This window comes from Thermobia domestica, chromosome 11 (assembly GCF_964235325.1).
Source record: "Thermobia domestica chromosome 11, izTheDome1.hap1.1, whole genome shotgun sequence".
Lineage (NCBI taxonomy): Eukaryota > Metazoa > Arthropoda > Insecta > Zygentoma > Lepismatidae > Thermobia > Thermobia domestica.
In genome coordinates, this window is record NC_137464.1 from 215980288 (window position 1) to 216124466 (window position 144179).

Consider the following 144179-nt stretch of genomic DNA (forward strand, 5'->3'; position numbering starts at 1 on the left):
AACAGAACTGAATTTCAGCAAACGCGTGTGTGACTTAGGTAAAAAATAAATAAATAAATAAAAATAAAAAAAATAGGTAGTGCTACCAGTGTTTATTACATGCTATTTACAAATACAAGGATTTCCTTGTAGTAAAGCAGACATAAGGTAATTAGTTATTTCTCCGTTGAAAATATATCAGCTGGCGATGCCGATGGTTGGTGTAAATGACATCTAACAGGCGATGAACTCCAACAGCGGAAGACTGTTAAGCTCTCAATGGAATAAGAGAATGCGTTTTAATATTACTAATACAATCTCTTCAAGCTCAGATTCACACTTGGAATTTGAAATAGCCATTTTTTGTCTTTTTCAGTAATTTCAACTAAAGATATAGATTGATTTCGCATACTGGAACTGTGCATGAATTGTGAATTATATGCTAATCGCAGAAATACGAAATTTTATCTTTACACTTCACATATATCTTTGTGAGTGCTCCTAATACCTGTGCAGTGTGTCGAGTCATTTTTCCCGGAATATTCTTCGCGCAATTATTTGATAGACTAACGTATTATAACAATAAATGTATTTTGCTTATAATTTTCTTATTTTGTTTTATTTTTCTCCAAAATTATAAATAAGTATTCATTACTACACTGCTTTGTTAAGGAAAGCACAAAGAAGCAATAATATTTGAAGAAAACTGAGTTATTAATGAAAATGGGGAAGTTACAGTATATGCGTTCTTTCTTTTGCGGATGACGGTACTACAAGAATTCTAACTCGACCATTTTGCACAGCTGAATAATGGGGCTCCGAAATTAACTATTTTCCATGTTGGCTTAGATTTATAATTTATATTTGTCATCTTTGATAAACAGTTATTTATTGGGATTTTTTTTCAACAAACCGAAAAAATATGGGCCCTTGCATACAATAAGTTTGAACAATATCATAGGTGGTGATGACACCTGCTCTGCCGGAATTGAAATGGACTTTCTTCTAAAGAGTATCATCAATGTTTCGATTTGATTAGATTGAGATTTGGTGTCCCTTTCAACAGTGTGGCTATATAAGACGTGGACCGATAGCTTAATGTGGGATCCAAACCACATGAGCTCCCGTCTGGAATATCCCACGTCGAAGAGGATCACTAAGAAAATATTATTAAATGCTTTTACACTATAAAACAGTTTCAGAGCCTTTATATTTTAATGAAATTATTAATACAATGGTTTTACATTGTTCATTTAAAAAAATGTCTTTTCTTTTCTGTTGTCATATATCTTTTGTGCCAATCATAGATTTTACAAAACGGCTAATCATAGATTTTACAAAACGGCTGTGAAAATTTTAGAACTGTTTATACCACTACCTGCTTTTCATCATCAATATTGAACATCTTTAAATATAACACCACTTAAACCATTCAGTGTGCTCTTATGCCAAAACATTGCAAATCATTTCACATTTGTTAAGATTTCCACAATATTTAGCTAAGTTCTGTCTCGATTCTATCCCCATGTTTGTCATGCTATAAAAGAAATTCATGACAGTGTACTGCAAGATTTCAAATAAGCTTACGTACCATTTGCTATTTTATTAATGTTTAAAATTAGATGGCTTCAGAAATTTGTTTCTTATAAATGTCTTTCTATACAATGTAAAATTTTCTTTGTAAATTTTGAAAATATATGGTGTTCTTGAACTATCTTGAACCATATATGTGTTTTATAGTTTAATATACGCATACATACAGGGCATTACAAATATTTGTCACAATATTTTAGGAATCCTCACATCAGAATAGAAAAAAAGTTCATATGAACCTGTTGTCGTAAGTGTATAATTTCGTAGTTTGAGGTGCCAAAACGTGAAAATTTGAACCTTAAAGGTCTATAGTTCCACTATTATAGGACCGTTCGTAGTCGAGTCACAACATCACTGAGGAACTAGTATATGAACTATTCAAATATACATCTTTCAGAACCTCCGGTACTTGCACATTTTTAGAGAGGCTTTTTAGGAGAAATTGATCATTCTCCACTTACCTCCCTAAAAATTGGTGTGCAATATTGAAGCATTCTTAAAGGTGGATATTTGGATAGTTCACATACTAGTTCCTCAGTGATGTCTTGACCCGACTACGATTGGTTCCATAGTAGTGAAGCTGTGAACTTCTAAAGTTCACTTGTTCCACGTTTTCGGTACCCTGTAACTCCAAACTATCCACTTTTGAGCACAGATCCATATGAACTTTCTTTTGATGTAAGTAATCTGTTCCCGAATATCGTGAGACATTTTTGTAACACCCTATATATATATATATATATATATATATATATATATATATATATATGTAAGAATGATAGCAGTAAATACCTCAGAAATCGTAAAAGGCGGAGAAGCGAAATTTTGCAGCAAGAAACTACAGGGAAGGTGGACAATATCGTAGATATTTTGTAACATCACCTAATGAACAGCGTTGCCAACCCAATATAAAGTTTTTTTCCGAATAGCACTACGTCAGATTATTACATATTTCAAACGAACATGTCAAATGAAAACTTAAAAATACAACATTTCGGTGTTGCAAACTAAGGATGTTATAGTAGAATCACAGACATCCAAAGTTTGGAAACCTCTATCACACATACAGAACAATAGAGATGGAGAAGATAATGCACATCGAAGGTACCTAAGCGTTTGATGTCATGTCATGAGTTGCTTCGAATGGATAGGAACGAAGTTACAGGGCTTGAAATTATTGAATTTTGTGAAAGGCTTTATTTTCGAAAAATAATCGTAGATAAGTATCGTATCTATTTACTTGTAAGGTTTGTAATTGATGTATAAATTATACTGCCGTTTACCGCACTTCAATATCTCAAACCGTTCCACAGATATGATAAACATTGCTGGAGTTAGCAACACTGCTCAAATCGTGTAATTGCGAGAACTTGGAACTGTAGCTACTAAAAGCTATTGTTACAATGCTAAAAAAAAGACGGAAAAGAACAATTTTCAATAATTTCAACAAATACGGCATTTTTAGCAGCGTTGCGAACTTTATCAATGTTTATCATATCTCCGGAACGGTTTAACATATCGAAGTGCTCTAAACGACAAAATAATCTGTACCTGCATTGCAAACCATACATCATTACATCACTGTTCATGCGGTGATGCTACAAAATACCTAGGACGTTGTCCCATCCGTATAGTTTCTTGGTGCAAAATTTCGCTTCTCTGCCTTTTACGATTTCTACAATATTTACTACTATCGTTATAAATGGACCCCTATACATTAATATATATTAATGTATTTGTTTTTCATTTACAGATCAAATTTATATTATGTACGAAATGTGTAGATTCGACAAGGCGTGGCGTATTGATACTGTTTCTCCATGGTGTGCTGCATTTACTAAGAACGAGTTAGAGGTAAGTATAGCGGCTTCTCAGCATTTCTGTTAACTTTCTTCTTCTCTGTTCTTCTTTCAGTCAGTACATCCTGAAGCTACAGGTATTAACCTTTGAATAATACACAGCGGACCTATACAATAAAAAAATAACAAGAAAAATTGACGACCCTTAATATGGAAATAACTTTATTATCTCAAATCATCTTAATATTTTTTATCCAGTAACAGACATCTTCAGTAACATACTTTTTGAGAATAAGTAGTGAAGGAATTAGGTAATTTTAACTAAGCACGTAATAATAATTAAAAATAATAATAATAAAAATCTTGTGAAGACCAAGACAGTGAAATTTACTGTTTATATAAAGTTTTCGTTAACATTTTCTTTTAATCTTACATCATCTTTCATGTGTTGAAAAATACTTGCTTGAGCTTGATCTTGGCGAGTGTTGACTGTTGGAAGTTCGGAGGAGTGTCCCTGTCTTCTTTGTGATTGTGAGTCTCGGCGATGGAGGTGAAACGTATTTCATTGTTAATCTGCTACTGTCGCAGGTCTGTTTCTTTGCCTCTGGGTTGATTGGTAACTGCGCTGGTCATGGCATTCTGAGGTGCAACGCTGTGGTTGTGTTCTGATCACTGAGATGTTGGGGTGAGGTGATCTTCGAACCTGTAGCTCGAATTTGATTCTTTGCTGACGTCTGAGTTCTTGTAGGATGGGGATGTTCAGAATTTTGTGTATTTGTGCAATGAATGTGTCGATATTGTGTCCGGTGATGGCTCGAGCTGCTTTATTTATCATTCTGTAGATGGCGTAAATAGGCAAGGGGGCTATGCTACCGCTTTGGGTAGGCGTAGATCAGCAATGAGTGAACATATCTTGTAAACGTGGCGTCTGATCTTCTGCATGAATTACTTGCTCAGAAGAATGGGGAAGAGTGCCTTCACTCTTTAGATTTCCTTCTTGGCTAATGTGCTCAGATGCTCTACAGAAGTCAGGTGGCGATCAAAAATTACCTCCCCCCCAGGTATTTCGTTTTTAGTCGAAGCTGGAGGTGGTTGCCTTGGAATATGATGGTGAATGGCTTCTTCTTGTAGTTCCTCGTGAAGTCGAGCGAGCTCCTCCTTAGCGAGCGTACGCGCCTTTGGCGTGGGAGATCCGGGTTCGATTCCCGGCGGGAGCTCATGTAGTTCGGGTTCCACGTTAGTCTCATATAGCCTCGCTGCTAAGCAGGACGTTAAACTCAAAATCAACTCAACCCTCGTGAAGTCTACGAGTGTCGTCTTGGCAGCGTTGATTTTGATCTTTCAGGTTGGTCATTCCTAATTTTTTTGTTTTGTTTACGGTAATAATTCATTTGTCAGCTATTAGAAAAGTATCAGTTTATTAGTCGGTGTGTAGTCGTTTGTTCACAGTTTGTAGTTTTTTGTTGTAAGTTGGTAAATTTCAACATCACAGAACTGCATGTTGCTCCGAAACCACTAATTTCCAAACCCCCGGTTCGTAAGGACAAATTTGTTGTAAATTAGTTGTAGAATAATCCCTTTCAAGGAATAAGTGGAATACCAGTCACTCTGAATATTTAATTTAGTGACCGTTTATTTCCTTACAATTTGAAATACTGAATAAATAGTTTCTTTGGTTAATATTTTTCAAAATTGCTTTCTGTTCAGGAATACAGATTAGAGGAAATAAAAATAGAAATGAAATCTTTTAGAAATCGCTATGAGTTTTATTCCATTTGTAAGTTATTTTTCTCTAAGATAAAGCACACGTATCTCACTGCTATTTCAGTTCTATAAGGTTCAGTCAAATGAAAGAAATCGATTTGCAAATATTCGGACAACGTGTTGAGGGAGATGTTAGTCCTATTTTCTGTTTATATCCACATATTTGTAGTCCATAATAAATGTTACATTTATTGCGCACTTGCATAATGTCGCAAGTTAGCAGAGGTTGGTTATCACTTTTTCTTTCTCTCCCCCAGGTAAAGACATGCTGCCGTAAGACACGTGACACACTAATGGAGATGCCAGTTGTAGGGTTGGAGTGAAAGGCCAAGTTGTTGGTGCCAGGTGTGGAGTTGGCAAAAACGGCAATGTGATTAACGCCATTTAGTTTAACTGTTTAAGAAAAAACATTTGAAGATTTGTTGTTGGTAACTAGATATGTTGTGTTTGGGAGAGAAATGTCGATTCTATAGTTGATGATTGGTTTGATTTATCAGATGTATCATTATATAAGTGATTTGAGAAAGTTAATAGAGTTGTGTAGAGGTAAATAAATGCTAATAGGATATTTATATATAGTGCACTGATTGGTTTTGTGCTCACCAAGTGAATTGATTTTATGGTAGAGGATTCGGAAGTTGTTATGTTGATAATAAAGAATAAGCTACTATAACCGTACAAGATTACATTCAATTTTTAATTCTTACAATTGGCGACGAGTATTTGTGACAGAACCCACAAAGTTAAACGATGGCAGAAAACAAATTGGTACCATATTTTGAGCCACTAGATACTGATGAACCCGATGTCGAAACTTACATTGAACGTATGAGCAGTATTGTCTAGCAAATGATGTACCATCTCTCAAAAAAGTATGCATATTATTATCTCTGATTGGAGGCTCGGTTTATAAAATCCTGAAGGAGCTTGCAACTCCATGCAAAGCACCAGAATTGGATTATGAAACCATTAAGGATCTTTTGATAAAGCATTTCCAGCACACATCGAACTTCATCGTCGAGAGATACAAATTTCATAATATGAAACAAGAACAGGGTCAACAATTTCAGGATTATATTCTGCAGCTAAAGAAACAAGCAAATCGTTGTAAATTTGGAGCCTTCCGAGAAGATGCATTGAGAGATCAAATAGTATGTGGTATCGCCAGTGAAGTTGCACGAAAGAAGATGCTTTCAGTGTCTGATTTGACTATGCATTCTGCTATAGATATAGCCAATCAGGTAGAATTGCTTGAAAAAGAAATCACCATATTTTATAACACAGACACACGATTAGAACAAATACGAACTCCAGCAAATCGTTGTACTTCCAATAAAAGCAATTTTTGCGGTAATTCCTCACGGCAGACATATGGTTGTGCGGCATGTGGAAGACAACATCCCATATACCAGTGTTCAGCGCGAGATGCACGATGTAGAAGTTGTAACGCATACCATCATTTTGCTAAGTGTTGTCCAAAAAGAAATATGTACTCCTCAAACAAAGAAGTTAATGAGATACCAATGGTGGAAGACAAACACATGAAGGATCGAAACTCATTTAGTGAAGAAGAAATTCGACAATCTTTGGATAATTTTGCTGTTGATCCTGCAGAAAATTGCTATACTATGGACGATTTTGTAATAAACACTCTACATAATAGCAAGTCAGAACGACTGATGCCCGAAAAGGGAAGCAGACAATGTCAGTTGGTCACGAGAATTCCTGAAGTAGATTATGAACAGAAGTTTAGTAATATTCGTTTTAATCAACATCGGATGAAGCCGGAATACAGACATTTTCAGTACACTCCTACAGAGGCACCAGGAACATGCAATCAAGAACAAATGAACGGTATTTTTCAGGACAGGACAGAATTCAGGGCAGCTGGACACGAATATACAGGTTATTCGCAAGACAAGAAAGGTTTCAAGTATGTAGATCAGCCGGGGCAAGATCAAATATGGAACAAGCAGCTAATAGAAGAAAAAGCAAAAGGTTGGGTTGTGAATCAGGAAGTAGCTTTGGAATCGGAAAAGACAGAAGAGTCGAATATGTGGTTGTTGGCAGGTGAAAGAGAAGATAGCAGCTATGATCTTAAAAAGAAGGAAATGGAAAGTAAATTTGGTAGAGACTACAGTCTATGGAAGGAACAGATATCGAAGACAGGAAGATTGCACAAAAAAGGGGTCACAGGAAGAAATGAAGAAGACAGTGCAAAGGCAGACAAATTGAAGAAGAATTGTGGAAACCGGAGAGTCAGTAGTGTTGATGTCTCGAAGAGAAGCAGAAAAAAAAAAGAGGGAGAATGTTGTAGGGTTGGAGTGAAAGGCCAAGTTGTTGGTGCCAGGTGTGGAGTTGGCAAAAACGGCAATGTGATTAACGCCATTTAGTTTAACTGTTTAAGAAAAAACATTTGAAGATTTGTTGTTGGTAACTAGATATGTTGTGTTTGGGAGAGAAATGTCGATTCTATAGTTGATGATTGGTTTGATTTATCAGATGTATCATTATATAAGTGATTTGAGAAAGTTAATAGAGTTGTGTAGAGGTAAATAAATGCTAATAGGATATTTATATATAGTGCACTGATTGGTTTTGTGCTCACCAAGTGAATTGATTTTATGGTAGAGGATTCGGAAGTTGTTATGTTGATAATAAAGAATAAGCTACTATAACCGTACAAGATTACATTCAATTTTTAATTCTTACACCAGTGACCAACGTTACCAAGGAAGAACATCGAAGTATGATACGCTTTCTTTGTGCAGAAGGTGTCTATCCAGCAGACATACAGAGGGGAGTGCAGAGAGTGTATAGTGCGAAGTGTATTTCAGACAGAACAGTGCGAAAGTGGTGACGGCGTTTTCGTGGCGGCAGGGAGAGACTGGCTGATGATGCACGACTCGGGCAGATTACGAATTGTATTCCTGATGAGACAGTTGCTGCTATTGACAATTGCATTCAAACTGATAGACGGGTCTCCTTGGATGCCATTACTGCTCAAGTACAGGTGTCCCATTGCAGTGTGCATGAAATTGTGCGCAATAGACTTGGTTACCGAAAAGTTTGTGCTCAATAGGTGACTTGGTTACCGGAAGGTTTGTACTCAATCGGTCCCCAAGTGTTTGTCCGAGGAACAGCGACACAACAGAATGGGAATATCACTGAACCATTTGATGCGATATCAAAACGAGGGCGATGATTTCCTTGGGAAGATCATTGCCGGAGATGAATCCATATACCTACTTTTCAAACTGAAATCCAAACGGGAGAGTATGGAGTGGAAGCATACAAGGTCGGCTAAACCAAAGAAAATCCACTTCACAACACCAGCTGCTAAGCTCATGGTGACTGTGTTCTTCGACGAGCAGGGACTTCTGCTAGTGATCCCAAAGGAGAAACAATAAACGCCAACTAATACTGCGACATTCTCCGTCGGCTACGGCTAGCAATCAAAAATAAACGCCAGGGTAACCTTACACTGTATTTCACGACAATCCCCGGGCTCAAGTTCCCAAACAAACACATGGTCTTTTGACGTTGTGGAAGTGGGAGTTGCTAGACCACCCCGCGTAAAGTTCTGACTTGAGTCCCTGTGATTTCCACGTTTTTGGGCCACTCAAGAAACATCCCCGGGGGCACCACTATATATCGGATGAAGAAGTGCAGCAAGCTATGACAGAATGGTTCCATACTCAATCCAAGGAGTTCTTCTTTCAGGGCATTCATACTCTCGTGTCAAGATATAATAAGTGCCTTAACAGCAATGGTCATTATATAGAGAGCTCTATCCAATAATAAAGTCTGTAAATGGAAATGGACCTTTTCATTTGACTGCACCTTATATATTTGATGATATTAAAAATACTTATTGCGAGACTGTTAATATAACTGTCTTAGTGGCAAAAAGAATAATGGAAACAACTCCCGATTATTGTTTAAAAATCAAAAGTGGGATAACTACTTGAAAAGAATCATAGTTTAAAAAATAATCAATATAAGTTTAATCAATTTTACACGTTTAACTCTTTCTTTTCTTTATTTTAGATACTCGAATATAGAGAAGACTTAAAGTACTACTACAAATCTGGTTATGGACATGAAATAAACACTAAATTAGGTTGTCCACCAGTCCGAGATTTCATTAATCGTTTCAGGTGAGTCAGGGTCAAGTACTGAGTATACAGTACAGTACAAAAGTTTAAGACCACCTCGGATTTGAGTGAACCTCTACTGTGGACCTTCTATTTGGCGCATTAACTTCACAGCCATGTATCACAAGTGCTCCTGTCCAAAGCATAAAATTTGACAATACTTGGATTACGATCTGAAAGATTTTACAAATTATATGTCTGTGATTTTAAGACATTTTATAATAGAGATTGCATGATGTAAACAAAAAGCTGGAAAATGAGACAGTATTTTGGTTTCGTTTGATAGATACACAGAGGGAGACAATGCTGTGACACAAATTTGAATAAATAACAAGTTGTAAATGTTTTGTAGTTCTTTCTAGGATGTTGATATGTTCACGTTTGGAAAGCCAAAAGAAGTAGCTATATTTTGAAAAATGTTTACGACGGTTTGTATACGCCCTTGTGCCTTCATATTGTCACTCAGTAGAAGCATAGTGCTCATTGTTGCCTATGCAACGAGTAACAAATGGTTATACGAAGCTTTCGAAAACGCTTTATAATTACTTTTGGCTTTTTATCCTTTGAAATTTGTCACTGCATTGTCCCACTTTGTGTATACCTTTCAAATAAAACCAAAATATGGTCTCATTTTTCAGCTTTGTAGCCTATTTACATTATTCAATATCTATTAGAAAATTCCTTTTCTTGGTGCCCATTTTAAGAATTATAGTTAGACATGGAATTTGCAGTCTCTCTCAGACCGCCATCCAAATTATCATCGAATTTTATGCTCTGGACAAGAGTATCTGGTGATACACTGCTAAGAAGTTAATGCGCCAAAATAGAAGGTCCACAGTAGTCTCGCCTAAATCCGAGGTGGTCTTAAACTTTAGAACAATACTGTACTAATCACAGATAAGAATGTATTAGGCTGTGTGTTTCACAAAAGTAACGCACATTTATACATGGGACTTCTTGTAATCAATTGTGTATATATATATATGAAGAGGGCGAAAGAGTTTAGGTCTAAGGAAATATTTTACTATTAACTGTGTATATATGAATTGTTTTTAATTTTTGATTTTTAATCTGAGTATGGCTTTATAGGCCAAAATAAGTGAAAATATCATTTGAAGCCAAAAGACACCGTTGTAGAAATGTTTTCAATAAAACCCTAAATATTTATTTTCTAAAAAAAAAAAATCCAATTAAGATAAGAGAGATTGCACTGCATTATTTTAAAAATTATTCTGTAGCTTGAACGCTATTATTTACATCTACTGATAGCACAAAATGACAGGAAAGTGCTAGTGATTATTACAAAATTTCTATTTCAGAAACATTTCTGATCAGCCGCTGGGGGTCTTCTACTTCAGCCACTCTAGTACTCTCCAAATGACTTTGTCTGCATTGGGAATTGCCAAAGATAGCGAACCACTTCGTCATGACAATTACAATTTGGTTCACCAGAGGCGATGGCGAATATCCAAGATTGGTTCGTTTGCTACTAATTTGGCCGTTGTTTTCTTCAATTGTACCGACGAGCCTAGAGTTATGTTTTACTTAGAAGAAGAAAGTTTACCATATGATGGATGTAGTGTGGGTCTTTGCAGTTGGGAGTTTATAGAAAACAGGTTTGGTAAAATAGCTGATACTTGTGATTTAGCTTTCTGTGATCCAAATTACAATGCAGGTTCTTACTTAACTATCTCGACAATAGTAATTGTGTTCTCAATTCTTTACAATACAATTTAAGAACTATCAACAATGACCTGGATTTTACGAATAAAGACTGAGAAGCAAAGATGAACTGCATGTATGGAGTACATTCGAGATTTCCATGAATCATGTATTGATTCGGAGATAGTATCCACGTTTATTAAATTTCTCATTAGTGAGATTTGATATTAATTTGAAAGAGTAGAGAGAGCTGCTGGTCACTATATTGCACCTGGCCCAATAGCTGACATCCTGTTGGTTACCTGACAAATGTGGGTAACAAATTGTGAGGAATGAGATAAGAGTTTCAAAGAATCCGCTGGAAAGGGTGGTATTCTTTTATAAAAGAAAGTGAGAACGTTTCGAGCAAGGATAGTTTATACTTCTATGTATATTTTACGAGTGTTTCCAAACTATTATTTTAACAAAGTGAAAATAGTCACAATAATGCTAGAGTCCAGAAAGTGAATAGGTGAAACATACACGCATGTTATACATTTAAATGAGAAATTAATCGTAATTATATCTAAACACAAGTAACAAACTGAAATATAAAAATTAGGATTGTGATGCTTTATCTCAGTGATATGTCCATTTTTAAAAATTATTGTCCTGTGGTTTAATAGTACTTGAAAGTCTCGATGTTATAAAATTAAAGAACAACAACCAAATAAACGTATAAAAGTGATTTCTTAAGACACATTTACGCTTTATTGCTTTAAAATAGCTGTTCTAAGTCAGAAGGATTATTTTCTATAAGCTATTACTTCCAACTGTGACCCTGTTATTTTAAATTACGTTATTTTGTCATTGAATTGGAGATCAAATTGGCTGTCTTTAAGTTTGAGTGTGTGATTTACAGGTTACTGTGAAATAGTGAGTGGAATAGTTTCGCTTTAATTTTGACTCATATTTCCGCTCTACCTCATTTGTGATCTGACCATGTTGAAGCAGATGTAATATGTGCAATCCATTCGATAGGACATACGACTTAAAAGAAGATTGTAAATTTTATTTGAGGAGCATGAGAACTTACTAAAAAAAGTAACAAAGAATTAACTATGAAAATGCATTTCTTGAACATTTCATTTTATCTAGCTATTGCTTGATTATAAACCAAAAGAATAATTTGTAATATTTTGTTTAAATCAAATATGCATTTTTCATCAATATAAATATTTCAACTATAATTACGTTTTAGTTAGATTATTATGAGCACGTTTTCGGATTATAAATATACATTTTAGAGACATATTTTGTGACATTTAGTTTCTGTATAAATTGTCAAATGAAGTAGTACTGCACCTCAATATTTTTTTTAAATAGCAGCATAGAATAGTCTTATTGTAAAAAAGTATAGTGACTCAAAGAAGTTCTTTATTGAGTTCTGTGTTGTGAATAGTTTCATGTTTTTTATGTGACTTTAACAATGAATTTCTCTGTGCTTTTTGTTGCCATAGTTTTGACAATTCATTGCTGTTTGCTTTGTTGAAACTTAAGCAGCTTCTGCATGGAAAATAGTGGAGGTGAATGATAGCAAGATGGAGGAAAAACAAGTAACATAGAGGATATGTGTGGTTATATTTATTCATTAGTGATTCTAAATACCCCAATAATCCATATTAAGTGATCTGAAATTCACCTATATACCCAGAAACTGCAGTAGAAGAGGGAAAGGTGTAAAAGTGAAGTTGTGAAACCCAAAACTAAGGATTCCTATCAGTGACTGAATAAGCCTAACTGGAATCCTGCTCTTTGCAGCCGGGTGAGACCTCAACAATCTTTTCACATTTCCATATGCATGTTGATTTGGTATTTATGGTGGCAATAGTTTCATTTCCTTTTAGTGTTAAGAGTTTAAGTGGTTTTAACTATAGTGTGTATTTTGTTGTGTGTATAAACTTTAATTCTCAAAAGTCTTTATACTTATAATTAAATATTAAGATGGCGGATAATCAGTGTAAGGATGTTATGAACATAGAATCAACAAGTTCCAAAGACAAATAAATATCTGATAATTCATCAGCTATGGAAATTACTGATAATGCAAATAACCAAACCATTTCAAAGCCAATAAAAATAAGTTCAGACAAGAAAGAATCTAATGAGATGGATCATTCAAAGTCTTATGGTGATTATGTAAATACAAATACATCTCTAGAAAATCGTTACACGGAAGAACATGTAGCATCTTATTATGTTTTCATAAAATCGAATCAAGAGGATCTGGGAACGAAACATGTAATGGCAATTAGCCGTAAACTCTATTTAGCTTCAAGGCATTACTAATTTCAAAAAAAAAATCGGAAAAAATTTATAATTCTGCCAAAGCAGCAAACTCTTTTCTAACTCATCCAATATTAAAATCACAAAATTGGATGGCATATATACCAAATTTTGCAATTTATACAACGGGGCTAGTAAAAGAGGTTGATCCGGAAGTACCGGTAGAGGAACTATTACAAGAAATAGTCTCTGATGTTCCAATAATATCAATTAAACGTATATACAGAACATATGAAGGCAAAAGAATCCCAACTTTTACAATAACTTTCAATTCGCAACAATTACCACTTCACATTAAAGTTTTCTTCTTAAGATTGCAAGTGGAAACGTATATCCCGGCTATAAGACAATGTCAATTATGCCTACGATACGGTCACACTTTCCGTACTTGTAAAGCAAATAATTCAATTTGCAAAACTTGTGCTCAATCCCATCCACCTACACAATGCTCAAATGTAATAAAATGTTTTCACTGTGGATTGCCGCACGAAGCGGATAATGTTGAATGTCCGGAAAGGGCACGCCAAAAACAAATTATGTCTATAATGGCTAGAGAACATATTTCATTTAATGAAGCAAATATGCAAGTTGGTAAATTAAATTCAGAATCAAGGAAATGGAATGCATATAATAGTACTATTAAATCATCGGAGAATGTGATTAATCACTTTAAGAACAGAGGTACAGCTCAATCATCACAAAATAAAAATACAAATGCGGTAAATATCTCAACTACAGGAAAAAACCCAAACCGACTGAACAAGAAACACCTCCCTGGAAAAGAAGGAAAAATACCGAAGAAAATAATGGTAATTTTAATGTTAATAATGGGGAAAATTAGAACGTAAAGGTTACGATTTTACTGCAGCTAGTACGAGCGGACAATTGGTACCTGTGGTAACTTCTTATAGAAATACAAATACAATGGTGGACCAACACCCACAATTGTATGATCTGAAATGTATTAATAATAACAATAATCCTCGTTTCCAAGAAAAAAAAACATCGTATGTAGCTCAAAACCAAAACAATGCTTCGGTCGTAGAGCAATCTTTGCTCACAACAGATATCCCAATACAAAAAACAAGTAAACATAATTTTCAAAAATTCACGGACAACTCGGACAAAAAGGCTGACATAAATTCGGCAAACCCAAAAGCAATATTTGCTATTAAACAGTTACTTGATAGCATACTATTATCCTTAAATTGCAACGTAACAACTGAGCATATGGAACAATTATCGCAGCAATTTTATCTGCTATTTAATTCAATACAGTCGAGTTAATTTAATTTCCGGAGAAAATACATTTGGTTTTTCCACGTAAACATGGAGGTTAATCAAAGTCTTAAAATTTTACAGTGGAACTGTCAGAGTCTTTACAATAAAAAATATGCAATTCTACATTTAATAAAATATTTTTCTCCGGACATCTTACTTTTACAGGAAACTTGGGCGAAACCTAAATTTTCTTTAAAATTATATAATTACAATATTATTGAACATTTAAGGGATGATGGATATGGTGGTTTAGCTACATGTATTAAGAAAAATATTCCTTTTCTTATGCTCAATTTAGCAGTAAGCAATACATATAACGAAATACAACTAACTAGTTTTGAAATAAATAATACTAAATTTGTTAACATATATATATACCGCCTGATATCATACCGCAACACCAATTTTGGAAAGAACTATTAGTAAATAATAATATTGATTATTTAATGGGAGATTGTAACTCTCAATCTCCAGTATGGGGAATTTCCAAAGGGAATACTACTGGTAAAATACTTAATCAAGTTCTAACTAAAATCTTATCTATGTCTAATTTTTAATAGTTATGTCTAAACGATGGTACTGCAACTCGAATTACCATAGAAGATAATAGTGTTCCTGACATAACTATTTGTAAAATTTAATACTACATTTTAGCACATTGGTCAGTATACTTCGATCCATTAGGAAGTGATCATCGTCCTATTTTGACGCTCACTCATCCTGTTTTAGATAAAATATCTCCTAATCAGTATTCAATCGACAACTTCTCATCCAAAATAAAATTAATAAGGAAATTAACTGGAATAAGTATCAACATTTATTTCAGAAAGCTTAAAGAAATCTAACACATCTAATTGCTCTCTATCTAAACTAAACCAAATATTAACGCAAGCTGTAGCAAGATCAAAATACAAAGAATTGGTACAGAACCATAAACTGAAAAATTCCTTTCAGTTTACAACACAAGTTAAACCTGTTTGGTGGAACCGGGAAGCACAACAAGCAATTAATAAAAGGAAAGCGGCTTTCTTGCAATTTATTCGAACGAAGACTCCTCAAGACTTTAGACGGTATCTTAATAGTAAAGCATCAACAAAAATTATCTTAAATAAAATTAAACGAAAGCACTGGAAAGAATTTTGTGACAACCTATCATTCCAAACTCCTAGAATGAAAATTTGGAAATTTTTACATGGTCAATTTATTAAAAATTCTATAAACTCTGTTTCAAGCAATTGGAATTCAATAAAAAGCGATTGGATACACCAATTCCACGCTATGTTAACACCTGATTTTGTAAATCTAAATAATCTCTTAATAGCTAACTTACAAAATAAGCAAGAACTTAATAAGGATGAGCTTTTTAAATTAGAAGAATTAGAAGTGATATTTAAAACTATCAAGAAGAACACCTCACCAGGCGTAGATGGATTTCAATACGTCCATTACATAAACTTACCTGTAGAAGGGAAAAAATATTCCTAAGTTATTTAAACTCAGTTTGGAAAACAGGTAATGTACCTGAAATATGGAAAAAATCTCTCATTGTACCTATACTTAAACCTAATAAACCAAGTCACATTGCTACAAACTATAGACCAATAGCTCTGCTCTCATGTAGCCTAAAATTTTTTGAACAATTAATGTTAAATCGTTTACAATGGTACATAGAGTATAATCAGTTATTTCCAGATAATATTACAGGTTTTCGTGAAAATAGCTCGACTTTTGATTCTATTGGTCCCTTAATTATTGATATATGGAGAGCTTTTCAACAAAAGAAATATCTCCTTTTGATTAGTGTCGACTTTCAAAAAGCCTATGACTCCATAAATCTAAATATATTAATTTCCAAATTATTTAAATTACATATCCCTCAACAATTCATATTACTCATCTATAATTTATTATTTGATAGACATGTACATATTAAGTTGAAGAATTCTTACTCAAAATCTAGATGAGCTTCTACTGGCCTGCTTCAAGGCAGTAAACTAAGTCCTACTCTCTTTAACCTTTTTATGTTAGATCTTATTAATTTGTTGAATAAAACTACAAATACCTTATTATATGCCGATGACCTTGTAACGTACGAAATAGTAGAGAATCTAAAAACAGGAGTGGAAAAATACAACAAAATATTAAAAAAATACATCAATGGAGTTTTCAAAATGGATTGGATATTAATTGGGAAAATCATCATTTACAATTTTCACAAAAAAACGTATAACATATCTTCCACAAATAACTATTAATGGCAAACAATTAAAATTTACGAAACACTTGAAATATTTAGGACTTAATCTTGATTCCACCTTATCATGGAAGTCGCACCTTCAGCATTTAACTAAAGAAGCAACCAAATATCACAATATTTTGAAGAGTATGAGTGCCAAAAAATGGGGAATACACCCTCATGTGCTGAACTTGATTAATCAACAACATTAACAGCAAGAATATTATACGGCTCCATGTTTTACAACACTAATTATTCAATGTTTTATACAAAAATCCAACAACTTCAATATGATATGATTAAAACAATATTATCTCAACCAGCTTTTTGCCCAAGGAATGCAATCTTAGAAGCTACAATGAATGCACCAATAGAAATAAGAATATTTCAACATACGGCAAACTTTTTACTTTCTAGGATGGCAAAAACTTCCTCAATTATAATTAAAAAATTGGGTAATTTGGAAATCATAAACCAAAGTAAAAAAACTCCCTTACCAAAAATCACTTCCATGGATCTTTACTGTCTTTAAGAATATAAAAGAATTGCAAGCTAACATAGCAAAAGCTCCAAGTATACCAGCATACTTATTCAATTATAATATTAATAAGAATTCCAGCTATTATTCCACAATATGTACAATTTCATATATTTGAAAACTTACATAATATATATAGAAACATTTGGCAATTTTATATAGATTCTCTTCCTATAGAATATACACTTATATTCACTGATGCATCAAAACAAAAAAATAAACAAGTCGGTGCTGCCTTAGTGATACCGCAGTTACGTATACAGAAACAATACAAACTACCTTGTAATATGTCAGTGTTTGAAGGTGAAGTTTTCGCCATAAGACAAGCATTTCTGCTTATTAAAAAACTTAATCTTAAACATGCCTGTATTTGTACGGATGCATCGAGTGTTATAACAGCTCTGAACAATACAAGATGGACAATTCAAACTTCTTGGAATCTTTTATTAATTAAAAAAAATATATCAGTCGTTACAATCCAATAACTTCAATACTATTTTAATTTACACAAAAGCACTTGTTAACATAAAATTTAATGAATTAGCGGACCAATTAAGTAAAGATGCAGCTAATACGGGTATCAAAACTAATATACAAATTCCTTACTATAATTTCAAATATATTATCAAAAATGAAATAGAAAAATTAATCACCCAATGGAAAAAGAAAAATAGAGAAGGTCCTGGCAAACATTACTGGAGTTTAGTGGATAATTTGGAAGTTAACAATTGGGAAGTATTAAGAATGTGGTCCAGATCGAAAATTGTGCTATTTTATCGTATAATATTCAACACTGCATTAACTCCAAAAAAACTATTTTGTATAAAGAAAAAAGATACAAATATTTGTTGGTGTGGAAAAGAAATTGGTAATCTAAATCATCTAATATTTTATTGTGAAATATTACAGCACAAAAGAACAAAGTTTATAAGACATTTATTGTATCACTTTTATATTTTCCCAATTACAGTTGAAATGATTATAACCTCAAGAAATTGGATGCTTATTAAAAGACTCTTACAGTACATACAGGATAACAACTTAAATCTTAAAAAAAAGACATGAAGAATAACTTCTTACATAGATATATTTAGTTCACATCAAATATTTGGAAAGTCTGGGAAATAACTATTGCCACTATAATTCAATTGTGACAGCATGAACATGGGAAGAGGAAAAACTTATATGAGCATTTCAAGAAAAAAAACTCACAGTTTTTTCCACTATCATTAAAGTGTTACGAATTGCCATTAATTCAATTTATTTTGGACAATCATAGGGAACAGGCCATCGGAACCTAAGTTTGGGCAAATCTACACGGCATCTTATAGACGCCGCATGGAATGGAATGGAACTTAAGCAAAATGAATTGTAAGGTAATAAGTGAGTTCATATTTGTAAAAGTATAGGCGTAAGTTTTATTTAATTTAAAAAATGTGTTTAATCAAGAGTCCAGATTACAATCAAATACAATAATTTAAGTATTTTGGATTTTGAGCATCAAAATAATGGAAACAATTTTGCAATCGCGTTTGGTTTGTAAATCAGTTGTATACTTTATATTTTTAGGATTATTTAAAAAATGAACAACAGTTTCCAGAATTAATTTAATAATCTTTAACATATGGTTTATATTTTGATTTAAATGTACGTATAAAATATTATATGTGTGCATTACAAAGGAAATAATTTGGGTTATGTGAGCACCACCATTTTTGTGAGTTAACGTGTTGGTATACGAATGGTAATTGTATATAGGAGAGTAGATAATTTTAGACAAGAGATATTTTACTATATTAAGAATAAATGTATTTAATTTCCTCTTTAATGTTTTCGGAAATATAAGAAATATGTAATGCGTGACGTATAGACTTTTAGTTTTTTAAAAGTATTTGTAAAAGTTATCGCTATAAAAATTTTGTAAATTTTCTCTTCAGAATAAGGGTTTATTATTTACAATAGTAGTAAGATACTATTACCTTCTTTCTGTATTTATACCAAAGTTTGTGATTGGCGCTTTTGTGTTTTTGTATTAATAAACTAATTCAACAAAAATTCTTTCAACTTTAATTCAACAATATTACACAAGTCTAAAACCTTTATCGGTAATGAGAACAAAGAAAGTGACTATTTCTTTTTAACTGTTCGTTTAGCAGCACTTTACCATATCTATTATTCATTCGAGATAAGCTGATAGATCAAAACACCACGCTTACGCAGTAATTTGATAAACTAATTTTGATGGTTCTCTTATCACCATCAATCCCTACATATGGAGGTATAGAATGTATCGAAATAAGTTGAATGAATTAATTATACCTTTCGTGATATCATTATTTATTTTTAAAACACTTTATTACATTAAACTGTATTATTGAGATAAGTGAATATCTTCTAGTATAATTGTAAATTTTATTGATATTCATTTATTTGTTACTCGTGGTTGTGAGATAATGTTGTCATGACAAACAATGAACGGGAATTGACAGCGTTCCTATATAGTTCCTATATTCGTAGGGTAAATTCATCTTAGTATGTAATTCAAAAGTAAGTACAGTTTTTATCGGTAGTATCAAAGCGTCACCATAATAACAACTGAGCTACAAATAATTAATAATAATAATAATAAAACCTTGTCTCGTACGACTCTCTAGTAAACCGACATTTTCACATTAAATTTTACTTTTTTTTAACTGTAAGAAAGAAGTGCAAGATATGAATTCTCGCTTCGCCTAGACTTAAGTGTATACGAAGATGGTGGGCGAAACGTACATGCTCATTATTATAGGCAAGCAAATTTCAACCTTATGAATTAAATTTAATTTACTTTCTGTCTACAGATGAAAACGAACTATATACTGCTAAATAGGGAATTTTTATTTAAGCCATTATCAACTTCTTCAAGCACATAGATCTTAGTGTGACCAACTACTGGAGCGAAAAATCAGAAAAATGCCAAAAATGATGTATCATGTTTTCATGTAGAAAAGAGATGACAGCAAATCTTATATCTTACTCAGTCATTAGTTATCATATTAATTTATTCATTAGATAAACGAATATGCTAACTAACGATGCGATGATAATAATATTACCTTTTGTAGTAGTAGTTTTGAATTTGCAATGGCTAGCATGGTTGACCTTAAGAAACAAATAATATTTTGAATATGACAAAATGTATAATATTTCATGTTGATTATTAACACTACATGACTTATTTTTTACTATATAAATTATATAGAGAATATTGATAAAAAACAACACTATTTTATGTTACATTACTTGCAACTCAGTATCATCATTTTTTCCTTTATTTGTTTTTACTTCTGTATACATTTCCTATAAACGTTTTGATTTTGTAAGTTTTCCAGTTTTCAGTGAAAATATCGGTGACAACATAGCATACTCTTTTGAATAAAAATAGAATATAAATAGCAATCCATCGGGTTACAGCAGAGACGTTTTAAAATAATTAAGAGCTAGTGTTACCAATTAATAATGAAGACAAGCTTTTACAGACCCCTCATATTCCCGCGATTGCATATTGAAATTGCACATACATTTAGTGTTTTCTGGGGCACAAAATCCCTATATACAAACTTCGGCGCTTTTATGTATATCGGTTGAAAAGAAACCTGTAATAATTATAAAATTTCCCCTGTGCACTTCAGACTGGAATTTCGAAAGATAATATTTTTCCTAAAATGGAACCTAGCTAAATTGCTTTATTTACTCTAAAATGATAGATTTCGCTTTATTTCATGTGATAAAATAATCACATTTCATAAAACTTGGTCTCGTTTTAGTGGAACAGCACTTTCCCATGGGAATTTATTATTTATTAGTCAGTAAGTTGGTCGCCCATGTGTTTAATGGTAAAATTAACTATTAAACGTTTGTTTGTTGGATATTACGTAATCTTCATTGCTTTAAAAAAAAATCAGAGCGAATTTTACTGTTGTTTAAAAACTTTGTTGGGTTTATTGAAACACGTTTCTATAGCGAGATGAAGGAGATTGCTAGAATTATTTGACGCAGAGAAGGTTTTCTATTTTGACCATTTAAACGAGCGAAGTTCATTCCGCAATATGCATAAATTAAGTCCATTCGAATTAGTGTTGTAAATAGAAAAAAAACCGTTCGTATTTTTTCAGAAATGTACGTTTTTTTTTAGAAAAAAACATTGCCTCTCGTTTTTTTTCTAAATTTCGTTTTTTTTCAAATAGTCATTTGTAATGTATCTTACGTCATTTAAGTCTGAAGTATTTTTATGTAGGTGTAATTACTATAAAATGCAACATAAATTAAACACTTGATACTGATACGGTACAAATATTTTACAATTTATATAAGTAGCGTACCTACTAATAATTCGGGTTTCTGTACTGTTTCACCAATATCAACGAAGAAATAAAAGTATAAATGAACATTTGTTTTTTTCGTGAAAGTAGGCCTTTAATAAGTACGAAAATAATATCACGAACAGTATAAAACATGTGCAACACGTGCATTTGCACGGGGCTGCAATATCTGTCATAAGTATTTTATTTAAAATAAATATTTCTTGTTGGAGATAGACTTCATGATCATGGTAGCTAAATTTACTAAGCTGACCTTCTATTTGAATACTATATTCATAAATTATGTTTAGGTCGCATTAGTTTAAGTCACATGATCAGTGCTAAAGTAAATGGTAAAATAAATCCCAGAATAAATTGCTTGATTGTTGTCAAATACAAGAACTCAATTCTCGAATGCCTGTCCCCTTTGGTTAGTTATCAGAGTTCCGATATGAAAGCTTGTCTTGTCTTTGTCGCAAATAAGATCGTTTTCATTGAAGGTGGAAACACTTTTTAGAAAAAATAACAGATGTAGAAGGAAAATCAATAAATAAAGGTAAAAGAGCTAGTTGCACTATAATTGCAAACTGATATGTTGAGATTGAAACTCGATATTTAATTCTATAAAAAGGATTACCATCTTTCAGATGTATTTGCTTTATCTTTCACTAACATAATAGATTAATAATTTAAAGAAAAAAACATGCACAACAATATTGTATTTGTAGTATTTAAGCCTTTCTGAGTGCGAGTGTAGTTTCCCTCCCTTTTGTTGTTCACGCTGGAGTAGCATACTTAAAATCGTGACTTTTAAGAATTGTTCTTTCTGGAGAAAGAGGGAGGCGGTATATTACGTCATGGCGACAAATTGCCTAGGGCCGGCCCGATGATATATACACTCATGTCCAAAATGATTGTCGCATATCTATAACTGTCTTCTTGTAAGAATATTATTTGATAATGATTTTGCAGGGTACTTTTAATACTGATGCTGTGTGTATAATCGAAATATGTATATTTGTGGTAAATTTCAAAGGAAAAGAATTATAAATACGAAAATGAGAAAGAGTAAAAGAAAATGTTGCTAAATGGACAAGAAAGGTTTATTTTCGTTTTATTGTTCTTATTTACTGCCGTTTTGACATGAAATTTGCCACATGCACGTCTTTGCCGATTATACACATACAGTGGCGTATTTACGATTTTGTTTCGAGAGGAACTTTGCTAACTTTCGGGGGGGGGGGGTGCTTTGCCTGGAAATGTAAAAATTCTGCAAGATAATTCATTTACTTTACTATACTAAGTAAGATTTCGGGGGGCTTAAGCCCGGAAGCCACCCCTTAATACCCCACTGTACACATACTAACATTATAAGAAATACCAGGCGGATTCGTTATCAAATTATATTCCTACAACAACATATTTATAGACATGCGACAATAATTTTGGACATAAGTGTTCATACAAGACATGCATATGGGATGACATAATTTGAAGTAATGCATGGTGTTTCAAAATGAATATTAGGGTTCTGAGACTTTGTAGTAGACCCTATCTATTAAAATTAACTTACAATTATAAGTATTATCAAATGAAAGAGCCTCAAACAGTTTTGTACACACGCGTGCCATGCATTGTTTCCTCTGTCTGCCGTTAGAAAGAGCAAGTAGCAAAGATGGAGACTAGAGACCAGAAAGCTTTGTGTGTTTTAATTTTGCAAAGACTGAATCTGTAGTTACAGTGCAACCGTCTGTGTGAATTGAATGTTTTGTGCCATATGGCGGAAAGTTTATGGGCCTTTCTCACCTATTGATTCAATGTGTGCCATGTGACGAATGAAGCTCACATCGAACACTTGAAGCAAAAACGGTTTGAGTTGTTCATTTATTTGATGTATTGTTTATAATTGTGCGTAAAATGTAATAAGTACTACGAAGACAATTCCCCGATATTCATTTTGAAACATCCTGCATTTCTCAGCATCAGTATTGGAACTAAGATGTAAAAAGGAGAGATTATGATTGTTTACAACAACGACATTATTATTAGTCAAGACTATAATTACTACAATAACACAAGTTAGTAGTCAAAAAAATGTAATTAAATGTACAGTCGTAATCCTTTCGGACCCAGGTGGCCAAAGTGACTCATATGGGTGTGTCACTTTTTTAATCCGCTCCTGTATGGTCACTAATTAAGATATCGGTATATATATATATTTTTTTTTTGCCAAATATGGTTGGTCCATAGTTTATCATTTTAGTTTCTTTTTCTTCTGTGTGTCGAATTTCCTTCTCAAATTTCACCCCAGTCAAAAATTCGAGAATTTTCGAATTTTCTTTATTACTTTTCCCCTGTAGCTTCATTCGTTTTAGTGAGACCTCCTTAAGACTTGTCAGGAAGATACGTCGGATGCATACCGAATTGTTCACATCAATTGGACGGGCTTGCGCGCAGTGTTGCCAACTACGGAAATTAAAATCTTCTTAAATTTGGGCAAAACATTCGAAATTTTTGTTATAAACCGTACCTGTACGTCCGAATGCAAGTCAACTTACGCCAGGCGAACATTTGTCCTTACTGAACAAACTCGGGTACATATCGTTATAGTGGGGTAATTAGGGGACGCACGAAAAATTCGGATTTAGGTTCTAACTGTTGATTTTCCCCTACTTTTCTGTTTATCGAAATATAAAATATTTTTGGTAATTAGAAGCATTGTTTCCTAAATATCGCCATGATACTTGTAGGATATATTAGTAATGTACCAGTGTTTATTTTAAGATAGTTTTCGTCTGTCTGGTAGCAGTGTTACCAGCTACGGGAAATTTTAATTCAAGATGTTAGGGGAAAATTATGTGTTTTGTCTATTATATCCCTCTTGTTGGCTACATAGGAAGAAAAGTGCCAGTATCTGAAAGTCTTGTCTTTGCCCTTCACAACGCACTATAGAAAGTTTTAATAGGATAGTTAGGGGAAGTACAGTTGAGTTTTACAGTAGACCTTGTTCTCTAAGTGGAAAGATAACTGTGATTTTTTTAGGTAGACTAAAATATTTTTAATAACCTGCTTACTTTATTAGATATCGTCAAAATACTTGTAGGGTATATTATAGGTATACCAAAGCTTCTTTTAAGATAGTTTGTGTGTGTCTGCTAGCACTGTTGCTAGCTACAGAAAATTTCAATTTCCGATTTTAGGGGGAAATTTTGGAAAAATTCCCTTTTTGTCTCTATTATTTCCCTCTTTTTGGCTACATTCGAACAAACGTACCACTGTCTGAAAGCATCCGTCCTTAGCCTACACAGCGCACTATAAAAAGTTTCGGTAGAATAATTAGGAGAAGTACAGTTGAGGCTTATAATAAACCATGTTCTGTAAATGGTAAGAAAATAGTGCATTTCTGAGTTAGAATGATTTTTTTTTTTTAAAAAGCATGCTTACTATGTTAGATATCGCCACGATACTTGTCGGATATATTCTTCGGGTACCAATATTTACTTTCAGATAGTTTACGTCTGTTTTATGGCAGTGTTTCCAGCCAAAACAATTAATTCTCGATTTTAAGTGAAAAATTCGGCAAATTTCCCTTTCCCCTCTATTATTTCAATCTTGCTCGCTACGTTGGAACAAATGTACCACTACATGAAAGACTTCTCTTTAGCCTACAGAACGTACCATAAAAAGTTTCGATAGGATAATTAGAGAAACTGTAGCCCCGGCATATCTGTTGATTTTTGCTTCTGAGACGTAAGAAGTGTCAAAATTTCATGTGTATGGAAACAAAGAATTTTTTCTTTCTCTCTTTGAATGGAAGCCAGCGACTTCAGGTTTTCACTGTATCTTGTCAACGCACCAAAGAATTTTTTTAGGTGACTTAGACCCATATGGCAACAGTGGTGCTAGATACAAAAAATCTTGAAATTCGGTTAGGGATTTTTTGTAAATTTTCACTCCTACGTTTTCCTCAGTAATTTCCCACCCGCTCGCAACACTGCAATGTAACGTACACCAAAAAATAGCCACATTCCTTTTCTAAAAAACAAGGTCTTAACCATATCAATAGGGTAAATGGTTTTTGCGCAATAAGCCACTAACTGACAAAGTAGGAAAACGTCAAAAATGATCTGGGTCCGAAACGAATAATCACACGATTTTGCTCGTATAGGTACAAGGAAACAAACGATTTGTAAGTTACGAGGGCTTCGACTTAAGTTCTATTGATTATTTCAATAATCTTCAACATAAATCAATAAATAATAGCTGCCAGAAAAAAAACAGACATTTGAAAAAAAACATGAAAAAGAACGATGTTTTTTATTGAAAAAAAACTTCACAGAAAAAAAAAACGTTTTTTTACAACACTAATTCGAATACCTCTGCTCCCAGGAAGGCTAAGGCCAAAACAGTTGCAAACAGATTATTATTTCAAATAAAAAAGAACCCTTCCCCTCTTCAAAACAGCTATCCCAATGTACTACACAGTGGGCTGATTAACAGTTTGAATTTTAATTTAAAATGTAGAAGAAATTTAGTTAACCCTTTTGTTACCACCCGGACTTATGTGTCCCACGACTCTCTAGTGAATAATGCATCCAAAATGGTGCTAATCTTTTTGAAAGTTTTACGTCGTATGGTTATGCCGGTTAGGTTAAAGGAGGCAATGATAATGAATGAAATGGAATGAAGAAAGTAGGAGGAAACGGGAGAACCCCGAGAAAACCACGTACACGGTATTTGTCCACCTCCAAGCTCATTTGGCGCAAGCTAGGATCGAACCAAGGACTCCATGCACCAGAGGTGAACGCTTTACTACTGAGCCACTGTGGTCCAAAATGGTGCTCATGACGTGACTTGTGTCCCCAACCTTGAACAATCAGATTCCATTTTTATTAAATAGAACAAATGGGTTGCTAGTTGTAAGAAGTAATAAATTTAAAATTCCTTCTACACTGAAATAAGGCTATAATTACTACACCTTTAGCAAACAAACTTTCTTTCCACACTTTTGCTCTGCGAGTGGTAGATTAGTTTCACAGCCAAGTTCTAAAATGCATGCACTATTTTCATAATTACTTATCAAAATTGAAGAAACATGGAACATTATACATATACCAAACACTTATGTACAGTAACCATTTCATAATCATTATAAGATTTTGTCTTGAACGCCAAAACACTTCTCTTCCAGATTTCTTCAACAAGTGAGACGTAAGTCCCATTCAACATTTTCCCAAACTTTTCCAATAATATGCAAAGAACTATCCAACCAATCAACCAGTTTGACTTACCTTTGCGATTGTAATGGCGAACCCGTCCAATCCCAAGGTAGATGAAATTATCGGAAAGTCAGCTGATATAATAAGTCCAGTAGAGATGGACCATTTTTTCCTGTCTTTAATAACTCGAATAATTGTGCATGTAGAGCATGTTTTTCTGCACGAAATTCAAGAAAGGACTCCAACTAAAGGTTTTTAGGATTAAAAAAAAATCTGCCCGAAATTTAAGCTTGAAAAAAAAAGTGAGAAGAAAAATGAGTGTGGGTAATTACCTTGTACCGTACATTGCCCCTTGTTTTGTATAACATTGCAAACTTTGCCACACAAATCACAAATATTCTCATACTTCGAACATCCATCATGCAACCAGTGTTCACACAGAATATACTTTATCCACTCGTCTTCTCTTGTTTCATTATAATTTTCGCCACATCCAACACACTCATTTTCATCCTGTTCCTCTGTAAGCGGATTTGTTCCTATGTAGTCATCTCTCATCATGGCAGTGGTTCATCTATCCCAGAAAGGAGAGGTTAAGCAGGATAGTTTATTTGTTGTAGTTTTTAAACACGGAAAACTTCATTATTTTCATTAACATTCTTTTAAGATGAAATGTGCTAGTAAAAAACCAAAACCGAAAAAATCTACATATCAAGAATGTTAAATATTGCTTTTAATGAAATGTGAACATAAAAGTTTTGACCTACCTGAATTAAACGATCTTCTACACAGAGAAAAATCCGTTCTCTGGACAGCGGTATATTGTACAAATATACGGTATCCTCTTGCTTACTATAGAAATCAGTACGGAGCATACGTTATGCATATGCTACATAGGCACTGCCCTTAGATGTTACATCATGCCGTTGCAGGATGTCTGACATCTAACAGTTTTCCGTATATCACATGCATATACTTATGTTACCTTCGTCAGCTATATGTTATATACGTCCATTTGTATGTGAGATCCTGACTGCCTACATTGTTTCATACGGAAAGTACGTATAGATGGAACACTTATACAGAAAGTATTATAAAACATGCGTTTTCAGTTATACGTCTGCTGTACGTTAAGTCCAAAAACTACAGTAATTACGCATGTAACCTATCTTTTTAAGTACGCCACCTACAATTTTTTTTTCTCAGTGTACTGAAGAAATGTGTAGACTTCTTCTTCGAAGGAACACACAGTGTTTAGTATACATCCACCATGGTATTACTACAATATTGAAGTTGCACTCTGTTGGATAGTTTACGAATTATGGCCCTGATTCGGCTCACCCAGGGGAGCATCTCTACCGGACTTACTCTATACAATTCTATGGACTATCAATCTACCCAACAGGATGAGTGAAAACTCCGAAAGATATTCAATATGCTAACAAGACAGGAGATTAATAAATTTAACTTTTTACAGCTGTCTTTTAAAAGTTAACTTTTTTCACTTTTGATATTAATTTGATATAGCGCCACCACTCATTACTTCAAAGACCTTATACTGTATTATGTTTATGATCTCTCGTATTTTGTAGCACAGTGTAGTCTTACAAATAGTGATTCACTGCACTGCAAGCTATCCTAACTATTTTCGGGTAAGAAGCTCTGTTAATGTCAACCTATATATATTCTATATGTTAGTACCCTTGGGTCTATTACTTTCGGCGAATTTAACTATGTAGATGACTTAGCCAATAATCTTAACTTTGCTGACTATAAACTGAATGACAAAGGCAACACATGCAGTAAAATATCCGAATCCTAAGATATAGAAGCATACTTTTATGTGCTGAAGTTTTATCACAATGCTTCCCTTGCAAGATTCTTCGTAGAGACAACTATTATTTCTTGCTGTTATTTTGTCTTGTATATCATTCATCCATTTTAAGGTGAGACCCGATTCTTTCATTTTTCTTATAAGAAAATTAAAAGATGAGACAAAGGGTGAATTTTGGGGTACTCCAAAACCCACAGCACTTGCGTCAAAGAGGTTCTCTTTCATAAGATGATAGGTCTTACGGCAAGTTGAACAAGAGTGAAATTTATTTACCATATATTTCAATGTTGTACCAACACCAATAACTGCTATATCACCATCAGTAACTAGTTCATCAACTAATTTTTCATAATTTGCATTGATTTGAAATCGATTATGCAAGGACCACAAAACTGGATCTGTTGGGTCATTTAAAACATATAAAATTATGTCAAATCCATGCAATTTAAGTGAAGTTTCAGCAAGTTCTTTGAGGTTGTTTATATCTGGGTAGTATTTAGGAATGGTCAAAATGCTGACAATACCACTTTGAAACAATGAGGATATAATAAGACTAAAATATAACCATACAAAGAAAACAATCCTAGTTGCATTGCTTGAAGGATCAGGCACTGATACTTGAAGAAGGGTAGAGTATAGTATAATAAATGAATTTATGACGCCATTTTGCTGCTGCTCTTCGATAATATTTGATCGGTAGAATTGCATTATGACAAACCAAACAACAATAAAAGTTCCGAAAATAGAACACCACACTTGAAACCCGTATAAAGTGAGTAAAGATAAAGAAGATGACATCTGTTTTCCTTTGGGTACTAGTATTGAAAGGGATTGTAGTGAAATGTACTCAGTGTACTGGATAACTTCATATCGGTCAGGAACGTAACCTAACGGTATGAATGAAATATCTGCTTCCTTCCGAACAAGATCTCCTAGAAGATACAGCCAAGTACCATTTTTGTGCCTGTATCCGTATTGATACCAGCCATGAGTTTTCAGAGTTTTGGTAGTAAAATTCATGTATGACATTAATGTTCTCGCAATTTCTCCACAGAAACCTTCATATATAACTGCGCTATTATGTTCTTCCTTGTAATAAATATCTGGCATGTCATTCACATACATATCAGAAGTATTCAGTACTAATCCATACAGATTTATTACTTTGTTTTCTGTATTTGCTGCAGATAATGTTTTGACATCAGACATTCTTTCTATAGCTACATTTTCCGAATAGATTCGGTTCAAAAATGGATTGTACGATAACATAAATATTACAGACTCGTTATAGATATCTTGATTAGAATCTGTTCTGTTTTGAACCGGAATTTTGATACAAATTATTGTCACTTTCAATATATGTGCTCTCCAAAACTTATAGTCTTCAGTAAAATTCTGATTACTACATAAAGGAGATAAAATTACATAAAGATAATTAGCGTTGCTGTTCAACAAAAAATATTTATTTTGTTTGGTGATAATCTGTTCAGGAAAATTATCTTCAACCAAAATAATCAGATCATAATCTAACACAATTCGTTTGTGCTGGAAAATCTTATTTATATGAAACTTGTTCACAACTATTATAGGTAAATAAGTATATTGACTTATCGCTTGCACTAATTCAGAAGAAATCCCATCGTCTGGAAACGAAAGTACCGCTGTCTTAGCAACTGGATATTTCACAGAACAGAATTTAGTAATTGAGTATGGGAGTTGAAAACGAATGTTTGTATCCCAAAATACCTTGTGATAAATTGAGTTTATGGTACATTCTTTCTGCTTTGGCCATACAGTACAACTAATCAATATATGAATAAAAACTGTTGACTTCAAATCCACAATTATTATCCTCCTTGCTTCTCCTTGGTCTTTCGAGTTTGTGAAGGCACATAACCTGTATTTCCACACCTAAAAACAAATAAATAATGCTACAATCAAATTCTTTAAACGAATTAGAATCTATGTTATTGCTTCTAGAATAAAGGAGAGATTAATTCTTGCCCTAGTAGCAAGGAAGCTTTCGGTCAGTGGCGCGTGCTTGGTTTTGGCTTTCCGCGCTTGCATTTGAAACGCTAGCTTTTATACAATCTGCCTCTAGTTGTACTTGCAAGCGATGCTTTAGACCCTTCGCAGAGCGTCATAACATCACTGGTCGTTCTTTGGCTTTTGACTTGACTTAAGTTGTAAAACGCTTGCGTCAAGCTTGAATGGAACACTGAATACAATGTTGCCTTCATGGAACTTCATTACTGGAATCCAGCTTGCGGCATGCTTGCACGTTTTTCAATCAAGCTGGATGCAAGCTTGGTCGATTTGCAAGTCAAGCTTACAGCAAGTAGTTTGCAAGTTGTCTTTGCTACTAGGGTCTAATCTAGGGTTGGAATATAAAAATAAATAAAAGATAAAAGATAACGGGCCAAACACTGAACTTTCTTGCTCCAATCCCTTAAACTAAATCATATTATACTGCAGTTATTAAGGAAACATTTTTTTGGGAAACAGAAACAAAATTATAAGTCGTTTCCGGAAAACTTCGCCCTAAGAAGAAACATTCCCAAACGTAAACTAACCCTTTTGAATTTTTCATAAGAAATAACTTATGCCATATATTAGTGTTATTAACGAAATATTGTTTATAAGATATCAACAAAATTGCATGAGTCGTATTTAAGAAAACTGAGAAAAAATACCCTCAAGAATAAACTACTCCTTGTGAATATTTTCTTAAGTAATTTTGGCGACATTATAAAATTACTAATGATGTGTTTATTAATGAAGTATGAACAAAACTACCTAAGTCGGTTTTGAGAAAATCCTTTAAAAAATCACCAACGAAGAATAAACTACCAAATGTAGATTTGTCTCACATGGTATTCGTGAAGTGTCCCCTCAGGATTTGTGTAAAATTGATTCAAATGTAAAGTTCTCTACGGACCAATATGTATTCTACTAATTTTCGCGGCACATACGGTAATTTGCATATTTGTGGGCCTTCATACGTATATCCGAAATTCAATCATACGCTCAGACACAAAATTGCTTTTAGTTTCTTTAGATGTAACTGACAAGAATGAAGGCACATGCAAAGCAAATTGAATCAAGTACTGCTTCTCTGACACATGCTATCCACACCAGTTGCCATCTTGGATCCGCCATATTGGATTCAACTTTCAAATGGGAATATGTGCAAGTGATGATTGAATGCAAGGAAATTTAGTCAGAGCCGGGAGTGAAGTCTGACAATCTATCCCAAAGACTAACCTATCCTGTAATTAGTTAATTTCCTTATGGTAGACTTATTTTGGAATCTTAGATTCAGGATTAGGCCAGACTGCGTACTATGAGTCAACAACTATTCTTTGAAATGTTAGGAGTACTGGAGAGAGTTGAATGTTTACTGTAACCCGTATTTCCACAGGTCCCCGTTGATTAGAGAAATTTTGAATAATTAATGAAAGTAGAAATAAAGAGAAATTAGCTTAATTCTTGATTTCTTCATTATTTATTGGGGAAAAGCAAGCAGGAAATTTGATTGCATATAAGGACGGAGTGGCGTCCTAAGATTCTAGCCAATAACCCATCTCCTAAATTAGAGTTTCTTTTTAGAAATATATATATTTAATCTCCAAATTAATTCCTGGATTTTCTTTAACTTTCTTTGATGCGAACCGTTCCTAGACACGTAACGAGGATGTATTTATTTTCTGATATATAGGCCTAGATATAGTTGTTAATGTGATTTTTTCGTGTTTTATTTATTTGTTTGGAAATAAAAAAAAATAAATTAATATTCTTGAGGGAAGGAAAGGTAAATTAGTAACTTTACCCAAAGTGGGGCCATATATATATATATATATATATATATATATATATATATATATATATATATATATATATATATATATATATATATATATATATATATATATATATATATATATATATTCTCCCTATAACATACATGTACAAAAGGTGCTTTTCTAAATTTTAGAAATTTCTCATAAAGGTTTACAAGTTTATGTAGCACATCAATTATAAAAATCCTTGTAATAAATATTCCTTGCCAATAGTAGAGGTGAGAAATCACATCTGAAAATAGTCTATCTACTCCAACAATATAAAACACTATCTTACCTGAATTTGACTAGGAGTAGTATTGCTTTTGTATAAATCAAGACATCTGCTTACTTTTTGTTATATTTGAGTCTGTAATGACAATTGCGTTGTGTTTGTATCTAATAGGATAATAAACATAAATAAATTACGGGACGATAAAAGAAAACAAGAACATTATTCTGTGCGTGTCGGTATACTTGTATAATTTTTCTGCTAATACTTCAACAGAAGAACGAAAAGTATATCGTCAGATTAATGAATTCGAAATAACGGAAACAAAAGCAGAGTATTAAGAAGAAATAGACAATTAACTCAACATCTATCTTGACAGTGTCATTCATTCTTTGTCAGTGTCATTCTAATTATATAAACAAAATTAATTGCTTCGTGTTGGACGTATTAATTAACAAATAATTGATGATATGATTGTGTTTTATACACTTTTTGTTCAATATTTCTCCTAGAAGGGAAAGACTAAAAGGCGAGAAGAAAAAAGGGTGTCATTATAATTGTTATAGCAGAATGATCTATCTCGTAATCCTTTAAGGTTAAGATATGACATTTGGTATTTAAATTTTTCATTCAAAATTATTAAAAATGCGATTCAGTGCCTTTTTGATATTTCCTCTGCAAGGGAAGAAAACAGACGGGTAGGACAAAGAGTGGGGGCTGCAACTATAAAAATAAAATGGACATATGTATCTCGAAATCTATTAGGTTAGAACAGGGTTTCTCAACCTGAGGGTCGCGAAGATAAGCGGAAGAGATAAATATAATTAGAATCTAACACCGGAACATATTTTTAAATATGATTTGACTGTTAAGAACAACAAAAAATAGGTCTACTAAACATTTTCAGCAGATACATGTTTAAAAATCAATTTAAATGCAAGACGTACGATATGAAACTAATGAGAACTGCATATTGAAATACCAGAAAAATACAAATGCAACAAAATCAACATATTGAAATACCATTAAAATTGAAAGCTAATGAGATACCTGAGCATGGAGTGATTTCACTAGTGCGGCAATATTCGGTTCAATCTCCGTGACGCACATTATCAAGTCATTTAAAATACTCAATAACTTTTTAACAACTGCCCAAGTTTTTTTTAAAACCAAAATTAGAAATCATTTTTTTATGATATGACCTGAAATTAAGGGAGTTATGAAGTTTTAAAATTTTCAAACGGCCTCGATTTTGAAACAGTATGATAGATCGGATTTGATATTTGTGATATGAATGAACTGACCAAATTTGGTTTTATTCCATTCGCTTTTAGGGAAGTTTCTGTATCCACTATGTACAAAAAATTGATTCTACTATTATAGAAATAGATGAATATCGTGAGATCTCCGCAACAGGTATATTAAAACTCTCACACAAGCTTATTGTAAACCAGAAATTATAAGTGGGTCGCTGGCAAGAGGATATGATAAAATGGGGTCGCGATAAAAATTAGGTTGAGAACTATTGAGTTTGAGTCATAAAACTTATATTAGATTTTTTATTTAAAATAATTAAACAAGTGTTAAAGAATTTCTCTACATTTCCTTAGAAGGAAGAAAACATGTGGAAAGAAAAAAAATGTATAGGTTGCAGTTGTTAAAATAAGTTGTCAATATTTCAAAATATTGACAGATTTTGAACAGTATGTAAGCTCACTATCTCAAATGTGCCCTTGGATGTTCGCTCTTGACCATACTCACTACGCGAGATGGATGTCAGTGTTTGTTAAATCTTTACAGGAACTTAGGTTAGACATGCTGCCATTTATGAGGAATTTGTCCATGGAGCTTTTGTCCATGGAGCTCAGAAGTCGACCACATTCTTGTATAAGACATGATGAAATGCACGAACAGTGCAACAAGACGGTGAAATCTGAAGGTGGTGCAATTGGAATTCTCGACAACTCAAGTGCGTTACTAAAATGGATGGTGTCCGGAAATGTAATTGCCAACCTTGTATCGGGTTTCGAGGAAGAGTGTGGATTGATCTCTGATAATGATCTCAGAATACGCCCCGAAGATCATCTGGTGCTAATATGCGATTTACAAATGATGTCACAGAACTGGTACGTGTGTTCTCAGAGAATGGCAACAATCCTTTTATTCAAGAAGATAATGAACTTTTTAGTGTTGCGACTAATTCTATAATGCCTGATGATTAAGTTAAGTCGGTATACATTGCTGAAACTCTTGTAAGAGATCAGTATAACAGTTTTAAACAGGAACGGTTGCAGCTGTGCAGTAAATCACTGTTTGAACCAATTAAACCAATTAATCTTCTCTTTGTCGCAAGACAATGAAAAAACTTAATCCTGAACACCGTAAGCTATCCATATTAAAAAATGACTGTGCTCTCTTCAGTCGTTTCTTCATAGCATGTCAGAGTCGACAGGGAGATCTATCTGACTTTTTTGCTAATGAAAATCTGGGATATCCTCCGTCAATTTCTGAAGATGGATTCATACGCAAAGGAACTAAATCGGATGTAATTACATGTTTAGAAAAATACGGCGATACCCAATTTACCCCTCCACCTGCTACATGTATGATATTGGACGGCTCTGCTATCATCCATATGTTAAAGCCGTCACCATCATAAATATTCCATGATTACTTGCAGATGAAAGTACATTCTTATATTTTATCCATTCTATCAGAGAAGAGCAGAGTAGATCTGATGTTTGATCATTACTTGCAAGATAGCTTAAAAAGTGAAGAGAGACGGAAATGAGGGTCAACATCACGAGTTCGTATTACAAACTCTACTCCCATCCCGAAAAATTGGAATATGTTTTTGCAGAATGAAGAGAACAAAACAAGTCTTTTTCACTTAATTGCAGAATCTATGAACGAGGCTAAAATACCCAATGAGAAAACTGTTATTTGCACTAAAGGTATTGATGCAAGGAGTACATATGGAGTACATTTGATGTAAATATACACGGTCCACTAGCACCGTGCACGCATGAAGAAGCCGATACGAGGTTGCTTCTGCATGCCAAACATGCCAGTAAAGCAGGCCATAAATCCATTATCATCGAACCGGTAGATTCAGATGTAGTTGTTCTGGCTTTGCATGCTTTTCCCAAACTACTACTGTCCCACCTGAGGGTTGAGTATGGTGTTGGTAAGCATAAACGCTTTCTTCCCATTCGCCAGTACGCGGAGAAACTACAGAAATCTGTGACGGCATCCTGTTTTGGCACGCATTCACCGGACGCGATAATGTATCTGCCTTTGCAGGTCGGGGAAAGAAAACAGCTTGGGAAGCGTAGCGGACAAATCTAGAAATTACTGCTGCATTTGTAGAACTTTCACATGCACCTTTAAAATTAGACGATACTACATTCATGAAATTGCAAGGTTTCACCGTGTACCTATATGGTCGAACCAGCAACCTGCAAAATGTAAACGACTGTCGTCGAATGCTTGTAACTAAAAAACGTCGTCAGTTGGAAAGTGTACCTCCCACTGAAGCAGCACTTCTTCAACATGTGAAAAGAGCCATTTTGCAAGGAGGATATATTTGGTTACAGTGGTCTGCGCTACAACCTAATTTGCCAGATCCTGAACAGTGGGGCTGGACAAGAAGTAATTCAGGGTATACACCTTTATGGTCTGTGCTACCAGAACTTTCCAAGCACTGCCAAGAACTTGTTCGTTGCGGATGAACTCTGTGCACTAATATGTGTAAATGTGCAGGCCTATTCCTTCCATGCACAGCCTTGTGTACCTGTGATGGTATGTGTAAATGACTATAAACTGATGCAATTACTACATCAAGAAACTGTGGTTTACTTAATTTAAATTTTGACTTTATTACTATTTTATGTATCATTTTCTTCATGAAGTGGCCAAATAAAAAGCACAAAGAAAAAGTACGCCATAGGTTTCTTGTTTTTTAATGAATTTTGAGCCCCTCGTGCGACCCTGGATGATGTGCAATTAAGACAATATAGAATTTAAATTAAAGGCTTGTTATTTCTCTTGCATTTGAGTCTTAGTTTGGCTCTGTAGGTCAAGCCGTTTTCACATAATGGCTATTCCAGCGACAACATACCGTTCTCCAGTGCTCCAGATGTTCCAGCGCCTGGAATTCCAGGAAATTGTCGTTAGAGTTTTGGGGTCTACGTCAAAATTTATTTGTTACTATGTTAGTAAGCTCTGTGCAAAATTTTATGTTTTTATCATAATATGCATGATTCTATCATTATGCTACCCCACTATATGAAAAAGGCTTTTAACAATGAGTTCTGGATTTTCAAAATATTCATATTTCTTATATGCCCACAATAGTGGCTAAAATCACTAGGTATTAGTTGTAAATGCGCCTTCATTATATCTAAAACATCAGCATGTAACTTACGTGGACGATTATCGTGAGTACCTCTCCGTTCCTGAAAATCGACTTCACTTAAGGACTTCGACTGAATAACATGAAGCCTTTTAACAAATAGCTTGAAAATAGTGAGTAAAAATTTTGACACACCTTAACTTGAGTGCCATTCTACTTGATGGACTAAGACCAAATTTTGAGACGAGGTTTCTTCTCGTTGTTACGACTGTTGTTACTAGCAGACAGGGTCTTACAAGCTGATAGGTAGGTATCTTGAAGTGCCTTGGTTTGCCCATTGTAAAATAAGTAATATAAGTTGCACTGGTCTTGAAGTAGAAACTGTTCGTAACATCTATCGTAACACAAAACTCAGTAACCAATGGTAAAAGCTTCTGATAGAATTACATTACCTTTGTGTCTAACATTATTAACTCGCCTTGCAACCCATTCGGCCACACAGCTAGCTTATATTGTTGACACTTTTTCATGCCATCTAAAGTATAGGTTAATCTTAAATTCGCATTGCCGATTCGGGTTTTCTAACGAGAATTGAATCGGTTTTTGTTAAAAGGGCGTATGTAACATTCTTTTTTTAATTTTTTATTTTACGATTTTCAGTTTTTTTTAATGGAGTATTTTAGACGTAGATGCAACGATTGGTGTTAGAATGAAATGTATTTCTTGAAACGTGTTGAAAATATAAGGCATTGAAATCTGCGTTTTCTATTAAAAGGGCGTAATTCCAAAAATACGCCCTTTTAACTAAAAATCAAACAAGTAGGAGCATAATAATGATGAGCGTTACGCAAGGAAATATAGCCAAAAACCCTTTCCTGGTCGCGATCCCAGCGACCTTCCATGTGACAGGGGTTTCGCCTCATCAAGCGAGGTCTTAGGAAACGCGATAGCCTTTTGACAGTCTTTACACTGTACGGAGTTGATTATTCACAGTAGCAGTTTGATAAATTCACTGTTGTTCAATTCAGTGGTGAAGATGTTTTCGATTTCAGGACATGTGGCCACTTTCAGAGTACTGCATTGTTTGTTCTTCCTAAAATATTGTATTCTGCTGGTTTGTATATACTAGTACTACACTATTCTGAAAAGCACAATATTAAGGGTAATGATTATATTATTATAGTATTATATTATAATATATTAATTTACCTTGTTGGTCTATGAGCTGTACTGGAATCTGGAAACACGTTCAGGAATTTCGAGAATAAAAGTAAAAAAAAAAAAAAAAAAAAAAAAGAAAGAAAGAAAGAAAAAACCGCTTGGATTAAAATTAAAAATTCTACCATCAAAATAATATTTTCTTATGCAATGCTACTTCCTTGCATTTCCAATTATGTCTCGTCCCACAGCAAAAATAAAAGATACTTAAACTTATAATTGCCTGCTTTGGCGTTAGACCATCTGAAGATCAGTCTCTACTTTGACGCCGGTTTTAGATCCCGAGAAAGATACCGTGAGAAAATTTAACCTTTTATCCTGGCACAATATTAAGATTTGCAGGATTTTTATTTAGCATCTGGGTGGTCAAAGTATATTCCAGCATTAACCTCAGCATTTCCCGATATCGGTAAACATGGAGTTCAAAGTACTTTACAAGTCGGAGTGAGGCAAAGAGTGACGACAAGTGTTAATTCAGAACTTATTCTAACAGAGATTAAATATTTTTTAAAAGTAATGTTTGCTTTCAAATTATTATTATTACCAAATACTATTATTAGTATCTCTGTCTTACATCAATGTAACAGTGTCTAAAATTTTAGCTATATTTCAGAAAAACCCTGGTTTCATATTTTATGCCACCATGTTTTCTGTTAAAAGGGCGTATGTGTCCAAAGTTTAATGTTTTTTTGTAGATTAAACAATAATTCACAGTTACATCCTATATAGCTAATAAACAATCAGTAACCATGCACATTTACACATATTTTTCTTTATTTCATCAACCGAACCGACCCATTTTTTTTTTTTTTTTTTTTTGTCATTTCTCGAAAGTTCTTTTTATTGCACATATGCCCTTTTAACAGAAAACTATTCAATTATTATGTTGCAACTTAATTTGTATGTAAAATCCTGACCTAATTAGCATTTGAGGACCTTGCAGTACTATATGCATTAAAATGAAAATACAAATATAGTGAAATCTCAGTTTCAAACTTCACGTCTACCTTGATTCCAAATACCTGTGCTGTCGTTTCTTTGTTCACTCAATGTTGGTAGGGGACAAAGCTGCTATTGAATTCTATTTTTCGCTTATATCATTTTCAATTCAAACTATTTTTGCATAAAATTTTAAAGAAATATTAGTTACTAATTTCTTTCTCCCATGAACACTCAAAGAAAAATTATACATACACTGTAAAAATCGTTGTGTTATTTCCACGACATGCCTATGTGTTAACACGATTGTGTTTAAATATAACGCAAACAAGTGGTTAGAACAACTCACTCTCCATTTGGAGTTGTGTGTCAAATGCCGGTAGTTGAAATGACACACAACCTGTGTATTAAATTAACACAAGTGTAGAATCTTCGGTGTTTTTTCTGCGTGATTGCCAAATATGTTGGGCATTAATTATAAAGGTATATGAATTGAAGCTATAGACAAACACAGTAGAAAGAAATACTTAAACAAATCCAGGTATACGCAAAATTTCATCTCCCACATTTGATGCATTTATTGCTTCTTTTTCTAAGCGATTGTGTACTAGAAGCAAGAAACGCATCTATTTTATTAGAAAGTGAATATGGAAGAACTATAAAATAAAGTAAATAGACAGCCGTCATTTTGTTATAAAATTACATGGCGAGCAGATTTTATCTTATCCCGAACGGTTATCGTCGAATATACGCGGCTTAAAGGAGCACTCTGATTAGTCAAATTCAAAAGACCTCAACAATCCCTCTACAAGCGATGTTTTATTCATCGCCTCTGTGGCCAAGTCGGAAGAGCACGCGGCTAGTAATCGAAAGGGTGGTGGTTCGTTCCCTTTCCACGCCACGTGTTTAAAGTGTTTTTTTAGACTCAGCATAATGTAAACACATTACGCATATAGGTGATTTAACATATTTTGAGGAGTAAGTTTGTGATTCATTAACGCTTACGGCACGGCTTAACACCAGTTGTGTGTTAAAGACGTAACACTCCCCCTGTGTTAAACGCCAACACCGCGGGGTCTGTGTTGAACTAACACCGCATAGTGGTAGTCACGCTGGAACCACTGCCCTGTGTTGAATTGAGTTGAATTAACACAACAATTTTTTACTGTGTAACGAAAATAGAGTAATTGCGCAAAAATGCAAGTTACAGTATACGCGCCATTTATTTTGGGCACGGTTGTACTTAACCCCCGACAAACAACTTCGCGCTGCTGATTTACTTTACCTATATAAGATTTTCAATGGTAAAATTAATTCTGAATTTTTATTATCGCAGATTAATATTCGAGTTTCTCCGAAGCCAACTAGTACTCTAAATTTACTAACTTACGAGACACCTAGGTTATCAATTATTCAGAGCTCTTTGTTTTACTGGCTAGCGCATGATTACAATACAGTTTCAACAGGTGTCAATATTTTTACTTCTGAACTAGGGTGACCAGACGTACTGATTTTCGCAGTCCAATACTGTTTCTTTTAAAGAGCTGCTGTGTTGTGTGTTGCGAAGACTCCTAGAAAATCGTGAAAAGTCTTTCTTTTTTTAAAATGTCCTGCGAAATGTCCTGAGTTACAGTAACTTATTTGCAATTTATTTTAATGTTTCATTTTTATTCACAAGATTTTGAATCACATGTACTCTTTTCCTGAAAAAAATGAAATCTTTAACTTTTACGTCCCACGATTACGCCGGTTAGGCTAAAGGAGACGGTGATGATGAGAAATGAATGAAATGGTAGAATGAAGAAAGTGGGAGGATCTGTTCCTGAATGATGAACTGCTGTGTTTTATAACACTCCTCAAAAGATTAGGAAAGGAGAACAACCAACAAACTATTGTTTCGCGATACATTGTTTTTATTGAGGATTGCTTGTTGAGATATTGGTAAGCTAAGAAAAATTTCTACTTGAAGTTACGACAGTGATGCTAACCAAGTTAAGTAGAAGTTCCCTCGTGCTGGTCTAAATTTACCCTCATCCCTTAAAATAATCCCACGCTCCGAAAATCGATTTAAAAAAAAAATCTTTAGCCTTACATGAAGTTTCACTGTACGTTCATAAAAAAATTAACCACTTTGTCATTTATCAAATCATTTGGAGTTGTGTTGAATTCTTTCAATATTTTTGTTCAGTGCTTTTCTTTTTAACAAATATAAACGATTCACTCAAGGTTAAGGTGTATCACTACCCGGAACTCAGTACATATTTTAGCTCATTCCCTTAACTACAACGCAATGAAACCTTACATATTATAAATATTGTACTATAAGATAGTGTTATGTTTCAGCTACAACACAAGGCACTGATTTATTGGTTGTGTCAGGTGATATTGAAAAATGTAACAAATAAAACAAAATATTTGATTCGTTTTACAATGAGCACACAAGATGGCACTTTCTGTTAGATCTTACTAGAAGTGCTCAGTTTTATGAATTGGTTGTTTGTATGTGTAAAGTATTTTAAAGTGACGATCCTATTACGAAATAGATATATTGTTTGACCGTTTTTCTTGTTATGTTCCACATTTTATTTAAATATTAATTTACATTTAAGGAAATAAATTTTGAGGAGAAACTTACGCAAAACGCCATAATGCGTTGTTGCCAAATTTGTACGTTTACTGTAGTAATCACAATAATACAATTCCTGGACTTTACCGTTACAGTTTGAGAAGCGGAACGTGACTGTGTATTGCGGTAAAGGTCGAAAACTAATTTCTCCAGTAAGTGTCCAAGCAGAATTCCATGACTACTTCCTTTATTATCTGGAATCAGTAAACACTCGACATTATCTGGCAACGCCGAACTATTTAAGCAGCGTTTAGCATAGCAGCGAGAACACCTAGTGATCCCCCTTAACGTTAAATGAATAAGGGCATACTGTATGTACTTGTGTAGCCATGCAGTAAATTATCATATATTATTTAAATTACCATATACTATTATATTTGTGTCCTACTTTTCGTTTGCCAAAATCTGTTCACGCTATTCTGAACGAAACTTCCAGAACTCAACTGAAGAAAATATTGTAAATTAAAAGATAAACTTTCTTTACTTTCATATTTGTTAGTTTTTTTTCTTGTATTGTTCAGTTTCAGCCCAGTGGCTTTGAGTTGTATGAAACTTAGTGAATAAATAAATAAATAATAAACCTGTGCTGTGCGTGTTTACTTTTCCAAGTAAGTGCATATTTGATTATTCACAAAAATCATTATTCTCACAACTTTTGGCCTCAAATAATGCGCATAAATAACACAATAATGTATACATATAATAATAATACAATAATATATATATATATATATATATATATATATATATATATATATATATATATATATATATATATATATATATATATATATATATGTATTGTAGAATGTTGTATTGTTGTCTCTATTGATTCTACTGCATTATAAACCAGTCCTTATTTGCATGTTCGGATAATTATTAAAATGCTACTGAGCATAGAGCACGAGCTTAGTTGTTTTGTCTCTGTTACTCTAGAGCTCAGTACACGTGTGCTTGTGAGGAATGTGTTTCCAGGACTTAGTACTTTGGCTTTGGTATGCTATTTGAGTTGTATTTGGATGAAAAGTTAAGAGTCTTCATCCCGGCGAAATTAAAATGCCGCTAATTTTACAGTAATTTTGTGATATCTTCAAATAGATAAAAAATAATTGAAATATGGAACAAGAGCGCCCTAGACAATATTATTTTGCGTGAGGTACCGTTATCACAAGTCACCTAGTGGCTTTCCGTTTTCATCTGTTTAGAAACGCGAAAATAAATGCCGATTTTCAAACTGGCTCGAAATCGAAAGCAGATAAGTGAGTCGTGATAACGGTATCTCATGTAAAATAATATTGTCTAGGGCGCTCTTGTTCCACATTTCGATTATCTTTCATCTATTTGAAGATATTACATAATTACTGTAAAATTAGCGGTATTTTAATTTCACCGGGATGAAGACTCTTAAATAGTTTCTATAAATTATTACTGCTACATTTGTAATTATCCACAGGGGGTAAGTTCAGTTTATTGAAAGAGAGGAACAAGGGGAAAGATTTAAAAAATGATAATCGAATTTATTTTTAGTAAATCTAATTTCATTTTCTTGATATAATAATACAGAGATTAACAGAGTGCGAAATTCCGGGTAATTGGGGCACAGTGATGAAAAGCATCACGAAGTTTGTGACTCTTGAGCCCGAAGACCTCCCACGACCCGGAGTGACTGATTTGACCTGGACAGATTCATTATTCGCACAGACCATGATCAGTAGTTACCAAATCTGTCCCTTATAGACCCATCATCCTGAGTGACCCAGAGACGACATAACATCGTCATTCACATGGGGAGTTTGTGTGCGATTACTAATGTAATTCGAACAAACACGATGTTTTCCTCTCTCTCTCTCTGGTTTCCCGTTAAATCTATAAATTTCTAGAGTTAATGCTATTTTTATGTTGTGTTTATACTTATGGTGTACTATGTGTGTTTCCACCAGTAGCGTAGGGAAGGGGGGGCTCAGAGGGGACGGGCCCCCAAAGAAGTCCGACAATATAGTTTGGTACTTTGATGTTTGTAATTTTTTAAATATATTTTTATGTTTATATATTTTTTTGTTCGTAATTTTTCTATATGTACCTATAACAGCACTCCCCCCCCAAACACACATCCTGGCTACGCTACTGGTTTCCACCAACCTGTTATATGTTATGTTAGGTGGGTGGGGTGGAGAATGTGAGTATGTCCACCGTTATTATGCGGCTTAACTCCACCATTCTGTAATATATAATTTATCAACCTGTTATATGCATTTTATTAGTAATAATTAATTTTCTCTCTACCTATTGTTTCTTCCTTTCGGTATGTGTTGTATTGCGTGTGTGTGTAGCTATATTTTTGTGTAAATGTTCAGACCACGTGATATTTTCACATAGTATGAAGTGGAAGATAGAGACTTCACACTATGCCGCTTAGAATAAACGTTGTGTAGAGAAATCTACTCTGTCCTTTCTAAAGACTTTTTCTTCTCTCAGATGACAAGTTTTTGGATACGAACCTGATTTAGCCTCAAATGATGAGCATTTTCATAAGGCTGCTGGTGTGAAAGTTAAACAACTGGTATCCAAAGATAGAAGTCCCGGGGGGACAAGTTTCAGAAGTAAACTCGTCGGAGTACGATACCAGTATCTTATCGTCTTTTACAAACTGTGATACTAGCTTAACTATCTGGAGTGAAAAGAAGTCATTTCATAAAATTAAATTTATTGCAAGAGAATAGAAAAGTTTTTACATGATTAAATGAGCCTTAAAAATGTTCAGAATCTGATCATGTTCACTACAAAATCAGATTAAGAATCCTACAACTCCTGACTTAACTCTAATAATATATTTGTATATACAATGATTGTATTGCCCAAGAAAAATCAAGCAAAGAAATGCAGCGATCACAGAACCATTAGCCTGATTCCCCACACTGGAAAGATCATTGCACGCATACTGAACAGGCAATTGGAAAGTAAGATAGATGAGAGGTTAGAAGATCAATTTGGATTCCGGAGAGGAAAAGGCACCAGAGATGCTATTGGATTGATGAGAATTATATCAGAAAGAATTCTTGATGTAAAGCAAGAGTTGTGTTTGTGCTTCATCGACTGCCAAAAAGCTTTCAACCGAGTCAATTAGACGAAACTTTTGAAAATACTTAAAGAAATCGGAATCAACTGGAGAGATCGAAGACTCATTCAAAACCTGTACATAGGACAACGAGTGAAGATGCGCTAGAATGAAGGAGAAACCAATAGTGTGGAGAATGGACGAGGAGTCAGACAAGGATGTAGTTTGTCGCCCCAATTATTCAACATTTACTGTGAATGTTTAATGAAGGGAGCATTAATGGGAACTGGAGATTTCAAGATTGGAGGGCAGATCATTAACAAGATCAGGTATGCATATGATACGGTTATAATTGCTAAAACCAAAGGAGGAGTACAGGAGATGATTGACAAAATAGTTGACACTGGAAAACTGTATGGAATGGAAATTAACATCGAAAAGTAGAAAGTCATGAGAATATCCCGTTGAAACACGCCCTTACGGATCAGAGTAGAACAAAGAGAACTTGAAGAGGTCGATCATTTCAAGTTTTTGGGAAGTATTTTGACGAGAGACGCTTACTGCACCAAAGAGATCAGGTCAAGAATAGTCATAGCCAAAGAAACATTCAACAAGAAAAGATCACTCTTAACTAGCAGGCTTAATATTGGACTAAGGAAGAAGTTAGTCAAGTGCTATATATATGGAGCATTGGACTGTATGGTTCAGAGACTTGGAAATTACGGAAGTTAGAGAAGAAATATTTGGAGAACTTTGAAATGTGGTGTTGGTGGAAGATGGAAAAGATAAAATGGACAGAGACAGCAACAAACGAAGATGATTTAAAACGGATAGGAGAGAAGAGGACACTTCTAGCCACCATTCTTCGTAGAAAGGTCAATTGGATTGGACACATCTTGAGAAAACATTGTCTTTTTCACACCGCCATAGAAGGAAAGATGGAAGGGAAGCGAGAGTAGTACTGGCTCCACCTGATCTCACTTTTGATTATCCAATTTGGGGCCTCATACCGTTAAAGCAAATGAATCATAGGATGCTTTTGGCCCGGGATTGCGTCACCTATTGAAATTTTTGCATATGCTTATTCAGCGCCATGCACGCTGGTGCGAATGAGTCAGAGGTACCTTGGCCCTGCTATGACGTCATTGAATTGGGAGTTTTGGATCAGATGTTATGATGATTCTTTAAAATTACTAAAAATATGATCTTGATGATTTATTACGTTATGAAATAGTACAGGTTTACGAATGCTTTTTTATCTTTCGTTCCCTTTTATGGCATAAAATTTGGAGATTGTTATCCCTTTGATGAGATGGACTAACACTGGTGCAAATGAAATCTATAGTTTTACGTCCCACAGTTAGGCTAAGGGAGACGGTGACGATGAGAAATGAATGAAAGTGTGGGAGAAAATTGGAGTATCCCGAGCATAATGTTGCCCACCACAAAACTACTTTCGCGGGGTTTGAACCAGGGACCCCATACAGAAGATGTGAACGCTCTACAACTGAGCCACTGCGCTCTCTACTGGTGCGAATGAATTAGAGGTATTTGGTTCGAGCTAATCTGTTTGTATGACGTCACTGAACTGGGATTTTTAGCTTGGAGGTTATGATGGCTTGTTTCGTTCCGTTTTATGGGTATAAAATTACTAAAACAAGGTTTCATCTCTTTCTTGATGATCTATTACATTATGAAGTAGTAGACCCCAGTAATAGTATAAATTAGTATTAGTATTAATATGAATCTCGAAAACTTTGGAGTTCCTCCGTGGCTAACCGGGTAGCGTATGCGCCTTTAACGTGGGAGACCAGGGTTCGATTCACGGAAGGAGCACATGCGGTTTGGATTTCACGTTAATTAGTAGGTTCTATCCTCGCTGCTGAACGGGACGTTAAACTCAAAATCAACTTAACTCGAAAACTTTGGGAGGAATACTTGATTTTTGGTTAAGGTATAGTTTTCATTCACGGTACTTATGGGACTCGAACCACGATATTCAATTGTCAAAAAGTGTGTCAAGGAAAGCATACATTTATTTGAGACGCATAAAAGAGGGGAGTTAACAATAATAATTTCTATTGTATTCGTTTGTGGATTAAATAAAACTGTGGAAAGATTTAAAAAGCTTCTTTGTGTATTGACTTATAATCATATGTTGAAAAAGTATCGTCAACTATATCGTGTTACATATGCTTACGTATTCGTTGTCACAGTATTGCTGGCATTGTTTGTTTGAACAAGTACGGTGTTTAATTGTCAAATAGTGTGTAATGGTTTACTTTGAAAAGATATATTCATTCTTTGAGAAGGAGAAAAGGGATGACATGATGTTATTTTGGACCTAGTTAGTACCTCATGTTTTCGCCTGTGACGTCACATTTACGTTCTGCTTAAAACTGTTTGGTTCATTGTAATAACGATTAATCATACTCATGTAACGAGATAACATTGAGGAGTTATTTCTTACGACAAAACAAGAACATATATGTGTAATGGTTTACTTTGAAAGAATACATTCATTCCTAGAGAAGGTAAAAGAGGGAAGTGATGAGCTGAACCTAGTTACCACCTTTCGTTTCCGTTCGTGGATAAATAATAATGACGTTATGAGTATAGGCTTTTATAGGGTAATGAGTACATGAACGAACACTAACATTTCATGTTTGGTGGGTTAATTTGGCAGAACCAAAGTCATGGTCTCCAGAACTAAGTTTAGTATTTGATCACCTAAAATTGCTAAATATATAATTTGGTAACGTTTCTCTTTATTACGTTTTAGGCATGGACAGGCTAGATTTATTTTCCGAACGTCATGAGTTTGATTCCCGATGATGGCTTATATGACTGATATTAACAAATTTTTGTGCTGTTTTGGATTTATGCTCTGCATAGACGTTGTGCGAGCTCTTCAAAGTAGAGTTTACTGTCACTTTATTTACATATAATGAGGATATGCGTACCTTAATGCACTCCTCTTAAGCTTTTGATAAGAGAGAATGTCGATACTTTAAGGTTACCTTCTTGGTTTTGTTGTTCGTTCGTGTAATTTCTATCTTAAATAACATTGACGGTTTAGTTAAAATCATCATCTCAAAATATTTTAGCCAAAATTTTTCAGTGAGTGCAAAGAGGAAATTGTTTCACGGTTAACCGTCAAACCTTATCCGGTTTTAACTATTTGATTAACAAATAGACGGTTTTTAACTATTTGATTAACAAATAAACGGTTTTTAACTATTCGATTAACAAATAAACGGTTTTTAACTATTCGATTAACAAATAAACGGTTTTTAAATACACGATTAAAAATAAACGTTTTCTAACTATTCGATTAAATTTTGAGTCTTCTCTAATTTCCAGTTATTACAAAAGTTCAAGCGAAAATTTGAAACTAAACTTTCTAGAACTTAAAAGTTTAAAATCAAAAATTTTGAACTGAAATTTTCGAATTAAAAGTTTCAACCTGCGTCAAACTAAAAATTTTATAGCTTGAAATTTTCAAATCACAATTTTCGAACTAGAAAAGTTGAAACCAAATTTTAGAACTAGAAAGTTGGAACTAAAATTTTTGAACAAAAAAGACTTGAAATAAAGTTTTTTCAATTCGAAATATCAAATCAAAGAAAAATTCAAACTGAAATTTTAGAATTTGAAACAAATTTTGGAAAACTACAAAATTTCCGAACAAAAAAAGATGAAATAAAAAATTTCGATTTCAAATTTTTCAAATCAAGCAATTTAACACTGAAATTTTCGAACTAGAAAAGTAAACTAAAATTTTCGAAACATGAAGTCAAAATTTTCGAACCAAAAGAAGTTGAAACCAATTTTTAGAACTAGAAAGTTGAAACAAAAATTTTCGAACCAAAATGAAATGATTTTTCAAACGAAAAATTCGAACTGAGATTTTCGAATTAAAAATTTCAACCTGTGTCACACTAAAAAATTATAACGAAATTTACAAATCAAATTTTTGAACCTAAAATTTCAAACCAAAATTTTCGAACTGAAAGTTTAAAGTTTCGAACAAAAATAATTCGAAATTTTCATACAAACTGTTAGAAAAAAATTAGGCAGAGGTTTGAAAGTGATCACTTAATTAGATTACACCTTAGAAATAAACGGTTTACAACAAATGAACGTTTTCGTCTACATTTGCAATCTTAAAATTCAAAGTGTAAAATTAAAGAATGGATTTCAAGGTCGAACTAGAAGTTAGAGGTAGGGATTAACCATTTTTGGCCAAAGGTAGCCTTTTATCAATAATTATCCTCTATTCAAGTTTTATAATCATAAAAGTTTATCATTTCAGATGACGATAAAACTCCATAAAATTAAAAAAAATAGCAATGATCTGTTTGGTCATAACCATAGCCGTTTACTGATTTTAAAATTTTAATTATCTTGAAGAAATATTTGGGGCTAAGGTTTTGAGACGATGAACCGTTTGGTAAACCATAGCCGAATCGAGACATTGATATTGCTTGACATCAAGTTTAATCAAGCTTTATCTCATCAGCAGGTCTAACTTACGAACCGTTTTAGTGAACTGTATCCTTTTATTTGTTTCAGATCAACGTCGACGTGATAAACTAGTTGGCCAGTCATAATCGGACTTTTTTTCGTATCATCTTGAAAGCACGCAAAGCTTCTTAGAACGGTTATAGACGTTACGCTACGTGAAAACCCGAATCCCTACCACAGAACAAACTTAAACGCATATTTTCAAGACCTTGAATCGAACCTAGGACCATTTTAAAAGAAGGTTACTTACCACAGCGCTTCCCAACCGGATGTGTTTAATCGACCCAGCCAAGCTTTTGAAACGGCATTATACTGTAAACTGATTGATTTCCTATTCAAAGATATCCTGATTCTGCACTTGAAATCACTTAGTTTCGTCATAGATAAAGAATGTAGCACTTGCATTTTTGTTAGCTCAGTTTGCTTCGTGCTCTGAAATAGGATTTCTTGAAATCGTGTTTTCAATAGCGAGTGATGTAGAGATTCTCAATTTGATTTCTTCCCTCACCCGAGTTCTGCATTACGGTTCGCGATAAGTGTCTGCTATTAAGGATCGCTGTTTCACAACAGTGCGTAAACTTCATTCGTCAGTCTTTCCATGAAACGTTGTCGTTCTCAAGAAAGTACAGCTGACGCTGACACTTGCAGAAATCATCTTAACCGACCTTGCCAAAGGAAATCGCATTTGTTTTTATTACGAAATCCAAGCATTCAACCTATCTTGAGTTGTACTTTGTTATAACAGGAGAGAGAGAGAGAGAGAGAGAGAGAGAGAGAGTGAGAGAGAGAGCAGTAGATGATTAATGTCAGCCTGAAACAATTTGCACATCTTAGCATCTTGCTAACACGTTAGTTCCACTTAAGCGGGTTGGATTGAACACATCGGGACGGGATTCGCTGCGGTAAGTAACCTTCTCTTAAAATGGTCCTAGGTTCGATTCAAGGTCTTGAAAATATGCGTTTATGTTTGTTCTGTGGTAGCGGATTTTCGGATTTTCACGTAGCGTAACGTCTATAACCGTTCTAAGAAGCTTTGCGTGCTTTCAAGATGATACGAAGAAAAAGTCCGATTATGGCTGGCCAACTAGTTCATCACGTCGACGTTGATCTGAAACAAATAAAAGGATACAGTTCACTAAAACGGTTCGTAAGTTAGACCTGCTGATGAGATAAAGCTTGATTAAACTTGATTTCAAGCAATATCAATGTCTCAATTCGGCTATGGTTTACCAAACGGTTCATCGTCTCAAAAACTTAGCCCCAAATATTTCTTCAAGATAATTAAAATTTTAAAATCAGTAAACGGCTATGGTTATGACCAAACAGATCATTGCTATTTTTTTTAATTTTATGGAGTTTTATCGTCATCTGAAATGATAAACTTTTATGACTATAAAACTTGAATAGAGGATAGTTATTGATGAAAAGTTACCTTTGGCCAAAAATGGTTAATCCCTACCTCTAACTTCTAGTTCGACCTTGAAATCCATTCTTTAATTTTACACTTTTAATTTTAAGATTGCAAATGTAGTCGAAAACGTTCATTTGTTGTAAACCGTTTATTTCTAAGGTGTAATCTAATTAAGTGATCACTTTCGAACCTATTTTTTTTTCTAAAAGTTTGTATGAAAATTTAAATTTTTTTGTTCGAAACTTTAAACTTTCAGTTCGAAAATTTTGATTTGAAATTTTAGGTTCAAAAATTTGATTTGTAAATTTCATTATAATTTTTTAGTTTGACACAGGTTGAAACTTTTAATTCGAAAATTTCAGTTTGATTTTTTTCCGTTTGAAAAATCTTGATTTCATTTTTTGTTCGAAAATTTTAGTTTCAACTTTCTAGTTCTAAAATTTGGTTTCAACTTTTTTGATTCGAAAATTGTAATTTGAAAATTTCGTTATAAAATTTTTAGTTTGACAAAGGTTGAAATTTTTAATTCGAAAATCTCAGTTCGAATTTTTCGTTTGAAAAATCATTTCATTTTTGTTCGAAAATTTTTGTTTCAAGTTTCTAGTTCTAAAAATTGGTTTCAACTTCTTTTGGTCCGAAAATTTTGACTTCATGTTTCGAAAATTTTAGTTTACTTTTCTAGTTCGAAAATTTCAGTGTGAAATTGTTTGATTTGAAAAATTTGATATCCAAATTTTTTATTTCATCTTTTTTTGTTCGAGAATTTTGTAGTTTTCCAAAATTTGTTTCAAATTCTAAAATTTCAGTTTGAATTTTTTCTTTGATTTGAAATTTTAGGTTCAAAAATTTGATTTGTAAATTTCGTTATAATTTTTTAGTTTGACACAGGTTGAAACTTTAATTCGAAAATTTCAGTGTGATTTCTTTTCGTTTGAAAAATCATTTCATTTTTTTGTTCGAAAATTTTAGTTCCAACTTTCTAGTTCTAAAATTTGGTTCAACTTTTTTAGTTCGAAAATTGTGATTTGAAAATTTCAAGTTATAAAATTTTTAGTTTGACGCAGGTTGAAACTTTTAATTCGAAAATTTCAGTTCAAATTTTTTGATTTTAAACTTTTAAGTTCTAGAAAGTTTAGTTTCAAATTTTCACTTGAACTTTTGTAATAACTGGAAATTAGAGAAGACTCAAAATTTAATCGAATAGTTAGAAACCGTTTATTTTTAATCGTATAGTTAAAAACCGTTTATTTGTTAATCGAATAGTTAAAAACCGTTTATTTGTTAATCGAATAGTTAAAACCGTTTATTTGTTAATCGAATAGTTAAAAACCGTTTATTTGTTAATCGAATAGTTAAAAACCGTCTATTTGTTAATCAAATAGTTAAAACCGGATAAGGTTTGACGGTTAACCGTGAAACAATTTCCTCTTTGCACTCACTGAAAAATTTTGGCTAAAATATTTTGAGATGATGATTTTAACTAAACCGTCAATGTTATTTAAGATAGAAATTACACGAACAAACAACAAAACCAAGAAGGTAACCTTAAAGTATCGTCATTCTCTCTTATCAAAAGCTTAAGAGGAGTGCATTAAGGTACGCATATCCTCATTATATGTAAATAAAGTGACAGTAAACTCTACTTTGAAGAGCTCGCACAACGTCTATGCAGAGCATAAATCCAAAACAGCACAAAAATTTGTTAATATCAGTCATATAAGCCATCATCGGGAATCAAACTCATGACGTTCGGAAAATAAATCTAGCCTGTCCATGCCTAAAACGTAATAAAGAGAAACGTTACCAAATTATATATTTAGCAATTTTAGGTGATCAAATACTAAACTTAGTTCTGGAGACCATGACTTTGGTTCTGCCAAATTAACCCACCAAACATGAAATGTTAGTGTTCGTTCATGTACTCATTACCCTATAAAAGCCTATACTCATAACGTCATTATTATTTATCCACGAACGGAAACGAAAGGTGGTAACTAGGTTCAGCTCATCACTTCCCTCTTTTACCTTCTCTAGGAATGAATGTATTCTTTCAAAGTAAACCATTACACATATATGTTCTTGTTTTGTCGTAAGAAATAACTCCTCAATGTTATCTCGTTACATGAGTATGATTAATCGTTATTACAATGAACCAAACAGTTTTAAGCAGAACGTAAATGTGACGTCACAGGCGAAAACATGAGGTACTAACTAGGTCCAAAATAACATCATGTCATCCCTTTTCTCCTTCTCAAAGAATGAATATATCTTTTCAAAGTAAACCATTACACACTATTTGACAATTAAACACCGTACTTGTTCAAACAAACAATGCCAGCAATACTGTGACAACGAATACGTAAGCATATGTAACACGATATAGTTGACGATTCTTTTTCAACATATGATTATAAGTCAATACACAAAGAAGCTTTTTAAATCTTTCCACAGTTTTATTTAATCCACAAACGAATACAATAGAAATTATTATTGTTAACTCCCCCTCTTTTATGCGTCTCAAATAAATGTATGCTTTCCTTGACACACTTTTTGACAATTGAATATCGTGGTTCGAGTCCCATAAGTACCGTGAATGAAAACTATACCTTAACCAAAAATCAAGTATTCCTCCCAAAGTTTTCGAGTTAAGTTGATTTTGAGTTTAACGTCCCGTTCAGCAGCGAGGATAGAACCTACTAATTAACGTGAAATCCAAACCGCATGTGCTCCTTCCGTGAATCGAACCCTGGTCTCCCACGTTAAAGGCGCATACGCTACCCGGTTAGCCACGGAGGAACTCCAAAGTTTTCGAGATTCATATTAATACTAATACTAATTTATACTATTACTGGGGTCTACTACTTCATAATGTAATAGATCATCAAGAAAGAGATGAAACCTTGTTTTAGTAATTTTATACCCATAAAACGGAACGAAACAAGCCATCATAACCTCCAAGCTAAAAATCCCAGTTCAGTGGCGTCATACAAACACATTAGTTCGAACCAAATACCTCTAATTCATTCGCACCAGCAGAGAGCGCAGTGGCTCAGTGATAGAGCGTTCACATCTGCTGTATGGGGTCTCTGGTTCAAACCCCGCGAAAGTAGTTTTGTGGTGGGCAACATTATGCTCGGGATACTCCAATTTTCTCCCACACTTTCATTCATTTCTCTCGTCACCGTCTCCTTTAGCCTAACCGTGGGACGTAAAACTAAAGATTTCATTTGCACCAGTGTTAGTCCATCTCATCAAAGGGATAACAATCTCCAAATTTTGTGCCATAAAAGGGAACGAAAAATAAAAAAAGCATTCGTAAACCTGTACTATTTCATAACGTAATAAATCATCAAGATCATATTTTTAGTAATTTTAAAGAATCATCATAACATCTGACCCGAAACTCCCAATTCAATGACGTCATAGCAGGGCCAAGGTACCTCTGACTCACCAGCGTGCATGGCGCTGAATAAGCATATGCAAAAATTTCAATAGGTGACGCAATCCCGGGCCAAACGCATCCCATGATTCATTTGCTTTAACGCTATGAGGCCCCAAATTGGATAATCAAAAGTGAGATCAGGTGGGGCCAGTACTACTGTGAGGAATAAGAAGAAAAACACAGCTGATAGATGATTTGAAAGATAGGAGAAAATATTGAGAGTTAAAAGAGGAAGCTGAAGATCGACAAAAGTGGAAGAAACATTTCCAGGCCCAAATCTAAAATTGAAAAAAAACCCATTAGTTCCAGAACCTGCCGAAAGGCAGAATACCTAATAATAATAATAATAATAATAATAATAATAATAATAATAATAATAATAATAATAATAATAATAATAATAATAATAATAATGTTTAATTGTCATGCCTTTTAAAGCCTAAAGGTGAGGGATAATTAATGAAAATGAATGAATGTGAAATTAAATTGTATCTGCTCTCCCACCGAGAAACGAATCTGGAACCACGTGCACCAAAGAAAAGTACGTGCTAGCCAGTAGACCAGCAGGATTAACTTTGAAGCCCATCAAAACCAGTGTTTTTGAACTTTTTGACAACCACACATGAAGATTTACACTCACTTATATGATTTTGTTCAGTTCCATGAAAACTACTCTTTAAAATACAGGGTGTTCCAAAATGTATATCGGGGTTTTAAGGCTTTGTAGTATTTATTACAATTAATTTACAATTATAAATAATACACGTAATGAAAGAGCAAATCAAACAGTTTTCGCTATAAATGTTCCATGTGACATGTGAGCACTATTCGTTACACAACACACATCGAGTCGATAGGCGGGAAAGGCCTATGAACTTTCCACCGGGATATGGCACAAAACATAATCAATTTAGGGGAGTCTCGTTGTAACTGTACAATCTCATGGTGATTTGCTAATCCCAAGATGAGAACATTATGAGTGTTAATATCGCCATTTAGATAAAATGTCGATTCATCACTGAACACGACACGATCCAGAAAATCTTCATTGTCATTCAGCAATATTTCATTTCCAAACTTGACACGCAAACCGTAGTCTGTAGGCGAGTAGCAACTGCAAACGATAAGGACGTAGTTGTAAGTATCTCCTTAACATTCTAAACACAGACGGTTGCACTGTAACTACAGTTTCAGTCTTTGCAAAATGTAAAACACAAAAAGCTTCTTCTCACTAGTCGCCATCTTTGTCACTAACGCTTTCTAACGGCAGAGAGGGGAAACAGTACCTTCACATGCGTGCATACAAAACTGTTTGAGTTGCTCTTTCATTTTAAGTATTATTTATAATTGTACGTTAATTGTAATAAATACTACAAATCTTTAAAACCACGATATTCGTTTTGTAACACCCTGTATGTCAACTTGGACATTTTTCCCGTTAAACGTTAATCGTATTATAGAATGATGTTATAAAGTATATTTGAATTGATAATTGTTATATAACAAACAAGCCGTATATTTATGAGGTTGGTGCTAATGAAATGACTATTTTATGACTGATGTGGAACTCACCTAAGCAATGCGACACAGACATGGACTAAGGTTGCCCATTTTACGTCACAAACTGTAAACATCCAGAAAAGAGGTTGGGTACCCAAACACTCAATACTAAGTGGGTTGTTGAATAGCGTTGTGTGAAAGTGCACCATGGAGATGCACAATTCCGAGCGATTTCTCTTCACGAATTAAAACTGTGACATTCTGCACAGCAAGTCGAAAAGGCATGAACAATTCATTTGGACTAGTACTGATGAATGAACGCACCATTCGCCGATGGTTTGTCAAATTTCGTTTCTGAGATATAACATTGCAAAATGAGTCCGGTGGGTACAGACTAACACTTCCGTGGGTGGTGAAGGTGGTCCGATGAGCTCCTCAGGAACACAGTGGAAGCGGTTCCTCAGAACAGTACCCGTACTCCTTGCAGACGTGTTAAGCATATACCATATCACTGTCGTTCGGAGGTTTCGTGGAATATGTAAGCTGAAAAAAATTGGTCTCATGGATATCACATGAGTTGATATTGGCCAACAACCATTTCCATTTGGAAGTGTGTACATCTGAGTCTAAGGAATAACTGGAAGAGCTTACTATATCAGATTGCCATATTACGTGAAAAACGAGATTTACTAAGACAATTTAAACGTCGAAGATTATTGTTGAATCGTAACTAACGACAGATGATTCCTTAAACCTCCACTAACCTACAGAAAATGTTACTGTTCCGGTGGAAGTGATCATGTTTTTCTCAGGCTAGATGAAGCCATCGATTATTGTAATTACAATGCTGCACTACATGAAATGCACCGCAAACTTGTTCAGAGGCATATTCTCTTGTTGCACGACAATGCGCTTCCACGTTTCGCGCAAAGGACAGTGTAGATTCTTCAAAAGTTGCACTGTGAAACTTTTCTTCAACCATCTTATTGCCCTGATATCTTTCCCACTGAATCCCACATCTTCCGGTAGTTTTTGGGAGGTAAGACCTCTGATGATTGGGTAGTTGGAACGTGTGGTTAAGGAGTTCTTCGGATCGTAGGCTCCAGACTTCTTTTGCCGCAAAATTCAAACGTTGACTGAGAGATGACAAAAGTGTAAGTGCCTACAGATGGCGGATATTTTGCTGAACGGGCTAATGAAGTTTCATTTTTCTTTTGGCTCTTGGAAATGACACAGATGAGCAGTTAGTATGTACGGTTGCTATTATAGGTCGAGCCACGAAGTGAAAATACAATCCATCATTTTTACATAACACACTGTCCTCACTCAAAATTCTGATGTAATGGTCAGTTTACTAAATATTTATTATTATATACATATATATAATGAATACCTTGTGGCAAAATTCACAACTGGGCACATATATACACGGGTGACCTATTATTTACTCACACTCACTACAATATATATATAATCACTATATTTATTCATTTATATTTATTCTCATTTATAACATAGACTTCTTTATAGACACCCTATTCCATCATTCTGCCCTAGACTGTTTAAAGCAGTCTCAATATATATATATTAAAATCAACAAGTCACTACAGTACACTGATCAATAAACGAGAATTTGTATGAACTGTTACTAAACTCTTTCAGAGCAAACTACAGTATATTTCACTTCACGGCTTCATATTATTTTTATATGCAATGAAGATTCAATATCATTAGCTATCCTCTTAACTAAATGCATTTATATTTTAAAAGCAACAACAATGCGATCGTTCACAGAAAGCAACGGAGAAAGAGAATTTAAAACTGCAGCCTGACAACAGAACAATGCCATATAGACAAACAGGGATGAATTCACGGGGTAGCCCGAAGAAAATTCATTCCCCCGGAGAAACTCAAAAAATTTCAGTCACAAAATGTAGAAATTACTTCACCCAATTATTTGCTTTTCTTTCCGTGCACGTGCAGACGAAATCCGATCTCTCAATATACATATAAATGACACAGACCCATTCTATATAAATATTAAACATGTAACATCTAAGATAGGATACCAAATAGTGAATAAAACTTGTATTTCTTAACGCTATGACCGAGTTTGGCAGAACATCAAATTGTTAACTGTTGAAGAAAGGTTTGTATTTTAGTAGGTACTATACTCTCGCACTATATTATATATTAGTAGGGAGCACTAGCACAGATTGAGATAGGAAAGGAAAGATAGAGAAGATCTTTCGATCATTCTATATGATCTCTGATGTCAGCAGACTTCAGTTCTTGAAAATGTACAGTCCTTGCATTATCTGAAATAGAGCGCCTAAATCCTATTTCTCGCATGGGAAGTAACAGACGTAATGTGTTTTACGATTGTTAAAGTAAACACACTTGTCTTTAATTAAAAATAAGTCAGTTAAAGGATGAGATTCAGAGGGCGTCATTTAGAGGGATCAGGGAGGAACAGTTATCCTTCCTGGGTTAGAGATTTATATCCCTTTCCGTATCTTGGCTTTTTGGGCTATTTTTTAGACTTTCAGTCAAGCAGCGACTGCATCGTCACTATTTATGCTAGGATCATGGTTCATACCTCATTCTCTTCAGAGTAGAGCTGGCTTTCAAATGGTACCACTTGCATGCTCATACCATATACCAGAAGCGGGAAAAATGTCAAAGTGAAAATTTCGGGGGGAAATTTTTTTCTCGAACTTTGGCCTCCCCTGTGTGAACGTAGCCATCTAAAAAAATCTGAGAAATAGTACTTGGTATACTGAATGTTTGTGTCAAATTTCAAGTTTCTATCTTGAATAGTAAGGGCGGGAGAATTTTTATCAAAAATTCCCACAGTGCCCCAAATTACCATAAAACACTATGATCTAAGGGGAAAAAATCCTGAGACATCCCTAATTACCCTACGACTATAATCCGCCAATCATTCTCTTCAGAATAGAACTGCCTTTCAGGCGGTACCATTCACATGTCTCCATCATGTATCTACGTCGGGAAAATCCCGTGAAAGGGATTTTTTGGTAAAAATTTCCCTTTTTCAACGTTTAGTCCCTCTGTACCCCCCTGTTTTAACGCAGAAATCTGAAAAAAAATCTGGTAAATACTACTCGGTGGACTGAATATTTGTGCACAATTTCAATCTTCTAGGTGCAAAAATAAACCCGCCAGAAAAAATTCAGAAAATTCCCCATGTTACCCTATACAGAAGTATATTTTGAAAAAAAAATTCACTGAGACGTCCCTAATTACCCTAGAATAATAATTCGACCGTCATTCTCTTCAGAATGGAACTGCCTTTCAGACGGTATGACTCACGTGTCTCCATCATGTATGTGAGGCGGGAAAATCCTGAAAAATGGGATTGTTTGGTCTAAAAATCCCTTTTTTCAATTATTCCCCCTCTGGACCCCCGTTTTAATGCAGAGATCTGATAAATACTGCTAGGTAGGCTGAATGTTTGTGCACAATTTCAATCTTCTAGGTGCAAAAGTAAGAACGCCAAAAAAAAAAAAAAATATATACCGACCATGTCCCATTTTTCCCTATATAGAAGTATATTTTTCAAAAAATCCCTGAGACGTCCCTAATTACCCTAGGATAATAATTTGACCGTCATTCTCTTCAGAATGGAACTGCCTTTCAGACGGTATGACTCACGTGTCCCCATCGTCTATGTGAGGCGGGAAAATCCTGAAAAACGGGATTTTTGGGGTAAAAATATCCCTTTTTTAAACCCTTTGCCCCTTTGGTTCCCCCCTGTTTTAACACTGATATCGGAACAAAAAATCTGGTAAATACTACTCGGTGGACTGAGTGTTTGTGCAAAATTTCAATCTTCTACGTGAAAAAATAAGCCCGCCAAAAAATAATGAACATAGGCTTCATAAGGGAAAATTTCAATTTCAAAATTATGACGTCATCACCTCCTATGTCTGGACGCCGGACGGTCTGAAACCATACGTAATGTCTTCTACAATGTCTCTGGACTTGAAAAGCAAAAAAACCCGGACGAAAAAGCTCAAATAGAAGAGAAATAACGCAATGTACCATGAAAAACGCGTATGGTACAAATTGTACCATAAGATCCGCAAGGGGATATAGAATTTATCAATATAATAGTAGTATATAAGTGAAAGATTGCTATTGAAGGTGATGAAGATCCTGCTCAATGCCGTGCCATGTGGGAGAGGCAAGCGGGGCGACGGCCCCGGGCGCCGAAGTAAGTGCGATGTGGGCATGTGCACATATATAAAATGAAAGGAAAAAAGTAATGAAAAGTGCTCAAAATCAAGGAAAAGCAGGGTTTACTTTTTAAAATTTTCTTACCTTTCGCGGCTGGTCCGTCGACCTCACTCATATATACGGGGGTGCCTTCGTATACACTCGCGCCAAGCGCTAATTTTCCACGACATGACACTAATCCTACTGAAGATTTCGTAAACTAAACTATTGATGTGTATGCAGTGAAGAAACCAAGGCTAATATGCTTGATTTAGAATCAGAAGTGTGAGAAAGAATGATAACTTTTTGTTAAGATATTCCTATGTATGTTTGTTTTAGGACAAAAAATATTTGAGTTAATTTAAATCTTTTTAAAAACTTACTACATTAGTAACTAACAATAACTACTGAATATAGGAAATAATAACAAAAATAGCTACTGGAAATAGCAGTTACAGTTTAGTCTAAAATATTTTTGCCAGTCTTTATTTAATGTTTTAGATAAACTTAAAGGATTGTTTTTTTCAATTGTAATCTCACATAAAATATTTATCAGCAATTAGTCTCACAAGGTACATTCGCGAAGTGTCCCCTCGGGATTCATATAAAACTGATTTAAATGCAAAGTTCTCCATGGCCTAATGTGTATTGTACTAATTTTAGCAGCCAATATGGGTAATTTGCATATTTATGAGCCTTCATATACCCGGAATTCAATCACACACTACTATAACGCTCGGTCACAAAATTGCTTTTAGTTTCTTTAGATGTAACTGAACATGAATGTGGGCATATGGAAAACAAATAGGATCAAGTACTGCTTCTCTAGCACGTGTTATCCACACCGGCCGCCATCTTGGATCCGCAATATTGAGTTCAACTTTTGATTTTTCAAATGGGAATAGGTGCATGTGATACATCAAATTCATATAAAATTTTCTCGGAAATTCATTGGTGTAGTGAGTTTTACGGTAGATTGTATCATTTGCGAGATATTACATGTTAAATCCCTCTAGGCACTTCCCGAATAGACATTACAGAGTAATGTGAGTTACGCTTACGTTTTTGATATTGACAGATCAAAACAATTTCTAACTGGAAAATACTGTATGGATAAACAAACTCTATACAACATTGGTGTCATAATCTTACAACATTTCTGTGAGTGATTGTTATTACTTCCATGTTATACTATAAGAAGGAAGTATTGTATTACGAACATAATGTCTAATGTAAATCTAGATACGACCAGATTTTGGTGAAGATCTACCATATCCTATTTACGTATGTGTGTCTGTATGTATGTACGTTCAGAAGACATTTCGTCAACAATGAATCACGTAAAAGATCACATATTCATACGAGACCCTGCATAACTTTTTAATGGTTGAATTTGTGAAGTGCCTCACATTTAACATGCAATATCTTGCAAATGGTACAAGCTACCGTAAATCTCACTACACCAATGAATTTCCGAGAAAATTTTGTATGAATTTGGTGTATCACATGCACCTATTCCCATTTGAAAAACCAAAAGTTGAATCCAATATGGCGGATCCAAGATGGCGGCCGGTGTGGATAACACGTGCCAGAGAAGCAGTACTTGATCCAATTTGTTTTCCATATGCCCACATTCATGTTCAGTTACATCTAAAGAAACTAAAAGCAATTTTGTGACCGAGCGTTATAGTAGTGTATGAATTCCGGATATATGAAGGCCCATAAATATGCAAATTACCCGTATGGGCCGCTAAAAATAGGACAATACACTTTCGGCCGCGGAAAACTTTGCATTTAAATCAATTTTAGACGAATCCTGAGGGGACACTTCGCGAATGTACCTTGTCAATATTAGGTAAGATGTACATATGAATGGAATTTTTAAATATGCTGCTTTCTTGCAAAAATACAGAAAAACAACCCTCCTCCCCGAGGAGTTGACATTCCCCCGGGTGAAAATGTCTGAATTCAACACTGTAGACAAATTTCAGCTTAGGGACAAAAGAAAAGTTTAATTTTATTAATAATTTGATTACCAAACTATATGAAGTATTGTGCTTTTCAGAGAAGCTAAATTATAATGTAGTTTGTCTACATATTTATCCATATGGACCAGAAATAATATTTATGCATCAATAATTACAAAAGAATGGTAATTTTCGGGATGACTAGATCCTTAAGTCTCGGAGTAACAAAACACTAGCGGCGAGTAGTTCGTTGCCCGACAGAAGGTGGCATTGGTAGTATGAAAACAAACTTTGTACTACTAAATACGCCTTGTACTCTGTTATCGGTTAACTATAATCAGTATACTATGTAATGACGTTACGGAATTACTATGAATTAGCTTTGCTGACCAAAAGAGATGAATAATTACACAACAATACACTGTCTGTAAATAAATCAATCATACTTTCACTCATACATTACTCCTACTATCTACATACTAAGTTACAAACATACATGCTACATCCCACATAAACCAAGAAAGCAAATACTAACACATATTACTACATATATTAATTCATATTATCACACAACTCATCAATACGTAAATCAAACAAATCACTAAATTTCACCATATCCACAATCACCTCTGTAAACTGGGAAAAGGAACAGAATAATCAGAGCCAAGTAGCCCTTCTGTTAACTAAATCATGTTATCAGTTTGAAAATTATTGTTAATGCCCCAGGAGGGAAATATTGAAACTATTAATGGAAAAAAGGTCACTTTCCGGAAGGGAAAATAACCCCTTTTTGGTTCTTTATTTAGCCTATGATGCGTTTGAAGCTGTGATCAACTCAGGAAATAAGTGAGAGTCCCTGTACCAAATTACACTGACATTACGAAATTTAACTCAGCTATAAAGAAGCCTATGAATACCACCATGTACAAAAAAAAAAAAAAAAAAAATCACATATACTATGTACACAGACAAAGGCTATGTCAGGACAGACCTATCGTAACCTAACGAAAAATTTGGGAAGTGGAGAGGATATCCTGAACGTCAAGACTTAGTTCAAAAGATCATTTAACCCCAAAATTTGATGCACTTCACTGCCAATCCTGTCCATAGCTATATGTAGATGCAATCATGGCGTCCTTGACTTGAGATTCCTTATTTTGGATTTTTTGACTGTTTTAGAGTGAAATTTCCCTCAGTTGAGACTCTCAAAACATTTCCTCATTATTTACTTCATAACTAAAACATTTTACCTGGATTTTACTCCTTTCTCGTGAAAAAATATCCAAAATATTTCTGGTGCGAAACTGACGTGGTGTTACTAGAAGCCTTTCCCAAGTAGAATAACAGGAAGACTTGCCATAAAATTCGGGCGTCAGAAATAGTTCCAATCAGAACAAAGAATTTTGGCAGCGGAAAATATAAAACGTATAGAAAATAGTAAAAACTGGATGAAACCGGATTTTGGGAGGATGTGGGCATCTCAGAGGCAGGCACGTAGCCAGGATTTCGTGAAAGGGGGGTCCGTGACATGAAATACTGTGATCATCACACCAGGGGGTCGATCATTCTAAACTATTTTACTGGAACATATATTGGTCCGTTAAGCCAGGACTTCGTAACGGGGGAAGGGGGCGTGATATGAAATTCTGAAGGCTCATGAGCTTGATCAATGTAAACTACTTTACTATCAACATATATTGGTTTGTTAGGACAATAAAATGAGGATATGTTCGTAAGTATTTTAATAACAAACTATGAAAAAATCTCGAGTAATAAAAGAATAAAAAAGTATTGAAAAAGATTTTACAATATTTACGTTCCTTTCTCTGTTCATTGAAATATAACAATTTTCCTTTCATTATGATCTCAACTATTATGAAAAGTACATATTCACTATTATAAAAAGTACATACTCAATAATGTCTTGTAAAATATTTTACAATATCTGTGTTCCTTTTTCTGTTGAATCAAATGCTAATAGAACTCCTTTTCCATATAAATTTTTGTTTCCGTCAAGTACTGTCGGTCCCAAATGACAGGTTAAAGGAGCAGTAGAAAATTGTTTTTGAAATAACGTTTGATTCTGCAAGGATGCGGTGACGAAAAATTATGATAAAAAATGTCCACGCTGTTACTCAACGGCACTATGGATTCGAAAGCTTTCTGTAACTTTTCTAGAAATTTCAAATTCCCTGACTCTTCCAAGATATCTCGCTCACCTCGCCACCATATATTCCAAGTAATACAAATCTCCTCATAAGAAAGAGTAACCAAAAGCTTCCTGTAGTTTTTTTAATGTTTAACGCTGATCCTTCTTTTTCTCATTTCATTTTGTTTCATTCTTCCTTAATTTTTTTCATTTTTGGTCTCGAAGAAGGGGGGTCCGGACCGAGGGACGAAGGGGGTCTAAACCATCTGATTCTGATAAATATCAGATTGGTGACAACCTCAAAAATTTCTGTCCAATTGCTGGCCTATGCTTTTGTGTCACATTAAGATGATAATTTCAATAATCATCCATTTGAAATGCCCATATACAGAGTTTACAATATACAAATAAAGAAATTATTCCCCAAATTCTTTCTGGATTATTCCGAAGCTCCTGCATTAATTTTGGTTTGAGTAAGGAACAAATGAATTCAATACATAGGTCAAAAATTACGTATTGAGAAATTTACAGTATATGGTACGTTCGGAAAGTATTGGGTCCCTCCCAACAAAAATTTAATTACCTAAACTGTAATGGCACATTACAAATATAAGCGTATAGCTAATAAAATTTATGGTATTACGTAGTAATATAAACCTATAGCTAATAAAATTTATCATGTAACTCATTTGCATTTTTCTTCCAGACGAAGAAACATACGACGTGCTGTTACAAAATGATAACTTTTACCTCCATAACGTTTATAGTGATAGTCGTATCGGTGGCAACGCACGGAATAACTTTACCAAGAAGATGGCCAGATTCCAAAATGATATGTGTTTGCAATGTAATTCAGAACATTGTAAATAATAATTCAGATGTGATAGCCATATCCAGTGAGAGCTTCAGTAGTGATTGGTGTTTTGAGTCACCAACGACTATTATTACAAAAACAGAAGTTTACCCAAAGTGGCATAGTGGAACAAATACCTTGGGGAACTTGCTTGTGTTATTCACTAAGATTAACGACTTCGATGAACTTATATCCAATGCTACCTCATTGAGTTTATTCAATCCATCACTGAAGATTATTACATTTCTTACCGATAATATTGTAGCAGAACATCAAGTTAGGAACATCTTTAACGTCTTGTTACAATTTAGATCTGTACATGTTGCCATAGGAGTGTTAACTATGGATGAGGTAATATTATACACGTATACACTATATTCACATTCCAACTGCAGCTCAGTGCATAATATAATTGAAATTGATAAGTGCAGTGAATTCAACGATTGGAAAGGTAACGATATATTTCCAGACAAAGTTAGTAACTTGCATCGTTGTCCTTTACGTGTATCAACATTCCATTTACCACCTTACATAGTATTCATAGACGAAAATAAGAATATTATGGATGGAACGGAAATAAAGCTGGTTCAAACAATAGCATGGAAGCTGAATGCAACTCTTTCTATAAAACCCCCAGCTGATGGAATGAGGTGGGGGTTTAGATACTTGAACGGAACGTGTACAGGTGTTTTTGGTGATGTAGTTTATGGGAGAGCTGATATAGGATTAGCAGGACTTATCCCTACGGTAGACAAATTTTATTTCTGTGATTTAGTTTCAACACTTCTACGTGGAAAAATGGTTTGGGCTGTACCTAAGGCTTTACGTTTACCTGCGTGGACAAGTATTTACCTTCCGTTTCATCACTTAGTTTGGATTTTTGTTTTCATGTTTCAAATTGCTTTCATATTCTTACTTTCAAGTTTGAAGAACTCAAATGCAATAGATCAATTATTTTTACGATATCCGGGATTAAACAGTTTTGCCATAGCTCTTGGAGTATCAACGCCAATACAACCTAAAACTCCGTTTTTTAGATGGATGTTTACGTTCTGGGCCATATATTCTCTTGTTATATGTACAGCTTATCAGAGCTCATTGGTCAGTTTTATAACAGCTCCTTCATATGGAAAAGATATCAACACAATGAAAGAGATGTTTGAGTCTGGGTTGAAATTTGGTGGTAGTGTTGTATCGAGGAAGCTATTTCTCGATCTGAACGATAATGCATCAAAAATTTTATATAAAAACTTCGTACTAATTAATTCACCTCAGAAAGTATTTAAAAGGCGTATCAGAGGGATTTTGGCATAGTGTTTGAATCACAAGCTTTAGAGCTTATAGTAAAGTCTATATATACTGAGAAGGATGGATCTAAATTAATACACGCTGTGAAAGAACCTGTTTTAACGTATTATACTACGATGCTATTACAAAAATCATCTTGGCTTATTAATAAATTTTCTACAGATTTGTTACAACTACTTGAGTCAGGTTTGACGTACCAGTGGCACAGATATAATACTGAAACATTTTCTTCTATTATAAACACTCTAGTCCCTCTTACTTTGAACCATTTGTCTGGTGCATTTGTCTGCCTACTACTTGGGATATTGCTCAGTATAATTGTGTATATTGGAGAATACTTCCGTTATAAATTCATATGAGAGAAGAATAAAAACAAAGAAATGAAAACGTTTGCTTAACCTCCTACGGGTATATCCTTTACACCGAAGGAGTTTGATTATAAACGAAAGTGAGTTATTTACTACTGATGGAAGAATATGTGGATTAAGAGAATGGAAGGAAAAGAGAGAACCAAAACAATACTTATCATAACATTATATCTATCATAACATTATATAACCTATTTAAAAAGCCACTCTGCCGTGCCACCCTCAAGTCAAGATATAGAAATACTGATACGTATTCATTTCCAAATATTTTACGCTATATATTAACAGTGTTAGTTAAACTTCAGCAAGCGCCTTAAGTCGCTTGATACTAGAAGTTATTATCTTCTCAACTGATTACAGTAGTAGTAGCTAATTAACGTAAAGAATACGTTATGATACAGTTCGTGTTAAGAAGTGATTTTAAAAGTAAAAACAAGTCTTGATACATTTTTTTAATAAGTAGGGTGCAAAGAATAGAAAGTTATTAAAGGACGAATGTGTGTTCGTACTTCAAACGTGACGGTTACATGATCACAATTATCGAAATCTCATTGAGTTATTTGTGTAGCATTTTCCGAATACTATATCTCCATTGTACATTTATCTTAAATTATTGATTTTGTAAGATATCATTAAATAGGTTGTTAATTTCTCAAAAAACATAATTATAAATTACAATTAGGTTTGTTTCTCCTGTTAATAAATGAAATAATAAATATTCAGCCTAGTTGTGATAATAACATGCTATTTGGGATTTAAATTAATTTTAAGAAAATTTATAGCTCTCTATGACTTCTGGTGGTACTTTTTTGGAATTAGAATTTTGTCCACGTGCAGCGCTGCCTTGGATTATCAGATCACAGACTGCAATTTAGGTTTGTAACGTATATTATTATTATTATTATTATTATTATTATTATTATTATTATTATTATTATTGACAGGATATGAGCACATTACATGCACACCTTACCTCCGCAAAGACAAAATCAAAGGCGCCCGCTGGATAGAAGGAGAATTTACTTCGCCCACTAATAAGATAATAGCTAATTGTTAGTTGGTATAGTTAACTGACAAAAGTAGAAACTTATTAAATCCAATATCTACACGCAAAATGCTCTATAGCCAGGTAATCTATGATCTACAAAAGAAAAATAATATTTAAATCGGATACGATCAACTTTATATAACTGTACTTGAACAATATAATTAATATCAAAATTTATGATGGTACAAACAATTACACAATATTAAATTGGATCAAGACCAATAATCACACTTCGAGCTCAACTATAAAAGTCACAATTCAATGTCGCCCAGTGATAACAAAGCAAATACAAGCACCATGTTAAATGGCGTACTAGCTTTCAATGAGAAAATCCAAAAAGTACAGTACTTACAGTTGATTATTCCAATTATAATCCAAAGCATTCACAGTGATAAATTTTCAATTCCACAAACATCACATACACTACCAACACTTAATTTAATTTGGTAAACCAATCAGGTTGAAAAGTTTTAATTTTGGCATAAAAGATAAATTTTTCTTTCCGATTCGATTGCAGCCTGTGAGGTATGCGACGATCCTAGACAGCGCTGCACGTGAACAGTTTTAATTCTAAAATGTACCACCAGAGGTCATACAGAGCCAAAAATTTTCTGGAAATTAATTTAAATCCCAAATAGCATATTATCACAACTATTCCGAAAATTTATTATTTCATTTAATAACAGCAGAAACAAGGCTAAAGATAATTTATAATTATCTTTTTAGGAAATTCATAACCAGAGCTATTTAATGATATGTTCCAAGCTCTAACAACGTATTACATCTGAATTTGATAAATTATCATCCAACAACATTAGTGATGTGATATTATGTTCTGTGTTTTTTAAAGGATGTAATTTATGTATAGGAAACGATAAACTGTCGATTTAAGTAAGCTCACTTTGTTATTATATAAATTATATTTCCTGATTATTAATTATTGTGTATTTTATTTTACTTTATGAAATAATTAGTTAAGCTTTGCATAAAATTAAGAGAAACAATACTGACAATGAAAACGATTTACATTGATGTGTTTGTAGGAGGGATATCACAGAAACGCAGAGGTTGATTCATTTATATTGAGCTGAAGTTAATGTGGAACAGTACCGCTCATGCACAAACCATCGTCGGAGATTGCACGAAACCAGCAACAGTAGTCACGCAATAGGGCAGCGTGGACGAGCGTAATCTGATGCCACCGAAACTGAATAAATTTTGGGAGAAGTTCATTGTGTCCCTTTGCGACGCCAAGTTCACGGCGTTGTGCTTCGTAGAAATTTGTAAAGTGCGTAATTTTCTTATAGGCCGTGCCACAGTGAATCGTATTATATGGAAATGTGCAGCACAGAGTCGTAGGCCCAAATTTCAGTTTACAACTAACCACGCCATTGACGAATTATGGCTGTTTGCGAAAGCAATGTGTTTGCCCTAAATCCGTGTCATGTGGCTGAGCAAAAAAGAAGCTGCAGGAGGCTGTATGAACGTCGTCTGGAACACATCGTTGGAATTTTATCGGCGTGTGGAACAGTGACGACGCAAGAGGGGGGGCAAGGGGGGCGAGCGCCCCCCTCGTAGCTACTTCTGCCCCCCTGACTGCCATCTAGATTGCCCCCCCAGACTCCTACAATCTTTAAACATTCTACATGTAGTATTTTATATCAATATCATAACCAATCTCATTATCAAATTGTAGTCTACTTTCCATGCTTTTACTATGTGGCAGATTAGTCCTCAAGCTTACTTCTTTGAGCGTCTGGGTATGCACCCATACTTCTTTCTTAAAATTTTTAATTAGTGTGCCTAGCGAACAATAGTAGATTTGATCGACTTGTTTTCTTCTCATTGTATCAACTTCGATTGGAAACAAAAAAAGGTAAAACCAGTTACGTAACTTGTTTGTATTTATCCAGGTTTGAAGTTTTCAGTTTCATATTTTGTTTTATTTAAAGGTTCTATACTTCTTTTTTCTGAAACATTATTCTCGGCTTTCAATATTCAGAGGATGTTCTTATAACAGCTTAGTTTGCAACTTCCAGGGTTTAATTTTTTGAAGGGGATAAAACGAGTTGTGTTTTCCCTTCCTGCAAATGATAATAGTAAATTTATGGAATTAAATTGATTCTCAATAAAACGTATTGTCAGAGTGCTGATCTTTAGTTACTAATTGGTATATACTAGTGCTCCCTTACTTATTTTGTTTCAAAGGACTGACGTGACGTCTACCATATTGACTAGGAACTGCTGAAAAATTCGTAGTCCAACCCAGAAGGAGGGCACGTGGAATGGTGAAGTTTTACTTCTTCTACACTTCCCCCGAGAGTCAATATACTACCTTGTGCAGTGCTCCAGTTTTTGCAGAAAAGTTTAAAAATCTGAAGATTTCCTCGCACCACTGTTCGTAGCACTACCCCTATCAGATCTAAAATGGCGTCCTTTCAAGTGTTATTTAAGTTTGGGAAATAAGTACACGTAATAGTTAGACGAAGCTAATCTGCAGAATAAGAATGATTATCTAGACATTGAAATCCTAGATTATGCAATGTCAATTAGTCCGCAAGGGCTTGATGGACAGGTTATTGTCCTGAAGGAACAAAATTCCTTTCTTTTCATTTTCTGCGGCGTTGAACTTTGAATTTTTCTTTCAGTTTTGTAAGTAATGTAGAGATTCTGGATTAAATATCTGACCATTGAGGAGGTAGTCTATGAGTACGACTCCATACTTATCCCAGAAGAATGTTGCAAACAGTTTTTCAACCTACTTCTGTGTCTTGAACTTCTTGAGAAGTGTTATTACTCCATTGACTGTTGTTTCGATGTTGACTGTTATGGAGAAATGAGTGTTATTACTCCATTGACTGTTGTTTCAATTCAGGATCATAGTGGTACAACCATATTTCATCTATGGTTACTATTTGTGAGCGAAATTGATCAGCATTACGGTCAAATTGGAAGATTTCTCTTAATGCCACCTCTCTTTTATTCTCCTGACAGACATTTTGGGAACCCATTATGCCGAGAACTTGCGCACACCCAAGCCATTCTGAATTATGCTACCGACGAGTTCCAAAGAAATGTCCAGAATCTCTGACACAAGTTTTGCTGAGAATGTAAAAACTGAGAAAGCAGGGTGCAGCCAGACCTTAGACTATAATAAGTATATCGTAAGTTTACTATACACTTTAAAAACTATATAAATAATATCTTAAATTATTTTTGTCACTCGAAAACTGGGGTGGCTTAGGCCCTCCGGTCCCGGGCTATATCCACCACTGGCTGAAATGCTGTAATTTTCAAGAATAATGTCACAAATTGCATCCATGATATCGGGAAGAGCCATTGCTTTTAATCATCCTGGATGTAAAGCATAATTTGTTGAGAAATCGCCACGTTTATACTAAGCCACTTACATTTTCACCACTGTATATAACGGAGGAGAGTCACCTGGTGTTTCACTGATTTCCTAATTAATTTACTTCGGTGACTTTCCTTGGTGGAACAAAAATGTTATAAAAGTTAGAATCTGGATGTTCGTGAAATTCGCTGTTTGGGCACACGCAAACACTTCAGAGGCCTGAGAAACAATAAGAATTTCATTATTATGAAAATTTGTATTTGTTCATACAGAGATAAGTTTTTCTAAACTACAGTTTCATTTTTCTACCTAGTACCTACACTTCTTCTGGATTGGACTAGGACATTTTCAGCAACTCCTCGTAAATTATCTATCTTTCTCTATGTATATGTGTAGAGAGAGAGAGAGAGAAAGAGATCTACGTAGCATATAGTACTAGACGAATGTGTTACTTTAGCATACGCGAAAATAATTCAATTTATGTTTAGGTTTCAAAAGTTTCATTGAAAAATATTTCATGTGCAGACGTTACTTATTTGTTAGTTGCAAATTTTACTTGAGATAAGTTTAATTTATAATCATATAGGTCTAATATAAAAACAGCAACAAAATACACAATGTAATGTAAAATAAGTCAAACGTAACAAATATGTCATTTTTGGTATGGCAAATAGCCGCCCCCCCGAAAATGTATCTGCCCCTCCTTTGCCCCCCTAAGAACTTAAAGCTGGCGTCGTCACTGGTGTGGAACAGAAAACTGGAATTTCGGCAATTCTCTTCTTTGCCATCCCGGTCAAGGCTCCGGATGCCAGCCCAATGAACTATTGTGTTTTCGGACTCCTAAAGCAGCGCCTATCCTATCGTCGAGTCTGCACCGTCTCCGGCCTGTAAAAAGCCTGTAAAGAGGTGTGCGATTCAGTACCCCTGGTCCAATTGCAACGCAGTCTCTCGTAATGTTAAGTCCTATGCTGGACAATAGTTAATATAGGTGCTGTGCAGATCGAACACAACCGATGGTAGAAACACGGCATATCCTAGGTAAGTTGTACATTCGAATTTGGCTCAATATATAAATAAATTAATCAACCTGTTACCTCCTTATTGTAAATTTTAGTGCTATAGCATGTGGGCAACAGAGGTTTTAAACAAAAGTTTTAAAAGTAGACCTAGGAAAATATTCAAACGTAGGAATTGTGGATTGACATAAGGAATCTGTAATCTAATGCTTTAAACGCCGTTAACTGAAAAATATAGTACGTAGTATTGAACGAAGACCCGTCAGCAAAGACTGGGAGTTATTTTTCTTATTGAACATAGGGAAGAAATATTGTAAGACGAAAACAAATCAGCCCTGATAGTTGGGCAAAAATAGAAGTTCGCTCGCGCATATGTTGTGCACAGGGTATGATCAAACCCTGTCGCTGGTCGTCTACATCAGTAATGGAGTCGATTTGTGAAGAGCAATTTGCTGCTTTGAAGTTTTACGTTCGTTTGTAGACGTCCAGCATGGAAGTGTACAGATTGTTGAAGCACGCATGATGAGAATGTTCTGCCACAATTCAACAAGGAGGGCCATGTTTCAACAACAAAGCGAGTCCAGGTGCTCCTGCAACAGCAGTCTATGAAACCATGAATAACACAGTTGCCATTACTCGTGAAGACCGATGAATAACAATTGACAGACTTGCAAACATGTTACACATTTCCCATGCAGTGCGTTTTCGATTCTGTATGAATACTTGAACATGAGACGGTTTGTACAGCGGGGGACACTTCTAAATGGTACAGCCATATGGAGATTTACGACTAAGGTGTACCATTTACAAGTGTCCCCCGCTGTACAAGATGGGGCATCCTAAGCTGTACAAGATGCGAATGGAAATGCATAAGGAACTTCAACGTCTGGTAGTGAAGCATGAGAATGCATATCTGAATGTCATCATTACATATGATGAGACTTCGCTTGAGCATAGGCGCGGACAGCAAACATTCTAACTCAATATGGAAGTCATCTGATTCTCCGACGCCAAAGAAAGCGAAGATTGATCCGCCTGCAGGAAAAGTGATGGCCATTTCTTTCTTCGACTGCCGTTGAAAAGTGAACCAACATGAGGTTCCTTCATATACGACGGTTACTGGCGAGTATTACAAGTCTGTTTTGGACGTTCTTGCTAAACCCATTCAATGAAAACGACCGGAAGTAACTCATTCTGGTTGGCGCCTTCACCACGGCAATGCTCATTCTCAAGTGTACAACGTTGTTACCCAGCATTTGGATCAAAGAAACACTGAATGTATCCCACAACCTCCATACCCCGCAGACTTAGCTCAATGTATCTTTTGCTTCTTCCCCTCTCTGAAAAAAAGAGCTAAGGGGGAGCATATTGGTCTTTTAAAAAAGTCAAAGGACGGTTTCCAGTAAGTGTTCCAGGATCTGCAAACGCGTTGGGCAAAGTGCATTCAACTCAACGGAGACTATTTTGGAAAAGATCACATCAATCTGGATACAGCCTAGTGTATTTGATTAGTCCTCGTATTTTTGGAAGAAATTTTCTGTTAGTTTTGGTTTATATTGAGTAAAGATAGTGTTATGATGTTTGTTTGGTTCAGAGATTGGGCGTAGCAATTTTGTACACTTTCCTTTGTGAAATCGCAATTGAGATCACTTCTTCACTCTCCACCCAGTATGACGAAGTTGGTTCGGAGTCCAACTCCCTATTAGCCTCGATTTCGAAAACGTCCTTAGCCTACTGGTTCGAAGATGATGAGAAAGTGCACTAACAGTGGTAGAGCTTGGTACTGGAAATCGAAACCCAGGTAACACTTGAAGACTGTGAGTTGAATCTAACTAGGTGGGATAGCTTGACTGAATCAAAGAGACCATTTCACTTTACTTTTTATTAAAAAAAATAAAAATAAGAATACAGATGAATTTAACAAAATCGACTACTTGGAATTACAACTTGGAAGTTTACTACATCACTTAAGTGGGAGCACAACCCCTATAATACTCAATGGGTGCTAGAAGGTTTTTATGCTAAACCGCGAGTTATTGAAAATAGTAAAGTGTGAACTTCGTACATCGCAACTTGCATTGGCCCGAAGGGAAAAGTGTTAATTCTCGAAGAGGGAATTTGGTCTCAGATTGAAGGGACTTGAAAATAGAACTCATATTGATCACTAAACAATCTCAAAGTGCTCATCCCATGTGGAGGGGGAATTTAGAAAAAATTAGCACATACCTGATTTTTCTGAAGAGCGTCCCTAACCAGAGCGAAGTTCACTGTTAGTCGTCCGTCCGTAGAATCAACCGGTGCGGCAGACAAGCCTCGTTTATAAAGGCGTTTCGTCCCACGCATTTCTGCCTTTTCTGACGTAGCTCGAAGGCGACGTCACGAGCCTCATCGAGCATGGGAGAGACTTCTTCACGCGCATGCTCAATAGTGGTTAAGACTTCTAGTATTTCTATGATTTTTTTTTCTCTATCACGCCGGGATTGAAATTCCTATTTTACATTTATTTTTACAGTTTATATTTTACACCTAGCTCTAACTACTTAATAGATTTCATGTATTTATTGTTTTCGTGGTATTCCCTAAATATTGCCTCTAGGACCCAGCTCTGTGATCTGAGTAAAATCAAAGCTAGGGTCATACCACTAATACATGCGTGTGGATTGGTGTCAATGAGGCATCAGGTCGCTAATTCGATCTGACCTCAACTGACTCCGTCCTCCCTATCTCTCGTTTCCTTACTACACACACAATTAGAAAAGCGCGGGCGTCTCGCCCCATAATTTGAGTCCGGCATAGGACTTCGAGGCACAACTGTGTAACAGTTATCCGCCGACCTCGGTAAAAAAAAATAAACAAAAAAAATGTCAAAAGTTATCTTTCTGACGTTTATATTCAATTACAGAAACGGTTGTCCAAGGCAAGTTGCTGGGAGTTAAAGGGTTAATATAGAACTGGCCTTACCTCAGGCGCTAGTAAACTAAAAACAAACTTTCTTGAGGGATTGGAGATTATGCACGACTAAACTGCAAGAGAGCGTGATTGTAAGATTTCATGTGTCATAACCAACGTTAGTACGTTTAAATGTTACTCAGTTCCATTAACAAAACAGTAGATTAAAACTATGTAGTATGAGACCTTACAATCATGAATTCCTTCTAGCTTATAATTATCAAAAGGTTTCGTGTGAACTCACAGCAGTATATATATATATTTTTTTAAACCAATTCCTAACCATATTGTTAAGTATGACTTCGAACCGATTATGAGTACGACTTTTAATATTATAAAGAAAATTCAACATTAAATACACTCAAACAAAAACAAATAGCGTGAAGCGCTTTAAAGTTGGACTGTGATGAACGCTAAAATTACAAGAATGGTTCTCATTGTTTATAGTATAAGCCAAATGGGAAAACATGCAATGATCTAAAAAAAAATTTTTTTTTAACTTACTGCGGGGTTGTGCCTTACAGTTTGTGAACAACATTTCTTATGTTGTTTCAATATACCAGTTATACTTCATAAATCATAGGCTATACTCTACGTTCCAGAATCAAGTGAATATTTTATAACCTGCAATGTATTGAAAGTATTTGAGTACTCTATTGCATATCTGGTAATATATTTATTTGTAACACAGAAGCGATTGCATACTAAATGATTAAATCACATATGTAAAATAACTTGAATAATTGACCACTAGCGATTAAACAGTGGCTGAATGCTTAATAAAGGTTATAAGTGCGTCCATACGCATTGTATATTAAACTCATCCTATTGTTATCAAGAATGAATCTCACATTATTAGTTATTGCTCTCTACATTGATAATGCAATAAATGTAATATATTACAAACTTACTGTATAGCTCTGTTCTATACAGGGTAATCATAGTATGTACATGTGTTTTCTAAACTTCTACTCAGCTTGATTGCTAATTCGACCTCGATTTGGTTTCTCTCATCCTGTGTGATATGCTTTACGCTAGACACCTTGATATTCGCGTATACTGATAATGTACAGACATTACAATCGATTAGCGCATTTTAGCACTCCTAAGGATTACATATAACAACTCTAGACTTCTGTTCATGAATCCATGAGAGGTTGTGTTAGCAAAGGGGGGAGTCTGAATGGTTAAAGTACTGACCCTATGGTTAGTGTGTTAGCTTATGCCCTAATGGCCTATGGTAATATCGGATACAAAATTCAATAACCAGGGATGTAGATACATTTGCTATACCAGGGGACATGTTTTCTTGCAGGGGACTACATAACGTTTCTTTATAATTAGAGGGGAATGTTAGGGGGGGTTTATAGGTTAGTATTGTTAGTATTCCTAATCCTATAATTAATAACACCAGTATTGGTATTAACATTCGTATTTTATGTCTCTTTTTTTTTAAATACAACACGCAATCGAGAGGGATTTCTTTGTGGTTACAAAGGAAATCTACGAAGTCAAGTTACATCGTGTTTCATAATATTAGTGGATCATGTTGGTTTATAGAATAGATTTTAAACGCAAAAGTTAACCACAACATAAGCAATGGTTGATATGTTTTTAAAATACACCGGAAGTATGTTCCGTTCGTCTTTAAATCTACTAGCCTTGACTGATAACAAGCCTCGGTTTCCGTTGTGGTGAACTTTTCTGTTTTTTAAATCTTAAGTACCTAGTGCAAGTGATTTTAGTTATGCGGAGAATAATTCTATATGGAGACGTCACGGTGACCTTGTTGTTAAGCAACAGTTAAATCCAATGTGCAATGGATAATTTAATAAATTACTTCCTTGTCTTTTTCGCTTCGGTATTTGCCAAGAGATAACTATACAGAGGGTTCCAGCACCTACGGTCCTTAACATGGTGGAATGAAAATGTATAAATTCGATTACCATACTTACATATAGGCTTCTTTAAATGTCTAAAAACAAACTTGTGCTTTTACTCGTCCAAACAATAGGAATTTAATTTTTAAATTTAGAGAATACCTTTCCATGGTTTTTGGTACGTTAGGTCGTGGATATTACAATGAACTTGGGTTCTTTTAGATATTGTGAAAGTTTTAAAGTCTCTTGACGTTTGCTTACAATCTTCTTATGATTTGTTACAACGTTGATTTGAAGGAGTTTTTATTTCTTTTAGTTTGAGTCTTATCACTTGTCCAAATTTTGTGTTTGTACTGATACAAGAAGAGTTTTTCACCTGTAAACAATGAACTGAGGTAAGTCGATGGGAGTCTGTCCGTAGGTAAAAGAGATTTCCTTGTCACAGTAGAAGTTTATAATTCTTACGGCACAGAGAAAGTTCTGTATCCAGATGGAAGTTTAGGTTTTTGGTCACTGTTGTCCACTAATAAACAGTGATGGATTGAACATGAATAACCATAATCAATTTCCATATCGTCCCTCTGGATCAGCCCTGGATGGGGCCGACATGCAGTGATCTGGACCCTTGGGTACCTCCAGATACCAGATCGGTGGGGGGGGGGTCCTTACTCTAGGCATCACACTGGGTAAGCAATGGATATAGATCTGCAATCATAGAGACTATTAGACTACATAATCATGAATACGTTATATAATAACCTTGACTTATGCAGAGTACTTGTTTATCCACTGAATTCTTCTTGTAATTGTTCACTATATATGTTGTTTAACGAGGCTGACCACACATCAATTTTAAGAGAGGTATGTTGATCGATGGAACCTACGAAGGTTACCCAAAAATTGAGGTTATTCGAAAATAAAAGTCGAATACAGATTGTTTTTCCTTCAGATGTCCTGAATGTGCTGACCACACATCGTCAGAATCGAGGTATAGAAACCTGTATAAATATTGTATGTGATTGTAGTAATATCCCAAGAGTCAATTTTGTATCATTGAACCATTACACAGGAATCCTAAAATTAAGTGTATGTGCGCTGACCACACATTATTGTTGGGAGGCCTCTTGTGTTCAAGCCGTGATTGTGGATGAAGATTAAAACAACGTAAGACAAGTTCTTCCCAATTTGATTGATGTACCTAACTAGGTTTGTTTCTTTGTGAGTGGAATGATAATGATGGAGGAAACTGATTTTTTTTAAATTCTTTTCATTTACTGTAATGATTAATGGGTGATGAATCATATGGTAAGTAAATCCGAGGTACTTTACAAGAGAGGCAATACCTAGTGTGTTATGACACGTCAGGACGTAATGGCCATATTGACATACATTTGCCGTATATTTTGTTTTCAGATGTAGTCAGGTTGAGAACTAGAGTGTTAAAAGGAAGTTTGAATTTAGCCAGCGTGGCGGAAGTGAGCTAATTATACAGCTTGGTATACTGACAAGTGGCTTGTAAATTATCAGCTCAGCTGACGAATGTTCGGAGAGAGAGGGGAAAAGAAAAAGGGGGGGTTTTGCATCGCAACTGAGAGAATTCATCTAGTATATTGTTACAGAAGCCAGCTTCAGACCAGCGACATCTCAGCATTGTCAGATAAGTATATTTGCATTGTTTTTCTAATTTAGAGGACAGGAAGTGGTCAGTCGTTCAGATTTTCATGCATGAGTATAAGAAGTCTATTGTATACAATCTTTTATACCTTGGAAGGTTAATATTATCTACCGTTTCTTTATTGTGAGATTTTAATCTAGGTTACTTCGTAAACCACAGAACTAATGATCAGAGTTTAGATTCAACAAGATTTAATTAAATTTAATTATACCATTGCAAATATGCTAGTTAAGAAAATTAGTTCCAGAGTATCATCAAAATTTGTTAATGAATTTAACTAAAACAATAATTGTAACTTATCTAAAGCAGACTGATAAAAGTTTCTGGCAACTAATTGAACTAAAACACAATCAGAAAAACTGATATAACTTTAAACATGCAAGATTTCATAATGGAACTGCATTTCTAGCTTTACACTTTATTACACCTTATGTACTCATAGTGTTCAAGATAAGACGTGTCTCACCATAGGGCAATCTAGCACTTGATAAATGCTCAGTTAACGTGTATATTATTATTATTATTATTATTATTATTATTATTATTATTATTATTATTATTTTACAATTGTAATGTCTCGCTAAATCTTTGATAATGTATTGTCTCAATTGTTACAGATTTCTTGAAATAATATTGTAGGGTTTTGAGCTCTATAACGTTAATTATTGACAATTGAGGCCCTCAGAGGAGGCAATCTTATCTTGGGCACAATGTGATTTGTTCATTATATTTGCAATCCTTTGTAGGTAGCTTAGTAAGAATAACAAAGAAAAATGTCAAATTCCCTTGTCAAAGTGAATTGACAATCCAGTGATTAAAAATAACTATCTTTTAACAAAAATATAAAAAGGAAAATGAATACTCAGTTATTTCCGAGGCGTAGGTCCTGTCACTGCTTTTGCCTGGGCAGGTTCTGCTACTTAGGCTTCTGAAAGGAAAAACCTGAAACAAAAAATTCTTACACCCACACATAGCATTATAGATTGGATGCGGGGGCCTGAAGTTGAGTGTAGTGTCCCGGCTACTTAATAGTCGAAATTTAACAAACTCGGTAGTTAAGACATGACTGGAATTAACTAATAGGTACATTGATCTAATTTCTCAAAATTAAATATGATGCTAATTATTGCAGTTGATACTATTGATAACCAACGAGTTTAAATAAGAACTTAACTTTGTGGTTCATATTTTTCAGCTTGTTGGAGTATACGTGTCGTCTGTTGCTCGAAGAACGCACAGGAAAGAGAAAGAAAAAGCGCACAGGAAAGACTTTTATGTTTCCAGAGGCTCCTGTCTCCTGTTACAGGGTAAGTACTATCTCCTTGAATTGTTAGTGTGTTATTTTTGAAGCATGCATTTCAATTTCTTCACGTCAAGCTACCAATTGGTTTTACTAGTGAGTGTTACATGGTTGAGTGCTAACTCGAGTGCAACGAAATCACAGTTCATATCCTGGGAGTATCCCATAATATCCGATTTTTATTACTACTGAATTAAGTGAAAAACCACAATGAAAGAGAGTGACCTAAGTTACAATGTAACAGTGATTATACGAAATGCGGTTTGCATAACCTGTGATTTTAGTAAGTGATTCCCTAAGGAAAAATAAACGTGGTTAAGTGGTTGTCACTCATACAAAAAGTGCTTGAGTCGGGACTCGATCTCCGACTTATCTGGTTCCTTTCAAAGTTAGATACAAGTACGTAACTGTCAATAATCACTGATAATTGAGATCATTTTTACAACGATATTAATTTTGACTGGAATATGTCGGGGCTCGAACTCAGGACCTCTAGTGTAGGTAGTGATGATATGTGATCCACTAAATGTCTATTGAAAGTATTTGATTCTAACCTACTTTTCACATAACCAATTCAAATACAAACTTGCGCTCGTGAGGAGCGGTAATTAAGATGTAGAGATAGAAGAAAAGATTCATCGGGGGATCGAACCAGGGATCGATAAGAATCAATTGCTCAACTGAGACCATGGTGTATCCCAATCATGAGGATTTATGGGGCAACATTATTATTATTATTCATTTCGTTGTGACGTCATTTCCCTATTTTCTTATTTATCTATTTTCCCGTTATAAAGGTTGGTGTGTATAGAAGTTACACGCAACAACATCCTGAGTCCTTGTTAACAGCTGGACTCACTTCCGTCACCCGATAAGAGGGGATTTGCTTTTAGTTTTAATGCAGAATGAAAGACAAGTGTTGAAAAAGTATCCGTGAACATTTTAAGAATTTGCATCGAAACAAAATGCTATCCGTTGAACTTTTTAAGTTTTAAGGAGTACTACTAAAATCTTTTGACGGGCATAGTCATAAGTGTAATTCTGAATAGAATTAAGCTAGTGTATACCAAATTTATTTAAAACAAGTTGACAGAGCTCGTGTATCCTTACTATGTGTCATGTAAAGTATGAAGGATTCTATTATTCTAGTATGGATTTTCATTACGACCTGCTGTACACGTAATGATTCTCCTTCAGTGTTTTATTATGATTATTATTATTATTATTATTATTATTATTATTTTGATGTACCAGTGATAGCGTGGTTTAACACCATTCTGCGGTATATTATCAGCGTTGTGTGCCTTGTAATCAATTCCAACCAAGATATTAACTTGTATGAAGGCAGGTACACAGGGATGATTGAGAAACACGAGTATAGTGGGGTAGTGGTAGGACAACATCTGGGAAGTTACTAGAGCCCACAATGATGTCCTTTATGTAACCGTTACTTGACATAACATGGGGATAGTAATATACGCAAGTTAGTTACAATCAGCGGGTTCTAGCCCATTACCCAATGCTGGGAGACAGAAAAAAAATGGGGGGGGATCAATCTACCCCCAAAGGTTTCGATAAACATCACTGAAAACATTATTCTAAAATGAGCATTACTGTTAATGTAATATAACTAAAGGTAATGTAATCTTACTGACTAAATGTAGCAAAGTATAGTACACAAATAGCTATTTACATTCTTTTTAAAAAAATATTAATAGCCGATACATATATAATCGGAAATGTATTATGTACAATATACACGGTAGGCTAGTACATTGCCGTAATTTGCCAATAGATTGGCCATCGCTTAGAGATTGGTCAGTTTTACAGCAGCATAAGGTCAATTGTGGTCACCCAGAAGGGGTCGTAGAAAAATTTTCACTCATGTCTATGAAGCAGCAACAGCAGCAGCAGCAGCAGCAGCAGAGAACAACATGTCAGAGACTAAGGCGTATTTCTCCTTATTTCGTTTTCTACCTTTATTTATTTTCGTTTATTTTATTTTTTTTTAATGTAACCAATATGCTTCCCGCCCGAACTACGCGAAAAAAAAATAAAATAATTTCTCAAGGAAAGCAAATGGGGTAGCATTGGGTGGAGTAACCTATGTAAATATCTAGTGGGGGGAATCTAGCTTTCCCCCCCTTTCTTTTTTTTTAAACAGGTATATAACCTGGTTCATAAGAAAACGACACGTAAGCACGCGTATATCATAAGTAGGCATAAGTTTGTAGCGGAACAACCCAGAACAGGCAATATTGACTTTGCTTTAATTTCTAGGTTAATGCAGTCCTAGACACAAAGAGGGAGAGCGGCGAGTTTCTCGAAAGAGAAAAATGAAATAATCAGGCGGCGGCGATGGATGGAATCCTATAATGTGAATGAGGAGTCCACAGCTGTAACGCCGTATACTTAAAGTTGGAGTTAAGTATACAAAAAAAAAAAAATCACATCCGTACGTATTAATGTTAGTAGCTACTAATAATATTTTACTTTTCAGCTATGTCAACATTTGTTAACCTATGGTTTCCTTATAGGTTCTCTGTGTTTGGCAGCATATTGGGAGTCCTATAGTAGAAGAGGAAGGGTAACTCATTCGTGCCCGGGCACATTCACACAAAGAATAAAAAACAAAAAATTCATCCCAACATGTTGGCAAAACATTCATTTTGGTATCAATCCGACATAACTTTTTCTGTGACGCGTCTAACCTTTCCTTGGTATTGTAGTTATGGAAGGGCCCTGATTCTAAAGATGACGTATTTGCTCCTCCGCTCACTTTTTAGCGCCGCCCACTAAGGTGACTGCTTATTCCCATAGTAGGCCATGGGTGTCTAATGCCGTCTACAGCATCTAAGGGAGAGGAGAATGGATTCCAGGAAGTAACTTTTTTTTTAAACTGATAAAGAGTATATTATAACTTTTTGTTTGTTTTTAATTTCACAATGTATTCTTTTCAGGCTCTATCTATAGCCCTGTATGCAAGTGTTCCGGTATGCCAGAGGTCATGTGTGACTACAGGTACTCCACTTTTGAGTGGTCTATGTGATGTATGTGAGAATCGACACACTCACTAATGAATATACGCCAAGTTTTTTTTTGTTTTCTCTTTTTTTTTAATTTGCCGAAGTTGATGCGACTAAGTCTCATGAGCGACCTATATCTTACGCTTAACATTCCTCGTCCTCGCTATCGCTAGAAACTTCCAGCTCGCGTGAGTTGTCTCGGGGGAAATACTTTTTTAACCTTTCAATAGTTACAATCTGAGTGTGATTAGGGTTTGCTACTAATTCAATTTTACATGCATTTGTGGGAGAAATACTCCTCAGGTAATACGGTCCCATATACTTGGGTGTCAACTTTGGAGAAATATCCTTCTTAGGTAAATAATCTCTACACAATACTAAGTCACCAACCTTTAATTTAATAGGTTGTCTAGTGCGATCAACGCGTAATTTAGTCTGCTGCTGTGTATGTGTCATAGCCCTCTGGGCTAGCTTACGGATTAACTTTAGTTGTTTCTGATGTTCCTGTATTTTCGTGAATTGATACTGTGTGTCCAACTGAGTGGGAAATCTTGCCTTTTGACCAAAAACAATCTCATATGGGGAATATTTCCTAATATGGGAGGTTGATATATTATAAGCATATGCACACAAGCGGACATATTCCGCCCACTTAGTAGGCTGTTTAGCCGTATACTTAGTAAGGAAACTTGCAATGACAGAGTTGAATTGTTCACACAGTCCGTTCGTTGACGGTTTAAATGCTGCGGTTCGAACATGCTTAATGTCAAATAAGTCATTCAGTTCGGCCATTATCGTTGATAAAAAATTACTTCCTCTATCCGTCAGTACCTCTTTAGGGGGGCCAAAACGCGTGATTAACTCGTCCAACATGGCCCTAGCCACTGTCGGGGCTTTAATATTTCGTAGCGGTACTAATATTGCGAAATAGCTGAGATATTCTATCATAACCAGGATATAGCTGTAGCCTGCGCTACTATGTAGCGGGCCAAAAATATCCAAACTCCAGCGGTAAAATAATTCCTCTTTTACAGGTAAGGGATGAAGAAAACCTTGTTTCTTTTCTCTAGGGATGTTCACCCTCTGACATTCGTCACAAGAGCGGACGTATTCCTTAACTATTTTCCCCATGTTCGGAAAATAGTAACGTTCATTCACTTTAGAATAAGTGCGAGAAAATCCCGTATGACCTCCGCACAGCGGAGACGAATGGGCCTCTTGTAATATGTCGGGAATAGCCTTTTCTGGTATCACTAGTTTCTTATCTTTGTTCATGACTCGATATAACACATCGTCAACTACAACATAGGGTTTTAGAGCACGATCAGTGGGGTTATCTTTCTTCTTCTGTATTAGTTCTCTAATTTTATCGTCCTCTTTTTGCATTGTTTTGATATCTATTTTGGGACATAACACTAGGTTGCACACCTCTGCACAATCTTCTTCTTGACCAAATTTGGAGGGTAATTCATCCTTTAGCGGACATCTTGACAAAAAGTCGGCGGTCACGTTATTGCGGCCCTTGACGTGTTGAATCGTAAATTCATAGGGCTGCAAACGAATTGCCCAACGCATGAAACGGGAATTTAGCATCTTATTGTTTCTGAGGTAACATATGCCGTGCGCATCGGTCCGCACAATAAAGGGACGGTCTGCCAATAGAAAGTGGAAATGCAAAATTGTCTTGGTAACTCCTAGCGCTTCAAGCTCAACCGTGGAGTAGTTGAGCTCCGCTGGGGACAATGATTTCGAAAAATATGCTATTGGGTGTTCTTGGTTATCTTCTTTAATTTGTGCGACATATCCACCTATTCCGTCTCGACAAGCATCCGAATAAACTATGGCGTCCTGATTCGGATCAAAGTGGGCAAGGACCGGAGCAGAGGTAAGACAAGATTTCAAAGTATCCCATGCTTGTTTCTCAGTTTCTCCAAATTCGAATTTGGCGTTCTTTTTAGTCAACGAAATGAGTGGTTTGGCAATAGTAGAAAACCCTTGGACAAAAGCTCTGTAGAAAGAACAAAGTCCAATAAAACTACGTATTTCTTTAACTGTTGTAGGGTATGGTACCTTTGATATAGCTTCCGTTTTTGCAGGATCTACACAAATCCCTCGTCTACCGACGATGTGACCAAGCACAGAGGCTTCTTCGTAACCAAAGTAACATTTCTTAGGGTTGAGTTTTAAGTTGGCCTCTCGGAGTCGAGATAAAATAATTCTCGTTCTCTCTATTAAAGCTGGGAAAGAAGGACTAGGACAAACCAAATCGTCTAAATAACAGATTACATACTTCCACATAATTTCGCCAAATATAACATTCATCATATTTTGAAAAAGGGCCGGGGCCGTGCTTAGTCCGAATGGTAGTCTCAAAAATTCGAATTTTCCACGGCTGCAGATGAATGCAGTCTTCTCTATATCACACGGACGGATTAATAATTGGTTGTACCCGCTTTGCATGTCTAGCGTATTTATGTATTTGGTACCATTCAGAAACGCTAGTATCTCATCTATACGCGGCACTGGCGTATAATGGGGCCTTAATATTAGGTTCAGTTTTCTGAAGTCGATACATATACGCGGGAAGCCATCTTTTTTAGGTACTACTACAATTGGTGCCGAATAGGGGCTTTGACTTTCCCGGATAATCTTGCTGTCTAACATTCTCTGAATCTCTGCCGCGACTATCTCTTTCTGTTTTGGTGTTTCTCTATATGGGGACTGAGAAACAGGTATATCTGTAATGACCTCTAAGGGGCACATAAATTTATCGGTAGCCGCAGTCAGACGAGACTTGTCCCAGGCTACAACGTCCCTAAATTCCATCAATAAGTCCAGTAATTGGTTTCTTTCTTCGGGTTTTAAGTTTGGGCCAATATTTAGTACTTGAGCTAATTCTTCCTTGGTTTGGGGGACTTTCTGGGGTTGTTCAGGGACTTCCACGTCATCTGTTTCATCTTTGTTAGTAAGGTGTATGATCTGATTAACAGCCTGTACGTTATCCTCCGTTTCGTCAGTTAAGGACTCGGCCTGGGGTACAAGTTTCCCTAAATAAAGGTTTTTAGACAAAGATCTGGTTCGATCTGAACTATTGAAAATAGTCAGAGTAATATTTCCATTGTCAGTAAAAACTGGACCTCTTGGGATCAAACAAGAGTGCCAATATCGAATTCCTTTGGACGGTAAAAATTCCCAAATATGTACGTTCCCGGTTGGTGCGGTAATTTCTATGTCATATGAAGCCTTGGACGGCACGCGGACATTTGTTGGAAGGTGTACTTTGTAGGTAGTGTACGGATAGATATCAAAAAGTTCGTCGCCTAACCCCAAGGGGTTTGGCACGACCTTTTTCGGACTATGATCCTGGGCAGAACTCTCTAGGTCAGGGAGAGTTGCTGGATCATTTTCACTTCCTTGCGTTATCAATTGTTTTACTAATGGTTCTAACTGACCACTGTCTGATTTTTCCTCTACAGGCTCATGAGGCGCCTGGGAGGCCAGGGGTGGCTTTACAGAGCGTTGGTTCTTTTTGTTATATTTTGTCACATAAGGCGCATTCTGTTTCTTTCTAGGATTAATCTCTGTATCCGAACTTTCTGTAGGACTAACTGCCAAAGTTCCACTAGGGCCTGGCTGAGGATCAAAGTTGGATAGGTTCTTTTCCTCATTCTCTAAGTCAGGTGAATTGGTAAGTTCCAGCTCAGGAGCACTGGAAGACACCTTGCTTTTCTTAGTTCGTTTACGTTTTGCTTTCCTACGTCTATTGACTTTCCCATTCGTTTTATTCGTAGGCTCCGAGGGAAATTTTGTAGTTTCCCTGGAACACACGAATACGCGGGACGTAATCTCTTCAGTATGAAGTTTTTGTTTCTTATCAGGTACACTAACGACGGGATTTATGTGATTTCCGGTGACCAATTCTGGAGACAGATCCTTCCTCTTATATGAGAGGTTCCGTTTCCTATAAATTGGTTTGTTTCTATGAGGGGGGACAGAGTAAGCCGTTTGTCCAGCATTACCGTTCTGTTTTGATTGGAAATCATTAAACGATCTTTTTCCTACTGATGGTGGGTATCGTTTAACATGTTTTAAATCTAAGGTATGAATCACACCATGACGGTACCCATATGCACTTTTTGGGACTGTGAACCATAGGTCTTCAACATGATTCCCGTCTTTATCTGCTAATTCCATGTATTTGGAATGAATGGTGGTGACATACTTGTGCAGAAAATCTATCCCCAAAATAACGTCATAGGCGCAAAACTGTAGGTCAACTATAGCTACGTCTAGAAATCTTCGTTTGGTTGTTTTCAAGTGGTCCTTGAAACAACACGCTATTCTCACCACAGGAATGTAATCTGTGGGCTGGGCACCGACGCCGCGAAGCTTCACATAACCCTTCAGTCTTTCAGTTAGTGGAAATCTTGGGGGTAAGAGGGTTTTTGAAGCTATCGAAATTTCGGAGCCAGAATCTATAAGAGCTTGCGCCCAGCGGTCTCCTATTTTTATCTTGACTGTACAAAGCTGTGCCTGCCCATGGCCAAGGCCATAGGTATTTTGGTGATTGTTCCTATACGTTTTGTAACCCGGTTCTGCTACTACTTCGTCTGTGTAACAAGAACTAATCTGTACAAATCCTGGTTGGTGTTGTTCTTTAATGCTAGACCAATCCAAGCGGTCATTTTCCCATATTATGTCATAACCATTCCTCTGACTAACTAATCTTTGCGCTGTGTGAAATTTTCTAAGATATTGTAGGCACTGTTCGAGATTATCGCAATCATCTACTTCAAGCATCAGCTTAAGTAGGATGTCTGGCAACAAACTCATTCTAAGTTTACTCATTAATTCACTTTCATTAACCCAACCTCGCAAAAATTTCAAATCCTTTATTAACTTATAAATGAACGCTAAGGTACTTTCATTGGGTTGTTGTTTTCTGGTATCAACGTCGTGTTCTAACCTTGCAGTATATTCAATACTAGGGAAAGCCTTTTTAAGTTTTTCCTTCATTTCGCTATAGCTTAAAGGTAAAATGTTTGCTAGGTCTACTAAATAGAAGGAGAAAGCTTCCCCTTTCAAACAGTAAGGAAGGTAATTTGCTATCTCTAAAGTTGACCATTCATATATGCTAGCCACTAATTCATAGTCTTGCAGGAAAAGTTCCACACACTCATGTCTATTACCAGCGAAGGAGGGAATTTCAACATTTGGATAGATCTTAAAGACTTGTGGTTTAGCACTAATAGTAGAATTTTGATTGTCACCCTCGGGAGGAGGGTTGCTAACTTTGCCTGTTACTACAGTATCTGTAAATTTAGGTTTCTCAAAACTATATGGTATAGATGGCTCGGTAACCGGACTAGTTTTAATTTCTTGCTCAGGTTTTAAATTTATGTGAGGCTTATCCTCAGGATCTACTTTTAAAAGGGACGAAAAACTTGATTTTTGCTTATCAGAGGTCTTATCCTCACTTGATGAATGTAAAACGGGTTCGTCTTTCAGATCTAAGGACTTGTCTAAAGAAGCCGAGGTGTTGAAATTTTCAGAGACGGACCTATAGTCGGTATCAGTTACGCTTCTATTTTCAAACTCGGAGGTTTGTTCTGAACAAATTTCTGATGTATAAGATCTATCATGTTCGCTAAACACTGATTTTTCTGTCTTTTCCTCTTCGCTAAACTCTAATTTCTCCACTGGGGTCGTGGGTGTAATTACGCTACTAGGTGGCGAAACAAACACTATTCGTAAGGGATCTAACTTTTCCTCTTGTTGGTACTTTTTCATTTCTTTAGTCGCAGGTGATTCACCAGTTTCATTAGAGGAACTAATTTTAGAACTAGCACTAGCTGAAGGTTGTAAACCACTATTCTGAAAACTATCAGTGTGTTTGCTAGATTCACTTTGGGTTGGAGAGGTTGAGGGGTCGTTTCTATTTTCTACTTCATCTAAACAAATTACTGACGCACCAAATTCCGCGTATTCAAAGATTTTACCAATGTTTTCGTTTATTCTACTTTCGGACCAGGAATCGTTATTTTCTTTTTCTTCCTCTTCAATTTGCTTCTGGTGGTCAGAGCAAACTGAGGGAAAAGCATCATCACCTTTCGTCTCTTCGCCTAACCTCCTCTCGATTGGAGCAGGGGCGACGAGGTCATTTCTGTGGTCAGCGTTCTCTGTGGGAGGGTCTTGGTTCGCTGCACGGGGAGTAGAGACCGTGGGAGGATCCCAATGATCATATCGGAGTTCTTCTTCGGAGTTCCATGAAGGTTTTGACTCATCCTCCATGGATGACGCAGGTGGAGACTCCGGTTTGTCGTTTTGTAATTGCGCTATTTCTTCGTTTTGTAATTTCTGTAATTCGTATCCTAACCAATCGTCTTTCAACGACTCACCCCCATCTGAATCTGCACTACTAATATCTCTGTTTGACCACCTAACTTTACTAACTACACTGAGGATGTTATCTATACTGTCCAAATATTGCAGTTTCTCTTGGAGAGTAAGGCTGTCTTCAAACATGACAGGGTTGGTTTGAGTAGCGGTTGTCCGAATAACCTTAAGTTCACGGTCTGTATCAATCCGGATCATTTTAGGAAACTTATATTCGGTCTGGACGCTAACATCTTTCTTTTGAAAATCGTCGGTCTGTATTTCCATATCAAAATTTCCAACTACATTTTCCTCAGGTAATAAATCTTCAAAGGGGGCTGAGGGGTCAGCTTGGAATAAAATACCTAATTTCTCTTCGTCGTCACCTTGGCGACGAACAACTGTGACCTGTACTTTCTTGTTCCGAAGTTGTTTAGTTAAAGGTCGAATTAAGTTTCCTACTGCTGGGGACAGTTCTGTTTGTAATGAATGCTTAATCTGGTCTATTAACGCTTCATCGTTAGATTGTGACAAAGAGCGCGATTCATTTTCATTATTCTCGTCAGGGTTCTCAATTTTCGTTTCCCTTGGTTCGGTTCCTATATTTGCATAACTTGGCTCTTTACTCGCGAAAGCCTTGGGTTCGAGACCAATATTTTCGTAAATTGGCTCTTTACTCGCTGAAATTCGTGATTCAGTATCTAAGTTAGCATACATGGTTCTAGGACCGATCTCGGCATAAACTGTTTCATCACTACTACCGGCATAAAAAGATTGAAAGGTCGGTCTTTGCATTTCTAACGGCGTTCTAGGATCTGACAGTTCGTATTTTATAGGAAAATATAGCGCTACTGGGCTATCTGGGCTTTTGGATACACCAATATCTTTATTTTCTACACTTAACACTAAATTACTTAGTCTATTGTCCTTATCATCTAACTTAATATTATCTAAGGGACTTTGGTTCGAGGGGACATCAGGTATTACACCTGCTGTTGTTTCTATCTCAATTGTTGCCTGCGGGCATTCCTGACCTGCAGTTATTAGTTCGGCTACCTCTAGTTCGTCTTTTAAATTTATTTCATTCACTAGAGTTTTTGGATCTACCCCCGGTGGGGTCTCGTCCGTATCTGAATTCACATATATCGTCCTAGGAGCTGGCATTGGTTTTTCACTTGAACCAGCACTTTGTATTTCTATATCATTTCTAGTCGGGATAGGACTAGACGCGGCCAGCGGCGTTAGATCGCAACCACTCGCTGGTGCTTCTGGGGTTTGCGGGCTCGCGGTCGTTGGTTCACGATATCTTGGCTGACTCCACGTATCCAAGTATCTCGGTAATGGATTCTTTTTGCAACGACCAAACTCAGGAGGAGAATGCCCGTGGACTTTTATTTTATTGCACTCAATACAATAATAATTATTCCACCGATCTAAAATATAACGGTGTTTGCCCGTGGGCGTCTTAGGACAATGAGATTGCCCTAAATCTAATAGCTTTTCTTTTATTTTCTGCGCGAAACTCATTTTTGATAATAAATCTGTTTTTCGCAAGTCAGTGGCCTCTCAAACCAGGGCAGTGGGTAATCAACCTATTTCCTCTGATATAATAAGAATTTAATCACTGATAGCTACTTCCCTCGGAAATGTTACGTCAAAATTTCTTACGTATTATGCGACTTATTATTATTTCAGTATCTTTATTTAGCTTCCTTTGAACTTGAAATACTCAACTTCCCTTTCTTTTTAAATTTTGCCTTACTTTTTAGAACGGGAAACGGAAAGTGACTAGACAGCTGTTTATAACAGATAATGCTTATTTGCTCACTTAGGATGAGTTTACATTTTACTTCCATTCTTTAACTTGTTTTCTTTTTCTTTTTAAGCAAAAAAATTTTTTTTAAATTCACAAGGGGAATTACGATCATCCAACCATTGGATCATGTACCTGCATTTTGATTTCTGATATTGCATTTGCATAAAGGTGAGTTTTAGGCAGTTATTCCCAGGCAGCCGTCGGGCTTGCACCCCTATTACAGAGGGGCCCTGCTGGACCTAGAGAATAAGATACCTGTGACCCCCAAGCGTTGCATGGGAAAGGATTTTAGACACTTATCGCCGGACAGACTAGTCGAACTTTCATCCCGTAAAACGGGAGGTTCTGCTGTCTAGAGATAAACTGCCTGTGATCCTCTCCAAATAAGTGGTAAAGGTATTAGCCACTTATCGCCGGACAAACTAGTCGAACTTTCATCCCGTAAAACGGGAGGTTCTGTTGTCTAGAGATAAAACTGACTGTGACCTTACCAAAGCGAGCAGAAGCATAAGCAGACTTAAAGTTTTGCAAGTACATGAGACAAGAGCTGAATTCTTTTTTAACACTCGCGTCCCGATTTTCCATTTCCCTTACTACACAAGAAAACGTCGTGAGGTAAACTGAGTCTTGTTCTGCGGAACCTAGCAACTTTTCTGCTGACTTATAACAACTTAAAGCGAGAGAAGTTGAGAATAAAAAATTTTTCGTCGCCACTTCACTACTTGTGAAACGCACTATTTAGAGCAGAAAAATTATACTTGTATATCAGAGTCATAGGCTGAACACCGCCTAGTCCAAGTACGCCACTGGACTGTACTGACTTTACATAGTACCGATACACCACTTGACTAGTCAAAAGAAAACTTCGCGTATACGTTTCACTTTTATCTATTGGAAACTCTTTCGATAAAAAAAAAATCACTCCCGATTTTGCAAAAATCGCGTTTTAGGCAACTGAGATTGTTGGTTCCCCTATACAGTGAATGAGCACCAGAGATTTGTTTAGAGATTCAAGAACACACAGTTGGTTACCCGGCGAACACCGAACACCATAAAATTGTTATGATGTTTGTTTGGTTCAGAGATTGGGCGTAGCAATTTTGTACACTTTCCTTTGTGAAATCGCAATTGAGATCACTTCTTCACTCTCCACCCAGTATGACGAAGTTGGTTCGGAGTCCAACTCCCTATTAGCCTCGATTTCGAAAACGTCCTTAGCCTACTGGTTCGAAGATGATGAGAAAGTGCACTAACAGTGGTAGAGCTTGGTACTGGAAATCGAAACCCAGGTAACACTTGAAGACTGTGAGTTGAATCTAACTAGGTGGGATAGCTTGACTGAATCAAAGAGACCATTTCACTTTACTTTTTATTAAAAAAAATAAAAATAAGAATACAGATGAATTTAACAAAATCGACTACTTGGAATTACAACTTGGAAGTTTACTACATCACTTAAGTGGGAGCACAACCCCTATAATACTCAATGGGTGCTAGAAGGTTTTTATGCTAAACCGCGAGTTATTGAAAATAGTAAAGTGTGAACTTCGTACATCGCAACTTGCATTGGCCCGAAGGGAAAAGTGTTAATTCTCGAAGAGGGAATTTGGTCTCAGATTGAAGGGACTTGAAAATAGAACTCATATTGATCACTAAACAATCTCAAAGTGCTCATCCCATGTGGAGGGGGAACTTAGAAAAAATTAGCACATACCTGATTTTTCTGAAGAGCGTCCCTAACCAGAGCGAAGTTCACTGTTAGTCGTCCGTCCGTAGAATCAACCGGTGCGGCAGACAAGCCTCGTTTATAAAGGCGTTTCGTCCCACGCATTTCTGCCTTTTCTGACGTAGCTCGAAGGCGACGTCACGAGCCTCATCGAGCATGGGAGAGACTTCTTCACGCGCATGCTCAATAGTGGTTAAGACTTCTAGTATTTCTATGATTTTTTTTCTCTATCACGCCGGGATTGAAATTCCTATTTTACATTTATTTTTACAGTTTATATTTTACACCTAGCTCTAACTACTTAATAGATTTCATGTATTTATTGTTTTAGTGGTATTCCCTAAATATTGCCTCTAGGACCCAGCTCTGTGATCTGAGTAAAATCAAAGCTAGGGTCATACCACTAATACATGCGTGTGGATTGGTGTCAATGAGGCATCAGGTCGCTAATTCGATCTGACCTCAACTGACTCCGTCCTCCCTATCTCTCGTTTCCTTACTACACACACAATTAGAAAAGCGCGGGCGTCTCGCCCCATAATTTGAGTCCGGCATAGGACTTCGAGGCACAACTGTGTAACAATAGTGATGAAGTAATCTGATCAAGTTATTTAGAGATGATTGAGCTACAAAATTTCCAAAGGCAAACTATGCCAGAAGAACAATGACCTTATCATCCTTTCTCACAAATTAAACAAAGATTTGTATTCTTATACAAGTGAATCAAGTATATAATTACAAATGAAACGTATATTATTAACACAGAATGTGTACCGTTGATGTAAACAGATCCTTAATATTTTGAATAAAGTTTCAGATACATTTAAAGCAATATCTTCGAAATTATTTTGTCATTTACTTAATAAATTGTTTATAAAACTAGACTTGTGTTCATGCTCAACAGAAAATGTGTTGAATAAACATGCACACCTCTATTCAATTCAATTGAACATAGAAATCTTGCAAATCATTTTCACTTACAAGGAGAAAGCTCACTTTGGTATATGAACTTCGGGGCTTTTTTGCAAGGTGATAGTGCACATTTAAAGTGTTCATATTACAAACTGGGAGAGCGCAATGGCCTAATATAGCAGATAAGAAGCGCTTTAAAGTTTTCGGCTTGCCGCATATGTCGTACGTTGCGCGAATTTATTAAGTGACGGTGTGACAGAATCAGTAGCACAATTCGCATCAAGCCGCCGTCGAGACAACACGGGTGTGCTTTGATGCTTAAGTAGTGTACTACATACTATCATTTAAAGAATTTATATCGTTTATACGTTGACTTTCTACCACGTTTTTGAATTTTAGTGAATGGATTGTAAACAGCAAACAATACCAAGAAGTTAGAAACCAAGACTAATGTCCTGTTAAATAAACAAACCGTTGCCATTCCTTTCTTGACCAAAGTGTATGGCATAATAATGAATTGATCAAGTACGACGTACTTTCGTCAGGATTTTCGACATCATTTGTTTCTGGCGGGTTTGAAAGAAATGTGGCACAAAGTTTAGTAAAAAACTATCTACACTGTTGCCAAAACACACTCTCTTGTCATACTCCCCCTGGACATGCATGTTAGCACGGGTGCGATCACGTGTGTGAAATTTGATCTCAATCGAAAGTTGCCTTCCGGTTGTTATGTTGGAACATGTCTGTTCTGTTTGCAATTCGAACCAAAGAGAAATAAAGAACAATGACCCGATTTCTCTGGTCGGAGGGTGTGAAAGAAGCTGAAGTTCATGGCAGACTTTTATCACACACAGGAATAATACTTTTATCACACACAGGAATAATACTTTTATCACACACAGGAAAATGACCGGATGAAATTGACGCACGAACAATCAGTATGACGTCCGTCATCCTCCACAACGGACGACAAGATTCAGTAAAAGCGGGAGAGATGGTTCTGCTAATAGACGGGTTACCATCCATGACGTGCGTTTTTTTTTGAACATCAGTCATGATTCTGCCCACAGACTTAGTGGGGCAAAAATAGGAAGCGATGCAACCAATCGAAAATTTTCTTGTTGGAAGAAACATCAAAGCTTGTGGACCACTGAACCAAGTGCATTGAAAATGGAAGTGACTATGTAGGAAAATTATATACATGTTGATCCCCTACTCTTGTGAAAATGAAAGAGATTTTTTTTAAAAAATTTCCAAAACAGGAACTTTAAAGAGTAAGTAGATCAAAAGGTATAAAATGTATAAATGCTTCTACTTGCTGCTTATTCTATCTGGTACTGGTGGCAGTTTTTTACTTTTTTCTTTCTGCGTCTTGCATATAGAATTTATCTAAGCTCGAAATCTTCCACGATATTTGAAAGCCTCGTATGGACACCGTAATGAACCAGCACTACACATTTTTCCCATTCTACTACGACGATATAAAATACAGTTTCTTATGAAGAAGTAGGATATGTATTTGACCAACTCCTGCGATACCATATGAAAATTCTATCTGGGGATTTCAATGTGAAGGTAGTACGAGAGGATATTTTCAAAATTTTCAAACCGATTACAAGGAACGGAAATCTATGTAGTGAAAATAATGAATAGAAGTAAAGTAAAAAATACATTCAGAAATATACTTGGACATCACCAGATCAAAAAAACATAATCAAACATAATCAAATTGATAACTTTTTTAGTAGATAGAAGAAGACAATCGAGCATAGCTGATATTCGGTCGTTTAGGAGAGCTGACTATGACATTGTGATAGCAGTGATTATAACAGGGAGGTTATCGTCGGAAAAAGGAAATCTTCAGCATTTAAAATACGAAGAGATTTCATTAAAGAAATTAGAGGAGGGACAGACGAGAAGATAATATCAAATTAAAATGTCGAATAGATTTTTGGTCTTAGAGAGTTTGGAATTCACTACTATTGAGGATACTTAAAATTAAGGATAACATTAAAATTTGAGCCAAAGAAAAATTAGAGCGCCCGGAAATACATAGGAACAAATTATGGCTCGACCAGGAAGGCACTAAACTAGCAGAGAAAACAGATAAAGCTGCGTTGGCTACAAAAATTCAAACGATGGAAGTGCACAAAATTTCGTTCATATCAGACGGGAAACTTTAAAAACGTTTAGAGAAATATAACTGAAATATAATAGTATAAACAAAAATATTCGGGAAATATATAACGACATTAATGAATGTAAGGAAGGCAACCAACCTCGTGCATATACATATTAAAGAAAGCGGATGGCACAATACTTACGGATACGGATAGTATTTTGATTAGATAGAAAGATTTCTTTGAGAGTTTGCTCAATACGCATATAAAAAAAATCATATTTATGGAGAAAGTGAAATGCATACAGAGGAACTATATATTCCAGAGCCTAACTGAACAAAAATACGTAGACTTTGTTCTAAACAAATTAAAGGAACACAAATCTCCATGCTGAGTTAATTTTAGCTGGAGGGGAAAAACTGTTGGAAAAGACACACAAACTTCTTCTTATCTGGAATAAAGAGAAATTATCACAAGAGTAGAAAGAATCAGTCATTGTCTCAATTCACAAGAAAAGCTAGAAAATTGTACCATAGTTTCAGTGAATAGCCAGACTCAGATTCCAATACTGAGAATTTTGAAGAACGTCCAAACGAACTAGCAGATGTAATGCATGTAGTGGCTAAGTGTATTCAGGGTTAGAAAGTCTCGAAAGTTCTTAGCAGTTCTTTTTCAAATTGTCACGACAGTAATACACGAACTTTTTCCCTAATAATAGGTTATGGATTAGTTTTACCTTACTGGAAGATGTAAGGTAAAACTAATCCGTACTTCTTCTTCAATATTTGCTTTATTTCATGCAATTACTTGATGCTTTAATCGAAAATTAAAAGTATGTTCTTAAAAACATTTTTAAACTAGAAAGTAATGCCTCTCTATACGAATTAATTTCTTTTTCTTTCTTTCTTTTTTTTTAAATAGACTTCAATTTAGTGATGTTTTCACCAACTATAAAATTTCGCTCCCATGTAATCTGTAATCATATAGGTTTTATTTTGTAAATTAAGAAGTGATGTGATTGTGTAAGCAATTGAGAAACATAAGAATTGAGAATAAACAAAATAATCAAACTGTAACATTTAACGTTAAGATGAGTAAACAATTGGTTGTAATACACAATATAACCGTAGTCGAAGCTGTAAAGTTAGGTTTAGTAAAAATAAAAATGAATTTATATGAAAGTAATGACTGGTACTAAAATAGTAATAATTGATATTAATGATAATAATTGATGTGGAATTAATGACTGGTACTAAAATTGTAATAATTGATAAGAAAATAATAATGTTTAATATTAAAATATAAATTGTGAATCATTAAAAGGATTGGTAACTTTTAATTAAAAAAGTAAGGCTCACTCAACGATATTGAATGGATAAGCCATTTTATATTGAAATACAGTTTAGCAGAAATCGTTTATTCTTTTTTTAAATATTAGTTATTTTACTGTGGTACGTCATGTCTCTTGGTGTTTTCAATGAGATAATCTTGTTTATATGTTAGTGATATGCTGTTATCACTAAAGCCAGGAATTAATGGCAAAATGCCATATGTGCCATTATTGCAATTTTCATGATATTTTCAGGAAAAGTGCAATTTCAAAATTTAGAAAACAATTTGTTGCCATTGTCCCAGGTTTTCTCTTCAACTACTCTTTATTTACTCATGAATGAAGCATGCCACAGACCTGAGTGGCTCTTATCTGGCCAAGTGATCTCGATGTCTGATAACTGGTCTATTCCAGTTGGAATCTGATAAGTGGGGGGGGGGATGCTAGTGCATATTCAGTTCTTGGAATTTTGAAGCAGTGTTCGGTTCTTGGAATGACAAACGAAGATGCTTACTTTCAAGAAGTAGCCAGGTGGGCAGTTATTGTGAATCTTCGGCGTGCGTGATACAGAACTGGTATTTATGTGCGTTTCAGTATTTCGAGATGCCGAAAGTTGATCTTTCTAGGCAACAGAAGTTGGAAAAATTTGTGAGCGAATTCGGGTGTACTGTGTCTTCAACAGACGGTTCTGTACTGTTTTGTAAGTTATGTGAAGCTGTGGTTTCCGCTGAAAAGCGTTATTTTGTAATATACCATATAAACACTGCAAAACACAATTCTGCAAGGACACGCAAATCAGCTGGTGAAAAGGTTCAAAATCTTCTTAGGACAGTCACGAATCCCGCTTCGCGTACTAACAGTTTTGCGAATGATCTATGTAAAGCTCTAATTAACGCGGACATTCCTTTATGGAGGTTAAAAAAAGATTCCTTTAGAAACTTTCTCGAGAAATACACAAAACAAAAAGTTCCAAGTGAATCATCTTTGAGAAAGACTTACGTTGATAGTGCATAAAGCAGAACTACTGACGATATCCGTAAAAGTGTTGCTGACAAAAATATATGGATTTCAATTGATGAAACTTGCGATATTCTATGACTTCCCATTGCCAACGTTGTAATTGGAACTTTGGGAGTGGAAGAAGGCACACAAACATTTTTGATTGCATCAGAAGTTCTGGAAAAAGTAAATGACACGGCAATTGCACAGGTTTTTTCAAAATTGCTGAGTATTCTGTGGCCAGAATGTTAAAATACGATAAGGTCCTTCTCTTTGTCACAGATGGAGCTGCATACATGAAAAGTGCAGCAAAAGCCCTTAAGGTTCTATTTCCACGTATGCTGCATATCACCTGTCTGGTACACGCACTACATTGAATTGCAGAGGAAGTTCGATCTCATTTTCCTGACGCTGACCTTTTTGTATCAAATGTGAAAAAGGTATTTCTGAAAGCTCCCTCGCGAACAAGTGCGTTTCGCGAATTAGTCCCTGAACTTCCGCTTCTACCATAGCTGTCTTAACGAGATGGGTGCACAGATTATAGCTGTTCTCTATTATGCTAACAACTTCGAACCCATCAAAAGAATCATTGATACTTTTGATGAGGATGATGCGTCTTCAATTAAGGTTGTTCAAAGTTTGCTTAAGAATTCCTTCAAAAAGGACTTAGTCTTCATTGCAACACATTTTGCAAAGTTACGAGATGCTATTGGCAAGCTTTAAAAAAAGAACAGACTCTCGCTAGTTCTCTGAAAATCTTCAATGATACTCTCAACGATCTGAGTGTTGTACAGTCTGCAGAAAAAAAACCCTGCAACATGAGCATGTAAGTTTATTGTGAAACTACAGCCCAGGGAACCAACATAACGTCTAAGTGGCTCGAATCACGCCAGGAGAAACCTCGGCGTCCTCCCCTGCACACTTATTTTGGAGCAAAAGATTTTGTCGTTTCACAATAAACTTAAATGCTCATATTGCAGGTTATTTTGCTGCGGACTGTTCCTGGTGACAAGGGCGAGTACATACGGCGTAAGTGTGATCGTGTTGTAAGTGCCAATCCAGATTAGGGAAAATTGAAGGACATCGCTAGTGTTATGGAAGGTGATGCTGATACAACTGTTAACAGTGACATAGATCCATCCCAAATTAGACGTTTCAAGTATGCTCCAGTGACATCTGTAGATGAGGAAAGATCATTTTCACATCTAAAGCGAATTCTTTCTGACAAGAGACAGTCTTTTCTTTGAAAATCTTAAAAAAAGATGTTAATAATTTCAGAGAACAAAAATATGAAAAACCGAATTTTAAATGGTAAGTACAAAGTGCAAAATGAAACGTTTTATTCGATTAGTAACGAATTATGGCTATTATAGCTTTTACATATTTTAGTATCTATTCCCCCCCCAAAAGTTCGTAATTGCTTGTTTATTTTATTTTTCCATTTTACCTGCCATTTTTGGGTGTTTATTTTGCAATTTTGCCAGCCATTTTTGGACTTCTATTTCGCCATTAATTCCAGGCTTTAGTTATCACTAACGGCATCTTATAATACCCGTAAGGGTAGTCGACGGTGTGATAATTATAAAGACGACGAAGTAAAGTCCGTTAATGTTATACTACTGGAGTTACTGTGTTGTTAAGATCATTCCTAATTATTGTTGTAGGGAAAGGAGTTCTATATAAGCACTTGGATTATGAACATCATTCTCAATGCCAATTTGAGTGTCGAAGTTGTAAAGTTAGGTTTAGTAAATCCCAGATCGCCGACTGCCACATACCCAAGTAATTTGGTCCTAGAAAGAAGAGGGACTATCAATGTCAATGATGCCACCTGTCCTTTGATAAGTTTCGCGGGTTAACCATGCGAAGAAAGAAAGAGAGAAAGAAACATCCAAGAGAGTGACACCGAAGCTCTATGTTGTGAAAGGAAAACTAAAACAAATGTACGAAAAAGAAGGCTTACGTCGTTTACTCTTAAAAGAAGATGAGGTGAGTGTAAAGCATTTTCGAAAAGCTGTTTCTTAAGAATTACCATTTCATGTTAACTGATGCTTGGAACATCTTGTCACAATAAAATGTTCGAAATACGTGGAATAATTTAGTAGGAGTGCGAGAGAAAAATATTAAGAGTGAAGAGGCACTGACAAGGAGACTTATGGAAGTGTCACTCACAAATTTGAATGAAACGTTGCATACTTGTAGAACATCGAATATAATCGACACATATTTTTTTATTTCGGCAATGGTGCGGGTTTAAGGGTAGAAACCACCCTTTGAACGGTAGGGGTGTTCTCCAAGCATAGACAGAAAACAAGCATTTAATGTAGAAGTAAACATAGGTCTACTGCTAAGGGGGTTTTAGAACAGTTGATGCAGAAGCTGACGTCAAAATTCAAAATGGCGGATCCAATATGGCGATTACAATTACAAAAATTCTTCTGGTTTGAAATGCTCTGCACCAGGCACGTAGACAGGATTTCGTGAAGGGAGTGTCCGTGACATGAAATACTGTGGTCATCACACCAGCGGCTCGATCATTCTAAGCGATTTTACTGGAACATACAGGGGAGGGACAAAAAATCTAAAAGCACTTCATACAGGACACTTAAGTTTGGCCCTCACTGTACAATACGTGTTGCTGTTGCTTTTTTGTTTTCAATGTGTCATGTGGGGGATACGGACAAAATCTCGCGGCCGAAACATCGCCGCCCAAAATCTCGCAGGCCAAAACCTCGCGTGGCCAAAACCTTGCCGCCCAAAATCTGGCGTGGCCAAAACCTCGCCGCCCAAAACCTCGCGGGACAAAATCTCGCCGGGCCAAAACCTCGCCGCCCAAAATCTCGCCGCCAAACCTCGTGGGCCAAAATCTCGCCTGCAGCTTAATAAAAATTCAGTGTAGTGTAACAATATCTGCTGCTTTTCTTATAATTAAAAAGAAAAAAGGAAGAAAGAGCTTGGTGTGGCGAGAGTAGGGGCGCCGAAATCTCTAGCTACGGCTCTCTCTCTCTCTCTCTCTCTCTCTCTCTCTCTCTATATATATATATATATATATATATATATATATATATATAACATTCCCCCTCTCTGTTGTGCCGACAAAGTGAAATTGTAAAAGACATCCTAGGCTCGAACCCCATCTATGTTGAAAATTTGATTGAGATCGGTAGGATGGCTCAAGAGGTATAATGTAACAAACATAGTCATTTAATTTATATATATATATATATATTTCCAAAGCATGCATTAGAATCTTTCTTGTCATTATTTTAATATAATTATGTGTTATTACTAAATATATACATATAGTAATATATAGAACATTCTATATTGAAGAAATCGTCGTGAAGAGGTTTTATCCTGACGACATTTCTTCCCAGGCGACACTACGTCTCACTTAATTTAGACCAGGCGATATTCTGTGTTGCGACATCATTACAACGAGGTTTTGATCAGGCGAGATTTTGGGTATGGCAGTATTTTGGGGTGCGAGGTTTTGGAAGACGAGGTTTTGGCCCGGCGAGATTTTTGCCTGCGAGGTTTTGGGTGGCGTGGGTTTGGCCCCGCGAGATTTTGTCCCGCGACGTTTTGGGCGGCGAGGTTTTAACCAGGCGGGGCTTTGACCAGGCGAGATTTTGTCCCGCGAGGTTTTGGGCGGCGAGGGTTTGGCCAGGCGAGGTTTCGGCCCAGCGAGATTTTGGGCCGCGAGGTTTTGGGAGGCGAGGTTTTGGCCAGGCGAGGTTTTGGTCCGCGAGGTTGTCGCCGCGAGGTTTTGTACCCAAACCGTCATGTGGACTTTCCTCTTCCGTCAGCAGTAACCAGTTTACCTGTGAGTGTTGGGGTGTGAAAGTGGTACGGTAAAATTGGCGATCTGACAGACTTCCAAAGAGGCATGATCGTTGGTGCCCGTCTGGTTGGAGCTTCAGTGGCAACAGTGGCGAACATTGTGGAGGTATCGAAAGGCACTGTGTCCAATGTCACGAGGGCATACACAATTCATGGGCAAACGACATCTGCAAAGCACAGTAGTGGTCGAGAGACAATATTGTCAGACAGGGACCGGAGGGCATTAAAACGGATTGTAGCAGCTAAAAGAAGGCCACTGCAATGAAAATTACGTCTGAAAATTACGTATGAAAATTCCGGCCTACAGAACCCAGTTTCATTGAAAACAGTGCTACGGGAACTTCATAAAATGAAAATTCATGGCAGGGCCGCTATCGTTAACCCTTGGTCAGACCAGTAAATGCGAAGAGGCGTATCCAGTGGTGCAAGGGCCACAAGGCGTGGACTCATGACCAATGGAAACACGTAATGTGGTCCGATGAATCGACCTACACGTTGTTTCCAACTACCGGGCGTGTTTGTGTATGGAGAACACAGTCGCAGGCCTAAGATACAGACTGTCTGCTCTCAGCTGTAAAGCATGGTGGTGGTTCTGTTACAATATGGGCAGTGATATCGTGGTTTTCTGCAGGTTCCATCATAGCCTTGCATGGAATGATGAATGCTAAGGCGTATGAGGCCATTTTGGGGGACCAGGTTCTACCCATGGCCCAAATATTGTTCCCTGATGGTGATGGCATCTACCAAGATGATTTGGCACCCTGTCACGCTGTAAAGACGGTGAAATCACGGTTTGAGGAGCATGAGCAGGAGCTATCACACCTCCCCTGTGTCCCAAAATCACCAGATAATTGAGCCATTGTGGTCTGAGTTAGAAAGGCGTGTTCGGTCTCATTATCCTCCACCAGCATCCCTTATGGAACTGGAGCATGTTTTGGAGGAACAATGGTACAAAATTCCACACACCACGATTCAGGAGCTGTATACGTTCATTCTACGTCGGATCCAAGCTGTTTTGGGCGAAAAAGGAGGCCCACATCATACTAGGTATATTTTCACACTTTTGTAAACGTTCTAGATTTTTTGTCCAACTCCTGTATACTGGTTCGTTTAGCCAGGATTTCGTAACGGGGAAGGGGGACATGAAATTCTGAATGCCCAGGAGTTTGATCAATCTAAACTACTTTACTTTCAACATATATTGGTTTGTTAGGACAATAAAATGAGGATATGTTGGTAAGTATTTTAATAACAAACTATGAAAAAATCTCGAGTTAAAATAATAAAAAAAGTATTGGAAAAGATTTACTTAAAAGAGGAGATATTTTGTCCTTCCTCTGTTTATTCAAATATAACAATTTTCCTTTCATTATGACCTCAACTATTTTAAAAGGTACATACTCAATAATGTTTTGTAAAATATTTTATAATATCGGCGTTCCTTTCTCTGTTGAAGCAAATGTTAACAGAACTCTCTTTCCACATAAATTTTTGTTTTTATTATTCCAATTACTGTCAGTTCCAAATGACGGGTTAAAGGAGCAATAGAAAATTGTTTTTGAAATAACATGTTTGATACTGCAAGGATGCCATGACGAAAAATTATGATAAAAATGTCCACGCTGTTACACAACGACACTATGCTTTCGAAAAACTTGAAATCTCCCTGACTAGTAGCAGAAACTCTGAGAATTCAGGAACTTTTCTAGAAATTTCAAATTTCCTGACTCTTCCAGGATAACTCGCTCACCTTGCCACCATTATTGCAAGTAATACAAATCTCCTCATAAGAAAGAGTAATCAAAAGCTTCCTGTAATTTTTTAATTTTTAATGCCGATCCTTCTTTTTCTCATTTCATTTTTCATTCTTCCTTAGTTTTTTTTTTTTTTCATTTTTGGTCTCGAAGGGGGGATCCGGAAACCCGGAACCCCATTGTCTACGTGCCTGTCTGCAGTTAGGCAAGAACAGTCATAGTTGGAAGGGGTTACTGTGAGAAGGTTGCTGACTGATTTGAAGCTTGATTAAAGTGCGTCTCTGCGCCTCTGACTATTAGGAGTGCTTATTTAAAGTTAGCCCTTTCGCTTCTCACTATCCGGGATGCTTATTGAAAGTGAGTTCCCTCGCCTCTCATTATAGTCCAAAACAATCTCTTTAAATATGAAAATGTTCCTGTGAAAGCAACAAATTAGAGAAAATTAACAACAAATCTTGTGAGATCATGGTTTCAAGAAGTTTTTCTCCCAGCGTCAACTGCAAAGTCCATTTTGTTATTTGATTTGTGGAGTGATGACAATTTATCAACTTTTAAACATATTTTAGTAACAAAAGAGTACCTCAAAATAGAAACCCTTACTGCAGGAACAACTGTAGGATTCAGCCTCTTGATATGTTCTTCTTTGGGCCGTGGAAAAACTTCTTGAGACATTTTTCTGACATTGTCCTTCTCTACAACTATAACATAAATTTACATCTACATAATAATATAATAAAGATTCAATCACTGATTCATAATCAGTTTTCTTATCCCAGATTTGCAAATCTTATTAGGTATACCTGGTACAAAAGCGGTTATTTGGAAGAAAAACCACCTGCTTTTGAAAATCCCGTAAAATTTGGTTTCAAAGATTCTGCAGCATTTTGCGATTTGTTTAGAGTTATTTCCGTAATAAGTATGCGTGTTGTAAACAATGTTTATACATCACACACTTTTTTTTTTCGGAATATCATTACTGTAAAAGGTTTTCTCGATAAATTCATAATTATAACAATTCAGGATAAATAAAGTTTTGACGTAGTGAAAGGCGATGAGACTCCTTTAAATAAACACACCGACTAGGGAGAGGCGAAAAGACTTACTTTCAATAAGCATTCCGAATAATGACAGACGAGGGACTCACTATAAATAAGCACCCCTAATAATGAGAGGTGCAGAGAAGCATTTTAATCAAGCATCCCGTTAAAGTACGTACAGAAAGAGGTTTCAAATCGCTCAGCAACCTTCTCGCAGTAACCTCTGTCAATTATGATTGTTCTTGGCTAACTACAGACATTTCAAACCAGAAGATTTTTTCTAACTGTAATCACCATATTGGATCCGCGATTTTGAAATTTGTAATTTTGACATCCGATTCTGCATCAACTGTTCTATCCCCTTTGGTGGTATGTTTACTTCTACATTAAATGTTTGTTTTCTGTGTATGCTTGGAGACCACTTCTACCGTTCAAAGGGTGGTTTCCACCCTTAAACCCGCACCATTGCCGAAATAAAAAAAAATACGTGTCGATTATTTTTCGATGTCTTACAAGTATGCAAAGGTTCATTCAAATCGGTGAGTGACACTTCCATAAGTGTCTTTGTGAGAAAGGTTTGAATGCAACTGTACGCCTCTTTCCTCAAATTTCTTTTTCTTTTTCTTTCTTTCTTTCTTTTTCTTTTTTTTTTTAAAGAATGTGATAGAGATTCCCAAGCTTGGTTTGAAAGTGACAGTGACCCATACTTTCAGATGTTGTATGATTATTTATTTATTTATTTATTAAGCAAGAAGTGAGTGATTATGAAGAGACTAAGTAGATGATGAAGAGGAAACTGGACCAAGGCACGGAGAGGCGTTTAGTGTATTAGAAACTGTGAGACGAAGCATGTAAAACAAGAATAGAATTGTTCAACCCAACTTGTTCTATTAAAAAAAAAAAAAAACGCAAGATTTAGCGAAAAAAAGGAGAGGTCATATCTGGTTCAAAACATTTTTCTGTAAATACTGTAAAAGACTACTGTAATTTGGGAATATACGTTACGGGTGTTTCCTCACTTACGTCTTCTGCGTTCTTATGCGCATACAGTATCCTATGAACAATACTGCACAGTAACTTCTTTATATAGAGTCCAGTATATTGTAAAAGAAAAATAAATAAATAAATCTGTAATGTGCATATTTTCTTTGTTCAGTAAACGCATGTTTGATTATGCATAATTGTTATCCTTACAAAGTTCAGTCTCAAATAATCCGCATAAACGACATTCTACTGTACACACACACACACACACATATCTATCTATCTATATTTTATATATATATATATATATATATATATATATATATATATATATATATATATATATATATATATATATATGTGTGTGTGTGTGTGTGTGTGTGTGTAGAAGAGAGAGATAAATAGATTAATATATAACTAGGTAGATAGATACGTATATATACTTGATTTCTGGTACAATTAAAAATAATAATGAAAAACTAAATATCAATACACGTTCCCAGTTGTCATGAATTTCATGAGCGTTCTCTTTATTGATTCTACATTATACGCCAATCCTTATTTGCACGTGAGGTTATTATCAAAATGCTACTGAATATAGCGCACGAACTTTGTTGCTTTGTCTTCGTTACTCTCGAACGAAGGTTACGTGTTGTCTTGAGGAATGTGTTTCCAGGATTTAGTACTTCTGCTTTGGTATGTTACTGAGTTGTATTTGTATGAACAGTTAGGTAGTGCTTATTACAACTATATTTATAATTATCGACATGGAGGAAGTTCAAGTTATTGAGAGAGTGGAAGAGATAAAGATTTAATAATAATAATAATAATAATAATACGGAAGACCTTATGGCAGTCAGACCCATGACACGGAGTGACCAATTTGACCTGGACTGACTCATGACCCGAGCAGACTGTAATGCAGAAGGAGTGGAAGTCTGACGAAGATACAGTTACTATGTTGAAACTGTTACTTGTTTGTGTTTCTATATATTTTTATCTGTTATGTCATCAAGTCATACAGCATTCGAGGTTTCAATTTTCCTATTGTTTTGATAGCATCACATTTGGCTATGCAGAATATATATTAGATATTAAAATATTCACTATTTATATTTGTACCGGTACGTCCTATAATTACAGCACAGTACGGACTACTTAATTCGTTAAAATTATTTTCATGCCTATCTTGAAAACTTATCCATATGAATTATATTTGACAAATTCTCAAACTTAAAAAAAGGGCAGAAAAGACATGTGTTATTTATTAAACTTATTTCCAAATTTTATAATAACCTCTCTTTTTATAATAATAATAATAATAATAATAATAATAATAATAATAATAATAATAATAATAATAATAATAATAATAATAATAATAATAATTCTTTAAGTTCAAAAATGAAAACACAATTCTTAAAGTGGTTTTATGTCTGGAACACATTTCCAATTTAGAATTTTAAATTATATGGGAAGCAGAACTCAATTAGAACATGGTTACTTTTATCGTTATATAGGTATAGTCAAGCATCTCTATTCGTGTATTTTTATTTAATCATCTGAAGTTAGCTTGAAAGTATTAGGCTGGTGCGAATGAAATGTCCAATTCAAAGACAAAAAAGAAAGAAAATACGATTATAGTCATCGTCTGGAACGTCTGCTCAGCCAACAATTGTATTTCGTGGGAAAAGAAATCTGGAGTCTGCATTGCGAAGACTCCTCAACTGTAGGTGCAGTTTTTTTTTCATAGAAAGTCTTAACTTCCAAGAAGTGCTCAAGATGGCGGAGTAGTTGCTGGGAGAGATATCAAGAGAATACAGTGGATTAGGAAAGGTTGCAAATCATTACGAGTCCGCACATCATCTGTGCGATATGTGTGAGAGTAGATGCTAACGCGTAGCGTAGATGCTAACGCTCCCATCTTTGGTGCAAACGGTTGCGTGTTCGATTCTCGCTGGGGGCACTAGGTCGAAAAAGTGTGAAAGCTTTTTTAGACCAGCCATTCTGAATGAGATTTTTCTGGGTTTTCCTCATTCACACCAGTACCTAACACATAGGTCCCAGGCCGCTTCTTTCTTCCCCAATCTTCCCCTCTTTCCTCGGATAGTGTGATTGCTGAGGGACGTCATCCCTCACACATGACGGGGTAACATAGCCATAAATGTCGAAAGCCCAGAATTCTAATTTCTAGTCCTAATCCTAATTCACGGTATTTTTAAAGAGTCGATTCAAATATAATGTTGAACGAAATGTGAGAAATGAACGGCGAATTGTTCATACTTCATTTATAACTTGAGTGTACTGTTAATTTTTTTACACTTGCTGTACAGAATGTTCTAATTTGCTTTCGTTAACAAAAGACTCTCTCAATTGTGTGTGGGGGCCGCGGTGGCTCAGTGGTAGAGCGTTCACCTCTGGTGCTTGGTGTTCCGGGTTCGATCCCAGCCCCCGCCAAGTGAACTTTATGGTGGACAAACACCGTGTGCGTGGGTTTTCTCGGGGTTCTCCCGTTTCCTCACACTTTCTTCATTCCACCATTTCATTCATTTCTCATGATCACCGTCTCCTTTAGCCTAACCGGCATAACCGTGGGACGTAAAACTCCAAGATTTCATTTCATTTTCAATTGTGTGTGCTATGTGGGGGGTACTTATATACGATCCTGTTCAACAATTAGGGTTGCCAACTCTGACAAATAAAATTACCAAAACCCAGACGTAACGCTAACGAAAAGCAATTATATTTTAATATTTTAAAACTAAGTAATTGAGCATAACAATAATACGGGTTTGCTGGTAAAATACCAGCCAGTTGGCAATCCTATCAACAAAAGCATTGTACCCTGCCTATCTGGATGTTTAGAGTCTGTTTCTGGACGCTTACAGAATATATGACTTTAGACTATGACTTTAGTATATCCCTGTGTTTTGTTGCTAAGTTGAGTTTCTTACTAAACGTCGAAGCAGACATTTCATTCGCACTAAATTCATATGTTTTGATAAGAATAATAGAGAAACATAAGGTTAATCACTGTGGATTAAAAAAGATAATTTTTCAACATCTTTCTTTTTTATTTTAGCGTCGTGTCATCAATAATGAATGCAGCAAACGCCCATTTTGAAGATTTCCAACTTCCTACAGATTATGTGAAATTTGATCCTCCAGATGGCAATAATGGTAATGTTCATGATTTTGTCATTTTTTTTTAGTTTTCAAAACAATTGGAATCAGTAGCGTTATTTCCTTTTGCTTGAAAGAGGGGTGGTGGGTGCAGAGACTTTTCATCGACCTAAGTAGTATCAGAATTTTCATTAGTATTTTACTCTATTATTGATTCAAATATAAATCTTAAGCCCCTCTCAATCAAAAACTGAAATGATGCAATAGATTTTGATTCAATCACACACACACACACACGTTTCGAGCATACCATATATACGGTGTTTCAAAACAACACCAACAACGTTTGGGAGCTGATACCTGACACCAAAATAAGACGAAAAGTATAGACCAACCTGGGTGCACAAATACTTTCTTTCGGAGTTATAGGCTGCCGAAACCATGAAAAATGAACTTTAAGGGTCCATAGCTCCAAAACTATGGGACCTACCGTAGTCGGGTCAAGACTTTCCTTAGGAACTAATATGTATACAGGTTGTTCAGCCTAGTTTGGCCGATTTCGTTCCTTCCCCCCTTCCGGGCAAAATGGACTCACCCGACCTGGCTCGCGGCGTCCTGCAGTGTTGGCAGTGGCTTCCTCGGAACGGAATTGTTTTTCCGCGCGGACGACAATAACACAAATAGCAGGACCATTTTTGTTGTGAGTATTATATTAAATTTGTTTCCAAGTGTGTGGGTTTCCGCTCTGTGACCAAAATGCCGCCCAAACTAAGCCGATTTTGGGAAGGCTATGTTGTGGCTATTTATGACGCCCACTTTAGTGTTTCTGTCATTAGAAAACAGTGCAAGAAGAATGGTTACAACATCAGTTTAAGTGGAATAAAAATGTTATTAAAAAGTACAAGGATAACGAAGCTCCACCATTTGAATCACCAACGAAGTTGCCTAGGAAGCGGGATGGTTACCTCCACCATGCAGAGGAAACTTCGCAAAATGGCAATGCAAGAAAATCCGCCAACACAAAGGTGTATGGCTAATCGTCTTGACGTGTCTTTGGGGACTGTGAGCCGGACCTTACACTATCAACTCAAGCTTGAAAAAGTCATGAAAGCTCGCGGCCATCTTCTCACGGATGCCCACCAAAAGGAACGAAAGTGTAACGCCCGGAAGCTGTACGAACGGTATCTGGCAAAACAAAGGTGGATGTAAGTCGTAACGCTCGATGAAGCATGGATTTACCTTTCCGACTGCGGCAAACCAAGAGCCATCATGTACCGAGAGAAAGGCGCCAAGAACTTCAGAAGGTGGGTCCGTGTCTGCAAAAAATCCTTCCCAAAAGGGTTCATGGTCGTTACTGGCTACTGTTACCGAGGTAAACCGAAGATTCGTAGGGTGGCGAAGAACTGCAAAATAAATTCGCAGTATTTTCAGGAGCAGATCATGCGGCCGATCTACGAGCATGAGATTCCAACAATGTACGGAAATGACGCCAATCTGGTGCGCATTCACATCGACAAGGCCTCATCACATACCTCACGATCGTCCCTCGCATTCTACAGGGATATGGAAGAGGAAAGTGGTATACAGGTGATACCTATCAATGAGGTACCTGTTAAATCTTCAGATGCAAGTCTTATTGATTTTGATTGCTGAAGAGGGCTTTGGGAAAATGGCGTGTGACAACTGTGAAAGGACTTTGCAAAGCTGTGCACAGGGAATTGGACAAGATTCTCCTCCCAGTTCTTCAGAGAAGCCTATTACAGTGGAAATTACGCTGTCGGGCTATTGTTAGGAACCAAGGGAAACACATCGAGCACTTACGAACCTGGCGTCATTAATTCTTCTAAACTTTTAGGTAAGTCGAAATTGGTCAAACGTAGACTGAACAACCTCTGTACTCTTATCAAAAATACATGTTTTAGAATCCTAAGGTAGTCACGTAATGATTTTTGTTCAGCCAGTTTGGTTACTGGCATATAAAATGAAGTACTCACTAGCTACCTCTATAAAAAGTATTGCGGAAGTACCGCAGGATTCTGAAGCATGTATTTTTGGATAGAGCACATATTAATTCCTTAGTAAAGTATTGACCCGACTACGGTAGGCCCCGTAATTTTTGAGCTATGGACCTTTAAAGTTTATTTCTTCACGTTTTCGGCAGCCTATAACCGCGAAAGGAAGCATTTGAGCACCCTGGATTGTCTATACTTTTTGTCTTATCTTGGTGTCAGGAATCACCTTTCAAATGTTGTCGGTGTTGTTTTGAAGCACCCTGTATATAAATCGGATAGTTTAAACCTCGCGCCTGCGATTATCTCTGGTGCGTGGGTTCCTAGTTCGATCCCCGGCCAAGTAAGTCTGTGGTGGACCACACCGTGTCCGGAGTTTTCTCAGGGTAGTCCCGTTTCTTCCCGCATTCTTATTCCACCAATTTTTTTTATCATCACTCACTTGTTTAAATTATCTGTCTCCCTTACCCTACAGGACATAAACGTTGGACGTTAAACTGTAAGGTTTCATTTCATAAACCTCGCGGCCGTGCTCAGCAGTGGGCAATGCTAGATGTAGACTAAAAAGACGAAAGTAATATTACTTTTAACCTCCTGAGGCCTTGTTAGATATTAATATCCAGTAAAGAAGGGTTGGTGTGACACCGCATGCAGATGCGAATCTAGAAGGTAAAAACTGGGAGGGCCTGTAAGAAATCGGGCTGTGATAGGCATATTATCTTTACTATAAACTTACAAGAATATATAAATAATAGCTTAAATTATTTTGTCACTCAAAACACTGGGGGGGCTAGGCCCCCGGTCCCGGCCTAAATCCGCCACTGACCGCATGGCACACTAACAATAAGATAAGTGTCTATGTTACCATTGTTTGGCATGGAGTAGAAGTAGCATGCTTGAGTGGTAACCAAGCGATCCGTGTCCTAACTCTACGATGGTTTTCACTTTTTCTATTTGCGAAATATTATAGCAAAGTAAATATAAATGAAAACAGTGAAACAATGTAGGAATAATGTGTAGAAATAGAAGTAAGTACACTCGCATGAGCATAGGCACTCTTTATAAGTTCATAAACCACTCTTTCAATACTATTAGGCTATTTCACACATTACTATTTACAGGTTGTTTCTAGCTGTATACTCATTGGACACATAAGAAACTCAAGAACATTTTGAAGACTGTTAGGGAAGCTCCTATCGACCGTTAGAATGCTTATAAGCATTATTATTATTATTATTATTATTATTATTATTATTATTATTATTATTATTATTATTATTATTATTATTATTATTATTATTATTATTATTATTATTATTATTCACTGATAGAACACTGCAGAACATTTTTGAACATGTTAAACGGTGAACAAAAGCGTTTTCTTGAAAAGGTAACAAGACTGTTTAAACACTGATTTGTTATTGCAGTATATGTTGTAGTTTAGAAATTCGAGGATCGAATTCCTTTCATATTCCTCACAGTAAAAAGACGACAGAGATATCGGGATGCTACGATGTTCACTTTCCGAGGGATTCCGGCGAGAGATTCCTGGGATCTTAATAGGATAATCACTGGACGACGTTTGGACATGGAAATATTGCCCCGCCATCGTTTATGATATCACGACAGGCCATTAGTTAGTCATAACTTATTCCGTAAGTCGGACAGGAGATGATCTTATTACATAAAAATGAGAAATTATTTTAGTTAGTGGTACCTAAATTGTTAACTATTTCGATCATGTTTGGTAAGACAAATGTATTACGATTTCGACTTTTTAAATTTAATCCCTAATGATGGACTGTGGGAAAAACGTATTTATATTACATATTTTGTTTTGAACAGTATAACACAAAGGAATAAAGTATAGTGTACAAGTGCGTTTGATTAAACAAAGTGTTAACATCTAATTCACTTGCACGAATTGTGGAAATTTCGCACCGAACGGGGAGATTTTACCACCTCCGTATGCTTCTTATACACAATTGGACAATATGAAGTTGTATGTAGGTTACTGTTAAGAAAGTATAATATTTATGTGTACCTATTCAAGAAGCAGAGAAGGAGGACGAAGGGGATTCTTTTTCTTATTATTATTAAGAGTTCATTTCGAACTTATGAATATACAATCACAAAGTTTTCAATGTGGGTGTTTCTTACTATAAAATAATGGAAGTAAGAAATTAAAATTTACAACTAAAACAAAGTTTGGATTCTTAAACATAATTGCACAAATTTTGCAACTAACGATAATCATGCCTGTTGTTCTGTGCAGTTGCGAAACATGGTCGCTTACTCTGAGGGAAGAACGTGGATTGAACGCATTTGAGAACAAGATCCTGAGACGAATATTCGGACCCAAGAGGAACGGGAATAGGGAATGGCGGAAACTTCATAACGACGAACTACATAATTTATATCGTTACCCAAACATTGTTAGAGTCATCACATCTAGGAGGCTCAGATGGGCAGCTCATATAGTTCGGGAAGAAAATAGAAACGTTTTTAAAGTTCTAACTGAAAGTCCAATCGGAAAACGATGATTAGGAATACCTAGGCGTATATGGGAGGACAATATTAAGATGGATCTCGTGGAAATAAGAATACAAAGTAGAAACTGGATTCAGTTGGCTAAGGATAGAAGTCGATGGAGAGCTTTTGTGAACGCGGGATTGAACCTCCGGGTTCCATAGGCTATAGAGTTAGTTAGTTAGTTGCATAAATTTGATATTTGAGGTTTTAATAGAAGGTGGATCTATCTATAATTTATATGAATTAAGTACGTTTGTTGCAGAGAGTAGAAACAATTTTTGAATGAGCAAATATAACCTATTAACTATTGGAAGTAACGGTAAAACAGGGTATATGTTCTCTATTATTCACGGCATGGGCGGCGATTAGGGGGGGGCAAAGGGGGGCAGTTGCCCCCCCCACTTTTTTGAAGTGACCCATTAATGTATATATCTAGTTTCATATGGAAATGTAAAATTATTGTATGTATTACTGGTTCATAGAAAAAAATATGCCATATAATATTTGCTGTTGCTTTAGTATGTATTGGTTGTCTTTCCATGGAGTTAAGAAAGCTACAAGAATTGCGTTGTGATTGCCATGGAAAATGGCCCAAAAATTAATCTATTGGAGCGCAATTCCACAGTAATTTCATTTCTTCTTAATATGTTAGTCGATTCGATATATTAGTCAGCCGCTTTGAAACTAATTGAGAGAACATTTTACAAAAGAAAAAAGTCTCATAAATTTATTATTTAATTGCACAAAAATTTACAGTTTCTAATATGTCTTTCCTTCTTTCTAATATTAAGGAATATTGATTTAAAAGAGAGTAATAAGAAACAACTTGTACCTTTTCCACTGTTTTGCAGTGTAATATACGAGTGAAGTAATGCGTTTAGGGGTGTACGAGTGTATATACAATTAAATTTAGTGAATTCAACATAATTCTAGATTTTAGGATTATTTTGTATAACTGGAGTATGGAGTGATTCTAAGTATTGTTGTGTTTTGATCTATTCCAAGACAGCGAAAACTGCACCTAATGGCAGCGAACATATTTGGGAAGGGCCTTGGTGGCTCAGTGGTAGAGTGTTCATCTCTGGTGCGTGAGGTCTTTGGTTCGATCTCCGCTCAAGCCAAGTGAACTTTCTGGTGGACAATCACCGTGTGCGTGGATTTTCTTGGGTTCTCCCACTTTCTTCACTCCACCGTTGCATTCATTTTTCATTATCACCCTCTTAATTAGCCTAGCCGGCGTAAGAGTGGCACGTAAAACTGAAAGATTTAAAAATCATTTTAACATGTTTCAGGAAGCTGCAAAAGTAGAAAAAAAATACTTCTTTAAATTTTGTACATGTGCTTGTAGTATTTACTGTCTTTCTAAGAGTAATAACATACGTTTAGGGGCATGTGTGGAATTAAAAATAAAAGTTGTTCATTAATCCCGTTTCAATGTAACTCTTTCAAAACAAGCCTCATTATTTATTACTATGATTAATATTATCCTTTCTATTTATTTATTTTGCAAATTTGTTATTAAATAGCTACCGGTAATCTGATCACACAATTTTCCAGACAAAATTTTAAGACGTTCATAAGCAAGGAATCAAATGTCTTCTTACACCTTCGTTGTTTAAGAGTACCTACTTGTGTTGCATATGTCAATTTACTTAATAAAATATAAAATACGATGTACGGTATTTTAACAGAAAAATATAGTATCCTATTAGTTATACAACCTTTCGTTAAACAAAGTATTAGATACAACCAGTAAAATTAACACTGATATACAAATATTCAGATCATGCCTTGCCCCCCCCCCACTTTTAACGTCCAATCGCCGCCACTGATTCACGGGTAACATGAATACAGTCAGTCATGTGCATGGATTGAAGGTAAAGCATGGTAAGGTAAAGCTAGGTAAAGCTAAATATTAAGAGCAGTGAAATGTGGCGTAAGTAACTGATTTTGACTAACGATTTCCGTGAACACACATGAATCATGAGAATAGGTATCCTCGAATCTTTGTATGATACAGCAAGAAAAATAGCGATAGATTCTTTCTCGATACAGATTCACTGTCGAAAGAATATTCACTATCTCCGACTTAATCTCTCTATCGAAATTAGAAATATTAGAATTCCCACCTTCTATCTCGGTAATGAATTCCAATAGAGTAAAAATGGTTCGAGACAGCGAGAAACGATTTCTCGATATCAATTCTCAGTCCCAAGAATATTCGCTCTTCATCTTTTTCCCTACTGAAATCGGAGCTCGTTATGATCCATTACTCCCAGTCTAAATATTAGATGTCCACAGAGTAAAAACGAGAAAAATAATGGTGAATTGTTTCTGGTATGGATTCAGAGCCCCAGTAATATGTTCCATTTCTGCCCTTGAAACCGGAAGTGGATAGGATTATCACTTCCGCTATCAACATTGTAATTGAGCAATTTGTAAGCGGACTGTATTTTCCCAACATGGTACAAAACTAACTTATTCTAAAGAGTTCTCCTTTGTTTTCTGCTTTTTTAAATAATATTTTATTAACCACATCAAATAAAGCATTTTTGTGAGTAAAGAATAGATCTTCGTTTATCCTATGCTCTATTGAAGTTAAACTAATAAAGACCTTTCTGTTAGGGAGAAGGGCTATTTGCTTAATAATTATCCTGGTCAAATTCTAAGTCTCATAGTATTCAATTTTTAAAAACTTACTTTTAACCCAATCGATGCACAGAGCCTGGGCTCAGATTGATAAAGTACAGTACCGGTGTAGCAGGAAATTTAAACCCCAGGAAAATTGTCATCCCTGGTTCATATTTTTCCCAGGAAAATAAGACCCCAGGAATCCCTTTACATGGGGTGATACTTATCCTAGGGAAACTATCATCCCGGGGTGTTAATTTTCCCAGGAAAATTGTCACCCCGCGGGCAAAAAATTTACCGAATATGAATTAAAAATATGCATATGGGGGTATAGTTTTCCTGGCCAGGAAAAATGGACCCCCACCTAACAAACACAGTAAACAACTACCAAAAAATTCAATCCTTTGTCATTTCATTAGTCTTTAGAAAGGCGATTTGTCCACAGAGTAGGATGGGGGTATAATTTTCCTGGCCAGGAAAAATGGAACCCCACCTAACAAACATAGTAAATAACTACCAAAAATTCAATCTTTTGTCTTTCATTAGTCTTTAGAAAGGAGATTTGTCCATGCAGTAGGATGGGAGTATAATTTTCCTGGCCAAAAAAAAAAAAAAAAAAAAAAAAAAAAAAAAAAAAATGGACCCCCACCTATCAAACACAATAAATAACAACCGAAAAATTCAACCTTTTGTCATTTCATTAGTCTTTAGAAAGGAGATTTGTCCATGTAGAAGGGTGGGGGTATAATTTCCCTGGCCCAGAAAAATGAAACCCCACCTATCAAACTCACAAGTAGACCTCACCACTTCGACGTTGCGTTAGCAAAAGGAAACAACTACTGTCCTAGAATAGGGTTGAATATAAGATATTGACAAAAATTTTAGCTGCTAATGAGCACTAGAAATATGGGAAAACGAAATAGAAACATGGATGTAGGAAAGCCATCTATAATATAATTTGATAGTTGCAAGACCGATATTTTTTCGAAATAGATGGAGGAACAATAGTTATGACTTCAACTATGTAAATAGAGTTAGGAGGGATGTTTTATGGCATTCCAGATCATGGCCGCCATCTTGTAATCCGCATATTGGATCGACGTCAATTTTTTCAAATGGAAATAGGTATCAAACAACAATGATTTTTTCTACTCCATCTCATACACTAGTTAGTTTGTCCATATCTAGAACGGTTTATAACTTACAGTTCTTTCAATGTTGAAAAGTTTGTTGTTTGTAGCCGAGAACAGATAACTACAGTGGCAATGAACATAGCTCCAGAGACAGCATTCTTACAGAACAAAATACGGCAATGCAAGAAATGGAAGTCCTCAGCATTCATAAAGTGCTTCTGACCTCGCCACTTCGTGTGTGCGTTTGTAGATTCAAACTGAAACTAGAAGCAATTGCGGCAGCACGATGAAGAGAATAGCAATATTTGTTGCCAATGGCATTCCTGGTCGTAGCAGCTACAGTATAAGGTAGAAGCTTACGTGCATCGTGTACCATTCTACAGCGACAAACTCTTTGTAAGGAGACAAGTGCAGGAAATATATTATTCTCACTGTGAGTTCTACCCGTGAACTTGGAAGTGTTTGAGAAATAGTTATTTCGTTTATTGCATTAAGCCTGTAATTCTGTGAGGTGCGTGCGTGTGTGTGTGTTAGGGAGAGTGTGTACAGGCAACAAATATAGACTAAAAAACGACACACCATGGCGTTAAATAAGGCAAACATTGCTATGTACCTCCTGCAGCAGTTACAGATATTACGGTTCAAGCACAATGCAACAAATATATCAGAACAGGAAAGAGTAATCGCAGATGACATAATTAGATTCCTAGCGGATGAAGAATTGGAATTCGAAATGGAATACACTCTGGATATTTTAGAGGAGGCACGTCATGAGATAAACAATCAAGAAGCTAGTGTGGAAGCGGAATGATATGCGAATTGCTATTGGTCGAATACAGGGAGCAGGAATTCACTTATGCTGGATACCTGAGAATTTTTTAATAATGAAGAGGTGCGAAGTACAATAGCTCCACCTGGGAAATCTGTGGAAGTGTGACAAATTCAAAAAGATACCACCGGCAAATTTCAATCTTTGAATGTATTTTTTTTAGACAATACAAAACATTGGCGTACTATATGTAATTATGCAATAAAGGACGAACATTTCCATTCAAAACTGCATGACAGAGATACTATTGTCACTCTGCATTCCCTTGTGTACAATCAATTTCAGTCTCCTCGCTTCAGAGGAATGATTCAATAAGCATTTTGTAAATCAGTATATATTGATGAGCCGATCGAATGGTTCGAAGTGCCGAAGAAGCACGCTTTCAATATTTTCGGCAATAACTTTTGTGACATTTGTGACGCTTCATTTTTTATTAGATGCTCATGGTACTCTGCAAAATTCTGTTTTGACCATTTTATGAATGCTGAGGACTTGCATTTCTTGAATTGCCGTAATTTTGTCCAGTAAGAATGCTATCTCTGGAGCTGTATTCATTGTCACTATAGTTATCTGTTATCTGCTACAAACAACGAATTTTTCAACATTGAAAGAACTGTAAGTTGTAAACCGTTCCAGATATGCACAAACTAACTAGTGTAATGAGATTGGGTGGAAAAAACCTTGATACCTCATTGTTGTTAGATACCTCACATGGCTCTCTTTCCATTTGAAAAAGTTGACGTCGATCCAATATGGCGGATTTCAAGATGGCGGCCATGATCTGGAATGCCATAGAAACATCCCTCCTAACTCTATTTACATAGTTGAAGTCATAACTATTGTTCCTCCATCTATTTCGAAAAAATATCGGTCTTGCAACTATCAAATTATATTGTAAATGGCTTTCCCACATTCATGTTTCTATTTCGTTTTCCCATATTTCTACTACTCATTAGCAGCTAAAATTTTTGTCAATATCTTATATTCAACCCTATTCTAGGACAGTAGTTGTTTCCTTTTGCTAACGCAACGGCGAAGTGGTGAGGTCTACTTGTCAATAAACAACTACCAAAAAATTCAATCTTTTGTCATTTCATTAGTCTTTAAAAAGGAGATTTGTCCATGCAGTAGGGTGGGGGTATAATTTTCCTAGCCAGGAAAATTATACCCCCACCCTACTGTGTGGACAAATCTCCTTTCTAAAGACTAACGAAATAACAAGAGATTGATTTTTTTTTTGTGTGGTTATTTACTGTTTGTTAGGTGGGGTCCATTTTTCCTGGCCAGAAAAGTTATACCCCCATATGTTCATTTTAAATTCTTATTCGGGAAATTTATGCCCCCGGGGTGGCAATTTTCTTGGGAAAATTAACACCCCAGTGCGATAGTTATAGTGGGAAAATTATCACCCCGTGTAAAGATGATTCCTGGGGTCTTATTTTCCTGGGAGAAATATCACCCCAGGATGACAATTTTCCTGGAGTCTGATTTTCCTGCTACACCGGTACATGTTATATCGTCATCAGAAATAAGAATGTGTACAAGAGATTAAAAGAAAAGAAAAAGAAAAAAGAAATGCCTGGCTGGGAAGGGTGAAAAATTTAACACAAAGTTTAAGTATCACAAACATGTAACGAAGGTAAGTTGAATATAATTACGATAATTGTGTAAAAACAAATAATTTCGCTTGTCCTTTAATAACATATTTATGTAAAATATATTTACGTTTTCCTAGGAATTGGTGATCCGGTGCAAGTTCGTCTGAGCCTTGTAATAGAAAATACGAATGGGGTACATGAATTCGATAGCGTAAGTACACTTGGATTAGCTGAAGTATCTGTAATTAATTTTCCATTTAAGATAAGTGGTACCTAATTAGGTGGTAGTGTAGATCTACAGGGTGATCCAAATAAAAGTAGTCCGGATATTAAAAGATCTGTAACATAGGAAAAACAAAGACAACAAATCTATACAATTATGTTATAATATAGTTATTATCCTTAATGCTAATTGACATCTTAAAACGATAACTATTTGCTACTTATCTTACCGGTTCATGAAATCAAATACTTGCGACATTCCTTCGTTGAAAAACTTTTATTACACATTAATTATCTTTAACTATAGTTGTAAAGATAATTACACATATCACAGATCGCATATATTCACAGATCGCATATATTTTTTTCACGTGCTACCCTAACCAACAGTTTTAAGTTGGTAACAAGGAAGCAGGTGAAGTTAGATTTACATAGAAGTTGTACAGCGCAGTGTGACGTATTGTCATAGGGATCAACGTGGAACAAAACGAGCCCTGCGGGGCTTCTAATCTCCTTCGCTCGCTAACTATCGCTCAGCTATGTTTCGTAACGTAAGTAAATTACTTGTTTTAATCAATAAAGTTGTGTGTGCAAAGTCTTTACTCCAACTGGTGCCTCCGGCACCTTCCCCTATCTATCTCCCAACTACCCACTACAACCCCTCGATTTGCGAGGGCCCCACTTCTTACTCTCATTTTGGTTTATAACGCAATTGTTTATAAGATCTATCAGAAATCTCTCGGTAAATGGTGGGAAAAGCACAATTTTAATCATTATATATTACGTACAGGAGAAAATGAGTATTAATTTCATCTTATTTTAATGAAAAAAGGTGTTATAAAAATGTAAAAAAGAAAAAAGTTTCCTTGAGACGGTTTGAACCCACACAAAAACTGATTTTCATGCCTATCCCAGTCAGTAGCACACTCGGCTACGAGGGCTGGCAGTATTTGGTGTTTGCTTTGTGCTATGTGTATGCTATGTGGCGACAAGCGGATAACTCCAATCAATCAGAACCGTATATTTAGTTCCTATGGCTAAGGTCAAGCGTGATTAGACTATATGCTCACAAATCTTAAGACAATAGGACTATCTCTCGAGAGAGTAATACTCCCGGAAGTAGGAACTAAATACACGGTTCTGATTGGTTGGCGTTATCCGTTTCTTGCCACGTAGCATACATATAGCAAAAATGAAACGTTTGCTGCTGTCGGTCTTCGTGGCCGAACATGCTAGTGCTACGGGCTAGTAACGGAAATTGCATTTGGCTTCACTCAAACCCCCCACCCGCAAGGGAATTTTTAAAAACATTTTCATAAACACCTTTTTCATTAAAATAAGATGAAAATAATACTTAAAAAGTGATTTAATTTCTTTTGTTCAGATAAGAAGAAGAAGTAGTAGTAGAGTAGTGATCAACTTAAAACAGCTGGCTAGGGTAGCGCGCGGAAAAACGTATTTCCGAGAGTATTACCCTCCCAAGTGGGTCGTAAGACAATAACGTGTGTTTATACAGTTATAATTATTTCTCCTTTCTCTTTTATACTCGGGCTAGTGCTGATTTTAAACACTTCTAGCCCGGTAGTTTTGTTGCCGTTCACTATAACAAGTCCGGATACTTAAACACTCAATACATTTTTCTGCTCTGGAAATGAAATCTGACATTTATGTTGGACGCAGTTCGATCTGCATAAACTTTGTAATAGGCGTGACGGTTTGAGGATTATTCTCATACACTTTCCCTCCTAAAACATTTCATAAGAAAGGTAACATTATACTTAAATCGGATGATTTTGGAGGGCACAATTCTTCCTTCGAATCAGTACGATAAATCACTACCCGCAATTCAATTCTCATCGAATAATTCGGTGATTACTTACATTCAGTTAAGAGAGAGTATTCCCCCTTTAAAAAAAAATTACTTGGACCCTCAGAATCCGAAAACATTTGCTTAGATCTTTGCTTGGATATCTGGCAACGAAATACACATACCTGGACTGCATTATGAAGCATTTAATTATAAACTCACATGGACACATTCAAAATCAGCTACGCTTTTCTACAAGCTGTAAAATGACAAATTTAATATAGAGGGTGTTTCAAAACAACACCGACAACGTTTGGGAGCTGATTCCTAACACCACGAGAAGACAAAAAGTATAGACCAACCTGGGTGCACAAATGCTTCTTTCGGAGTTATAGGCTGCCGAAAACGTGAAAAAATGAATTTTAAAGGTCCATAGCTCCAAAACTATGGGGCCTACCGTGGTCGGGTCAAGACTTTACTAAGGAACTAATATGTGCTCTATCCAGAAATACGTGCTTCAAAATCCTGCAGTACTTCCGCAAGAATTTTTATACCCGTAACTAAACTGCCTGTACAAATGTTGTTGTGGGAGTACCTTAGGATGCCGAAGCATGTATTTTTCGATAGAACACATATTAGTTCCTTAGTAAAGTCTTGACCCGACTACGGTAGGCGCCATACTTTTGGAGCTATGCACCTTTAAAGTTCATTTCTTCACGTTTTCGGCGGCCTATAACTCCGAAAAGGACGCATTTGTGCACCCAGGTTGGTCTACACTTTTCGTCTTATTTTGGTGTCAAGAATCACCTCCTAAACGTTGTTGGTGTTGTTTTGAAACAACCTGTATATAACTTTACTTATATATAACTTTAAAAATATATTTGTTTTTACTTTTTCTTTACATAGGGTTCCATTATTATTATTATTATTTGTGCTATACAAGAGAAGTTTATTTTTATTATTACATGTCCATATAAAATAGTGAATAATAAGAATAATTACTTACTGCGGAAACGCGATACAAAACTTGCACTATGTAAATTTAAATCTATTTGGCAATTTGCGAAGCAAAAACGTTGTACAGCATGAACTACTTGTAACTTTTTAAAACACTAGTTATATAAACAACACTGAAGTTTTTTTTATAATGAAAATATTGATAGAGGCAAATTGGCTGTCATACTCTGCAACTCCATCAGGTTCACAGTGTTGCTAATCCAACACAAGGTGTTTTCTTTCTCATGCGACACTACGTCAGGTTATTACACATTTTAAATTTACTTCTGTCTAATAAAGGAAAATATACAATTCCACATTTGAAGAATCCAGGGGGACAAGGGGGACGTCCATTTTTACTAATTTTTCAGGAAATGGTTTTTAAAGTTCAAAACGTTTTATTTCCTAAAGTAATCGTGGAAAGTGCTTCAAATTTGGTTTACAATTTCGTTATTATACTGGAAACTATCTCGAAAAAGCTTATGCTTAACGTATATTATTGTAAGTAAAAGAACAAAAAAAAAAAAAAAAAAAAAAAAAGACATGAAGTTGGTTTGTATTGGGGAAAAAGGGGTCTATTGAAGGCAAAACAATGGAAAAAGAGGCGATTGTTCATTTTTAAAAATTACAATATTATTAAAGCTAGATTATTTTCTTTCTATGTCGTTTTTATGCTTCTTTACTCCGCTAATTACTTCTTTGGTGATTCCATATACCATTTCTAGAAAGTTTGAGTATGTGGGCTGCAGAAGGCCTTCAAAGCTGGCTGATCTTGCCTATTTTTCTTCCGAGATAGGCTACTTCCCTTTAAGAAAAAGGGAGATCTTATAAATCACACCAACAATTATCGTGTTGATCATAGCATCTTATTCAAACTGTTCTCAACCGATTTAACCTAGTACTTTATTGTATATACAACGAAAATGTTGGAAATGTACTTTTATTCTCGAATCAGTATCAAGCATGAAACAGTGGAGCAAGGAGAACAAGTGGGGTACAAAGGTTCATTTACTTTGTTGACCTCATAATCAACGTCGTATAAATGATTGTCTGACATTTCTTACGGAAAGGTGCAGTTGCTTTAGCAAGTTAGACCACATTAGAATGTTAAAAATCAGGTTCTGGTGCAAGAGTAATATATTTTAAACTCATTTAGCATATAATAATTCATTGAATATACCTGTATTGCACGCAGATCTGTAACAGAACAAGATGACATGAAAATCTAAATTTTCTCTAAAACGGAATATCCCCCCGACGATACCTCCTTCTTTCATTTAGAAGGATATTTTTAAACTGTTATAGCAGCCTAACTGTAAATCTTCCCCCCCTCCATTTTGATATATTGAATAAAACTACTCACGTCAGCGTACTCTACAAGATGGGATGAAAATCTAAACTTTCCCCAAAAGTGGACATTCTCCCTTTTCCCCCGGGCTCTTCATTTATTATTCAGCGTTACAAACAAAGGACGGCACAATAGCGCAAACATTCAAATTTAGATACATCTACTAAAGTAACAATGCAACTGACAGGCCTGTAGCAAGCCCAAAAATATAGGGTGGATACGGGCCTGGCAACTTACACCTCTAAAGTACCTTAACGTTGAATGCTATGATCGTAATATGATGCATTTCAAATAAACAGAAACGAAGCAGTGCGGAATTCAAAATTTGACTTTTTCAAAAGTCTATTTCGAGAAACCTTTTAAATAAGTATGCCATCCAGTCACGCAGGGCTTTCAATAGACGTAAAAGCCATAAAGCAGTTAATAACAAATTCATATCTCAAATCCTTCCGGAGAAACGAAAGACGTAGGTAGAAGTTTCTACATTGCTTAAAATAACTACTTTGCATGATTTTTTAAAACGAAGAAGTTGTTGCTTTTGATTGCTTTTCTAACATTACAGCAATTGTTTTTGGTAGTAATAATTACGAGGTTTCGGAATTACATAATTTTAAGCAGCGTTGCAAGGATTACTAATGTTTTTCATATCTTCGGAACAATTTGAAATTCAAATTTTGTGAAAATCCATTATGAACTTTACGTCTCTTAATTTTGACGCAAAGTCAGCATGTATTTTGATGTATTTTCCCACGATTTTGGACAGCCCTAGCTTCAAATATATGCATTTTCCCCACAGATCCATAGGAACTTTTTTATTATTGTTAAGGTTTTGATGTGAAGAACACCTCTTATAGTTTCAGCTTGTCGGTTTTATTAACATCATATATATATATATATATATATATATATATATATATATATATATATATATATATATATATATATATATATATATATATATATATATGATGTGATGTTAATGAAACAAACAGACAATGTATAGAATCATATTTTCCAGCTGTAAGAATAAGATATATGTACTCATGAGTAAATTCCCATTATTGATTTCTTCTTCAAACAAACAGAAAGGCAAACTAAAGCATGTTATCTGTCATTGTGTCAGTTGAGTGCACGGCTATTAATTATCATTGATTATACATAGTAGCAAATAACAATGCCAAGGGCACATAACATGAAGGAGCTAAGTTTGTATTGCCTGCTGTTTTATGGAATAATATTGAAGCCGGAAGTTGCAGTATATTAATGCCACTTCCGGTTACATAGAATGGCTAGAATAGATATGGAATATATTTTTGTATTCCCTAAGTTCACGTCCTCTTTTTTTTTTTTTTTTTTTTTTTTTTTAAGTACCACCATCATACGTAACACTACCAAAACCAAAAATAATTGGAATTTACCAGTACTTCCGGCTTCAATACTTATTTACATAGAGATAAAACGGCAAGGGATGTCAATAAAGGGTCTTTGTCAAATTCAGCACCCTAAGAATGAGTATTGTCTCTATTTTCATCTATTTGTTGAAACCTCCAGAAAATATTCAGCCCGAAGGATCTGTCTGTCTTGGAACCAATTCTAGCATTTATTACTTAAAAAGTGTAAAGAATGCCTATTAACAGTTACTCTCTCGAAATGAAGCTTTATTAGCTACTACCTTTAAACAGTGATTTGTTGGTGCGCTATTTAAGATATACCTATGCATAATAGAGTAACACACATTTAAGCGGGGGGCCGCGGTAGCTCAGTGGTAGAGCGTTCACCTCTGGTGCTTGGGGTTCCGGGTTCGATCCCAGCCCCTGCCAAGTGAACTCTGTGGTGGACAAACACCGTGTGCGTGGGTTTCCTCGGGGTTCTCCCGTTTCCTCCCACTTTGTTCATTCCACTATTTCATTCATTACTCATCTTCATCGTCTCTTTTAGCCTAACCGGGATAATCGTGGGACGTAAAACTCAAAGATTTCATTTCATTTTTCACATTTAAGCGCTATTATTATTATTTAAAATATCGGTGTTAACTTGGATGTTTGAGCACATCCTGGATGAAATACTGTGTACACCGCTAGTACGAGTATAAAATATATATATATATATGCTTATTATTTAATTTACATTGAACGTTCACGGGTCAAGATCGGTTAGTTGCTTGATTTGCAGTTTAATTTCCTCTCACAACGGATGGTATGTAAGGCGTGAGCCTACGGCTTAATTTGGAATTCAAACTACATGAGCTATTGCCGGGAATAGAACCCGAGTCACATGCTAATCATACAGCAACGAACCAATTAAGTGTCGACATCGAATGAATAGTGTATTAAGTGTATACAATAGTATAGCGTAAAAACAGCCAACACCTACTTGCGGCATAACAAGCGTAGTCGCACCGATGTTATTGTGACTTATAAAAATAACCAAGAAAGTTCGGTCACTTTTTGTGGAAGTCTGCGTTCAATTCGCCCTCATACCGTGAGTTGAATGCGAATTGAGATAAAGCGAAGGTCAGGTGTTTGCATGGGTATATCCAACGTAGAGATGGGCAGAATCGAGTACTTTTGAGAATCGAGTACGTACTCGATTCTGCAGGGAGAGAATCGATTCTGAACTCGGATCGGAATCGGTTTTCTTCATTTCTATCCCCCCTCAGCGCGCTCTTGCGATCTAACGGTACTTAAGTGAGGTGCATTTCGCCAGCCCCCCCACCTTGGAGTTTCGAAAAAAAACCTATGCCAATCGTTTGTGCTACGTTTGTGCCGGAATGTAAAGCAAAAATTTTCGTTTGTACCACTTCCGGTACGAAGTTATAATAGTTTTAAAGTGGGGGGGCTGGGGAAACGGCAGCCCCCCCACCTTGGAATTTCGAAACGAAACCTATGGCAATCGTTTGTGCTACGTTTGTGCCGAAATGTACCGTAAACATTTTCGTTTGTACCACTTCCGGTACGAAGTTATAAGGGTTTTAAAGTGGGGGGCTGGGGAAACGGCAGCCCCCCCCACCTAGGAATTTCAAAACAAAACCTATGCCAATCGTTTGTGCTACGTTTGTGCCGGAATGTACCGTAAAAATTTTCGTTTGTACCACTTCCGGTACGAAGTTATAAGGGTTTTAAAGTGGGGGGGCTGGAGAAACGGCAGCCTCAAAACTTGGAATTTCGAAACAAAACCTATGGCAATCGTTTGTGCTACGTTTGTGCCAGAATGTACCGCAAAAAATTTCGTTTGTACCACTTCCGGTACGAAATTATAAGGGTTTCAAAGTGGGGGGCTGGAGAAACGGAAGCCTCAAACCTTGGAATTTCGAAACAAAAGGTATGCCAATCGTTTGTGCTACGTTTGTGCCGGAATGTACCGCAAAATTTTTGGTTGTACCACTTCCGGTACGAAGTTATAAGGGTTTTAAAGTGGGGGGCTGGAGAAACGGCAGCCTCCAAACTTGGAATTTCGAAACAAAAACTATGCCAATCGTTTGTGTTACGTTTGTGCCGGAATGTACCGTAAACATTTTCGTTTGTACCACTTCCGGTACGAAGTTATAAGGGTTTTAAAGTGGGGGGCTGGAGAAACGGCAGCCTCAAAACTTGGAATTTCGAAACAAAAACTATGGCATTCGTTTGTGCTAGGTTTGTGCCTGAATGTACCGCAAAAATTTTCGTTTGTACCACTTCCGGTACGAAGTTATAAGGGTTTTAAAGTGGGGTGGGGGGCTGGAGAAGCGGCAGCCTCCAAACTTGGAATTTCGAAACAAAACCTACGGCAATCGTTTGTGCTACGTTTGTGCCGGAATGTACCGCAAAAATTTTTGTCTGTACCACTTCCGGTACGAAGTTATAAGGGTTTTGAAATGGGGGGCTAGGGAAACGGCAGCCTCCAACCTAGGAATTTCAAAACAAAACCTATGCCAATCGTTTGTGCTACGTTTGTGCCGGAATGTAGCGCAAAAATTTTCGTTTGTACCACTTCCGGGACGAAGTTATAAGGGTTTTGAAGTGGAGGGGCTGCAGAAACGGAAGCCTGCAACCTAGGAATTTCGAAACAAAAACTATGCTAATCGTTTGTGCTACGTTTGTGCCGGAATGTGCCGCAAAAATTTTGGTTGTACCACTTCCGGTACGAAATTGTAAGGGTTTTGAAGTGGCGGGCTGGGGAAACGGCAGCCCCCCCACCTAGGAATTTCAAAGCAAAATTTATGTCAATCGTTTGTGCTAGGTTTGTGCCTGAATGTACCGCAAAAATTTTCGTTTGTTCCACTTCCGGTACGAAGTTAAAAGGGTTTTAAAGTGGGGGGCTGGAGAAACGGCAGTCTCCAAACTTGGAATTTCGAAACAAAAGCTATGGCAATCGTGTGTGCTACGTTTGTGCCGGAATGTACCGCAAAAATTTTCGTTTGTACCACTTCCGGTACGAAGTTATAAGGGTTTCAAAGTGGGGGGGGGCTGGAGAAACGGAAGCCTCCAACCTTGGAATTTCGAAACAAAAGGTATGCCAATCGTTTGTGCTACGTTTGTGCCGGAATGTACCGCAAAAATTTTCGTTTGTACCACTTCCGGTACGAAGTTATAATGGTTTTGAAGTGGGGGCTGAGGAAACGGCAGCCCCCACCTAAAAATTTCAAAACAAAACCTAAGCCAATCGTTTGTGCTACGTTTGTGCCGGAATGTACCGCAAAAATTTTCGTTTGTACCACTTCCGGTACGAAGTTATAAGGGTTTCAAAGTGGGGGGGCTGGAGAATCGGAAGCCTCCAACCTTGGAATTTCGAAACAAAAGGTATGCCAATCGTTTGTGCTACGTTTGTGCCGGAATGTACCGCAAAAATTTTCGTTTGTACCACTTCCGGTACGAAGTTATAATGGTTTTGAAGTGGGGGCTGAGGAAACGGCAGCCCCCACCTAAAAATTTCAAAACAAAACCAATGCCAATCGTTTGTGCTACGTTTGTGCTGGAATGTACCGCAAGAATTTTTGTTTGTACCACTTCCGGTACAAAGTTATAAGGTTTTAAAGTGGAGGGGCTGCAGAAACAGAAGCCTGCAACCTTGGAATTTCGAAACAAAAACTATGCTAATTGTTTGTGCTACGTTTGTGCAGGAATGTACCGCAAAAATTTTCGTTTGTATCACTTCCGGTATGAAGTTATAGGGTTTTAAAATGGGGGCTGGAGAAGCGGCAGCCTCCAAACTTGGAATTTCGGAACAAAACCTAAGGCAATCGTTTGTGCTACGTTTGTGCCGAAATGTACCGCAAGAATTTTTGTTTGTACCACTTCCGGTACGAAGTTATAAGGGTTTTAAAGTGGGGGGGCTGGAGAAGCGGCAGCCTCCAAACTTGCAATTTCGAAACAAAACCTACGGCAATCGTTTGTGCTACGTTTGTGCCGGAATGTACCGCAAAAATTTTTGTCTGTACCACTTCCGGTATGAAGTTATAAGGTTTTAAAATGGGGGGGCTGGAGAGGCTGCAGCCTCAAACTTGGAATTTCGGAACAAAACCTATGGCAATCGTTTGTGCTACGTTTGTGCCGGAACGTACCGCAAAAATTTTCGTTTGTTCCACTTCCGGTACGAAGTTATATGAGTTTTCAAGAGTGGCTGTGGTAACGGCAGCCCCGCACCCACTAATTTCGAAATGAAACCTATGCCCACTCTTTGCACTACTTTTGAACAGGAACGTTTCGCTAAACTCTTTTCTGTACCACTTCCGGTACAAAGATACGAGAGTTTCAAGCTACGGGGCTGCCGTTTTGATGCCCCCTCGGAATTTCGAAACGAGACCTATGCAAATCGTTTAACAACATTTGTGTCGGAATGTATCGCAAACATTTTTGTATGTATCACTTCCAGTACAAAAGTATGACAGTTTTAACTAGGGGGCTGCCGTTTCCAGAACCCCCCATCTTGGAATTTCGAGATAAGACTATGTCAATCGTTTCTGGTACGTTTTTACCGGAATGTACCGCAAAAAAAATTACGTGCCTGAAGTTGGCCCCCCACCTCTCCCAAATCACACCAAACGTTGCACATCGTTAATGCATCGTTAGTGCACGTTAGTGCATTTAGAACTAACGTTAGTGCTATCAGCGTTTACGAGATCGTTTACGAGATATTGAAGATTTTGGTTTGGGACCTACTTCATATGAAGTTAGCCCCCCACCCATCTTTATGCAGACAGATTTTCACTAAACTTAGCGCATCGTTAGTGCATCGTTAGTGCACTTAAACACACTAAGCACTACCGTAAGTGCTACCATATTTTGGGATTATTCAAGATTTTCGGTGGGGGGGCCAACTTCAGAAATATCAAATTCTATACAAATATAGGCAGAAACATGGGGTTGACGGTAATCGTTAGTGCATTGTTAGTGCACTTAAACGCAATAAGCACTAACATTAGTGCTACCATATTTTGGGATTTATTCAAGATCTTTGGTGGGGGGCCAACTTAAAAAATATCAAATTTTATACAAATAGAGGTAGAAACATGGAGTTAACGGCAATCGTTAGAGCGTGATTAGTGCACTTAAATGCACTAAGCACTAACGTTAGTGTTACCACATTTTGAAATTTATTCAAAATTTTTGGTGGGGGGTAACTTCAGAAATATCAAATTCCATACAAAGTGTCAGTATTTTCAGGAATCAGTAACGAATGCACTAATTACTTTGTTAGTGCTTGAAGAGGGCGCAAATTCACGCTGACCACCAAAGATATTTTACTTGTAGCACCTACACTAATTGAGCACTAACGTTAGGGGTTGGTGCACGAAGAACCACTAACGATGCACTAAGGATTGTACTGGAAATGATCATTAGTGCTTTTTAATTTGGCAGAAATTTGACACAGTGAAAAACTCCCCTTAAATTTCTTATGTGAGTTTCCTGAGATGTAACTGGCCATAACTACACTAATAGTGAAGCACTAACGAAAACAGCTCTAATTTTTTTCGTTATTGGTTGAAGTGGGGCGCCAAGTTCATGAAAGCTTCCAAAGGTTTTTTTACTTGTAGGACCTACATTAATGAAGAACTAACGTTAGGTGTTAATGCACTAAGAAACACTAACGATTTCAGTAGAAGAGGACATTAGTGCTTTTGATTTTGGCGGAAATTTGACGCAATGAAAAATTTCACATGAATCTCTTATGGGATTTTTGTGGCATATAATTGGCCATATCTACATCAATAGTTAAGAATTAACGGAACTATGAGTGTTTTGCAGAAGCGCTAACGATACATTAACGAATGGACTTATTTTTCGTTACTGCTTGAAGTGGGAACCAAGTTCACGCTGGCCCGCAAAGGTTTCTTACTTGTAGCACCTACACTAATGAAGCACGAAACTTAGGTATTGGTTCACTAGGAAGCACTAATATTACAAGGAAAGAAAACTTTCGAATTTATCGTGAACTTAGCCCCCACTACAAGCACTAACGAAAAAATTAGTTTTATACGTTAGTGCATTGTTAGTACTTCTAGAAGATACAAGTAGTTTCGTTAGTGTTTCACCATTAGTGTAAAAATGGCCAATTATAAGTCTCAAAACTCCCATAAGAAACACATGGGGAATTATTCATTGTATCAAATTCCCATCTCATTCAAAAGCACTAATTACCTCTTTTAGTGCAATTGTTAGTGCATCGTAATTGCTTCTTAGAGCACAAACACCTAACGTTAGTGCTTCATTAGTGTAGGTGTTACAAGTAAAGAAACCTATGGAGAAGTCAGCGTGAATTTCGCACCGACACTTTAAGCACTAACGGAAAAAATAGTCCAATTCGTTAGTGCTTCTATAAAGCACTAACAATTTCGTTAGTGCTTCACTATTAGTGTAGTTATGGCCAATTACATATCACGAGACTCACAAGAAATTTAGGCAAATTTTTCATTGAATCAAATTTCCGCCAAATTCAAAATCACTAATGATCTCTTCTAGAGCGATCGTTAGTGCATTGTTAGTGCTTCTTAGCGCATCTACACCTAAGGTTAGTGCTTCATTAGTAAATGTGCTACAATTAAAATACCTTTTGAGGCCAGAGTGAACTTAGCGCCCCCACTTCAAGCACTAACTAAAACTTAGTGCCATTCGTTAGTGCATTGGTAGTGCTTCTGGAAAACACTAACAATTTAGTTAGAACTTCAATATTAGTTTACTTATGGCCAATTACATGTAACGAAACACATAAAAAATTTATGGGAAATTTTTCATTGCGTCAAATTTCCGTCAAATTCAAGAGTACTAATGATCTATTCTAGTGCAATCGTTAGTGCATCGTTAGTGCTTCTAGAAAACACTAACAGTTTCGTTTGTCCTTCAATATTAGTGTAGTTATGAACAATTACATGTCACTAAACTCCTATAAGACATTTATTGGGAATTTTTAATTGCATCAAATTTCCGCCATATTCAAAAGCACTAATGATATCTTCTAGTGCAATTGTTAGTGGTTCTTAGTGCACCAACCCCTAACGTTAGTACTTCATTAGTGTAGGTGCTACAGGTACAATATCATTGGAGGGCACGGTGAATTGCGTCAGCTTCAAGCACTAACAAAAAATTAATGCCATTCATTAGTGTATCGTTAGTGCTTCTAGAAAGCACTAAATGTTTGTATGAAATTTGATATTTCTTAAGTTGGTCCCACCAGAAACCTTGAATAAATCCCAAAATATGGTAATGCTAACCTTAATGCTTAGTGCATTTAAGTGCACTAACGATGCAATAACGATTGTCTTTAACTGCATGTTTCTACCTCTATTTGTATAGAATTTGATATTTCTGAAGTTGGCCCCCATCTAAAATCTTGAATAAATCCCAAAATATTGTAGCACTAACGTCAGTGTTTAATATTTTAAGTGCACTAACGATGCACTAACGATTGCCGTTAACTCTATGTCCTATCTCTATTTGTATAGAATTTGAAATTACTGAAGTTGCCCATCCCACCGAAAATCTTGAATGAATTCCAAAATATGGTAGCACCAACGATAGTGCTTAGTACGTTTAAGTTCACTAACGATGCACTAACGTTTGCCATTAACCCCATGTTTCTATCCCTATTTGTATAGAATTTGATATTTCTGAAGTTGACCACCCCACCAAATTTTTTGAATAAATCTCAAAATATAGTAGCGCTAACGTTAGTGCTTAGTGCGTTTAAGTGCACTAACGATGCGTTAATGATTGCTGTTAACACTATGTTTCTACCTTTATTTGTATACAATTTGATATTTCTGAAGTTGGCCCCCCACCAAAAATCTTGAATAAATCCCAAAATATGATAGCACTAACGTTAGTGCTTAGTGATTATAAGTGCACTAACGATTACCGTTAACTCAATGTTTCTATCTCTATTTGTATTGAATTTGATGTTTCTGAAGTTTGCCCCCCACTTTAAAACTATTATAACTTCGTACCGGAAGTGGTACAAACGAAAATTTTTGCGGTACATTTCGGCACAAACTTAGCACAAACGATTGGCATAGGTTTTGTTTCGAAATTCCAAGGTTGGAGGCTGCCGTCTCTCCAGCCCCCCCCCCCGCCCACTTTAAATGACTTATAACTTCGTACCGGAAGTGGTACAAACGAAAATTTTTGCGGTATATTCCGGCACAAACGTAGCACAAACGATTGGCATAGGTTTTGTTTCGAAATTCCAAGGTAGGGGGTTGCCGTTTCCCCAGCCCCCACTTCGAAACCCTTATAACTTCGTACCGGAAGTGGTATAAACAAAAATTTTTGCGGTACATTCCGGCACAAACGTAGCACAAACGATTGCCATAGGTTTTGTTTCGAAATTCCAAGTTTGGAGGCTGCCGTTTCTCCAGCCCCCCCACTTTAAAACCCTTATAACTTCGTACCGGAAGTGGTACAAACGAAAATGTTTACGGTACATTCCGGCACAAACGTAGCACAAAGGATTGGCAGAAGTTTTGTTTCGAAATTCCAAGGTTGGAGGCTTCCGTTTCTCCAGCCCCCCCACTTTGAAACCCTTATAACTTCGTACCGGAAGTGGTACAAATGAAATATTTAGCGGTACATTCCGGCACAAACGTAGCACAAACGATTGCCATAGGTTTTGTTTCGAAATTCCAAGTTTGAAGGCTGTCCTTTCTCCAGCCCCCCCCACTTTAAAACCCTTATAACTTCGTACCGGAAGTGGTACAAACGAAAATGTTTACGGTACATTCCGGCACAAACGTAGCACAAACGATTGGCATAGGTTTTGTTTTGAAATTTCTAGGTGGGGGGCTGCCGTTTCCCCAGCCCCCCACTTTAAAACCCTTATAACTTCGTACCGGAAGTGGTACAAACGAAAATTTTTGCGGTACATTCCGGCACAAACGTAGCACAAACGATTGACATAGTCTTTGTTTCGAAATTCCAAGATTGCAGGCTTCCGTTTCTGCAGCCTCTCCACTTCAAAACCCTTATAACTTCGTACCGGAAGTGGTACAAACGAAAATTTTTGTCCGGCACAAACGTAGCACAAACGATTGGCATAGTTTTTGTTTCGAAATTCCAAGTTTGGAGGCTGGCGTTTCTCCAGCTCCCCAATTTAAAACCTTATAACTTCATACCGGAAGTGGTACAAACGAAAATTTTTGCGGTACATTCAGGCACAAACCTAGCACAAACGATTGACATAAATTTTGCTTTGAAATTCCTAGGTGGGGGGCTGCCGTTTCATCACCCCTCCACTTCAACCCTTACAATTTCGTACCGGAAGTGGTACAACCGAAAATTTTTACGGTACATTCCGGCACAAACCTAGCACAAGCGATTGGCATAGTTTTTGTTTCGAAATTCCAAGATTGCAGGCTTCCGTTTCTGCAGCCTCTCCACTTCAAAACCCTTATAACTTCGTACCGGAAGTGGTACAGACAAAAATTTTTGCGGTACATTCCCGCACAAACGTAGCACAAACGATTGCCATAGGTTTTTCTTTCGAAATTCCAAGTTTGGAGGCTGCCGCTTCTCCAGCCCCCCCACTTTAAAACCCTTATAACTTCGTACCGGAAGTGGTGCAAACGAAAATGTTTACGGTACATTCCGGCACAAACGTAGCACAAACGAATGCCATAGTTTTTGTTTCGAAATTCCAAGTTTTGAGGCTGCCGTTTCTCCAGCCCCCCACTTTAAAACCCTTATTACTTCGTACCGGAAGTGGTACAAACGAAAATGTTTACGGTACATTCCGGCACAAACGTAGCACAAACGATTGCCATAGGTTTTGTTTCGAAATTCTAAGTTTGGAGGCTGCCGTTTCTCCAGCCCCCCCACTTTAAAACCCTTTTAAGTTCGTACCGGAAGTGGTACAAACGAAAATTTTTGCGGTACATTCCGGCACAAACGTAGCACAAACGATTGGCATACCTTTTGTTTCGAAATTCCAAGTTTTGAGGCTTCCGTTTCTCCAGCCCCCCCCCACTTTGAAACCCTTATAACTTCGTACCGAAAGTGGTACAAACGAAAATTTTTGCGGTACATTCCGGCACAAACGTAGCACAAACGATTGCCATGGGTTTCGTTTCAAAATTCCAAGGTGGGGGGGCTGCCGTTTCCCCAGCCCCCCCACTTTAAAACCCTTATAACTTCGTACCGGAAGTGGTACAAACGAAAATTTTTGCGGTACATTCCGGCACAAACGTAGCACAAACGATTGGCATAGGTTTTGTTTCGAAACTCCAAGGTGGGGGGGCTGGCGAAATGCACCTACTTAAGTGGCAAACAGTTTATATTTAACGTTAAGTAAGAACAATTTTAAGTAGTTGGCATTGTAATATATCTATATCTATCTATCTATCTATCTATCTATCTATCTATCTATCTATCTATCTATCTATCTATCTATCTATATCTATATATATATTTGGCAGGATTTTAGTTAATAAAGTACATCACGATTAGCAACACGAATTAGAATAATCTTTTTATATTGCTCACCCTCAATTTTATGCATACCTATATATTTCATTGTTTACCCTCCTTTTCACATTTATTTGCATTCCCGTTGTTTCTGTACACTGAATCCCACGCTTTGTAACCCGCAAGCACATGAGGCTAACTGAAGTTCACTCTCACTCTTTACCATAAGCCAAATGTCGCCAAGCGAGTGGGTGGAGTTCTGGTGCAGGCTGTTCACTCTACGGTGCATGCTGTTCAAAGGAATTCGGAATCAATTCCAGCCAATCAGAGCAAGCGTAGGGAATCGAGTACGGAGCTCAGAACTCATTTATGAGAAAACAATTCCGAGCACAAACAGAATCGATTCTGGATTCAGATGTCCTGGACTCGGTTTGTGAAAAGTGAGCACAAGCAGAATCGAGACCAGCTGTGCTCGGAGTGGAAGTAGCCTACAGGAAAGCAGATGCTTTATCAGCCTATTTGTTCGTTACTGCTCAGTCAGCCTTGAATAAAGGGACAACATTAACACCATCAATGGCACCAATATACAAGATAATTACAATTTCTAAATTACAGGTGTTCCATACGCGTATTTTAACACATACATTTGCTATAATTATTATACCCTTCATCCTATGAATGGCTTTATCCCGCCAGATAATAACGTTCAACAGAATGATATGTGGTCAGTACCAAGGACGTACGCAGGGTGGGTTCTTGGGGTTCGGTCCCCCTCCCCGAAATCTCGATCTGTCTGTAAATTTAATATAATTTTAGGGATAATTTTACAAATTTTAATATTATTTATTCTCATATTGAATTTGAATGCACCCGGAAAAACTTTGGACCCCCTCAAAATAAATTCCTATATACGTCGTTAGTCAGTACAACGACTCAGTGTCGTTTCTTGTTTTTCGACAAATTCAGTGGCGGTTGTAGCCCGAGGCCAGGGCCCTCGGTCCCCCAGTTTTTGAGTGACAAAAATAATTTAAGCTATTTTTTATGTATTTTTGAAAGTGTATAGTAAACTCATGATATACATATCATAGTCTGAAGTCTGGCTGGCCCCCCACAAGTTTTTAATTTCTAGAAAAGCCTCTGGACTCATTACTTACAATTCACTAGTTACAATACACTCACAATAATAATAATGAACCATAGGAATTATGAGATATGTAGTAAATCCAGAGTTGAATTACGCATGCAGCATTTGTGGTAGGTACTGCAAATCCTACCACAAATCAGTGGTGGATCTAGTCTGGGGTCGGGGAGCCTAGCCCCCCAGTTTTCTAAGTGACAAAAATAATTTAAGCTATTATTTATATACATTGAAAGTTTATAGTAAACTCATAGCATACCTATCATAGTCTGAGACCTAGTAGCCCCCACCCCCCGTTTTTACCTTCTAGATCCGAAACTGCCACAAATGCTATCAGATTGCTATACAGTTGCCTATAATTATAAAGAAAGATGCAGGGAACTAGAAATAACTACAGCTGCGATCAAAATTGCACTTCTGTGCTAAAAGAAGAAGTGGGCTTTGTGGTGGATAAACACTGTGTGAGTTTTTTATTGGGGTTCTCTTGTTTCCACCCACTTTTGTCATTCAACCATTATTATTTTATTATTGTCCATCTCATTATTACCGTATCTTAGCCTCGGTTCATGCTCGCAGAATGTTAAACTTAATAATAATAATAATAATAATAATAATAATAATAATAATAATAATAATAATAATAATAATAATAATAATAATAATAATAATAATAATAATCGATTACGAGTAGAGTTCATTTATGAATCATAGTTTATTCTGTGTTGGTTAAATGTAAGAATGATTAGTTATAATTAAATTGTTTACATTGCAATACGTTACAGGGAAACTGAGCTGATATCGTAATTTAATTCGATTCTACTTTTTCGTGTAGGCCTATAGGTAATTACTTCATTCTTCCCGATATTCATTGATTGATCGATTGGTTTAATTTTAATGCGCTTTTTCGCAACCCAAGCTGATATGAAAATCATTGTTTAAAGTAGGATACAAATTTATGCGAGTTACAGGCATAGCATTTTCACTTATTGTAATGACATTACACTTATCTGCTGGGGAGAGGCGTATTGTTATCCTATGTAAAAATATTTCTAAGCTAATAACATCTTGTTAGGTACGGGGCGTTTCGGCTGGGTGAATGCGTAATTGGTCACAGAGATGTTAAAGAAATATGACGAACGTTGTCATTTACCTCAATCAGAAAGATATTATTTATATTTTGCTAAAATCTTCCTTTATTCTGTTATGAAATATTTCCTTCCTCGATTAAAATTCTCTTCAATTGAATCGGACAAACTTGGGTAATAAATCATGGCTCTCCAATGTGAATAAACAAACATTCTAGGCCTACGCTATATTAAAAAAAAAAAAAAAAAAAAAAAAAAATAAAAAATAAAAAAAAATGCGCATCATATGCACAGAAGCATGTTGCAATTCGCTGTGCCACATTTGTTGCTTCCATACTTCTTATCTTACTGTTTCTGCTGGACTCGATTCTTACTCCTTCCATGGCTTGCTTTACTGGCCTTTCCCTCCCTCCGCTGATAACAAGACGAAACAAGGAGTACGCTACTTTAGTGAATTCAGTCAAAGCTCTTTACGCTGCGTAAGGGTTAGTTTCCCATCAGTTGGTATATGAATAGCAGAAATGTGTTGTGTATACGCAGCTTGTTGAATGCACTGCCAGGGAGGTGAGCCACTGATTGAGCATAATAAAACCGAATACAGAACCGATCCAGAATCGAATCCAGAAAGCGCGTACATGAAGTCATGAACGTAGGATCATCAACGCAGGCCACTGAGTGAGAATAATTAAACCGAATCCAGAATCGAGTCCAGAGAAACCGAGCACAAGAGAATCGAGTACAGTAAGGAATCGAGTGGAATCGATTCTTGGACTCGATTCTGCCCATCTCTAATCCAACGTACTACTTGGTTGTAGCAGTTCAGACAAAGTGACAGAGCGTCGTAAGGGCGTGTATGCTATGAGTTCAAACTGGGTCAAACGCCGCTGCAGCAGGGAAGAAGATATGCCAGGCCTTGCCAGGTGAAGGTGTCGTGACTACGAGGACAGTGCAGCGGTGGTTTAACAAGTTTAAGGACTGTGACGAAACACTCGAAGACGCACCACCTGCCGGAAGACCAACACATGTACAAAATGAAGATCTTCAGGTAGCAATTGGGGCGAATAGTGGCCAGACATGTGAGGAACTGGGACTACAATTCAGTTTGAGTGGAGAAACAATTCGGCAGCTCCTCCATCAACTTGGGAAGCACTAGATGTTGGGTCAATGGGTCCCAAATGATTTGACTCTGGGCCAGAAGGCAACGCAAGTAGACTCCTGCGTTTCTTTGAAGTCTTGTCTGTCGAAAGAGGCATTTCTGGACAGGTTGTTGACAAATAATCAGAAGTTGGTCCTGTACGAAGCTCTACGGTGCCGTCATTATTGATTAGCATCTCATGAACCGGTTCCAAAACAGCAAAAACCAGCACTGCATCAGAAGAAAGCCCTGCTGTGTGTTTGGTGGATTGCTCGCGGCATCGTGCATCGGTAACTACTACCAGCTGGTCAGAGTATCAACGCAACTGTGTACTGTCAGCAGTTGAGCCGTACTTAAGGAAAACTCAAAACTCTGGAGCCAGCACTCCTGAATCGCAAAGAGGCCCTCCTGTTACAGGACAATGCTATGCCCCACGTACCTAGGATGACCCAGGACACCATTCTATGCCTTGAATGAGAAACTTTATTGGAACCGTCATACTCCCCGGACATTGCACCGTCCGATCATCACTTGTCTTGTCCCATTCCTTGGACAATCACCTTAGAGGACTCCAGCAGAGGTGCAAAATGCACTTGATACTTTCTTCGCTTCACGGCTACCAAGTTCTACTGCCATGGTCTTCCAGAATGTTGGCAGAAGGTCGTCGATACTGATGGGTACTATTTTTTGATCTTCCCGATACGTCTTAGGTGACATATCGATGTTCGAAGGTGGTGAGTAAAAAAGCGACAGAACTTTCTTGGTTACTTTTATATAAAACAATCTGACATGATCGTTTCTGTAACTATTTATAACAAGTATTCGAGGGTTGTGAAAAACCTCCTCATTTTCGACATCCGACATCCTCATTACTTTGTTTATAAATGCTTAGAAATAAAACAATAATATTATAATTTCTTTGTTTAATTTTCTAGAGGACACAAAATATTGCTTATTAAACTAACCAATGTATTTGTGATAGTCTAAGGCAATGAAATCATAATTGAATTGAAGATACATCCTTTCAGAAAAGGAAACATATTGGCAGGACAAACTCTTCCAGTAAGTCGTATCCTCTAAGTAGAAAATACAAGTAATTACGTAGAGAAATTATTCGATCAATTTTAGTTTCGCTATATTTTGAAAAATTCGGGAAAATACGAGTGCAAATGAAGAGTACTCAACATAAAACAAATCTCAAGGCTTTAAGGTTGGGCAGCTCACAATTTTGAGAAAATATTGACTCTTCAGTTGTCTGTTCATCGTCTGTCTTGTTCGAATTTTCGTTGCTTCCGCCATAAATGATATTTGTTGCATATTAATCAAAACGTTACAAAATTTCCAACACTTTATTCTTTTTTATCATATATTTTAACTTTTATTCTTCACATTTTGCCTAGAAATTCGATATGAGACGAGATAAGAAAACTTGAATACTGGTTTCATCTCGTGCTCATCTCTACAGAAACCAATGATCAGTTAGGCATTGTTATTTATACAGGCTGTTTCAAAACAACCCCGACAACGTTTGAGAGGTGAGTTCTGACACGAAGATAAGACAAAAAGTATAGACCAACCTGGGTGCACAAATGCTTCCTTTCGGAGTTATAGGCTGCCGAAAACATGAAAAAATGAACTTTAAAGGTCCATAACACCAATAATTACTATAGGACCTACCGTAGTCAGGTCAAGACTTTACTTAGGCACTAATATGTGCGCTATCCAAAAATACATATTTCAGAAACTTAGGGTACTCACGCAACAATTTTTATAGAGGGAGTTTGGCTACGGGCATATAATTTGAAGTACTCACCAACTACCGCTATAAAAATTGTTGGGAAAATGCCGCAGAAATCTGAAACATGGATATTTGGATAGGGCACATAGGGCCTACTACAGAGCGTTCAAAACGTCTCTATACACCTGAATCGTGGCAAGTCAAAGTCGCATTCAAAGTCACATGAAATAACATTTTATGCGAAGGTTTGCAACACTGCTATATTATCGCCTTGCATGAAGTTCCTTTCTTAGATTTCAGTCGGCAAGACGTTGAAGTGATTGTTGCATCTAGTTAGCGGTCTCTGAAACAATGGTGTTAACTTTGGAACAACGAATATTCCTGGTTGAACATGTGTTCCGTGAACAAGGTGAGTACAAACAGACAGTCAAAGATAAGTTTGCAGCTAGGTTTCCGGATACACCTGTTCCGAATCGTCACATTGTAAGGGCACTGATCGATAAATTTAGAGACATTGGAACGGTAATGGACTATGATCGAAGTGGTAGACCATCAGTGCTCGATGAAGAAAAAATGCTACACATATCGGATGCAATGCAACGTAGCCCCCATAAACCAGTTCGAAAACTTGCCCAGGAAGGAGCAATAAGTGTTGGTATGGCACAAAAGGCGGTTCGTAGGAAACTGCGTCTTATCCCGTATAAGGTGAGAGCGGTGCAGCAGTTACTTCCTCCCGACAGTGTAAAACGAATGGTGAATGGTTTACACGGTTTGTTATGGACAAGTCTGACAATGTTTTGGATAGTGTTTTTCTTTACTGATGAGGCCTGGTTCCATTTATCAGGTTACGTCAATGCCCAGAACTCACGTCTGTGGTGTGCAGAAAACCCACATGTCATACATGAAGTTCCTCTGTATGACCAGAAGGTAGGGGTGTGGATTGCAATATCCAGAAGAAGAATAGTCGGCCCCATATTTTTCAGACAAACAATAAATTCAACTCGTTATTGTGAAATTATTCACCAGTTCATGGGAGAACTAACGGAAGACGAAATTCGTAATTCTTGGATACAACAAGATGGCGCTACAGCACATACAGCTCGCCAATCCATGAGATTACTGCAAGAGGTTTTTGGAGATCGAATAATTTCAAAGGGATTGTGGCCACCTCGGCCTTCTTACTTGTCTCCTCCGGATTTTTACATCTGGGTTATGCAAAGAATTCTGTTTATAAAGGGAACCCCTACACGCTACAAGAACTCGAAGCAGCTATTCGAGATTTTGCTCATAGCATTCCACATGAACAACTTGTGAGAGTATTTGAGAACAAGAAGAAACGTGTGCAAGCATGTTTGGAGGCTCATGGGGACATTTCCAACATTTGCTATGAAAATGTGTGTTAAAATGTGTGTGTATATGCTACGGCCTGTACATAGTGTTTTTATCCCATAAAATATAATAAATTTTGAGTAAAATAATTTTCCCGTTGCCTTGAATATGTGACAATTCAGGTATATAGAGACTTTTTGAACGCTCTGTAGAACTGAAGTCTTGATCCAACTACGGTGGGTCCCATAGCAATTATTGGTGTTATGAACCTTTAAATTTCAGTTTTTCATGTTTTCGGCAACCTATAACTAGGGCTGTGCGATATGTCGATATCGGTATCATCTTATATCGATAATCGATATCGCAAAAATATCGATGTCGACATATCGATATCGTCGATATTCGATATCGATATCCGATATCATCGATATCCGATTTCGTCGATATTCGATATCGATATTCGGTATTGATATTCGATATTGGTGTTTCACACTTCCTCGAAAAAGTTGCGGCGGGTTTTGCTTTATATATATATGACGCTTTTTGGCTCGCGATAGCAGCTGCATTTGCATTTCTTAACCGAAATGAAACCAAACTGCATGATACTCGTATGAGGCAGAAAAACGCCCCGTTTCTTGAGTCAAATTAATGTAGGGCTTGGGGACTATGCCACCCCAACATTCCATGTTAATATTAGTTTTGGTTGTTGACTTCATTTCTTAACAGAATGAAATCAAATTTACACAGGATTAGTATGGATTAAAAATTCCGTTCCTTTTGAAGATAGTTTAGATCGGCGGTGGGGTAGGGATGTTCCTACGTCTATTTAATCCACCTAATTTATATTATCGGTTATCGGCTACACTTCTTCACCGAATCAAACCAAACTTTGCGCAAAAATTGTATTGGGCAGAAATGATGTTCCTTTCGAAGATAAAGCCAAAACCAATGCAGAGCCGGGGAGCTATGCCCTCCAAAATATTTCTCATCATTAACATGGCTACATTCCTTAACCGAGTCAACTTGATATCCTCACTACAATTAGGAGGCCGCGGTGGCTCAGTGGTAGAGCGTTCACCTCTGGTGCTAGGGGTCTCGGGTTCAAACCCTGCTCCCGCCAAGTGAACTTTGTGGTGGACAAACACCGTGTGCGTGGGTTTTCTCGAGGTTCTCCCGTTTCCTCCCACTTTCTTCATTCCACCATTTCATTCATTACTCATCATCACCGTCTCCTTTAGCCTCACCGGCATAAACGTGGGACGTAAAACTCAAAAATTTCATTTCATTTCTCACTACAATTAACGTTTGTGCTGTATTGCCATTGCGAGTGAAAAATCAAATGCCTGTGCTAAAATTTGCTTAAATCTAAACAGACAGGGAAAAAGAATTTACTAGTTTTTTTTTTTTGGTGCAAAGTAGTAATTTTCCGTTTATTTGTATGCGGTTACTAGATGTAAGTTGAGCCACGTAACTCATCCCACTAAAACAAACAAAAGCCTCCATTTTGTCATTTCACTACACAGATCTACATATTCTGTTTAGGTAGTATCAACACTACCCTATTTCTTTGGATTTGCGTAAGTATTAGAATATGCAGTATTAGGTGCACTGTTATTAGGAACGACTTAGAACCTTTCTAAATTGATTTCATAAGCAAAACTGAATAATGGTATAAGACGTAAGCTTTAGCCTAAATTTAATGAAAACATGAACACTTCTAGATATGAGTTTGCACAAAACCAATAACAAGAAACCTC

The 144179-nt window shown here is 36.2% G+C and overlaps 3 protein-coding genes across 3 annotated transcripts; 2 read left to right on the top strand and 1 right to left on the bottom strand.

Moving 5' to 3' along the window:
* Window positions 1–3265: 3265 nt before the first annotated feature.
* On the top strand, window positions 3266–11467 carry LOC145664734 (multiple inositol polyphosphate phosphatase 1-like). The gene is made up of 3 exons (XM_081731622.1): window positions 3266–3426; window positions 9186–9295; window positions 10612–11467. The coding sequence occupies exons 1-3, from the start codon at window positions 3340–3342 to the stop codon at window positions 11027–11029; spliced, it is 615 nt and encodes a 204-aa protein (XP_081587748.1). The 5' UTR covers window positions 3266–3339; the 3' UTR covers window positions 11030–11467.
* A 16612-nt stretch (window positions 11468–28079) lies between these two features.
* On the bottom strand, window positions 28080–68345 carry LOC145663742 (glutamate receptor-like). The gene is made up of 2 exons (XM_081729826.1): window positions 68155–68345; window positions 28080–30638 (listed from the first exon to the last, which is right to left on the bottom strand). The coding sequence occupies exon 2, from the start codon at window positions 29994–29996 to the stop codon at window positions 28638–28640; it is 1359 nt and encodes a 452-aa protein (XP_081585952.1). The 5' UTR covers window positions 29997–30638; window positions 68155–68345; the 3' UTR covers window positions 28080–28637.
* Window positions 65055–66392, top strand: LOC145665456 (glutamate receptor ionotropic, kainate 4-like). Its single transcript, XM_081732763.1, has one exon. It carries the CDS (start codon window positions 65055–65057, stop codon window positions 66390–66392), a length of 1338 nt encoding a protein of 445 aa, XP_081588889.1.
* Window positions 68346–144179: the final 75834 nt, after the last annotated feature.

Excerpts from the sequence above, each read along its gene's own strand:
- LOC145664734 (XM_081731622.1), top strand. The coding sequence starts at position 3,340 with ATGTACGAAATGTGTAGATTCGACAAGGCGTGGCGTATTGATACTGTT. Across the intron at positions 3,427-9,185 it reads TTACTAAGAACGAGTTAGAG|ATACTCGAATATAGAGAAGA; the intron begins GTAAGTATAGCG and ends TCTTTATTTTAG. Across the intron at positions 9,296-10,611 it reads GATTTCATTAATCGTTTCAG|AAACATTTCTGATCAGCCGC; the intron begins GTGAGTCAGGGT and ends TTTCTATTTCAG.
- LOC145663742 (XM_081729826.1), bottom strand. The coding sequence starts at position 29,996 with ATGTTATCGTACAATCCATTTTTGAACCGAATCTATTCGGAAAATGTA.
- LOC145665456 (XM_081732763.1), top strand. The coding sequence starts at position 65,055 with ATGATATGTGTTTGCAATGTAATTCAGAACATTGTAAATAATAATTCA.